Source organism: Onychomys torridus, chromosome 7 (assembly GCF_903995425.1).
Source record: "Onychomys torridus chromosome 7, mOncTor1.1, whole genome shotgun sequence".
Lineage (NCBI taxonomy): Eukaryota > Metazoa > Chordata > Mammalia > Rodentia > Cricetidae > Onychomys > Onychomys torridus.
In genome coordinates this window covers 71,277,370-71,420,827 of record NC_050449.1, presented here as the reverse complement: position 1 = coordinate 71,420,827, position 143,458 = coordinate 71,277,370, and the positions used below count along the sequence as shown (strand labels likewise).

General features: G+C 44.6%; 2 protein-coding genes across 2 annotated transcripts; one reads left to right on the top strand and one right to left on the bottom strand.

Annotated features, from left to right (window-relative positions):
- Positions 1–26,954: 26,954 nt before the first annotated feature.
- Positions 26,955–99,321, bottom strand: Elovl5 (ELOVL fatty acid elongase 5). The gene is made up of 8 exons (XM_036192703.1): positions 99,153–99,321; positions 51,672–51,737; positions 47,533–47,720; positions 36,683–36,760; positions 35,526–35,697; positions 30,190–30,314; positions 28,438–28,572; positions 26,955–27,173 (listed from the first exon to the last, which is right to left on the bottom strand). The coding sequence occupies exons 2-8, from the start codon at positions 51,727–51,729 to the stop codon at positions 27,030–27,032; spliced, it is 900 nt and encodes a 299-aa protein (XP_036048596.1). The 5' UTR covers positions 51,730–51,737; positions 99,153–99,321; the 3' UTR covers positions 26,955–27,029.
- Positions 70,353–99,413, top strand: LOC118587615 (translation initiation factor IF-2-like). Its single transcript, XM_036193628.1, has 2 exons — positions 70,353–70,526; positions 98,682–99,413. The coding sequence occupies exons 1-2, from the start codon at positions 70,353–70,355 to the stop codon at positions 99,411–99,413; spliced, it is 906 nt and encodes a 301-aa protein (XP_036049521.1).
- The last annotated feature ends 44,045 nt before the right edge of the window (positions 99,414–143,458 follow it).

Sequence of the window (143,458 nt, the reverse complement as noted above, 5' to 3'; positions counted from 1 at the left end):
ATGGGTGTGTGCCATGGCGTGTGGAAGCCAGATGTCTTCTACTGATCTCATCTTAGTTTTTGAGACAAGATCGCCCAGTACACTTGGAGCCCACTGATTGGCTGGATTGCCTGTCCAGCAAGCTCAGGGGATCTTCCCAGGTCTGTCTGCCCAGCTCTGTGATCATAGACGCATGCCTTCATGCCAATCTTGTTTTGTTATTGTTGTGGTTTTTGTTTTTGTTTTTGGTGAGTGGGGGGGGGTTGAACTCAGGGTTTGCACATCAAGCATATTAGCAACTGAACCATCTTCCTGATTACCTACTTTGACTAAAAAACAAACAAACAAACAAAAAACCCCATAAAAGTTGTAATGTTCCTTCACTGAGTTCCAAACCTGTGAGCATTGTTCAGTTTTTTTTTCTATTTATTTAGACTAAATATTCACCACACTCACCACACCTGGCTTGTGCGGTGAGTACCTTTACCCACCGAGCCATTTCATTGCCCCTATTTTTTTGGTGTTTTGAGACAGGTTCTTTTTCCGTAACCTGTATTGGTCTGAAACTCACTGTTTGCCCCAGGCTAGCCTTGAACTCATAGAAATTCCCCTGCTTCAGCCTCCCAAGGGCTGAGATTATAGTGTGAGCAACCATCTGGCTTCAGATAATATTTCTTGAGAACAAATACATACAAATAGTTGTAATGGGGGATATTTATATCTAAAACAAGGAATAGATTGCATGGTTGTAGTCAGTGGTTCTTAACACTGACTTATCTTATTAAACTATTTTTCAAAGAGATGTAACTATGGTGACTAGAAAAAGAACCATGAAGGAGTTGTCTTAGTTAGGGGATTCTAGTGCTGTGAAGAGACACCATGACCACGGCAACTCTTATAAAGGAGAACATTTAATTGGGTGGCTTACGGTTCAGAGGTTCAGTCTATGATCATCACAGTGGGACATGGCAGCATGCAGACAGACATGGTGCTGGAGAAGGAGCTGAGAGTTTTAATCTAGACATGCAGTCAACAGGAAGTGAACTGAGACACTGGGCATGGCTTGAGCATATATTAGATCTTAAAGCCCTCATCCACAGTGACACACTTCCACCAATAAGCCCATATCTACTCTAACAAGGCCACACCTCCTAATAGGGCCATTCCCCTTTGGGGGCCTTTTTCTTTCAAACCACCACAGAGTTTTGAGAGTAAATGCACAATCTCAGCGGGCCAGACAAAGTGGAACACACTGTAAGGCTAGCACCTGAGATGATGAGATAGGAAGTTTCAGATCCAAAGCCAGCTGGGCTACGTGGCAAAACTTGATATCAAAATTGAAATGATGCCAGGCAGTGGTGGTGCACGCCTTTAATCCCAGCACTTGGGAGGCAGAGCCAGGCAGATCTCTGAGAGTTTGAGGCAAGCTTGGTCTACAAAGCGAGTTCCAGAAAAGGAACAAAGCTACACAGAGAAACCCTGTCTCAAAAAACCAAAAAAAAAAAAAAAAAAAAAGAAAGAAAGAAAGAAAGAAATTACTTCAGTAGATCTGAAATTGTGAATTTTCAATGAAAAATGGATGCATTTGGTGACACTCCTCAAATTAGGTAATGTGCTCTAACACACGCTGAGTGTTAAAGCCTGAGAGATGGCTCATCAGTTAAGGCTGTTCTTTCAGAAGACCCAGATTTAGCTCCCAACACCAACATGGTGGCTCACAATCACCTGTAACCCCAGTTCCAGTAGATCTGACTCCCTCTTCTGGCCTCCTCAAGCACTACACACACATGATTCACAGACATACATGTAGGCAAAACATCCATACACATTTAAAAAATCTTTTAAAAAACTTGCATGGGGTGTGGTTATACCCAGCCTGGCTTGGACTGTCGTCAGCCCTCAAGCCTCAGGTCCAGGGATGCAGAGGGGTACCACCATGTGGTTATCGAGGTGACAATGGTTACAGAGTTAGACCAAAGGAGGCGGACATAGTGCTGAAGTAGCTGAGTGTCCTACATCTTACAGGCAATAGGACGTTGGCTGTCTGTCACACTGAGTGAAGCTTGAGCAAAAGAGACCCCAAAGCCCAGTCCCACCATGATACACTTCCTCCAACAAAGCCACGCCTATTTCAACAAGGCCACACCTCCTAGTAGTGCCACTCCCTTTGGGATTATGGGGGCAATTACATTCAAACTACCACAGATCTTGTCTCCAAAGACCACTAAGACAAAATAAGAGATGAAGCACTGGTGTGAACCATGTATAAAGGTTCTCAAAGCTGGCCATGGCTCTTATTTGCTTTGTCTCCTACCAAATAACACCTGTGTTTGTGTTCAAGAAGAAAGAAATGTCAAGAATACCTTCATCCTGATGCACAGGGTATCATCTGTAGTGAGATCTGCTGCCCTCTTCTGGCCTACAGGCACACATGCAGACAAAACACTGTATACATAATAAATGAATAAATCTTTAAAAAATAACTAAAATGGCTAAATGGTGATTACATTTATTGTGTATATATCTTATCTTTAAAAATATTTTATTGTTTTTTTTATAACTGAGCGTGATGGCACCTGCCTTTAATCCCAGCACTGGGGAGGCAGAGACAGGGGGATGGATCTCTGAGTTTGAGGCCAGCCTGGTCTACAGAGCGAGTTCCAGGACAGCCTGAGCTACACAGGGAAACCCTGTCTTGAAGAGACCAGTATCATTTCTTAGAGAATTTCATAGATTTATATAATATCCACCTGCTTCCCCAACTCCTTCCAAATCTACCCCCATCTCTCTACCCTTGCAACTTCCTGTTCTTGTTTTCCCCTTTCCCTCAAACGTTTGAAATTCAATCCATGTTTCCAAATACACTTGGATGAGGAGCCTGCCATGAAGAGTGGTCAACTTACCAGGGGCCACATCCTCAAGGAAAATGACCTCTCCTCTCCCAGCAGCTATCAAGATCTAATGGTTCCTCAGATGGGGTGGGACTTCACTCTACTCCCCACATCCATGCTGAGAGTGTCTATGGCTTGAGCTTACGTGGGTCTTTCTGGAGATGGTACCTTGGTCTGCAGCCAAGGCTGACTTTAACTTGCAGTCCTAGGCAATCCCCCTGGGCAATCCCCTGGAAATGCCCACAGAGACATACCAGAAGGTATGCTTTACCAATCGAAGTGTCTTTAACCCAATCAAGTTGGCAATCAAGATTAACCATCACACATGTACACACACTCAAGAGTGGCAACACTATAGTTCCAGCTGCTTGGAAGGCTAAAAGCAAATGATCATTTGAGCCAAGAGTTCAAGGCTAGCCTGGGCAACATAGTGAGAGTGTCAAACAACAGCAAAGCCCAAATAAATGGCAAAAAGACACATAAACTGTAAACATTCTATAGTGTAACTCTAGAACCATAAGGTGGAACATGAAGAGAAAGGACCTGTGGCCTCCAGTCCAACAGAGAGAAAGGTTTTGGAAAGCTTGGAGCCCTGGTGCCCTGGGCTTCCTCATGCTCCACTATCTGTATGGCATCAGCAGGAACCACAACCTACCAACCTTGGCAGCATAGGTGAGATTTACCTTTTGTTTGGAGAAGACGGGCCGAAAGACACAGACATGCCCTGGGTTGTTCAGGGTCAGGGGCTACACTGTGCAAGAGCTGTGTGCCAAGAGACAGAGGTCTTATGAAGCAAGAGGTCCAGACTTTATAAGGGACAAGGAGATAAGAGCCAGAAGGGTAGGAGAAGGAACTGTGGACCCAAGACAGCGGAGTGACAGCTAAGTCATCAGAAAAAGGACTTAGGACTCTGAGACAACAGGGCTGTTGGTACCTTGAGTTTAGAGGCATCGGGTACTGTGCAATAGTTTTCTGTTGTCTTAAGACACAAAGTTTGTAGTATGGCTGTCTGAGGCCATTGGGGTCAGTTATGGCCATCACCAATGATGAGTACTTACCAGGCCTAACTGTGCAGCCACTCTGCTATGGACATGCTGCAAGCATTATCTCATTAAAACTTTGTAACTGCCTACTGGTGGGTGTTATCATTAGCCTTAGTTTACCCATGGTGAAATAAGTTTTAAACAGGTCAAAGGGCATGACCACATGGCCAGTAAGTGATAGAGGCGTGATTTGAGACCAGTATGTCTGACTCCAAAGAGGACCTCTCATCACCCATGAAAGCCTCCCTGCCTGCCTGGTCACATCTTGTGAGAAACAAAGCCCGTGGCTGCTTGTGGTTTCTTGCCAGTTGCTTTATAGTCTTTGTTCTTCTACTTAGAGAGGCCCAGCTCTTTTTCTTAAGCTTTTATTACACTTACTGTGTGTGTGTGTGTGTGTGTGTGTGTGTGTGTGTGTGTGTGTGTGTTGGCACGTGCATGCCATGGCACTCTTGTGGAACCCAGAGCACAATGCAGAGTCAATTCTCTATCTCTACCATATGGGCCCGAGGGATCAAACTCAAGGTGTCAGGCATGGTGACAATCATCTGAGTCATCTGCCTGCCCAAGGTCTAGCTTGCCAAACACCTCTTCTCCAGCCTCTGGCTCTTTACCATCACATGAGATATGAGATGTAAATGACAATCAAGCATCTTTTTAGCTCAGTGGATCACAGGAAAATGATTTTCTTGCTATAAAGTGGTTTCCTTTTTGTATATGAGATGGGAGTTTCAGGTAGTCCAGGCTGGCCGTGAGCTCAATCCTCCCTCTCTCTCCTAACTGTAGAGAAGAATTTTCTGAGAGCACACATCTCCTGGGCCTCTAGGTCATTTGGGCTTCTGTGCAGACTCAGCCAAGGTGAGTCAGAAATCTGGGAAAACAAGCTGCCCTTTCAAAGGACAACAGGAGGTGGCTTTCGCTGGTAACCGTTTTTGCTGATTTTCAGTTTGTGTGAAGACTATCTCACAGTCACAGGGGAAACATTCAGGGGGTAAGAAGAAAAAAAAAAGCTTGTTTTCTTAAGATTTAAAATGTTCTCTGAGTTTAGGACCCTCCCAGAATATTAACCCTGGGCTCTGGCATGATTTTGGAAGCTGGCGTTTCTGTCCTTTCTAGTTATGCCCTGTCCTTCAGGGACAGAAGAGATTGTTCTCTTCCTTGACAAGCTCAAAAACTCGTGTGTGTGTGTGTGTGTGTGTGTGTGTGTGTGTGTGTGGTGTGCGTGAGTCCTGGATAAGATGGTTAGTTCTGATAAGCTTTTCTTTCATATAAAATCTACAACATCACTTTACAGGTGGAAACAAAGCGTCTCGGTGAATCTAAAGGATTTTCTCTAAGATGATTCAATCACACACACTAATATAAGTGCTGTTCCTTATGAAAACCCAACCATTCTATTTAGTGAAAACCAGAACTACTATACAGTGAGTTTTGAGGCTAATTTTAAAGCAAGTTGCGTGTCTTTCCCACTGATCTGACCCAAATACAAGGCAGGGGTTCCACCTTGTATGCAAAAGCCCAGGTTAGTCAGAAGGCTCTGCACGCATGCGCGATTTGGTGGATTACAGGACTGCCACCGTGGCAGTGTTCCCTTCCCTGGGTCCCCCCATGTGGAGGAAGCACAGTCCTCAGCGGGGACTGACCCTACATCGCCTGGCACCCAGGACCCAGGCTCCCAAGGCAGTGAGATGCTACCCTAACCTCTCACTGAGACCCTCTGAACTGCACCAACCAAAGGCTGTGAAGAAGGCTGACACCCGTCTGGAGGATGGACGGGGAAGTGAACAGACAGGACTAAGGCTGCCAACCATCCCACAGGCAGCCCAGCTGAGGGCATGGGTGCCGACAGGGGGCATGGGTGCTGACAGGGACCATGGGTGCCGACAGGGGGCATGGGTGCCAACAGGGGGCATGGGTGCCGACAGAGGGCATCAGCCTAGACACTCCCAGTTCCATTCTGATGAGCTTCTTTGCTTCTCTGTCCAAGGTTGCTTTACACCAGTTGGTTGCAACCTGCGGGTCTTGACCCCTTTGGGGGTCGAATGACCCTTTCATAGGGGTCACCTAAGACCATCAGAAAACACAGATATTTATGTTACAATTCTTCATAACAGTAGCAAAATCACCATTTTGAAGTAGCAATGAAATCATGTTATGGCTGGGGGTCATCACAACACGGGGAACTGTATTAAAGGGTCGCAGCATTAGGAAGGTTGAGCACCATGGCTTTATACAAATGAAAGGATGTTCTTCTCCCACCCCAACCTTTTCTCTGAATTAAAATCTGCTCTGGGGAGACCTGAGTCTAGCTGCGCTGTGGAGAGCAGCTGCTTCCTGGCAAACGTGCCTTTGAGGATGGTCTGTACCTGAAGCTGGAAACCAAAGTCACAGCCACCTGTAACACCAGGGGCCAGGGAAGATGGGCAGGAGTCCTAGCCAGCAAGAAAGCCAGGGTTCCGCAGAATAAGAAAGGGAGAGCCAGGGCAAGGAAGACAATGGACATGGAAGCAAAGAGCAGACAACCACAAGAGCTCATGCTGGAAGCTATCTGCTTCTTCCTTCAAGAGAAAGACTGGAGAAAGCATGGAGGCAAGTTACATTTATTTACAATTACATCCATCCATCTATGCATGCCTCCCTCCATCCATCTTCTTATCCATCCATCCATCCACCCACCCACCCACCCACCCATGCATCATCCATCCATCCACCCACCCACCCACCCACCCACCCACCCATGCATCATCCATCCATCCACCCACCCACCCACCCGTGCATCATCTATCCATCCACCCACCCACCCACCCATGCATGCATCATCCATCAATCCATTCACCCACCCATGCATCATCCATCCATCCACCCACCCACCCACCCACCCATGCATCATCCATCCATCCACCCACCCACCCACTCACCCACCCACCCATGCATGCATCATCCATCCATCCACCCACCCACCCACTCACCCACCCACCCATGCATGCATCATCCATCAATCCATTCACCCACCCATGCATCATCCATCCATCCTCCCACCACCCACCCACCCATGCATCATCCATCCATCCATCCACCCACCCACCCACCCACCCATGCATCATGCATCCACCCATCCATCTATGCATGCCTCCCTCCCTCCATCTTCTTATCCATCCATCCACCCACCCACCCATGCATCATCCATCCACCCATCCATCCATCTCCCTCTGCCTCCATCAATCTATCCATGTATCTTACTTTTCTATTGCTGTGGTAAAAACACCATAAACTTCTTTCAAAGTGTATCTAATCATACTATATAATAATGCACCAGCCTTATGTGATTCTTGGGATTCTAAAGTTTTTACTGGCCCTTTAACTGTAAACAAGAGTACATGTGCATCCACTGCCTTTTTTTTTTTTTTTTGAAAGATATAAAGATGTTTTCAGCCAGTCGGTGCTTGGGCCTTTGATTTGAGGACACAAACTAGAGGGAAAACAAGCTAACAGACACGACCTCAATTTCTGCTGGTCTGGTGGAGAAGGAAGAGCTGAGGCTGCCGGTTTCGAGAGGGCTCTTTCTGCTTGCTGTCAGTTTTGTTCTTTCCTAGCTCAGCTCTAGCTCTGCTTATCCCTCCGTCTCTGTTGTCGCCTCCCAGCCTCCACCTGGTCTGCCTTTCCCTGCTGCCCACACCTTCCTGCTCCCTGAAGTCATTACCAATGCATTGTGCCCCCCCCCCCCCCCCCCCGTGACTGAGAAGGTATTTCTAGGGGCAGCTAATGAAGGCTTCTTGCCACACTATCTGAGGTTGTGTCCACGTGACTGACAAATCCCTGCACCATTTTGCCTATGGGTCCATTTTCACAAGTGACCCCGGGAATAATCTTGAAGATGATTAATAATGGCAGGACCTTTGGATTTCTTTCAGCTCTCTCTACAGGGTCTCTTGTATAGCCCAAGCTGGCTTTGAGATGTAGCTGATTATTCTGGCCTCTGCCCGAGGGTTGGGATTACAGGAACGCACCACTATTCCATTTTATATGCCGTGGGGAATGGAATCTAGGGGTTCCTGACTGCTGGGCAAACACACTACCCACAGCCACATGCCCAGCCCGTGGCATTTCTTACTGGATTGAGTTACCATCCTCCAAATCTCTATTCTCTTCCTATCGGGGTTGTTTTGTGATTCTAACAACTGAAAAGATGTGGGATGAAAACCATTGTCAAACTACAATTTGAGAAACAGATGATAGAGGTAATAAAAGTCAATAAACCTCAACTGAGTGTCTGAACATCAGTAACTAACCCCCCCTCCCCGCCCCCCGCCCCCAGCCATCTCATTTGCTGCAGGTTCTAAAAATAGTTTCCAGGGCTGTTCTTCACCTTCACAATTATTCTTGTCTTCAACTCTAAATGCAAATGGCCCGGAGCAGCAGAATCTGTGCGTTGTTTAGAGGAACCCAGAAAGTCCATTAATTTGAACACTGGCCAGATCTGACTGGTCACCATCATGTGCTCCTTCTGAAATAAACCGGGGTGCACTTTCCTGAGATGATTAAGGAGTTTTACTGACAACCTTGGGGCTATTAAAAGCACACCACCCTTCATATCTGAGACAAGGTGAATGTCCTCAAGGGAGGGTGTAGGTGACATCTACAGAGACCAGCTCAGCTCATTCATCCATGTTAATTTACTCAACTATTTAAGGCTCATATGCACCAAGGCAGGGTCTTCTAGAAGGAAAACAAAGGATAGGAACGCAAGGAGGGGACGGAGGTGGGCAAGAGTAAGCTTTTAGATTTGGTCACCAGGGAAGGCCTCTTTGTGTAGGTGGCGTTTCAGTACAGGGACAGGCCACCCAGGTATCTGCAGAAGAGCAAAGGTTCCAGCATTGCAGGCAGCTCCTCTAGACAGCCTGTAGCTGAGTGTGGTTGCATGTGGGAGGGAGAGGAAAGCAGGTCTGGGAGCGGGTGGGCCATCTCAGGGACAGCATACAGGGAGGGTTGGACTGGACTTTACTCCCCATGCAGCAATCATCCAGAGGTGGTGGGAGGCAGAGGGAAGCATCTGCTAGGAATTGCAAGGAAAAGTTCCAGGCCTTGTGCAGTGATGCTGTCTCCCAGGTCCACCCTGTGGGAGACTTCACTGTTCAGGTGAACTGCCCTGGCACTCGGTCAACTGGGAGCAGCCTGTATTCTCCCTCTGTGCCACCACTGAGGGCTGCATGGGGATCCAAAACCTTGGGTCTGTCCATTCGAATCACATAAATCCAGACATGGTTTCTCAAATGCCCAGAGATCTTTGTCGAAGAGGTTAAGTAGGTTGATAAGGAAGGTCACATGGTTGCTGAGGGATGAAAACATTTAAACTCAGCTTTAATGGGCTCGAAGGCCTCTTTCTCAATGATGCTGTCTACTACTTCCCACTTGCCTCTCTTCATTCTTCTGAACATTTCCTGAAGCCAGAGTGATGATTCAGAGTCTATTAATTCCAGCACTTAAGAGGCAGAGGCAGGAGGATTTTAACTTTGCAGCCAGCTGGGCGACCCCGATTCAGAATGTTTTTATTGAACATCTGCTACGTGTTGGGTGCTCTGCTGGGTATATAATGGTGACGGGGGATGAGTGACAGAGTGCCCACTCTCATGTGTTGTGGAATCCAGTGTGTTCTCTAGGATCGATTATCTCCCCTAGGATGGTATAAGAATAACCCCCCCCCCCCGCCCCCCTCACACATACAATAGACACCATTTTAGGTGTTCAGAAACAGATTTATCATCTTTCCCAAGACCTTTGCCAGCTATCAGCTAGAATATGATGTGGCTGTCATCTGTGCCTCTGCTGAATCATCTGTCAATACATTTGTCATTTTGTGACGGGAACTTAGCCACAAAAGTTTTACTGTAATGCTTAAAAAGAAGACACTATATACTTTTTTTTTACTTTTTTGAGTAAGAGTCTATGTAGTCCTGGCTGTCCTAAAACTCATTATGTAGATCAGGTCAGCCTCGAACTCACAAACACCCTGTGCTACCCAAGTGCTGGGGTTAAAGGTGTGTGCCACCTCACCTGGTACTAAATACTTTTTGGTAAATGTTAGGTTTTCAAATAGAATTATGAACATGATATGTGTTTGTTTTCTGAAAAGACTTTATTAGATTTTGCTATTGTCATTTAGTATTTGATTTTTGCTCTCAGTGGCATCACAGGATGAAGTATGAAATAGTGTGATGAATGAAACGTCCTGCCAACATGCCCAAGGACTGATGTTGAATTCAGCAAAGGTGGGGTACACGCCCAAGTGGCAGAGGTAGGAAAGCTGGTACAAGTGTGGGACCAGCCTGGTCTACATAGTGAATCCTGGACAAGCTGGGGTTACACAGCAAGATCCCTTCTCGAACAACAAACTCTCTCCCACAACTCAGCTCCCTGGCAATATCAACAAAGAAAACAACTATCATTTATATACATCAAGAATAAAATTGCTCGGGCTGGAGAGATGGCTCAGAGGGTTAAGGACACTTCCTGAGATTCTGAGTTCAATTCCCAGCAATCACATGGTGGCTTACAACCATCTATAATGAGATCTGGCGCCCTCTTCTGTCATGCAGGCAGAACACTGTATACATAATAAATAAATAAATGAATGAATAAATAAATAAACAAACAAACAAACAAATAAATCCTCATCAAAAAGAGAATAAAATTGCTGAAAATGAAATCCAGCAATCAATCCCATTTATAATTGGGGAGATGGTTCAGTGGTTAAAGCTGACATGGTGGAAAGATACAACAGACTTAGACAAGTTAATATCCAAAAGTGTGGCATGGTACACACACACACACACACACACACACACACACACACACACACACACACAAATACGTACATGAATAAATAAATGCAAAAAATAAAAATTGTAATAAATTGAAGAATGAAGTAAAAAATTTCTACAATGGAAACTATACAAGAAATTGTAGAGATTGTGCTTACAGACATATGAATGCATAAATGCACAAAGGGAAAGTCATCCCATGTCCATGGACCGGAATTAATATTGCTAAATTGACAACACTCAGAATCGTCTATAGATTTAAAGCAATAATCCATGAAAATAACAATTGCTTGTTTTTACAACAGTAGAAAAAAGACATTTATACAGAATCACAAAAGACCCAGAATAGCCAAAGCAATCTTGGAGCTGTGGGGGAAGGGTTATAAAGTTGGAAGCAGCATAATATCCAATTTAAAAATATATCATAAAGCCATGGTAACCAAAACAAGATGGTATTGACGTTAAAACAAACCAACAGATAAGTGGAATAGCAAAGAAATCCCAGAAATAAAAACATCAGTAGCAAAATGATTCTCAACAAAGGCACCAAAAACATACGTTGCACAATGAACCCTGAACAGACAGTGCTGGGAAAACCACGTTTGTACGTCGAGGATTAAAACTCGACCCATACATTACCCATTCAAAACTCAATCAATATGACCAAAGACCTAAATTTCAGGCCTGAAGCTGCTAGAAGGAAACACTTCAAGGACACAGGAAGTACTTCAGGGCGCTTCTACGGGTGATAACTTTGTGGACAGGACCCCGAAGTATCGGAAATGAAAGCAAAGGAAACAAACTGCACTCATTAGACTACCTTTTCTAAAGCAAAGGAAATGAGGTGAAGTGGCCATCTAAAGGAGGAGAGAAAGTGATCTGCCAACCACTCATTTACAAGGAGGTTAGTTAACATCCCCAATGTACAAGAACCCATGAAACGGGCCCAAACATATCCTCCAAACACAACCCAGAACCCCCCCCCCCTACACACACACAAAGAACGCAACTTTACAAACAGCCCAGTGGTCTCAATGGCTAATAGGTATGTGAAGAAATGCCACGCATCACTAATCAGCAGGGGAAGGGAGGTCAGGACCACAACTCTGAATGGCTATAAGAGCGAGCTTCAGGTGGGTGGTGGAGGTGACAAGTTGGATCAGTAGGTAGCGGCACTTCCCTCTAAGCCCAAAGACCTGAGTTCAATCTCCCAGTACCCACATGGTGGAAGGAGAGAATTGACTTTTGCAAGTCATCCTCGGTTCCCCACACAAATAAATGCAAGCAATTAAAACAATTTTTAGAGGTTTTGTTTTTTGTTGTTTTTTTAATGCAGGGCCAAGATTTGAGAAAGAGGGCTTCTTGTCCACTGTGGGTGAGAGTGTGAAGCAATACAGCCAATGATGGGGAACTGTATGGTAAGTCCTCAACACACTGAAAAGAAAGCTACTAAAAGACCCAATGCTCCCACCCCTGAGCACCCCGGCTCATGCAATGAAATCATAGCAAAGAGATACACAGCACTGTCCTGCAGTTCTATCCACAACAGCTAAGATACAAATGACGTACTTCAGCAAATGATTGGAGAAGATGAAGAATATATGTGTGTGTGTGTGTGTATACACAATATGTAAAATGGAACATGAAGGAATATTTTTCAGCCATTATAAAAAAAAAAAAATCAAACTTGCAATCCTCTTGCCTCTACCTGGCCACCAGTGCTAGGAGTTTAGGCATGTATCAGCATGCATGGCTGGGTCTGATTTTCTGTAACATAGTAGGACAACTTTTGCTTGTAATAGTCTGCTGTACTTAAGAGCACAAAATTCTGAAAGCGTAAGAATGACTGATGAGGCTGACATGATTATTATGACTTGGTCAGTTTGTTTGGTATACATATATCAAGACACATCATAGTCTTTATTAGGTGGCAAAGGTATTATAATTTTTGGGTGTTTGAGGGATTCTCCTGGCATGTCCTTCATCCATGGCACAGGCATCCTCATTTGGTAATGTGCACTTTCACTGCCTAGAATAGACACAGCTCTAATGTGCCCAAAGGCTGGTTGGCTGGTCTCTTTCTCTCACTACCACTGGAGCAGGAACTACTCCATGATTTCCTTGAACAGCCATTTCCTCACCCACAGTGGGAAAGCACCAGTACCTAGACAGTGGTTCTCAACCTTCCTGATGCTGCGACCCTTTAACACAGTTCCTCATGGTGTGGTGACGCCCAACCATAAACTTATTTTCACTGCTACTTCATTCACAACAGTAATTTTGCTACTGTTATGAATTGTAATATAAATATCTGATGTGTGGGATATCTGTTAGGTGACCCCTGTGAAAGGGTTGTTCATTTCCAAGGGGGTCGAAACCCACAGGTTGAGAATGAATGACCCAGACAGGACAGGAGGCAGAGGCATGGGAAGAAAAGTACCTCGACATCACCCTCCACAGGAACTCCTGCTCGCATGATTCTCCTCTAAAAACTTCCTGTCTGAGTCAGTGAGCCCTGCCAGCAACCTGGATGGCCTCTGGGAGCACACCACTGCTGAATGTAGATCTGAGGGAAGTTCCTTCCTTTAGGACACTCTTCTGTCCATACCCCTTCTGCACTGGACTCAGATTTGAAATCTTCCCTCTACACTACTCTATCTCCACCTCTGCTTTAAAAACCTCACTGCAAATCCCACTACGGGAGGCAGGGGGGGGGGGGGTGGGGGTGGGCCTAGGACCCAGCCTGTGCTCCCTTGCTCTGTAGGCCCTATTGATCTCATTCCCCAAAGGACCATATTTATAGCCTAGCAATCCTAGCAACTGAGAGGTGAAGCAGGAAGATTGTAAGTTCGAGACCAGACTGGACTGTATCTCCACCCCCCACCCCAGCCCCTGTCCTGGTAACAGGAGAGGCAAAAGTGTCCAGAGGGCACTGGCAGGGTGAGGGCTAAGGTTTCCATGGTACATTCTTTCTTCTCCTACAATTTAAAGACTACAAGGGCAGGAAAAGTGAGGTTTCAGCATTCTGCCAGAATTTGATTGAAAGCATATAGCAAAGCACACACAAATCTCATAGAGGGCTGGAATCCCAGTCTGCCAGGACTTTTCTGTGTTTGGGAATAAACCCTTCCTCCCCATGGACAGGCTGGTTTGTGCTAATTGCATCGCATTATCCAGACACAGGAGCCCCCAACCACAACACCACGTTTGAAAATCCTACTGAACACTTCCCTTTGGAAGAGAAAAGGGAAAGCCCACCGAGTCTGCCCTGGAGAGGAAGCAGCAGCAGGAAGTTGGCCATGTTGAATATGTAAGTGGCCCAGACCCTCAGAGAATCCAAGGCTGCCAGTCTGTCTCTGATTTACACAAATTCAGAGCTACCTGGGCTACAACATTACATGAGACACTCTTAAAAACAAACCAAACCAAAAAAAAAAAACAAACAAAAAACCCAAAACCAAAGTCAAAACATGCCGTGACAAAGTTATGTAAACCATCCTATTAAATGTATCCTATCAAACATTAAAAATGAATTGAAAAGAGAAGATTAACAGGAAGATATTTAGTCCAGGGAGATGGGTCCATAGTTAAAGTGCTTGTCACAAAACAGAGTTTGAGTCTCCAGCACCCACACCAGGTGGATGTGGTGACCCACCTGTCATTTCAGAGCTGGGCAGGTAGAGACAGGAGACTCCAGAGCAAGTTGGAACTCCAGGCTAGCCAGATAGGCAAATTGTGGGTCCAAATGAGAGACCATACCTAATCAACCATTGTAGACAGCAACTGAGGGAGATGTCCAATGTCACCTTCAGGCCTTCATACACACATACACATATATGTACACGTATCTGCTTACACAAGCATCCCCATAGGAACATGCATACACATGGACACCCATACATGTAAGAAAGTCATTTTTTAAAGTTAATTTCTTATTTATTTTTATTTTGTGTGCACTGGTGTTTCGTCTGCATGTACGTCTGTGGGAGGGTGCCAGATCCTCTGGAACTGGAATTACAGTCAGTTGTGAGATGCCATGTGGGTGCTAAGAGTCGAAAACTGTGTCCTCTGGAAGGGAAGCCACTGCTCTTAACCTCTGAGCCATCTCTCCAGCAATGGAGAAAGGCATTTGAAAAATTATTTATATCTTAAATAGTTAATACAAACGAGGTGATAGGTTTTTAGCCGGTTGTTCAGGCTGCTTTCCTGAGACATGCTTTAACAACTCCGTAAAGGACTGCCAACCAGACAGAAGCCAGGAATCTGCCACAGGCTCCTTATTTCTCGGTGCTCCAAGTGTGACATCACAAGCACGTGGGGAGCATGATCTCCCATGCCTTTCACAGAAAGAAGTAGATGGAAAGGACTTCAACATGCCTGCAACCCCCCACTCACTCAGTAGATCGATCCCAGAGTTCTGATTCACCTTGGCAGTGACGCAGCATGCCAGTCAGTGTGAGAACAGCTTGTTTGCCAGGATCCGCCTGTCATCAGGCGATTCTCACATTCACATATTGTGAGTCAACTAAGTCTAAGACATCTAAAAACTTAAGAAAAAAAATCCCTTATGGAAAGAGCTGGTAGTAACTAAACCTCAATGATAACTTAGGCTAATAATTTGCTTTAGGCCAAAGTGACTAATGTTTATCTCCCTGGTTAACACATTGTCTGGTAAGACATGACCCGTGATAGTTACTGTGAGGTAGCATTAAAAGCTTCTTATCTCCTGACTTAACTTTATCCACTGGGGTAGTGTCTTAGTTAGGGTTTCTATGGCTGTGACGAAACACCACAACCACAGTAACTCTTATCAAGGAAAATATTTAATTGAGGTGGCTCGCTTACATTTTCAGAGGTTTAGTCCATTATCATTATGATGCAACATGGTGGTATGCAGGACAGACACGGTGCTGGAGAAGCAGCTGAGACTCATATCTGCAGGCAACAGGAAGTGGACTGTCTCACTGGGTATGGCTTGAGCATATACGAGTCCTTAAAGCTCGCCTCCACAGTGACACACTTCCTCCAACAAGGCCATTCCCTTTGGGGGCCATTTTCTTTCAAACCACAGCGAGGCATTCAGATCTCTTTCGTAGTTGAATAGGAAAGCAAAGTTAACTTTCCTGAGTTAACTTTCCTGAGGTCCCCACAGAGGCCTCTACCCTACAGGATGCTACTCTGCCACCAAACTTGAATGGATGGACCCCATCTAGTGTGTGTCCTTTCAACCCCAGTTTCAAAATAAGGGTGTCATTCCCTGTCTCACTTAGGGCCATCATTTATCTCCTCCTCTCCTCAGGGAAGCAGTTTTGCATTCAGGACTTGGCTTCTGATTGTTTCCTTGTAAGGGCATGCAGTGACTTTTGGCCTTGTTCTTAAAATACCTTTAACCCAAATAGCATAGGGCAGAGTGCCAAAGCTTCACAGTTGGCCGATTCAGCTTCCTCAGGACTGAGAACCGATGCCTGAGGAACAGGGTAGGGCCCATGTGTGTTGGAACCTGAAGTTGACACAGTTATGAATGAGCACCCATCTCACTGGGCACACTCACAGAGGAAGGCATGAAGCTTGCCGAGACGTGCCAGCTTGGTTAAACTTTTGTCAAACTCGCTTACGAAGGAAAGCGGCATCTGTGACTATTACTTCAACCAATCATGCTAGCAGAATGTTGACGTAACCATTGAACAATTTTTCGCTTACAGTCAACATAGAGCTGGCTTATTCACAAGCCAGACACCAACTATCCCCTTCAGGTGCACCACGGACTCAGACTTCAAGTGTCATCTCCAGTTAGGAGGGATTTTCTGGCTCTGACAAGCCTTCCATAGGTTGGCAGCTGACGTACAAGCCATCGCGATTCTCATGAGCACCGAGCTATGCTCCTCCTCAGCACTGACGGGGAGGACAGTCAGCACAGGCAGAGTGACTCTTACAGTATAACGATCCCTTCCTCTCGGGAAGGCTGAGCAGGACACACCTTTCACCAATGAAAACACCTCAATTCCACCCTCCTCTCGTTTTCCCTAATAATTTGAAGAACTAGCAGTTTCACCCACACGCCCCCTAACTCCATGCAAGGTGCCCTCTGCCTTCTACACATTTGCTAATGCAGGTTCCTGGATTTGAATGCTGGCATCCACACAACCTCCAGGCTCCGTCTCCATAAACCCAGACTGTCTGAAGGCTCAGCTGAGAAGTCCTTCATCATCATCTTCACTGGGACAGCCTTCCCTCCCTGTACTCCCAAGGAGCTGGCACAAGCCACAAGCCATCTCACACTCAGGGCCTCAGTGTAGATGCTCTTGGGCCTAACTGAACAAAAGCTCCATTGGGGACTGAAGTGACTGCCCACAGACCCTCATTTGCTGATTCCACGTAACCGCCCTGTGCAGCATTCTCTCCCAAGAAACAACCGCCAAAGTCTGGTCAACGCAGTGAGGAAACCGGGCGCCGTGGCAGAGTCCAGATTATCTGAGAAAGGAACAGCTGTCACCACATCACTGGCTCTCCGCCCCTGCTGCGTGTTCCTACAACTTCCATCCTGGACATCTTCCATGGCCTCACCAAAGTTAAGCCCAGATGTCCTGTGTGGACTGTGGCAAAGATGGGCATGAAAATTACCCCTTAGAGATGAGAGCCATACACACAGCTGAGAGGAGGAGAAAGACAGATGAGCTGCAAAACCAAACCAAGATGGCTACCGCAAAACCCCCTCAAGGATGACAATCACGGGCTTTAAATCTTCCTGGAAGAGGTGGTACCCAAAGAGTGGAGAGCAACCCCTGCTGCCCCGCTGTTTCTCCACAGGAACCACCACTCAAGTCTAGACGTGTAGATAATAAACTGGTTAGGTAGGTCCAAGAGGATAGTGGGATCCATTTGAGTTTCTGTCAAGGACACCTCAGGCATTGAATAAACCTGGCTGGATGGGGTTGGGGATTTAGCTCAGTGGTACAGCATTTGCCTAGCAAGCACAAGGCCCTGGGTTCAATCCTCAGCTCAAACAAAAAAAAAAAAAAAAAAAAAAAAAAGATGAGACAGATTTTATAAACCTGGCTGGGCTGGAGTGTTGCTATCGGAGCTCTGGGGATAATGACCATCAGGCCAGACTGATAATCATGACCCAGTCTGCCAAACAGCAAAGGAGATTTTAGAAACATCAAGAATGTTTTGGGGTTGGAAAGAGGGCTCAGTGCTTATTAATGACCTGGGTTCAATTTCCAGCATCCCAGTGGCAGTTTATAACCACTTCTAACTCCAAGTCCAGAAATTCAAACACCCTCTCCTGGCCTCTGTGGGCTCCTGAATGCATGTGGTGCACATAAACTCACCAAGGCAATACACAAATGCACACTAAAAAAATAAGAATAATAGTAAATACAGAATACAGAGATGGCATAGAGGCAGAGTCTGCTTGAGTCTTCAGGAAATAAACTGGGCAAAATTAGATAACAGCTTTTAGACAGAGTAAGCAATACCCAGATAGTTCTGGATTTCTAAACCAAGACAAAAATGGAGGACTTTACAAAGCAAGAAAAGTCCAGAATGCACCCCAGAGGATTGTATTAGTTGGGAAACGCCCTACTCCCAGAGGGAAGGAAAGCCAAGTACAGACTGTGGGAACTAAGGCTTAAGATGGAGAAGCCCAGAGAATCTTTCAGTAAGGGAAAATCTACAGATCAGAAAAAGGAGAATGGGAAAGACAGGCATAGTGATACCGGGCACAGGGAAGAGATGTCAGGAGAACCTCATCTCAGCTCTCGACTGGGCAGCCATTGTACACCATCCTAAAATGACCCTTGCTGAATTGGCAGCTATGTGTCTGGAGAGCCTGTGACCCATATATACTCTCAGCAAACTCAGAGCAAGTGTCAAGGATGATACACCAAAACGTGTCCAACAGAAAGGTCCAATTCTGTAGGAAAGGAGGTCTGAAGGAAAAACATGCTGTGTTCAGTGAGGCAGAAGCCCGGCTGGAGCCAGAGTCTGCAGGGGAATATCTTGGGTTCCATGTGGTACCCCTGAAAGCCGAATAGGACTGTAGGGCCAACCCTGACTGGTGACCTGATTGGTGAAGATAGGAACACCATCTGTGACCTCAACCTTGCAACGACCTGCTTGGGACTGTGCCAGCGTCCCCAACCAGACTCCTATAGGACTACCGGAAGGTGTGCCCAGCATCAGTGGCAGAACCACACAAGGCCAGCCCAGAGGTGAGAACATTATTTGTAACCTGACTCCTGACTCCCGAGACTCAACCTTACAAAGGAACACCCAGGGGTTGTGACAGACAGGCATCTGGAAGTCAGGAAAAGGGATGCAGAGGCTCATACTGGAAACAGCAAAGAGGCCAGACCATGTTCATAGTCTGTTGAGAGGCCCTGCTGGTCCAAGGTTGCAGTCTATCATGGCCTGGCAGCTTTTCCCAAGCTTAGCAACATGAAGGACTCCCTCCCCAGTGAGGCTTCCTGCTCTCTAGCTGCCCATATTTGGAGGATGTCTCTAGGCTGGGATGCCTGACTCATCTCTAGCGTGACCCTTGGAATAGTTCCCTGCTAGAAGCTTTCCCCCTGCTGCCCATATGGTAACTAAGACTTTTACTAGCTTTGCCATAGGACCCTGCTTCCACATACAGAGCCTTATGATAGATAGGAGCATGACACTTAGTGGAAATTAGGGTTTGTCCCAGGTGCCCCAATCCCATATATTTCCTATACTCTGGCATAAAGTTGTCTCACTGAAGTCATCTCCCGGAGGGCTCTCTCTGTCATATCCACAGCCGTCCAAACCCTGATCCCTGCTTCTGCTCCCTCCACGCTAGTTGACCAGAGGCAGATGATCCCGAGGAAGAAGAAACACACTGATCTGCAGCCCCCCGCAGCTCTCTGCTCTTCACATTTCTCCTTTGTGTAACATTATTTCATATCCAATGTCACCTTGGCAGGCCAGTTCTGCTCGGCCACATCCTCTTCTTGCCTCTCCTTTAAACAGCTTTCCCGAAGAACAAAGGCCTGTCCAGTTGGTGGACATCCTGCAGCTCAGCCTCTCCCTTCACCTGTTTCTCTACCTCTTCATTGTACTTTTGGCTCAAATGGCACCACCCCTCCCCTAGGCCCCCTCCCCTTTGCCTCTATTTCCTTTCTTTGCTTTTCTCTGCAAACCCCCTATTCATCACTAGTCTCGCTTCTGTTTTTCCTGTTGGCACCCATGCCTGCCGGAACTAACACATTAGTGCACACAGCACCGTCAGTGTTCCTTACTTCATGAAAGGCCCGATGTTATGGGCGATTGTTTCCTATTTCACTGTATTTTTATAGCTGTCTACACTTTTGATAAATGATTTCTTTGTTTTCCAGATAGTATTCTACTCTCACAGGGTACTGGGGATTGAGCCTGGCGCCTTGAGCACCAAGTCCCTCTGGAGCACTGAAATGCTTTCACTGAAATATTGCTGATACTCCTGAATGAATTCCAAGAGAACACAAACAGCAAAATGAAACAAGGAAGTCCATATATTAAAAACATAAATAATCAACTCTATTTTAACTCTTGAGGGTTTCATTTAATTTACTTTTATTGGCGCTCCATTGCTCTGGGATCATTATAATTTCTGGAGAAGTCATGTTGTCTTAGATTGTATGCTGTTTGTTTTCTTGCATTGGAATTTTTGCATATAAGGTTAGGGCAGGGGTTGAATTTTTTATCACCAATTTTATTAAAAAATGTTATTAGATATAAAGATACAGATTAACCCTAACATAATAAAAGTAGGTGACTTCAGTACCCCAATTTTACCAACAGACCAAACATCTGCATTAAGCAACAACATAGATCGAATGGTCCTAACAGACACCTATGGAAAATCTCATCAAATAATGCAGAATGCACAATATTTCTCAGCAAAACCCAAAAGCAATAAATGGAAAGAAATAAGATCAGGGCAGAAATTAAGTAAAATAGAAATAAAACAAAAGAGAATCAATACCAAAAAAAGCTGGTTTGTTGAAAAGATAAACAAGATCAAAGAACCCTTATCCAAACCAACCAAATAGAGAAGAGTCAAATTAATAAAACTAGAGATGAAAAGGGAGATATTACAGCAGACACCAATGAAATCCAGAAAACCATAAACATGTAAGTTAGAAGCAATATTCCGCAAAGTTGGAAAACTGGAACTGTAACACGAGTTGGTAAATGGTCTGCTGGCATCTTGCTGTTCCTTCAGTGGTGGGTGGCTAGTGTCTCCCTCCTCTCCTTTCTTCTCTCTGTCTATCTGCTTAGACTTCCCACCTGCCTCTAAGCTGCCTTCCCACAGGCCAAGGCAGTTTTATTTATCAGCCAGTCAGAGCAACACATATTCACAGCATACAGAAAGACATCCCACAGCACTGGGAAACCTGAAAGAAACAGATGAATTTCTTGATGGATACTGACCCCTCAAAGTTCAGCCAAGCATGGAAAAGAATTTAAGCAGACTAAAACAAGCAATGAAGTTAACTAGTAAGGAATGATGTCCCAACCAAAAAAGTCCAGAACCAGAAAGATCCACTGCCTAATTCTATCAGACCACACTCATTCCTTCTAAGAAGAAGAAACACCACCAAAGTACTCCATACAACAGAGAAGGAAGGAATGCTACAAGGTTTTCTGTAAAGCTAGTATTGCTCTAATGCCAAAATCAGGACACACACATTGTGAGAGCCAAGAGTTTTTTGTTTTGTTTTGTTTTGTTTTTCAAGACAGGTTTTCTCTGTGTAGCTTTGCGCCTTTCCTGGAACTTGGAACTCACTCTGTAGACCAGGCTGGCCTTGAACTCACAGAGATCCACCTACCTCTACCTCCGAGTGCTGGGATTAAAGGCGTGTGCCACCGCCCAGCATATTTTCAGTTTTAATTACTATACCTAAAGGAACCATGAAACAAAAATGCCGCTGACCTGTAAGCCCCTTGTTCAAGGACAGATAGTTCCTGAAATGCTGGAAGTTACTGCTTATGGGAGGTAACAAGCCACATGTTTTTACTCCCCTAAACAAGTTTGTTTGACCCATCTGCACTGGATATGCTTGGTCACATTTGGGTGGGAGATTCACAGGCAGGAAATACGTCAGGATGTATGCTTGCCTGTGATTGGACCCAATGGGAAATGTGGTGAATTGTGGGGTTTGCCTTTTTAAGCCCCTGTGAATCATGACTAGGGGTTATTTTCTGTAAATCCAGAGATGAACCTGGCCAGAGCCCATCCATCTGGCCAGTATTTAATTAAAGATTGCTTCAAAATTGACTTTAAATTGTGGTAGTGGGCTTATTCTCAACTGGTGGGACTAACAACACACAAAGAAAATTAGAGACTAATCTTCCTGATGAAGATAAAGGCAAAAATTCTCAACACTTACAAACTGAATTCAAGAACAAATAAAAAAGATCATTCACCATGATCATGTTGGCTTCATTCTAAAGATGTGGAAATAATCCAACATATTCAAATCAACCAATATAACACATTATATAAATGCACTCAAGGAACATCTCAATAAATACAGAAAAGGTTTTGGTAAAATACAACATCCCTTCATGATAAATGTCCCGAAGAGACCAAGGGAGGAAGGAACTTCTCAGTATCATAAAGGTTTCACACAACAAACCTGTAGGCACCATTCTAGCAAATGGGGGAAACTCAATGAATGCACTTTCACTAAAACGATAATCAATCTTAGAGAATAAGAATGGAGAAAGTTCATACCCTTAAGTGCTTTAAGACAAGAAAGGAAATAAAATCAACAGCCTTCCTGTATACCAAAGGGAAGTGCAGTAAGAGATCAGGGTAGCAATCTCATTCACAAAACAAAACACCCACTGTGGAATACAAATAACCAAGGAAGTTGAAAACACTGAAGAAAGAAGTCAAGGAAAACACTGTGCATATGAATTAGAGTTCATATTGGCTATACTACCAAAAGCAGTGTGCTCATTCAATGCAACACCAATGAAAATTACAATGGAAAAAAAAATCAGTCTAAGACATTCACATCCACCAGGCGGTGGTGGCGCACACCTTTAATCCCAGCACTCAGGAGGCAGAGGCAGGCGGATCTTTGTGAGTTCAAGCCCAGCCTGGTCTACAGAGTGAGTTCCAGGACAGCCAAGTAGAATCAAACGAAGGAGACTAACGGGAAAAAGACATAAAGGAGTGTGGGGATGAGGGAATATGGCCAATGTCTAATATATACTTGTATGGAAAAAAATGAAAATAATAAAAAGAAATCTGGCAAAACTGGGAATGCAGACTGAACATTTTGACTCATAAGGCTTTCAACTCTGATTCAATGAGAGAAATGCCATCCCTCTGTGACACAGTCCTGGAGCAGCCAATCAAGGTCTCACGAGTAAAGCTGGACAGAAGTGAGTGGGGTGCTTGGTGAAGATCAGTCTTAAGAGGCTAAGAGCCCCTGTGGTCCCCAAGTTGGGCTTTTCCAGTTAGGCTCTGCCACCTTCCCTATGGTAGGAAGGCTGCCAGGGAGGATGCTCCTGTCTGCAAAGGAAAGAGAACTCAGAGGAAAGGACCTGGCCTGGCTCTTTCCCTTGCCCACTCTCTCCTCCCAGGGAAGGAGACTGACAGCTAGCACCAGGAGATGAAAGCGAACACTGTCTTGGGGAGGCAAAGGTCAGCAGGTCAGAATCTGTAATAAGGAGAGCCCACACAAGCCCTGGGGCTGATCTTCCAAATGTTTTGATTACCAGTGCAGCAGTGGACTTGTGTGATGGTGGCAGCCCCAAGGTCAGTTCAGGACATCGTTGGCCAGGGAGCGCTAGACTGTGATTTAACAATCTGGCCTTTTCAGCAAGGTGTGCGACTTCCATCTCTTCTCTCTCCTCTCCTCACTTTTCTTTCTATGCAGTCCTGGCTGGCCTGGAACTCTAGGCTCACCTCGTTCACCATCATCTTCCTGACTCTGCCTCCTCTGTGCCAACAGACCTGGCTGTTTTGCTTTCTATTGCTCTAATTCCCGTCGTTTACCTCCGTTCTAGACATAAAGGGGGAAATGTTGATTTGATTTGATTCTTTATCACCATTAACCAATCTCCAATAATCCCCTTGGTAATCTCTTCACATGCCGTTTATTAGTGTAGTTTTCAGGTGGCGTTTGCAAGTTATCACTGACAGATGTAAAAGCTCCAGCCCACATTCCAGGCTGTGGTGTGGAGGGGACAGGAGAATGGGGCATCTAGGTCTCCCTGGGAAAGATGAGGCATTTAGATCATCCACCTCACTGTAGACAGGGGTGGAAGAGGAAAAAGCCTGGCACAGGCTAGAAGAACGGAGGAAAAAGCCTGGCACAGGCTGGGAGGGCCAAGAGTTACAGAACTTGGGGATGAAGGAGGGAACCCATCACTCTCCAGCACGCTCAGCAATCCATGGCACAGGTCTTGTGTTGTACACAGAGTGTCACGACAGCCACACCCACTCACTTACATGCCTGTGGCTGTTTTGCACTCCACATGGCTCAGCTGAGTAGCTTCCACGTGGACTGAGATGTTGTCTAGCTAGCTCTTCCCAGACAGATGTGCACGTACAATCTACAACGAGAAAAGTAACTCAGCCCAAAGATGAAGGGAGTGGGTGGGGTGCCAGGGAGGATCTAGGAATGTGTTCAGAGCTGGAACCTCTTGTGGGGGTGCAGCTAGGGTGGGGAGATCCTGTGCTTTATCCTGTGGGGTTCTTCCTCATGGGAAGTGGTAGCACGCTGGGATGGCAACTCTTGGTTGTCCAGTAACTAAAACCCAAATGGCTGGGCACACCAGTGAGGGATTTTTTTTTTTTTTTCTTAATTAAATCATTTGGTATCTGGAAAGATGGCTCAGTAGCTAAGGGCACTCACTGGTTGTTCTTGTAGAAGACCTGAGTTCAATTCCCAGCATCCACATGGTGGCTCACAACCATCTGTAACTCCAGTTTCAGGAGAGCCAACACTTTCTTACTTGATTGGGCACATGGTACATATGTGTATGTACACACACACACACAGGCAAAACATTCATACACATAAAAAATAAAAAATTTTAATTAAATCACTTGAAGTGGGAAGACTTATTTTTAACCTGGATCTTTGAAGTGAAAAGATCATCATCATCATCTTTAATCTGGACCTCACCTTCTGCTAGCAGCCTATATAAAGGACATGGAAGAAGGCAGCTCCCTTTTCTTTGCCTGCTTATCTCTCTCTCTCTCGCTAGCAAATCCATTCCTTCACTGACATTAGATCCTACTGCTCCAGGATTCCAGTATATACTGAAGAGCAGCTGGGACGTCCAGCCTCATGGCCTGAACAACTACTGGATTCTTGAGTCTTCCATTTGTAGACAGCCAGTGTTGGACTAGCTGGACCACAGCCTGTAAGCCATTCTAATAAATCTAAAATGTGTAGGTATGTATGTACATATGCATGCATGCATGCATTCTGTAATTTCTATTCCTCTAGAGAATCCTGACTAGTACAACCACTTTCCATATGGTATTACTCATGTCCACACCCTAAACGCCTATAAAATGGTAAGAGTTAACCAATCTCCAGTCTTTCAGAACTGGCAGCACATCAAACAATGAAAACACAGCACTGGTAATCAAAAATGTTTTAATGATTAATGTTTAGACATTATTTAACAGTGTGGGTATATCCAGACGAGCTAAGCACACTTTGACAGCACACTACTGAATGTTATAGTTTTTGTACTGAAATACATAAAGACACCTGCAAACCGGTACCTAGGATGAAGACACACACAAATATACACATTCTAGATTTCATAAGGTAAATGTAAACAGACGCTGCAACTCCTTCCAAACAGAAAACCCACAAGACTAATTAGGACCAATTGGCTCCTTATAATTGAATGTGCAAAATTAAAGCATGGTAAACTGATATTTACATAAATATCAAACCCACAATTAGTTTATACATTGTCAATCATCTGCTAAGATGTGTCATGAGTGGTTCAACAAAATTTTTTTCAATGCAGAAGGTATTCAAAGGCTAAACTTTCAACACTTCAAAAACGACACACGTTTAAGAGTCCCCATCTGTATGATCACCGCCTCAGGTGCATGAGACACAATTTTAAGATAAGCAGTCTGTTACTTTGAAACAAGCGCTTGAAACCAAGCTTTAGATGCTAAGCAGAAAAAAAAAATATAGATGCTGCCAAGATATACACTGAATAAAATCTCTTCCCAAATGCCCGGTTCCTTCATGCTCTAGCGACCTCTTTAATTTTACCTCAAAATACTTAAGGTGCTTCCTGGTCTCTTGGTAAATTTTGGTAAATTAGGCACATTTTAAAAGGAAGTATATGTCAAAATAGCACTACAGAAAAACAATAAAAAATTTGGACCCAGGCAACCAGTTCCCCATCGCTGGTCCATGTGACTGCCACGTGGTGAATGTCTAATCACCCTTCCTGAAAGGTGTTTCTCTTCTTTCCTAATGGAGGGAAACAGAACGGTCTCCTGTATAAAACACTAAGCACTTCAGAAGTGTCAAGCGGCCTGCTCACCCTACAGTCGCCCTAGACTCTGGGGGACCAAGAAGAGATATGCAAGTGTCTTGGACCCTTTCCCCACCTCTTTAAAACACATTAATAGTGGCACTCAAAATAAAAAAATAAGATCTGTTAAAAAGCTAAACTGACTTTTCCTCTAGACTTGAGCCTGCTTATTAAAAGCCAGCATCAGAAAAGGGGAGGTGCTGTCCATTGCGCATCGCCAAGTCACTTGAAGTTACACATCACACTCTAGTTTCATAAATCACAGAGCTTTTACAAATGAATACAAAGTTGAAACATACCCTAATTAAACTAATAAGCTTTGGGCCCTGCTTTTTTAAGTCTTAAGGCATGTGTGTTTTTCTACTGTTAACAACATTGTACAAATTTACATTTACAATCACATGCATGGTCTACAGTTAAAAAAAAAAAAGTTTGGATTACAGTGTTTTAAATTGTGAACCACAATTCAGCACCTATCGTGTTATAACTAATAAGGCAACAGCAGTGTCGTATACTACAATAACATTCCCTTTCCACAGTCTAGCGCAGGGGTCGATGAGAGCCCAGAAATGTGAGAAATCGTATGCCTACTTGTATAATCTGTATACATACTCTAGGGGTTTGGAACTGATGAAAAGGCCCTACCTAAATCACACTACAGTAGGCCAGACTAGTGACAGCAGCTGTTACGAGCGTCAGGGCACAACTCATACTGTGCTTACAATCACACGCCGTGGTCTGCAGGGGTCTCCTCCGCCTTGTCAATCCTTCCTCTGCTTCCTCTGCTTCACACTGTTTTCCAGGGAAGGGAAGCTGTTGGTGTGGCCGTTGACTGCAGTCGTGGACCCGTTCTGGTGGCCCTTCGGGTGCTCTTTCCTCCGAGAGGCCCCTTTCTTGTTGTAGGTCTGAAATGTACAAGGCAGGTGAGTGCCTGCTAACCAGGAGAACTGTACTAGTCTGCACCTAACTAGGCCTGCTCTACTTGTCTGACAGCTAACCAGGAGAACTGTACTAGTCTGCACCTAACTAGGCCTGCTCTACTTGTCTGACAGCTAACCAGGAGAACTGTACTAGTCTGCACCTAACTAGGCCTGCTCTACTTGTCTGACAGCTAACCAGGAGAACTGTACTAGTCTGCACCTAACTAGGCCTGCTCTACTTGTCTGACAGCTAACCAGGAGAACTGTACTAGTCTGCACCTAACTAGGCCTGCTCTACTTGTCTGACAAATCCTATCAAGTAATTCCGTGCTCTAATAACCATTTTCTATTTCAATCACACTTTTTTTTTTTTTTTTTTTTGAGGCCTAGCTCATAGGTCACAACAGACCATTTATGATAGAGTTCATGTTCACTCTGCTTTGTCTCTTCAGGACTGGATGGTAGAGTGACAGGCTATGGCCAAATTGGCTCCGCCCACCCAACCGAAGCTCCTCTAACACAGATGTCACGGCTTATCTTTAATTTTGTCTTATTGCCTCAGCTACTACCTCAGCCCTCTTGTACTAAGTACTATACTGCCAGGAGCAATTGGAGAGAGGTCCCATAGTCAGGCCCCAGCAAAACATGGGTCACACACAGGTACATGGGGACAAAGAAGAGAAACAGTGGCTGAGCCTCCAGGTGGCCTTTCTATACTATTGGCCTTTGCTCAGGACCCCATGACCTTTGCCCTTGCTCCTGACCTTCTGCCCAGGTCAGTGGGGACTGAAGCCACTGGGTACTGGCCACAAAAGCAGGAGAATCATCAGTGTATGCCAAGTGGTCAGGTGCCCCCAGTGACAGTCTCTGTGAGCACACCTCTATCACTTCATGGGACCAAACTCATGACCCCAACTTGAGCAGTAGGCATGTAGGTTTCAATTACAGCAGAGGACTTCAATGGAGATGTCACTTAGCTATGATAAGCAGGGCAGTGGGGCTGAGACTTTTGATTGAAAATCACCTCTTTATTTCTCTGCACTAGGCCAGAGGGAAGGAATAAAGCACACTGCTCATCTGTCTCCCACCTGAGTCCCAAGATGCCCAGTTCCAGTATCTAGAGCAAAGTGGGTCGTCCCTCCATCGCTACAAAGGCTCCTTCAGAGCACAGTGCTAGGAACCAGCAGTGGCTGACAGAGCCCTACTGAGTGAGAGGCTGAAGGTCGGCTACCAGCGAAAGGTGAGTTACCTGAATGTAGAAGTTTGTGAAGAGGGCAATCAGGGAAATCATATATCCAATCTGGAAATACAACCATCCGAGGGGGAAGGTACATGGCCAGATGACTCCACAGCTTGTTTGGATGATTGTCAGTACAAACTGGATCTATAGAAGAAAGGCCAGGCTGAACACAGATGGGGTTCCAACCAGAACTGGGTATCAGAGCTTCCACCCGTTTTGGAACCAGCTTTTGCCAGCCTTCTATACCACATTTTATCCTAAACTATGTATGTATGTGTCTTCTCCAAGTTCCCCCTCTCCTCGAGGCTATTAAACCAGCTTTATCCATCCTATTCTGGGACTCAGCACTGACAGATACAAGAGAGAAGAGTGAGGTATGTGTTTTAAGGGGCCAGTGATGTCACTGGTTACACATGATCTGACTGATACGCTTCCTCCTCGGTATCTGTGTTCACTTAGATGTGGTGAAGGCCGTCATGAACATTAAAACGCTTCTTGGCCAAAAGGCCAGGTCCACAGATGACTCCTGATGAGTGACCCTGAAAAACAGTGGAGCCATGTAGAGACACACTGAAAAAGTGTTAAGGCCACCTGACTACTAAAGCACCTTCAGGAGGAACAGTGGGTGAGGCCAGCCCAGTGACGTCTCAGAAGGCTCCACCAGCTCCCTGTTTTCCGGTTAGTCCTCCAAGGTAAGACATAACGAGGCAGATGGCACATGGCCCAGCAGGATGTCAATGCCCCCATGGTGTTCTTCCACATTCTGTCTGCCAGAGCCCTGACAACGGCATCGATCCGTCTCTGCATCCTTTCTCCTCTGGTAGCAGAGGAGGCTAGAGAACAATTACCCTTCCTCACAGGTGAAAAAAAGATTAATAAGGACTGCAGAGCAGCTGGCAGAGGTGATAATGAAACACCAAACACAGAAGGAGCATCTCACAATGTTATTTTTAAATTGTGAAAAATCAAGACTGATTCAGGGGCTCTAAATTAGATTCATTTGGAACAATGTATATGGCAAGCCTGGGCTGGAGGGCTTAGTGCCTGCCCCTGCAGCCAGCTCTGGCCTCCTGCCTCAATGTGTTCACCTACAGGATGGAGACAACACTTGAAATAACTCATACAAAAACCATTTACTTAGCACGAGTACTTGGCCTCCAGAACAAAAGGCGCCAACAGTAGTATTACTAATCAGCTCAGGAAGACTTCATGAGGGGGAAGGAATGTGCGCCAATAATATCCTGACAACTGGCCAAGGCTTAAGAAAGAATGGTGAGAACCAGGCAGACCAGACAGTTGTCGGCCTGCTCCTGCCAGGGCCATCATCTGAAGCAGTGTGAGGTGCTCTGCTACGTGGGGTCAGAGTAGTCACCCTGTACCCATCTTAACCAACAGGCTCACCGTCTAGTAAGCTACAAAGGCTCTGGACTCAGCACCTTGGAAGTTCTACCTGAAACTCCTGGGAATGCAGATAAGCAGTTGTCATTTTGGACACAAGAAAGCACACACGGGTACATGTGTGCACATTATGTGCTTACACACACAAAGTAAGAACTAAGACTGACCTGAAGTTGGGAGCTCAAGACCTGAGGCACCCCCAGCCCAGAGTGGTTTCTCCATCTACTGGAAACAAGAGCATCCCCTGATCTGCCGATGAAACTTGAACTAGATCAACTGGATTTGATTAAACAACAGTGTGGCCTGGAAGAGGGCTGTGTCCAGCCAGGAGCCAGTTCTGGGCACAGTGATTAAGTTACTCACCAGCTGCCCCTGGGTGATGTACTTCTTCCACCAGAGGTAGGGACGCATGGACGGGACAGAGGACAGACCATAGTACGAGTACATGAGGACATGGATGAAGCTGTTGAGTGTCGCACCAAAGTAAGCTGTGGGAGCAAAGGGGATTGGGGGAAGTACATTAGAGTTTTGTCGGGGGAAATCCAAGACACTTTGGAGCTAGAGAAACTCCTCTGAAATTCCAGAGGACAACAAACCCTGCAACTATACGGGCTATACGGATGTGTAAGGAAAAGTCAGTTTCCACTTAGGTGGGCAGGGCAGGCAGCCACCAGGACACCTTAATCCCAGTAGTCAACTGACCCCCACATGACTACCTGTGCCCCGGCCCTGGCACCTGCAGGTGTGGCTGGGGGGGAGGCAGACTCCTCCTCCCAGATGCCTAAGAGGTGCCACTCTGAATACTGGGGGAGGCTCAGTGATGGACAGCATGCTGTTTCCATTTCTTTGCTGAGGTCTGGAGGAGACTTGGAAGTTACGGTTACTCCTTAGGACTATAGTTATGGTTGTGGTTAACAATAGAATCTAGAGTCAGTTCCTTCGAGATGAAAGATCCATTTTATCACGACTTTCAATTTCCAGTACTATACACTTTTTTACACTTTCATCCTCAACAGTGAATGATAAACCAAAGCCCCCCACTTCAGATACCCAGACTTATGTTAGGAAGAGTTTCTACTGACTGACAGAAGCTGGTCCTGTAGCACTGCAGAGGTCATGTATACTCTCCTCTAGTTTTCCATGGGCCAGGTGGGGCTAGCTGTCGAGATACATTGAAATGGAAAATATTCTTCGAGTGTAATCAAATGCAGGGCTGTCCCTACTAGAATTTGGGCTAGCTTTATCCACAGGTGGTAAGGGATGAACACTAGTTTAAGAGTGTTTGAGCTTACCTAGATGTCCCTCAACCAAAGAATGAATAAAGAAAATGTGGTACATTTACACAATGGAGTACTACTTAGTGGTAAAAAACAATGACATCATGAAATCTGCAGGCAAACAGATGGAACTAGAAAAAAATCATCCTGAGTGAGGTAACCCAGACCCAGAAAGACAAACACAGAATGTACTCACTCCTAAGTGGATGTTACATGTAAAATAAAGGATAACCAGGCTACAATCCACAGACCCAGAGAAGCTAGGTAACAGGGCAGACCCTGAGAGGAACATAAGGATCACTCCCAGGAAGGAGAAATAGATGAGATCTCCTGGGTAAACTGGGGATAGGAGTGGGGGGAGGATGGGGGATGGGAACATGAGGGATTGGGATGGCCCAGTTGGGGGAGGGACGGAAAGGGAGAGCAATGAAAGAGATATCTTGTTAGAGGGGGCCATTAAGGGGTTAGGGAGAAACCTGGTGCCAGGGAAACTCCCAGGAATCCACAAGGATGACTGCAGGTAAGACTCTTAACAATAGTGGAGAGGGTGCCTGATATGGGCCTTCTCCTGTAATCAGATTGGTGGATACCCTAATTGTCATCATAGAAGCTTTATCCAGTAACTGACAGAAGCAGATGCAGAGATCCACAGCCAAGCACTAGGCCGAGCTCTGGGAGTCCAATCCAAGAGAGGGAGGAGGGATTATATGAGCAAGCAGGGGTGGGGAGTGGGGGTAGGGTGTCGTGTCAATATCATGACATGGAAACCCACACAGACAGCTAACCCAAGCTCATGTGAGTTCATGGACTCTAGACTGACAGCTGGGGAAGCTGCATGGGACTAACCTAGGCCCTCTACATGTGGATGACAATCGTGTAACTTGGTCCGTTTGTGGGGCCCCTAGCAGTGGGACCAGAATGTCCCCAGCACATGAACTGGCTTCTTGAGACCTATTCCCTACGGTGGGATGCCTCGTTCGGCCTTGATGCAGGGGAGGAGGAGCTTGGTCCTGCCTCAACTTGATATGCCGCCTTTGTTGACTCTCATAGGAGGCCTTCCCCTTTCTGAGGAGTGGATGGGGGGGTGGGGTAGGAAAGAGGTGGGGGGAGAGAGGGGAGGGAGGGAAACTATGGTTGGTAAATAAAATAAAAAAAAAAACATTAAAAAGGGGGTTGGTGTTTGAGCTCAACCCATCCTCCCAGGGTCTCACTTATCTCCCAAGCCCAAAGGCACTGCATTTAGAAAATCTTGTCCAGTTATACAGCTGATGGAGCTGTGAATCTTGGTGGGCAGAGTTAATCAGCCACTACGCTGGGGGCAGGAGAGAATCCATGAGCAGATCCTAAGATTCTAAGTCAAATCCTTCAATGTCAGGATAAAAAACCACGTGACTTGAGCTATCTGTTGGAATCCTAAGTGGAATCTAAAGATGCAAATGACAGTACCATAACCCACCTTAAAGAGCTGGCAAACTTCAGGGCATGCTATGGAAACCGCCCTGGTAGCCACACTCAGTGACAGTGTATGGGGGCTTCACAATGTGTGCTGTGGTCAAGAAGGCCTTGCTCCCTGATGCACGCTAGACAGAACAAGGGTTGTGGGAGTTGGTTCTCTCCTTCCCACATATGAGCTCCAGGGTTGGACTCAGGTCATTGGGCCTGGCAGCAAACACCTTGGCCTGCTGAGTTACTTACCCGACCACCCACTTCTTAATGGGCCCCAGGCTGGTAGTTCTTTCATTTAACCTGATCAGCACAAGTCACCGACTGCTCGAGAAGTTCTGTGCTCTTAGGCCACACAAACTCATTAAAAGCAACCTCAGGTCCTCTTCACAAAGTCCTTGCCTATTTCTGTATCTTGAAGCCTTGGGTTTCTTTAGACAGTTTCAGAACTTTTAGTTTTACTTTAAAGCCTCTGACCTATTTAGGACTGGTTTGTGAGTAGAGCAAGAGATCTGTGTTCTGTTCCATTGTTTTACACATGGATTTCTAGTTTTTCCAGAACCATCTATTGAGAAGGCTTGACTTTTTAATTATTTCAATTTTAAATTAGCAAACAAAATAATGGGTTTCACGGTGGCATCTTTATACATTTCTGTCTTTTTGTTTGTTTGTTTGTTTGTTTCTTGAGACAGGGTTTCTCTGTGTAGTTTTGGTACCTGTCCTGGAACTCACTCTGTAGACCAGGCTGGCCTCGAACTCGCCTGGCTCTGTCTCCCAAGTGCTGGGATTAAAGGCATGTGCCGCCACCACCTGGCTGTACTTTGTTCTTGTTTGCTTCCCTTCCCGGTGGTGTCCTTCCCTGTCCGTCCTTTTGTCCAGGTGCTTCCTACCTTCCCTAGTAAGCAGCCCCCTCTGCTCTTACATACACTCCATTACCCTCACTATTTCCCATCTCCCTTAAGCCCTCTTCCTCCTCTCTCTGATCCTTTTCCTAGTTTTGTGACCTACACATTAATACATGCACGTATACAATTTTATAGTTAGGTTCACATATGATATACAACATGCACTATTTGAATCTGGCTCATTTCACTTTGTTCTGGGATAATCTTTTTGTACACTGTAAAGATGTGTTTCTGCCAAAGCACCTTCTAATTGGTTTAATAAAGAGCTGAATGGCCAATAGCTGGGCAGGAGAGGATAGGTGGTACTTCCAGGCAGAGATAGGAACTCTGGGGAAAAAAAAAATCAAGGGAGGCAGAGATTTGCCAGCCAGACACGGAGGAAATGAGTCATGTGGTACTGAGCAGAGGTAACAAGCCATGTGGCAGAATGTAGATTAATATAAATGGGTTAATTTAAGTTTTAAGAGCTAGTTGGGAATAAGCCTAAGCTAAAGCCAAGCTTTCATATTTAATAAGTCTCCATATCATTATTTGGGAACTGGCAGTCCAAAGAAAGCCTGGCTACATTTGGTTGCCTCCATTTTCCTGCAAATGCCATGATTTATACCTGCATAAAGTTCCACTGTGCATTGTTGACCTTCATCTGTAGATGGCCATCCAGGCTGGTTCCATTTGTTGTCTATCATGAAGAGAGCAGCAATAACCCTGAATGTACCTGTATCTCTGTGGTATGCTGACTTGGAGTCCTTGGCTATTTACCCAAGAGCAGTACAGGAGGGTCATATGGTAGTTTTAGCTTCCGATTCTGAGGAACCTCCCTCCTGATTTCCACATCAGCTCCATGAGGATACAGTGCCACCAGAAGTGAGTAACAGCTCCTCTTGGCCCACGTCCTTGCCAGCATTTTGCCTCTAGTGGTATTGAACCTAGAACCTCACTGATACTGGTCAAGTGCTTGTCGCTCCACTATATCCCCCATTGGTTTTCTTTCTTTTTCTTTCTTTCTTTCTTTCTTTCTTTCTTTCTTTCTTTCTTTCTTTCTTTCTTTCTTTCTTTCTTTTCCTTCCTTCCTTCCTTCCTTCCTTCCTTCCTTCCTTCCTTCCTTCCTTCCTTCCTTTTTTGAGACAGGGTCTCTCTGTAGCTTTAGAGCCTGTCCTGGATCTTGCTCTGTAGCCCAGGCTAGCCTGGAACTCACAGAGATCCACCTGCCTCTGCCTCCCGAGTGCTGGGATTAAAGGTGTGCACCACCACCGCCCGGCTGCTCTTTTCATATTTTGAGTCAGCCTGGACTCTTACTCCCTGGTCTCTGTGTTGGTTATGCCCTTAGCCTGTGCCGGAAAGAAACACCCTGTCTTCCCCGTTTCTGCTAGCTGGTTTGTTCTCTTGAGGATAACCATATTCTGACTGGAGTGAGATGGGATCTCAAAGCGGCTGTAACTTGCATTTTCCTGATAGCTAAAGGATGTTGAGCACTTTCTGAAAGTAACTACTGGGCATTTGTGTTTCCTTTAATGAACCGTGTACTGAATTCAACACTCCATTTACTAATAAATAATTTGTGTTTTGTTTTGTTTTTTTAAAGCAACGAGTGTTTCTGCTGGCATCTTCATCAGAGATTATGTGGTAGCTGTATGATTTCTGGTCTTCTTTCTATTCTATTCTTTTGGTCCATGTGTCCCTTTTTGTGCCAGTATTCTACGGTTCTTGTTACTATGGCTCTGTGGTATAATTTGGGATCAGGCCTTGTGATATCTTTAGCACTGCTCTTTCTGCTTAGGATTACTTTGTCTAATATATGTTCTAAGAAAGGAGGAGACCAACAGGGGTAGAGAAAGGGACCATGAGAGTGTACGTAGTCAGAGGAGGTATAAACGAGAAAAAGTAGGATATGAAAATGTCACAATGAAACCCTTCACAGTGTGTGCTAACTAAAACAATAATAATAAATAGAAAAAGAAAAAACCTCAACTCCAATTCAAAGCTTAACTTAGAAATTTACAGAGACAACACCTTTGCTGAGTGCCTAAGTTTCCAGTCTGTCTCTATCACATGTCCCAAATACCCTATTACTTACAGTGGCCGCAGGGCACCCAGTTCATCACAAACCACCAGATATTCAACATGGAGGCGTGGTGGTAGACATGTAGGACTGTGATCTGGTGGTTGTTCTTGCGAAGGATGAAGAAGAAGGTGTCCATGAATTCTATGAGTTTGGAGAAGTAGTACCACCAGAGGACGCGGATGATCTACAAGCAAAGGGTTTATGGTTTTCCTCCAGTGCTCTTCTGGAATGTCACCTGGGACACACTATACACATGTACACTCAACACAAAAATAAAGCCGGAGAGCCCCGCTGGCTCCTGGTGCCTTCGGGTGTCTGAGCTCTGGCCACTGTGGGTGCCTTTCACCAATGAACATGCTATCCTGGGAGGACGGGAAGGACAGCAGGAAATGTCTCCAAAGGGCTCCTGACACTCTTGCACACTCTAAGAAGAACAGGAAGCACACACCTGAAATCCTGGGATATGGAGATAGAAGCCAAAGAATCCAGAGTTCAGGATCATCTTTAGCTACATAGAATTTATGGCTATAAAGGATCCCATCTCAAAGGGAAACTAAGTCAACACAAAAGCCCTGGGAAGCTCCAGCCTCAACAGCACTTTTCTGAAGAAGTTTGCAGAGCTTCTAGGAGGGAGAAGGTGCTCTGGGCTTGAGGGACTGGTGTGGGGTAGCATGAATCATGGAAGAAATGGAACCAGAATGTGCGGTACCCATTGCTGGTCCAATCAGTATGTCCAAAGGAAATGCTGGCCGGGCTGAGCTTTGACTGTAAGCCTTCTGCGGGGAAAAAAAACCAAAAACTCCAATCCACAGAGTGGAAGTTGGATTTTTACCTTTAATATCACCACTCAGAAGGCACTTACAAGAATGATTTTAAATCCAAATGATCTTTTATGTAAATATGAAACCCGATCAACACAATCTTCCCTGTCAAGTGCTCACAGAATTTCTTCTACAGAGAGGGAGGCTTACATTTTCATTCTCTTTATGCCGTTCATGTTCACATTTTCCTACCACACACCTAGCACTTCTTTCTTTCTCTTTTCAAAATGTCAACAGGCATTATCAGGATTGAGAGGGTATGGTCTTTTTCGCCTTTTGTGTAAGTTCTTTATTGAAAAACCAAACACACACAGACACACCCACCCACACCCACCCCTGAAACAGTACCTTCATGTCTGATTCTCCTGCGCTGCGTGTTCCCTGACAGAAGAAGTTGTATTTGCCTTCCCACACACCTGTCACCAACTAAAAAAAGAGGAGAAAAACAGTTACTGCATAGAGTCCTGTTCAAGTGAAGTTTGTTCGAATGAACTTTATTAGTTTTGAGTATGTGGAAGGTTACGTGTGGCTGTACTGAGGCAAGTTCGGGAACTGTGAAGAGAGGGAAGTCTAACCCTGCGCCTTCACTCACACAGGGCCAGCACACTGGAAGGTTGAAGCGGAGCTTGAAGCCACTCCCAGGCTGCTGCCCTCAGAACCTCCCTCGACCTGGAGCCTCAGCATGCCCGAGACCAGTCCAACTCCAAGCTGGCATCTTGTCTCCTTATGCCACTCTCCCTAAGCCGGGCTCCTCAAACCTGAGTGCACTCAGACGAGTTTGCCAGTCATGGACTATCCGGGGAATGGGGGCTCAAGCATGTGTAGTTCTAACGAGTCCCTAAATTGCTGGTACCAAGACCGCTGGCCTGGAACCACACTTTAAACACCAGGAGCACACAGTCCATCATCATCCTTATTCCTTGCTGTGCCATCCTCCAGACTCACGGATTAGCCCTCTGCACACACTGTGGTGTCCCAGAAGAACCCCAGAACTGGGTGCAAGCTCTTGTTAGTCCTTCAGTTTTCCCTGGCTCCCTTACAGGGCCTGTTTCCTCAGCAGTTTCCACAGTGAGATGAACAGCCTATGAGACCTGAAGACCCGCCCTAACAGTCAGGACAGAAAGTTTATTTGAATTGCTTTATTTCCATGCTGCCCACCTGCTGTGTTCCTAACACCCACGGAAGGACGGGGTGCTATTTGTCTATGAAAACCACAGCTCCGAGCTTGTTTACTTTCTTCTACAGTCTGCAACAATCTTGAGGGTTCCTGATAACCACAGAACGCCAGGTGCTGAGATGGCATGCTTTAAGTCTCATCTCATGCAAGCATGAAACACACACGAGGACCCAGTCACTAGTTACCAAAGTGTGAATCCTCATCCAGCACCACCTGTGGCACCCAGGACCCCTGAGAAATGCATTCTTGAACTACCCCACACCTTCAGAACCTAAAACCCTAGATCATCAAGGCTGGCACTCAGGGACCAGGCTGGATCACAAATTCTAGAAAATCTAATGATGTTGGTTGAAAGAACTGTCCCCAACCAGCAGAGCTGACCCCCACCCCACCCCGAACTTGAAACGGTCTTAGGCCCCACCCTAGATCTCGTGACTCTGAAATTTATGGGCAGGAAGCCCAATGTGGGTGTGTGTGTGTGTGTGTGTGTGTGTGTGTGTGTGTGTGTGTGTGAGAGAGAGAGAGAGAGAGAGAGAGAGAGAGAGAGAGAGAGAGAGAAGAGGCAGGGTCTCAGGTAGCCAAGGTTGAAGTAATGATCCTCCTACCTCCACCTCTTGAGCGCTGTGATTTACCAGCTGGCCAGTGTTTTAATAGGTGATTCTGATCAGATGAAATTTGGAAACAGCCATGGGTCCCATTGTAGCTGCACAGCATGATCACCTGGAAGCTTTTAAAGAATTACCAATGCCTGGCCTCACCCTGACCATGAAACAAGACCTCAAGGGGCCTCTCTGACCGTGAAACAAGACCTCAAGGGGCCTCTTGTAAAGGTCTGAAGAGATGTGCAGCTCAGACGGTAAACCGGCAGTTTCAAGCTTCTCATCTCGGTAAGAAAAGGTCTGAGGGAAGGGGTAACTGAGAGCGGGATCCAGGAGGCTGCAGGCCCACTGCCCTTGAGACAATTGCTCACTCAGCCTGGTGAACAGTACAGATGCCCTACAGTGAGCAGCATGTCTGGACAAGGACTGGAAGACACACGGTCACATTTTCATCCAATTTAATGTGAGAAATAAATGCCAGGCCTGGTACACTTGCATGGATGCCGAGACACACTGTCACATTTTCATCCAATTTAACGTGAAAAGTAAATGCCAGGCCTGGTACACTGGTACACAGATGCCGAGCTATCGTCTGGTGTTTCTTCTGACTTCCTTTCTGATGTTTTCCTTCTGTTTTGTTACTTTCTCCGAATGAAAACATTCAGAGTTTACACAGTCTTCAAGGCCAAAGAACAGCCCAGGAGGCCCAGGAGTCTGGAATGCTTTGAGACAAGAGTGCTGTGGGTTGGGAAGGTCTGACGGGCAGTACTGTGCTCTTCATGGTCAAAGTGAGGGCGGACTCCATTATCTCTAAGTGGTTTTCTGTCCAAGTTTTCAATAATTTCTACGCTAGACTCGGTAACAGACCGCACACAATGCTATTTTTTTCTAGACCAGCACGATGAGGCATGCATATATTTTTGGTCTTATGTCTTCTTTCAAGGCCAGTTAGGTCCGTTTCTCACAGACCTATCAGAACTTTCAAGACTCAAGATACAAAACCAGAGTGAAAAGAGGACCAGAAAGCAGGGTGAGGAGGTGGGCTTGGTGTCCTCAGGAGACCTAACCGGAGAGAGGGCCATGCTGTCAGAACACACTGCTTACTGTCTTGCCTTCATCCCATGACAGAAATGCTAAATATCTGCTGAGATACAGAGAGGAAATGCTCCTTGCCAAAATGTCACAGACAATGCAGTAAATATGTACAATAAAAAGAATATGCTAAAATGATTACCTTCATTTGCTATACCTCTTGAAACTTTACCATATTAAAAGTTGTCACATTTAGCAGGGTGCAGAGGCGCATACTTTTAATCTCCCTTGGAAGACAGAGGCAAGCAGATTTCTTTTGAGTTTGTGGCCTGGTCTATGTAGTAAGTTCCATGGAAACCAAGGTAAATAGTGAGACTGTCTCAAAAACAAACAAACAAAAACAAAAAAGGTCATTCTAGACCCTACCATCTCTGTCTTCCCAGCTTCCATCTTGGTATCCTGGGTTGGATGACCATGAGTAGGACACTTATTCAGGTACTGAGAACTGCTACCCTACCTCCTTGTGCAGGGGTGGGGTTGCTCAGTAGGGAAGAGGGTAGGTAAATAAATGCCTACCTCCTGGAATTCTGCAGGTGCCTCTTAGCAAGGAAGACAGACTCTTGTTAATTGAGCAGCAGACCCCTCCAGGCATGTGCCTCATTTTCATTTTTGTTTCTAAAGGACTCCAGGTGGGAACTTCCTTCTATAAGCAATTCAAAATCCTACTTGCCCCTTCCTATGGCCTGGGATAAAAGAGGAAAATCTCCATGTAACACACCTTTGGAGGATATAGAACTCGGGTGTGGGTGGGCACTGGGTGGTGAGCTCGGTCAGCATCAGCCAGCTACATACAGCAGGAGCTGCTCACGTGGTGGCTGCGCACTTGGCCTGAGCCTGCCCTTCTCCTGGTCCTTGTGGAGGCCACCTGGACCGCAGCATTCCCTCACTGAGACTCTCAAGATGTTGTGTGTCGGCAGACTTGGTGGAGCAAGAGGGCCCGAGACGATGGACAAAGAAAACGAGGCATTCAGAGAAAGGACTGCCATCGACCCCAAGCTTCTGAGACGCAGCTGAGGGGCAGTTCCAAGTGAAAAAGCAGGCCACGACAAACAGCTTGCCTCACTCTTCACACTCCCTGAACCACTAATGGGTCCAAGGACACAGAGAGGATTACTTACATGGCTTTCTTAAGTAACCAAGATACGGGCAGTACCCACTGTAAAGCCCTATGTGCTTTCTCCTTCCCTGGAGTAAAGCAAACCTTAATGAGGCCAGGAGCGTGTGAAGAGCCATAATTAAAACACAGCGAGCAGCTTCCTTCTCTCCTAGGAGACAAATTCAATAGCCAGTGGAGGTTCTGTGTATCTTTTCACCTTAAGAAGAGTGTAGGTGAGCATCAGTCACAGTGAGAAGTCTGGTTGATGCAACCAGGGAGCCAAGGATCTTTAACGGTGAGAACTGACTCCAAACCACACATGAAGTCTAACCGTCGGCACAGTACTTACTTCCTGGAATGCTACCAAAGCCTCTTGGGAAACAAGGTCATTTGAAGCCCTTGGGTCTAATTGGAGATGCTCTTTCCTCACGGTTCTACCCCGTTACCCCAACACCCCAAGGTGCTGGAAGGGCTGACTGGTTTGGGCAGCTAAAGGTGGGTAAATTATGTGGATGTCGTTCCCTGAGCAGAGATGAGTGAAAGGCCATGAAAGCAGACTCTTGAAGACAACAATATAGCAGCCCAAGGTGATATGAAGTCACAACATGCCCACACGGTTGGGCTTGCTCAGCGGACCACCTGGTTATTTCCGGGTCAAAACATCTCTCATGACTAGGACTCCATGGCTTTGCATGGTTGTGTAAACTGCGCACAGCCATGTAATCTATGCGCATGCGTGGAGTAGCCACATGCGTTCCTGTACGCATGCGCAGCCCACTCTTTAAAAAGCCGGCGCCATTTTTGCACCGGTCTCTTCTCTCTTCTCCCCTTCTTCTCTTGACCATGTGTGTGTTTCCCACAGGCCTGTCACATCTCTCCTCTATCCTATATTAATAAACAGCTCTTCTGTGGATTTGTCATGTTCGGGACGTTTTCTCACAGGGTAAGAGCGCCAAATAACACAAGGGACGTTCCTAAGAGCCGTTAAGACATTTCACAGATTTGCTTGCTGGGGTGTATATGCTTTTATATCTGCTAAAAGTGAATGTTTTAAGTGAGGAAACCCAGACACAGACATGACACGGGTAACTCACACAGCAGTTCTAGGCTCCTCTGCCTTTCATGCCTGTTTCTGGGTTCTTGGCTAGTCTGTCCATGAAGGATACTATGGGAAATTAGACCTTTACCTGTATCTGTCTCCTTAGCAGACATCTGATTTATATAAGTAACCAGAAGCTATTCTGAATTCAAAGGCACCCATTTCCTCTACAGTGTATTGGGCCACTTTGGACACTATTATGAATGGAGTCACAGCAGCAGGTAGCTTTCAATCTGAAATCTCATACCCAGAGCACAAGGAAGCCTGTGAGGATACTTTCACACCCACGCCCTTCAGAAGTGTTTTTCCTTCTATGACCATGGACACAGCTGAAGGCACCTCCCTTGTTTACCCATGAGGACCGCTCCTGCACACTTGACAAATCTTTAGCACACAGCAAACAGGCTAACCTGAAGCAAGTATGCCTGGCATCTTCTAAGTACCAGCCCCTGCCCTCTTTATGCTGGAGGTCCTTTTTTTTTTTTTTTTAAAACTGTTCATACAGTAAAAAAAGAACAGGAATATGGAGACCGAAGGATATATGAGGAAGTCTGGTGCACAGCCTTGGGTAGGTAACACATAAGTCTGATATGATTCCAGCCAAATGTATGGTATTTCTGCTTCCAGTACTTGAGAATCTACAATCAGGTGGAAACAGGAGCCCTTGCCAGTGTCCTTTGCATAGGTTAAAACTCTCCTTCAGCCTTGCTGTGCAAAGCCCTGCTTTAATCAGGAACTGGTCCGTGGGCATGGCGGTACAAACCTTTAATCCTAGCACTTGGGAGACAGAGGCAGGAGAATCTCTGTTCTAGGCCAGCCTTGTGTACAGAGAGACTTTAGAGAGAGAGAGAGAGAGAGAGAGAGAGAGAGAGAGAGAGAGAGAGAGAGAGAGAGAGAGAGAGAGAGAGAGACAGACAGAGAGACAGACAGAGAGACAGAGAGAGGGGGGGAGGGAGGGAGGGAGGGAGAGAGAGGAAGGGAGGGGGGGAGTGAGGGGGGGAGGGGGGAGGGAGGGAGGGGGGAGGGGGAGAGGAAGAAAGAAAGAGCAACCTTGGCCTTCCCATATACTACTTCATTACTTTGTAGCAAAGTTAGGTCTGAGGAGTCTGCAGAATCAGGTCTAAGGCTTCCTCTCTGGCAAAGGCATTCCCTCCCTCCCTCCCTCCCTGTGTGGGTGAGGAGGGAGAAGGTGCTTGGACTACATCCTCCCTTTCCGCTCAGAAGAGCTTCAGATAGACTGAGGGGCAAGTACAATCCCTCGGGCGAGTTTTTCTAAACAAGGAACTTCAGTTGTCAGGGAACAAAGTGTCACCAATTTTGGGCAACAATCCAGCCATGTCCAACCTACAACTGGGCACCCCAGGGATAGCTATGAATAGACCCCAACATAAAACCATAAACATAATTAGAACATTCAGACTTTTTTGCATTTTAGGGAGGGGTTGATGATTTCATGGTGTAAACTTTGTAGGCAACAATGTCTTGTCACGAAATCAAAACGCTGGACATACCTAGCAGAGCTATCTTACAGACACTGGTCTCTCCAGTTAGGTCAACTTCTCTCCACCCTCCTTAAAGAAGGCAAGAGCAAAAACCCTTTTCAAAGTATTCTGGGAAACAAAACATGTCCTCCAAATCTGTTTTCCCACAATAATGTTATCTATTTTAGGAAAGTCTAAACCTAAAGAAAAAGAAGAGTTTGGAATAATACTTCCAAAGCAACTGCTCCCAGGCCACATCAGAGTCCCAAGCAAGGCAGAGCCCAGAGGTGCCTAGGGAGGTGTTTAACATTGGAAAATGACAGACCAGGAGGTTCCAGCACAGTACCCAACCCAAACACTGCATCCTCTACCTTTCCAATAAAGCACCATGATTTTCAAAGTCTGGTTCAAAGAAAAGCCAGTATGAGCTCCTGGCAACCTGAAGAAAGGCACCCAGGTTGGACACACATCCACATAACACACACCCAACTCTACCTCTTAACCAGGAAGGTTAAACTTTTTTGGCCCTACCCCCTGAGTTGTTCTTTGGAAGTCTGCATTCAAGATCATCCATCATCTTTCAGACACTCGGGGGAAGACACTCAGCTCACGCAACCCCAACAATGCTAATATGGGATGCTTATGTGGAACATTCAACAAACACTTCTGTTTTAAAGTGTAAAAAAATTAACATAGGCTAAACCATGACTTCAGAAGCATGACCTCAGAGAGGTAGCTAGAGGATACTTTTAAGAAGTTTTGTTTCGGGTTGGGGATTTAGGTCAGTGGTAGAGCGCTTGCCTGGCAAGCACAAGGGCCTGGGTTCTATCCTCAGCTCAAAAAAAAAAAAGTTTTTTTTTTTCCGAGACAGGGTTTCACGTGTCGCAGGCTGGCCTCACACTCTGTAGCCAAGGATGGCTTTGATCTGATCCTCCAGCTAGACAGACATGTGCCACCACGCCCAGTATCGGTTCTTTAAAAAAGCTGATCAGTTCTTTAAAAAAGCTGATTTGGGGATAAGGAAACGGCTCCGTTGGTAAAGTGCTTGCTGGGCAAGCATGAGAACCTGAGTTGGGAACCCTAGAGCCCATGGGAAACCCAGGAAAGGCAGCATATGTATGTGAGCCCAACACTGGGGGAGGGAAATAAGGAATAAGCTTGGTATGTTAAACCAGGACTGTCTTCTCAGGAATAATTTTTTTAAACAAAAATTTAAATGTTCTGATGTTGGAAAGATAATTTGATCACATTTTTTCAACACCATACAGTTCTACATAGAGCTACTAGAGAAAAAGGCATACCCAAAAAGTAGCTGTTTGTAACCTGTAATTTATATCTGACTGTTACATAGTATAAAAATGTGGTTCTCGTATCTGACTTTTCCCTGTTCCTAGCTATACAAGGATACTTTTTGTGGTGTAAACAACCAAAACAACAATGAGGAGGGAACTCACAGGTTGTCGTCTGTGAGTCCCGTCTGGGATGGACTGAGATGTTGATGGGTGTACCAGGAAAGCATTTCAGTTGGCAGCAGAGGTACTGAAGAGACTGGGGGGCAGGGAGGAAAGTCCAAGAGCCGGTGCTGGTGGGGTTAGGCAGAGCTGAGCAGGACAGCCGAGGGGAGAGAAGCACCCCTGGGGTGACCAGAGGCAAAGGCACTGTACAGCACGGACCCTGCCTTCCCGACAGCTGCTGCAGTCCTGACCAGTGTGTGAAGCGCAGGCTGAGCCAGACGACTGTGCCCTTTCAGACGACATCCAACCCCACAATTAGATCCACACCGTGCAGGGCCACAGAGGTCAGAGGCATAATGGGAAAAGAGCAGAGACATCAAAACAGCTTCGTGTCAGGACAGAGCAGCTGCCCAAGAGAGACACCGTGTGTAACACGGGAACAAAGGAGCAGAAGTCACTGCCATAGCTTGCTGCCGGGCTGACAGGGAAATGCAGGTCCAGCTGGCGCAGAAACAGAGACTATCATGAAGGCAGGGGGTTGTATTGGTTCCTTTTACCTTACAAAAAAGCAGCTTGAGGGAGGAAGCGTTTATTCCGGTTCAGTTCAGAGTCTGCATCCCCTCAGGGTGGTCAGAGTGGCTTGTTCCACTCTGGGAGCAGGGAAGGAAGGCCTTAGTTACTGAGCATGGTGATGCGGCTCTTACTGAGGCACAGAGTCTGTGTGCTCCCTGCCCTCTCAGAGTGTATTTCAGCTGAGTAGATGTGCCACTGCGTGTCAACTATCCACGTCAGCGTTCATGGTGAGAACCCCATGCTGGTAAATTCTAAACATCAGTTGATTGGATTAGGAACCATCTAGGGCACTACCGAGGCATACTATTGGGTGTGTTTATGGAGAGGTTCACGAGGGAGGAGGCCCACCCTGACTGTGAATGGCAACATCCCTGACCTGAATACGGGGAGGTATGAGGGGGGAAAACACAGGTGAGTGATGGCCTTCCTTCCCTGGCAGCCATTACTGCTCCTTGTACTGACCCAGAACAGTCAAGGCAGATTGGTAAGTAATAAACAAATAAACTACATATTTGCTTTAAAAATTCTTTACAGCCTCAAATATGTCAGTAAGCAGGAAGGTAACTGGAGATGGCTGTGCATGGCACTGCACCCCACAGGTTTCGGGATCCCCTCAGCTCAGCAGCTGAGGCTTCATGGCTGCCGTATGTGTCTTGTTAGTCAATGGAACATAAACGGTAGTTCTCGAAAAAACCGGAATGGAAATGAAGTGCCAGACTTGACAGGGACACACTACAGCCGAATCACTGAGGAGCCTATGGAAGAACCAGACAACAGCAATCACACACCATGATCACGGTGGAGCAACAGGGCTTCTCACTCAGACATAAGTGACTAGAATATAAATCCACAAACCTGATTTAATACCAGTAACAGCTGCCTGTCGTGTGTTACCCTTTATGTCCTGTAAGCTTAGGGGTTAAGGGTGGGATTTCCCTCTGTATATTTCTTACATCTCTTCTCTATACATGGGGCTTAGATGGTCCTCAAAGAACTCCCTCACTCTCACCACAGGGCCAGAGGAAAAACTGTTTTTGATTACAGGCTGTCCAGAAGCCCCTAATCAGATGCACAAACCGCCATTTATATAGCAATTTTCTTCTTTACTTCAGAGATATCTGTATAGGACGCTAGATTACGTAAAAGCTATGTCGTTGTGAAAAATGAAACATCATGTAAGGCAAACACTTAGGTCTTCTCAAATTCAATCACCTTATTTCTTTCTAGAATATACTATGTACAATATTAAAGTCTATAGAGGCTTCCTTAAAGAAATGGCTCTCTCATCTTTCAATTATGTGAGAGAAAAGTCTGCTCTGGACCCTGACGGCTGCTGCAATCTGTCCTTCCAGCTCAGAGAGCAGTGCCCAGCACTGGGGACAGGAGTCATGCCCTGTACTATCCTGCCTCTGGGCTTGCAATCTCCATCCTGGAGGCTAAACTGCCTTCATTCTAGAATGGGCCAGGAAAAATGGGCACACACACACACACACACACACACACACACACACACACACAGCATTTCTCTGAGTGTTAAACATAAAAGCAATGCTAGTGCTGTTCTCATCCAGTCACACCTCGGCAGACGGGTGCACACATGAGGGGACAAGCAGATCTTCCAGCTGCATCTCTTCCAACGGTCACAGGAACTTCTAGCTCCAGTGTGAGGCAGGAAGTCACCACTGCAAGTCATCCCTCCCCTCCCCGCTTCCTCTTCTCTGCTACCCCCTGGAGAATTAAAGCCATAATAAGAGTAGCTGAAAGTGTCCATTCTGTGGGTAGATATAAATTCTCTGTCCAAAGGGGTTTAGCAATAGGTTAATGTGAGCCTGGAAAATACAGTCCTTCCCAAAGAGCAAACTGTGCTATCAATAGTGGACAACTTTCCCCGTCCTTCCCGGCTTTACTACCCCTTGCAAAATAGGGAAAACTGAAATGCTGATTCTGATTATTTGCCTTTGAAGCAAAATACCGAATGTTCTAGTCATGTAAAATAAATTATTGGGCCTGTATTCACACAGCCCATTAAAATTCTAAATGAGGATCTTACCATTTGTGTGTCTTAGCTTTTAAAATCAGCTTATACACACAATGTACACCTGTGTCAAAGTATCCTGGTCTTAACACAGGGCCAGGTACAATGAATATGCACAGCAAAACTTTAAAAACAAAACTTGTGAGATCTGACAAGTTACCAGATCAGAACAAAAGCTGATTGCCACAGAACTTACCAATGTACCACCCACTCTTCCTTCCTCCTCCACCTCCCTCCACATGAGCATTTATTAATAAATAATAAAATGTGCACAGATCTGCTTTTCACATTTTGTTCATTTTCCAACCTGTATTTTGCATGCATATGAATGTTTTTGAAGATATTTAATTTAGTTCTCAAAGTCACATGAAACATGAGTAACAAAAGAATCAATAACAAAGGCTTCTACTTTAGGTCTTCTAGGAGACAGTTGTACAAACAGCTGTTTTGTTTTTTTTAAAGATCAGTTTTAAAGCCTACTCAAAATGCGTGACTAGACTAGCTGCCCAGCTCTCTCCTCACTTAGGGACAAACTCAGGACAGTAGCGCCAGCAGAGCAGTGGAAGGAAGGCCCCGCCAGACATTGACCTACCTCATAGAACATATAGAGAGACAGCAAGGTGAGTCCAAGGTTATACACCACTAGGATCCCCCGGCAAGAGAATGGTTGCTTATTCTTCATGTACTTTGGCCCCAGCCATACAATTAGTAAATAAATGACAGAGCAGACAAATGTGGGTATATAATTGTCCAGAAGAAACCATCCTTTCACTCTTGTATCTGAAAAACACCAGAAGAAAAATATGTGGTAATTAGTAAGATACACGTAAGAAAACCCACTCCCAATCCACCTGACAGTAATGTTGCATTTAATCTGTACAAAGCAGAATACATACAGATATACATCAAACAGAGCAAAGCTTTTTGGTACAGGTTAAGAATGATTTATTACTTGTGTTTCTGCTACATAAAATAGTAAAAATGTGCTTTCCAAAAACCTGAAAGAAAATTAAAGCTTAATTACCCACCAAGTTTATTATGTTTATTGAATTAACATGGAATCATAAAACATAAAACCGAGTCTGCACTAAAAAGCCCTTCGGCTCAGTGAGTGCCCAGCATGTGCCCAGCATGTGCAGGCACAAGCTATGTGCCCTGTAGCCAGGTTAGGGGCACTGCCTGACTAGAAGGCCAGCAGGAGAGGGCCAATGACTAAAAATAATGAAATGCTATTGGGTCAGCTATGATCAGACAGGGGCTATTTAAGAGATTTAGAGCATTATAGGAACTTGAGACCCACACTAACTCAAAGGGGCTACCTGTGTAGAAGAGAACACCCCACTCTTATCCTCTCACCTAGGCCAGGTACCTGATAGCAATGGCCTACAGCCCTGTCCTCTGGCTGGACTGCCATGCTCACCCCCCCTCATTTTTTTGCCTTGATCTCACAGCTCAATAAACCACACGCTCACTTTGGTGAACTATGTGCCAGTCTTCCGTCTGTAGAGACACTCTGAGCCTTCCCAGCATCTTTCACGGCTTGCTTTCTTTGGCTTCAGAAAGAGATGCTGCCTCTACATCCTCCCCACCAGAGTGGTGGCGGATGGTAGTGTCAGTTCTAAGAACAGTCAGTTCTCAGAAGTCCTTCAGGGAAGGGGCTACAAAGGAAGGCATTCCTAACACCTTTTGTTCTCAGCTCTGGGCCTTAGCAGCCTATACTGAAAAAGTAAGTTACTATATAACCAGCTAACATCTTCTGTGTGCATATATATTGTAAACACAATGAATATACATAATTACCTACAAATTTTCCATGTCCTTTTACTTAAAAGTTCAGTCCAGCACCTTGTTCTTTTGTACAGTATATTTTCAGCAAGTACTCACCCTCCCTCCAAGGGTACCCATATCAGCTGGTCCCAACCCTAGGCCCAGGCAAAGGGTTCCTCAGGGGTCCGGCTGATCAGGGTAGCTCACTGCTCTGTGTGGTAGCCAGTTCAGAAATGGAGATGTGGAATAGTTCTGACCACTAAGCTTTCAGGGGAAAAGCTTCTTTGTTCTTCAACTCCTACAATGAACAAATGTCTTCTTCCTATGTTGGAAGTACAGCCTGGCGCTGCTGCCATCATAAAGGAAGCCATCCTGAAGACTACGCTGCTCAGATGAGGATGACAAAGTGGACAGATATAAAGAACAGGGTTCCTGGCTACTGTCAGAGAACCCTTGAAACAGCGCAGTAGTTATCTTCCTTGCAAAGCAAGATAATAATTTTTATTATCATTTCAGACAACTACAAGTTGGATTTTCTGTCTCTTATAGCCAAGAAGGCACTGTCTCGACACAAGCTGATGCAAATGCATCTATTTTTTTTTTCTTTGTCCCTCCCTGTACAGCTCGGTATGTCTTGGAACTTGTTACATGGCTGTGCTACCCTCAAACACATGACTCTCCCGCTTCGGCTTCCCGAGTGCAGATCACAGGCTTGTGCCACCACTCCCAACCTAACTCGTTTTGTTGTTTTCTCCTTCAACTGACCACCCTCTCATTAAACCTGTTCCTAATGGATGGGCAACTAGTTGATGCTCAGTCTTAACAATTCTGAAATGAGCATTCTTCCTGTATCCTTGCATAACTGATCAAGAATCACTGTAGATATCAGCTTAGGGTCACTAGTCATGTGCATTTTAACTACCATAGAAGAAAAGAGGTTGTACCAAGTTAGACTCCCCACACCCTTGTTGCACGAATCCTAAATGGTCTTATAACAAAAACCCGGAGCTTGCTGGGCAGTGGTGGCACACGCCTTTAATCCCAGCACTCAGGAGGCAGAGACAGGTGGATCCTTGAGTTCGAGGCCAGGCTGGTCTACAGAGTGAGTTCCAAGAAAGGCGCAAAGCTACACAGAGGAACCCTGTCTTGAACCACCCCCCCCCAAAAAAAAACGGAGCCAGATATTGGGGTAAATGCTGAAAGATCAGAGAGATGAAGGAACAAGCCACAGCCACTTCTCACCTCGCCAACTCCTCATGAATCTTTAGACTGAATGGCCCTGAGTCCTCAGCCTTAAGGGTACCAAACTCCTGCCACCTCCTGCCTTATATTCCCTTCTCTGCCCAGCCATATCACTTCCTGTCTCAACCTTCTAGTGTCTTCTGGATTAAAGGTGTGTGACTCCCAAGTTCTGGGATTAAAGGTGTGCCACCACTGCCTGGCCTCTATGTTTATTCTAGTGGCTTGCTCTGTCCTCTGATCTTCAAACAAATTTCATTTGCTAGAGCACAACGCATCACCACACACCCTTAGCACAGATGGCATCAAACACCATTTCATCTTTGACATACTGAGAGATGAAATTCTTCGGTTGTTTTCTTCTACACTTTAAAAATCATGAGTGAAACTGAGACTCTTTTGGTCTGATAGAAGATGTTCACAAACAGCTTCCTGGTTAGGACTTTGGGCGAAATGACTGGACTGTGAGGTCCCTGATGTCACTGATGGATGAATCCACCACCGGGTTCACTGTTAACTGGACTACTGAGAGGCGCCGAAAACTGTAGAAGGTGGGGCCTGACAGAGTCAGGTCAGTGTATATAGGACAGGAAGGCTTCCCTCGGAGGGAACACCTTATCAGGGGGTCTGTCCTTACACCCTCTGCCATGCTCTTCCAACAATGACAGTCAGCTTTGTCTCACGCCCAGAATGACAGGGCCAGGATGGACTGGGGGCTTCTGAAACCAGGAACAGAAATGACCTTCCCTCCTGTAAGATAACTTTGTCAGTGATTCTGTCCCAGGGACAGAAGTCTAATACATCTCTGTGAACCCCTCAAAAAATTCTTTTCTAAAGAAGACACTATAGGTACTACTAAAAGGCCATGCCGAGCTGATTTACTTAAAAATCACCAATGAAGACTAACAGCAGTATAACGGGATTCAAGGGTATGACATGAAGTGTAAGGAGCTATAAACAAGTCCTTAAAGCGCTGTTAGAGATGTGGAAGGGGACAGGTGATGGGGAGGGGACAGAAGAGAGGGGAACAGAGGGAATGAATATAAAGCAACGCCATTCTGTAGACATGGAGATGTCAAAATGAAGCCCATTACTATGTACAATTGCCATATGCTAAAATAAACATGGTAATTTAAAAAACTATTTTTAAAATGAGAGAAAAAGTCCTGAATGTGCTTATTTACATTACAGCTCAACAACAGAGCACTATCCAGCCCACATGAAGCCTTGGGTTTCATGCCTAGTACCATAAGCATATACTTCTATTTGGGTAGTGCTGCACACACAGTCCAGCACTTGGGTAGCTAAGGCAAGAGGATCCCCATGGGTTCAAGGTCAGCCTGGGTGATACATCTACATCAAGACCCGCTTTTTAGAGGAAAGAAGCCCTTAAACTTTGCAAGGGAGGCAGTGTCTTATCGTCAGGCTAAGTGCGTGTTTGGAATGCACTGGGCAAGATTTAAGAAAAGTGAACCACCATTAATCACAGCCATAGCAGCTGAAGCCAACAGAGAGAAGGCCACAGCAGCTGAGTCTCTGTCCCAAGAGCCAGGGGATAGCATTCAACTGCAAGAAAACTTTGCAAGGCCCCTTGTTACTGGGGATAAAGCTTTGATCTCATCACAGAAAACATTTTCTAAGATCTCCTCATGCAATATTTATAAGAGGCCATAAAGAGATGGGAGGGAAGCCATGGATGCTGAACAAAACCAAAAACCACCTTACCTCGGGGGCCCAGTAATGCCTTGAAATAGGTACTGACTGATGCATCGAAATGCTCCATTTTAAAACCTATTAAAGAGAAAAGGAGACATTGATTAGTGTCTACTCAAAATACTTCTTTCGTGCATTTTCCTAAAAGAACTAGAACAAACCATTTTCAAAGGTGCAAAGGGAAAGGTTGAATTCCTCCCACAAAAACAAAGCTGCTCTTAACTCCTCCATGCCACTGATATGCTAGGTCTAACTTGAAACTCAGAACGACGATGCATCCTGTGAATTCACATCAAAAACAAAGTCCCAGTTTTCTGAACGTCTTTTCTCAGTTCCATAAAAAACATCCCTGGTGATGCTGAGCCTCAGAGTGAAGAATGAACAGGAACTGAAAGGTGGCAGACATCCATCCCCATAGGGAAATCACACTCAAGGACAAGAGGAGGGGAGTGGTGTCCTTGCTTGTCACTATCTATACATAACATTGTATAGAACATACACTGTATATAATATATACAATAGCTTAAAGTATGCTTATTGTATTTATTTAAAGAGAGGGCAGGGGTATGTACATGGAAGGCAGGGGACAAGTTCCAGCTGGTTCTCTCCTTCTACTGTGTGGGTCCATGGGGCTCAAACTTAGGTTGTCACACTAGGCAGCAAGTGTCTTTAACTGCTGAGCCATCTTGCTAGCCCAATCCTTCCCCCAGTGTTGTTACTATAGCATTCCCTCTCTCTCTCTCTCTCTCTCTCTCTCTCTCTCTCTCTCAATCTCTCTTGCATGCGCGCCCACCCACACACACACACACACCCCTTCCCTGCTACCATCCTTTTGCTGGTTCCCTTCCTCTCTCCCAGTCATAGATACTCCAATACCCATGTTCAACCTTCTCCCCCCCTTAAAATAACCTGTGTTGTAAAATATTAGTTTAAGATGTGTTACATTTGTTTATGCTGTGGACCATTTGTTTAATGATGCAAAGATGTGCTGCATTCTTTTATGCTGCATTTGTTTAATTCTGTGAAGCTGTGTTACTGCCTGCCTAAAACACCCGATGGTCTAATAAAGAGCTGAATGGCCAATATCGAGGCAGGAGAAAGGGTAGGTGGGGCTGTCAGGCAGACAGAATAAATAGGAGAGGAAGAAGGATCAAGAAAAGGAGGAAGAGAGAGGAGGACAGCAGGGGCCAGCCATCCAGCCACAGAGTAGAAGTAAAGAAAGACATATAGAATAAAGAAAGGCAAAAGCACCAGGTGGTGGTAGTGGCGGCGGCGCACGCCTTTAATCCCAGCACTCGGGAGGCAGAGCCAGGTGGATCTCTTTGAGTTTGAGGCCAGCCTGGGCTACAGAGTGAGATCCATGACAGGCACCAAAACTACCCAGGAAAACCCTGTCAAGAAAGAAAAGAAAAGAAGAGAGAGAGAGAGAGAGAGACACGCAAAAGCCCAGAGGCAAATGTAGTTAAAGAGAAACTGGATAATTTAAGTAAGAAAAGCTGGCTAGAAACAAGCCAAGCTAAGGCCAGGTACTTATAAGTAAGAATAAGTCTCCATGTATTTATTTGGGAGCTGGGTGGCAGGCACCCAAAGGGTTAAAAAAAAAAGCAAAAACAAAACAAACACACAAAAAACTTGCCACCTTTGTCATTATTTTAAATACTTCATGTCTACAGGGGGGAAAATATTAAACACCTTGACCCCAACCACAGTCCACTGGCTCCAAACAGAAGAAAGTAGTACTTGAATAAACTGTTCCAGAAACAGCTCCCCTTTGAGCACAAAAGTCATGATAAACAGATTTTTATAAGTTTGGATTGTAATCCATTGGCAAATGACCAAGCCAACTTAGCATTAAAAAGTACTAAACTGATCACAGCAGTGAGTCAGTGCTTCATCCTTAAGACTTTGGATTAATGTTGGGTGTGGAGGTGCACACCTTTGAGGCAAGCAGAAGTCTGAGTTTGAGGCCAGCCAGGTCTATCCATAGTTCTAGGTCAGCCAAGGTTACAAAGTGAGACTCTGTCTCAAAACAAGCAACAAAAGCTGGGCGGGTGGTGGTGCACACTTTTAATCCCAGCACTCAGGAGGCAGAGGCAGATGAATCTACAAAGCCTGATCTACAAAGCAAGTTCCAAGACAGCCAAGGACTGTTACACAGAGAAATCCTGTCTCAAAAAACAAAAAGAAAAAGCAAGTACCTTCTAAATCAATGGCTTAGGAAAAGTACTGGCTTTCAGGTTCTCTCTTATCCTTCTGTTGTAAGTCATGATTTGTGATATTTTGTGTACCTTTTTCTCAAATAAATAGTCTTCTCAGAGTTTACATTTGAAGTCAGGTGTAGTGGTTAATTTAAGTATAAGAGTTAGCTAGTAGCAAGCCTGAGCTATCAGCCGAGCATTTAAAAGTAGTATACTCTATCAATGCATGACATTTTCAAAGAATAAATACTGTGTAAAAAAGAAAACATCACCAACATTATAACTTCCAAGGGCAAAAACAAAGCCAGTTTCAGTAACTGCTAATCATTCAGCGTTCCTTCCCACTCTTGGCTGCCACACTCAAGTATGTGCGCTCGCTCTCTGGCTGATTTCCAGATAAACAACTTTATGCATGAAAATATCTGATAGCTCTAGTATTTATAATTACGTCAATACAGCTGGAATATGAAGTGGGGCTAGGAGAAACCACAATGCTGGAATGCAGCAGCTCCTGAGCTGTGTCTGAGTACCTCTCCTGCTTTGGGAAGGCACTGGCTCCTTCAGCCTGTCGTAGAAACTGACAGCTTCAACCTCCATCCCCATTGATAGGCCACTGGTTTGGAAACAAGACTATAACTACTGAACAGTCTCTTTCCCCCAAGGCACCTGACCTCTAGACTTACTACCTGATGAGCACTCTTACTCAGTTAATGATGGGTCACACTAGAAGGATACAGGCACAGTTTAAGCTGGCCAATGAGTGGGTCAGGGCTGGGTGCTTTAAAAGGCAACTAAGCCTTGAAACCCATTTCTCTACTTACTCAAAATGTGGCAGGCAGGCTGTTTAACCTCCTATCTGTAAAGTGAGGGGAACGGTGAAGTAACTACCTCAACCACTGGATGATTAGACAGCATTTATTTACTACATGTAAGTTCTTTAAGGCAGTGTTGGGGCAGGTAGGAAGCCCTCCTATGTCTGCTACCAGTCAGCCACAAATGTCTGTACTGCTCTGGGTACCACTGACATTCTGAGGGAAACGACTATTGCCCAGTACCTGGTGGATCATTAACCCATCCCTGGTCCCTGTCCACTAAACAGTATCACTGAGTCTCCACTTCTTCTGATAACCTTCAAAACCATTTCTAAGTATTGACAAACTGCTAGGGAAAGGTGGGGGTGTGGGACGGGTAATAGTTCAGAAGAGGAACTTGAAAGAACAAGAGATTATCTAAATAAAGTCAAGACTTTTGAACAAAAACACTAAATATCGCCTGCTGTGTCCAACTGTGTGCAAACAGGGTTGATCATTTAGAAGCATCACCCAGATATGCCCAGAAGGAATCAAACCAAACCCAGGTCTTAAAGACAGCAGATGCTAGAATGCACCTCCATGATAGCTGTGTGCACACATTCAGTGCTATGCTGTAGGAATAAAATTCAACTAACAGCTTCTAACATTAGGAATAGTTCCCAGAGAGACACGGGGGTACAGTACAAGAATCGTTCTCTTTGCTTGTTAGTTAAGAGGCTTTACAGAAGGCTGCAGGATTTGGTTTCCTAAGCAGAGGCCAAAGGAAAGCTGGAAACAAGAGTGAAGAAAGGCTTTAAATGGTACAATGCTAACTGGTTGTGTGTGCTGGGGAGTTGGGGAGTGGACAGGGCAAGAGAGCCATTAGTGGACTGGGAAAAAAAATAAGTTCCAGGAACTGCTCTGAACGACCCATTATTCCAAGGACAACAGCCTAGGACAGAGTTCAGTTTGAGAATCTAGGCTAATGTGGCCTGAGAAAAGCAGCTTGATTAAACATAAGGTCAAATTCCAGCCCAAGGGTACTGAATTTGGCAGTGGGCTACCAAAAAGACTCGTGTTTTTAGTATTTGGAGACACTGATGTCAGCACTGGAATGGATAATCTGTCTAACCTGTGAGGCCTGCAGGAGCTGGCATGCACTGGGCCTCCCTTCAAAGCACACCCAGGAGGAGACTGCCTGAGTGCCACATCTGTTCTGAGGACACCTTTCTTCTCAACTGCATGACCCTCCCCTTAGATCTGCAGAACTTTCCCACCAAACTTAGGAACACAGTGAAAAAGCAGCCAGACAGTCTTTGAAAGAACAGACATGGGAAATGGTCAACACAACATTTTGCTGGTCCTGTGATGATGGGAAGTGGGGAGGTAGGCCTGTGACACAGGCCCTGATTATGGGGGAGGGGAGGGGACCCATGACTCCCATATGGGTGTGTCCGTATGCTCTTCAGAGCTGAGGCTGTTTCTTCTTAGAAGGTACAAAGACAGACATCACCAAAGGCACCAAATGCCATACTTCTGTCCACAACTCACTGATCCACGCCATTTGTGTTTTTCATTTACATCTACACTTACTGTCTACACCAGGTGCTAGGCATGAAGGCCTTAAACCCCTAAGAGCTACAGTAGTTTAGACAACAGAACTCAAGGCGGGGGAGAAAGAAATAATTTGAACAAACAGCAATCTAAATGGTTTTAATGACCTGCAATCAACTGCAGTCTGAAAATACTAAAGTGAAAATAGAAAAATAATTCCTGGTTTTTTACTGTAAAACACTCTGAGGAAAGAGGAGCAACTCACACCATCCTGTCTGGAGCACAAACTGCTTGTCCAGGGCATCCCCAACAACTACATGCTACCAATGGGGCAAGCCCTCGGTCACATCTATTTATCAGAGTGGCTGTTCACTGGTGCTGGCCTGTATTTATTTATGGACCTAGAGAACACTGGTGCTGGCAATTTGGAGATGTCAAAACATGCTCTTTAAGGTGCATGCTTCAAATGAGAAGGTCAAAGTCTGTTACAATGTGGGTGGGAGGGTGGGAGGAAGGAGAGAGGGGGAGGGGAGGGAGGGAGGGAGGGAGGGAGGGAGAGAGAGAGAGAGAGAGAGAGAGAGAGAGAGAGAGAGAGAGAGAGAGAATATAATATGTATAGGGTTTCATACAGTCTCTGGCTTCTGGCATTCAGTGGAAGTCTTGAAGTAGACCCAGATGCGTAAGGGGAACAACTGTATTAATACAGATATATACATGAAATGTGATATACTTTCACAAGAAGACTAAAGCAGGGAAAAGGGACGGAATGAACCTCAGAACAGGATTTATTTTCAAAAACAGCGTTAGGGAGGGCTGCCCTGAGAAGCTGGCACCAACAGGCGGCCTTAATGTAAGAGCCAGTGTCCATCAAGAGAAAGGCACTATGCTCACTACAGAGGAGCACAATGGCCCAGCGGTTCAACAGTGGGTAGTCACGTGGCACACCTTGCAGATGGCATACTAGGAAAAGTAGAGAGGTGCCGATCCTTAGCTGCTCACACCACCTCTGTCCCCACGCTGGCTGCAGGCCATCTGCTGGCACGGTGCCCTGTCCTGTTTCCTCTCCCTCACTGAGCCTCATCTGCTATGCCATGAGCAGTAGAAAAGGTCCTCACTGCCAGGCTCACTGGCCCACTGCTGATGGCCTGTGGGCGATACCCTTGTATAGGCACAGGACTTGGAAGGACCCTCGACACTTTGCCTAGTTGTTGCCATGACCCAATTTGCAACGATGTCCAACCATGTTGCCAGGTCTGCAGCCTGCCCATCTGCTGGGGTTTCCAGCTTCCAAGCTGTGTGGCCCAGTGACATGACTTCTCAACTGTGCTGGACCAAGTGGGAACGCGGCTGCTCTGTACCACTGTGCTAGCAGGGACCAAGCCAGGCGCTGGGACCCGCTAAAGGAGGAGCTTTGATCCTCTGTGTAGCAAACAGAAGGCCTTTCATTGATCTGCCAGGCTCCCCACAAATCGACAAGAGGGACATGACAAGAATGGATTACTATCCCCAGAAACAACACCCCGCTGACACCAAACCAAAGTCACAGCCTCTTGAGAGTCTCTCTGCCAGATGGCCTCATGGAAACTGCAGGCCATAGCTAGGTATACCAGAATCCATTTTAAAATTCCAACCATAACAGTACCCCAAAGCTATTCAGGACACATAAAACACATGGACAAAGAAAGAAAAAGTGAGGGAGGGATGATAAGTTAGAACAGACCTCAGGGAATCTTTTCTGCCAGTAACAGACAAAAAAGGCCTAAGTTGGCCTCAAACTGGAGATTTTCCTGCCTCAGTCTCCCAAGTGCTAAGAGAACAGGTGTGCACCTACCACCCACCAGGTGCTGGCGAAGAATTCCTTTTTTTATATGTACATTTCGCAGTAGACACTCTCAACTGAATCATTTCTCACTACAAAATTCTGGAATACTTTTGGTAATCATGAGACTATGTTGTGTCACATCTTAAATATCACACTATAGAAAACTGACGGAGGCCGGCACTCCCTGTATGTAAAGGGGCAGCTGAAAGAGAGCGTGAGAGAAGAGTTCAGCACACCATCTAAATCACTTTCGGCAAGGAGGGGCTTAGAGTTCAGAATCCTCAGGCCTGAATTCAAAGAAAGATCAGAGGCACCCCGGCATGAAATACTGTAAACTTGGAACCCAAGAGGGCACACCACATTCCCTAAGAGAATCCCAGCTCTGCTGGTGTGGAAAACTCACCCTCCATCTATCTCATTAGCTCCCTTCGAATGTAGTGTAAGCCCAGGTGAATTATCTAGCAGAGTTACCAGAAAGCATGTTCAAAAACTGAAAAATTACTCCAACAGGTTTTACAGCACACCAGTCCCCTCTGCCTGCTTTCCACTGGGCTCCCAGGAAGGACAGCAGAAGTGTGGCCGAGGGGCTGAGATGGTTACAGCAGCAAATCTGAACTGTGTGAGCTCTCCTGGGAAGAGTCTCTGTGTGGGAGAACAAGACAGGAACCAGGCAAGGGAAGGAAGGGCTGGGGTCGAGGCAATCTGCCTGGACAGGTGAGGCTTAATATAACTACATCCAAGAGTTGGAATACAAACCACAGCAAAGACAGTTAATGCCCTAAACCCACAACCAGGCCACCTGCTGACCCACCCATGTCAGGGACATTCTGAAAACCTGGCTGCAAAAGGTAATAATACTGCCAGGCGACAGTCTCCTTTTCTGTGAAATCAGGCCAGTCAAATTCCTCTTGGCTTAAAATATATTATGGAAGTTTAGCTGTCTACTACGTAACCTCATCATATTGTGTTTTATTTTTTTTTTGAACTGTCAAAGTTCACCTACAAACAGCCAACTAAGCTGAGCTAACAAACCTATGACCTGAGAGGTAGCAGGCTGGTACCTAACAGCCTTCACTCTGGCTCATCCATCCCTTTTAATGGTCAACTTTGGGTCAGCAGACATGGAACACTCTTCATGTTAGCTGCACACACACACACACACACACACACACACACACACACACACGCACACACACACGCACACACACGCAGAGCCATAGCCACAACACATGATCTCCCTGAATTTTAGAGGTGTTCTATACTGACAACATTAGCTCCCAGAGAGAGCAAGCAGCAATTTTTTTTTCTTTTAAAGAAATGTTAAAACACAGCCTCAGGGCATGGTTGGTGCTCTGTGAGTTCCCAGCCAGCCTACTCTACATAGTAAGGCCCTGTCTCAAAAAAAAAACAAAAACAGAAATGTTAACTACACAAGTCTCCAAGGGGAAAAACACTCAAGTACTAACAAGCTTTAGGGCATGAGTATAACCTAATAACAAAATCCCTCAAAAATTCTGGTATTTAAATAATAAAGTTGGGTTAAATCTTGGCTACAAAAAAACTGACCTGCCATGTTAGCTCTGTGCCTCCTCCAACTGCATGTCACCATTCCCACATATACAAAGCTACATTCTTTGTCTACTCTAGAAATCCCACATGCTCTCCCCTCACTCAAAGACCCTAACCCTCGTTACCACCCTGGTGACGTCCTTTTTTCTGCCAAACATGAAGAAAACCAGCACAGCCCACTCAGGGTCTCAGATCAGTAACTATAAGAGGAAGGCATGGATGTGTTCTTCAAATTGGGGTCATAGACCAGGCCATTATTAAGAAAGGAAAGCCTCCCTACTGTTAGGACATAATGGACAATTTGGGGACAAAAGCGTTTAAAATGCTGCTACAATCAGTATTCCTTTGCACTAAAATAAGATGAGATGTTTCAAATGGGAAGCCTCCATCTCCAATTTTTGTTGCTGCAGGTTAGTACTTTTTTTTTTTTTTAAAGGAGTTATTTTAGGGGCTGAGGCACACTGCATTGACAGAGCATGTGGCTAGCATACATGAAGCCCTGAAGTACTTGATCCCCAGGACTCATGAACACACCATCACATAGAAAGGAAGGCGTAGGGGTACTTACTATTCTAAACTCAGCTAGAGGGCACTTTTCTAAACTAATAGTTACTCCACTGGCTTTGCTTTTTGTTGTGGTCTGTGGTAGTAGTAGTTTGGGTTTTTTTGTTTGTTTGTTTTGAGACAACGTCTCACTATGTAGCCCAAACTGGCCTCAAATCTCATGATCCTCCTGCCTCAGCCTGAAAGCCCTGGAAGTACAGGGGTTTACCACATGTCCTGTTGTTCTGTTCCTAGAGAAACCATCGGCAACCCTCCTTCCTACTCTGCTTTCTTCTCACTTCCAACCCTTTCTCTTTCCTCCAAGCCTCATTAGGCATCCTCTCTAGCTTCCCGGAGCTCTGCAGCCTGGACCCCTCATTCAGCACTCAGCACTATCTACACAGAACCTGCTGATTTCACGTTAGGTCTTAGGAAACACAGCGCTGTACTACCTTAGATTAATTCATTCGTTCTTCCAATTTGTTCTGAGCAAGACAGTCCACAAGTATGACACCAGAGGTGGAAAGATACACTTGGTATTATGAAGGAAAGGAGGAAGAAGACCCACCCACAACAGCTTCCTAAAATCCTAGTTACAGAGGCGTTTTCCCAGCGAGCCCTTCCTCAATGCTCTGCTAGTGATGTGCTCAGCAAAGCATTCTGTAAGATATGAAACAACTTTAACAATACAAACAGGCACTCAGGCATGCACACCCCTTTCAAAATCAAAAGGACTTATTTTCCACTCAGGACAGAGATGTGCTTTTCTGGGCCTTAAAAGCAATCTATAAATAGCCTAAGAAACTCAGACACAAGAAAACCAGCAAGCTGGGCAGTGGTGGTGCACACCTTTAATCCCAGTACTCGGGAGGCAGAGGCAGGCGGATCTCTCTGAGTTTAAGGATCAGCTTGTTGGAGAAGGCCAATATGCTTCAATATAAACACAATGTTTATATGATATCCAAACCCTAATTCTATGTCGAATGGCAGCCTTGAATGCATGGGACAAAGCTGAGGAACCAGGAAAGAAAACTGAGTCATTTACAAAGGTTATACAGGGCCCAAAAGAATCATTCACAGATTTATTACAAAGACTGACTTCAGCAGTAAAGAGAATGGTCCCGAATTCAGAAGCTAGCAAGATAATAATTGAATCTTTGGCTTTTGAGAATGTGAATGCAGCATGCAAGAGAATAATCAGGCCGTTAAAGGCAAGATCTGCACCCTTGGAAGATTGGATTAGAGACACTTTTAATGTTGAGGCTCATGACCATGATGATATGTGGATAGGAGAAGCAATTTCAAGAGGTTTGAGGAATGTCAGATGTTTTGGATGTGGAAAGCAAGGACATTTGAAAAGGGACTGTGAACAGGGCATTCCTAGAAACAATGTTTCTTCAAGGAACAATGGCAACAGAATGCCCCTTCCTTCTGGAGTATGCAGAAGGTGTGGTAAGGGAAGAAGCCACTGGACCAATGAATGTAGATCAACAAGGGACAAGCAAGGTAATACTTTGCCTTGGTCGGGAAACTCCCAGTGGGGCCTCAGGCAGGCCCCTACAGTGAATCCAGTTCAGACCTTTCCTGCAGTTGTAGAGGAAACCCCTACTCAGAGCAATTAAATAACCAAATGCCGATTGGAATAAACCAGGATACTCAGGGTAATGGAACAACTGAGACAGAGAGAACAGAAAATTCAGGAGAAACCATAAAAATTTTTTTTGGTAAATTTCTATAAATGAACAAAGACCAAAATTAACAATAAAAATAAACGGTGTTTTGTTGTCTGGTCTGGTAGACACAGGTGCTGACGTTACCATAATTGCACCAGAATTTTGGCATCCAACTTGGCCTCTTCAGGAGGTAAACGTTCAACTCTTAGGAATTGGAACATTATCACAAGTGAAACAGAGTGCAAGATGGCTCGAATGTATAGGTCCAGAAGGACAGAGATGAAAATTAAAACCATGTGTGGCTAACATAGCCATGAACCTGTGGGGTCGAGACCTGTTACAGCAATGGAATACTCAGATTAACATCCCTCCAACCTCAGAAACAAATCATAAACTAATGGTAACAGACCTTAGAGCAATTAACAAATTAATTCAGCCAATAGGCTCTCTACAACCTGGTCTACAGACTGAGATCCAGGACAGGCTCCAAAGCTACATAGAGAAACCCTGTCTCGCCCCCCCTTGCCCCCCCCCAAAAAAAAGAAAGAAAAAAGAAAACCAGCAGTCTGAAAGAGAAAGTAAAATAGTCCTAGAATTCAATTCTAAGTGAATTCTTAACACTGTGTATGTATGTTCAAGCCAGTTCTTCTCCTCTCTCACAACAGGGATTTTAGCCTTCAAGTTCTCTAGCATGAACTCCACATACCAAATTATTTAGCAAAAACTCAGAGTTGGTTCATTGCTACAGAAATTTCCCCTTATTTTAACAGTACCAACTTCATTTCCATTTTAAACCTAAGAACTGGTGACGACTTCTGGCTTCATCAAAACACACTCTGTCACTTGGAATAAGACAATATCAGATGCATAGAATTCTCCTTGCTGGTAGGTGAACACCAGACTGCTGCAGACTCAGAACTTATTCTCACAATAACTAATTAACACCCACAGAGCTACAGTGCAGCAATGAAACCCACTCATCAGTGTGGGAATCTGGCCACCCCCAGGACTGGTTATGCTTCTAGGCTTCCTTGTTGCCTTTCATGCTACCAGGTTTTGAAATGGAGTTGACTCAAGCTAACGTATTTCTTGAGTTGTTGTATGCAAAGCAGTGTAGTGCTTTATTAGCAAAAGGACAGAGGCAGACGGGACTCCGCCCTTCTTAACACAAAAGCAATGTGCTGGCCAATCAGGACTGAACAGTAGTGGTGACGAACAAACACTCTGCTGCAAACCAGCCAGGGTTCAAGTGCCTGCCTCTCAGGCAGAGTGACATAGGAAAGGTTACTTAATTGTTTAGTGTCTTAGTTCTTTGTAAAACAAGGCTAATTATACCTTTGTATGACCCAGTGAGTCAACACAGGCAAAAGGCTTAAACTAGCATGTGTCACACTGTGCTGCAAAAATGTGCATTCTCCCCCCCATTGTTAGAAAGACTCAACATTGATCAACTGTACACTGGTGTTTATGAACTTGGCCTGAAACTGGAACTCCCTAAGAGGTCATGGGCAGTGAAATGTGCTTAACCTCAGGGCTCTGCTCTTCTCCATCACAGCTGGCATCACAAGCAATGATGACACTTGAATCATGGGACTGGCAAGAATCTCTTGGTGGATTTCTCTGGAACGCTGAGGGGACACTGGTCATGAATTTCTCTGTGAAGAATGCAGATCAGGTTCCATCTCATCCTTAGCACAGAGCATATGTAAGTCTGTGTCTGACCTGCCTCTTACTCCTCACAACCAGCAAATGGTAAGTGCATAATGAATTTCTTAGTTTTCTATACAGATGGTCCCTAATTCACTATTTTAACTAAATTAATTTTCATTAGTTCAATTCCCGAATTAAACTCTGGGTGGGTTTGCTTTTGTATGTTTGTGTACCTGGTATGAGTTCATGTGCATGTGCAGAAGGCTGGTGTCAGAGGGTATCAGAGCTAGGGCTGCAGGCAGCTGTAAGCCACCTGAGGTGCTAGGGACTAAACCCTGGGCCTCTTCAGAAACAGTAAGTGCCTTTCACCAGAGCCATCTCTCCGGCCAAGAGGACTCCAGTTCTTTGACATGGTGATAGTGTGGAAACAATCCTCAAAAGAAACTGTGTTTTCAAGTTTGACCTTTTCCTGGTCTGGTACCAGGCAGTGTGACATTCTCTCCCTTTGATGCTGGGAAACAGCAGTTGAGCCACGACTACCAATTTGCCATGCGTGCATACAGGAAAATGCGAGTGGACTCGGTCGGCTGCTAAGTTGCTATGGATTTATCTGGACATCACTGTCCCAAATCAAGAAGCATTTTACCTAGGGAGGTGCTGAGCTGCCAATGGTCATGCACTCAAGACACTGAACCTGACTGGGTCTTTTGCTCCACAGCCTACCACCCTTAGAACACCCAAACAACCTTCCAAAGGAGCACCTTCTTGAATGTGCTAAGGTGATGATAATAGTTATCAACGTTGCTTGAATACAGACCTCTAAGAGAATATACAGAATTAATGTAATTTGAAATGACACCACATTATAACACACACATAAACACACCCCCAACAGCTGTGTTCCCCTAAGATGGGTGGTAATAGAGGCCTCAGAAACCTCTGCACAGTGCAGTCTTGGATAGGAGAGAAAGAGGCTATGATCCTCCCTTGGCATCTTTTTCAAATTCCACCATCATTCCCATTGTATTTCAATCAGTGATAAAACGGTGTTTTATCTGTAAAATGTGATTATTACTTAAAATAAAATCATCTGTTCATCTGTCCACAGTTCCACTTAGGCCTAAGCTCTTCAAGAGGGAAACCTGGAATTCACTGTGGTGGTTTAAATGACAATGGTCACGTAGGCCCATAGGGAGTGGCACTAAGGGGAGGTGTGGCCTTGTGGGAGGAAGTGTGTCACTGGGGCAGCCTTTGAGGGCTCAGATGCTCACGCCAGGGCCACTGTGGCATTCTCTTCCTGCTGCCTGCAGATCCAGATGTAGAACTCTCAGCTACCTCTCTAGCACCATGTCTGCCTGCATGCCACCATGCTTCCCGCCATGACGATGATGGACTAAACCTCTGAAGTATAAGCCTCACTTATTTTCCTTTATTCTTGTATAATATTAGAGGGACCAGCCTTAATATTACACTTCCCAGGGGCTCAGGAACGAAAACTACTAACGGCGAGGACTATTTTTGGGAAACAGAATCTCAGCATACCAAGCTCTATAATCTACCTGCTTTAATTCCTCTGGGATAACATCCTATTTACACAGCTTCAGTTCTGTTCTCGTACCTAGCTCCTTTCTTGCCTGATTTCTCTCTATATTTATCTACCTAAGTCTCCCAGGAATCCAGTTATAAACCCTCGCGATAGCAAGCCCCTGGTTGAGCAAGGTCACTAGGCTCGAATTCTACAGGGTCATAAGGCAGGTAAGAATTTTCTCAGGCAGTGACCACCAGGCTTTCTTTTACAATCCAAACTGGGAATGGTAAGAGAGGAGGTCACCTGAGTGCTAATGACCGGTTAGTATATCAAAAGGGGGATCTATGTGCTCAGTCCACATTCCTAGAAGTGGTTAGGTAAGAAGTTAGGGGTCTATTAGTAAGGCTGTATAAGAAAGGAGGGTCTCACCCTAAACTGCAAAAGAAATAAAGCTATCGCCTGACCTAGGAGACAGGTGTCGATTCGTATGGCCTTGGATGCTTGATAGGCATTTTAGATAAATACACTGTTAGGAGTTCTTGGAAGCACACAAAAAATCATTTTAGGAACCAGCTAATATATATACAAAAGCTAAAATATCACCAAGACCCCTTAAGCCATGGCTTGACCTTTGGAGAAGTCCTTGACTTTTCCAAGTAGTAGCTTTTGTGATAGTAGCTGAATTCATTATGTTTTCCTGCGGCTACAGTACTTTATAAGAGTTGCCATGGTCACCACTGGGCAGTGGTGGCGCATGCCTGTAATCTCAGCACTTGGGAGGCAGAGGCAGGCGGATCTCTGTGAGTTTGAGGCCAGCCTGGGCTACAGAGTAAGTAAGTTCCAGGACAGGCTTCAAAGCTACAGAGAAACCCTGTCTCAAAAAAAAAAAAAAAAAAGTTGCCATAGTCATGGTGTCTCTTCACAGCAATAAAACCCGCAATAATAAGACATTCATATCTGTATCTTTATAGAGAACCTGGATGTGCATGTGACTGCCCATGTAAGCCCAGACAAGTAAAGAAATGAATATGCCCTCGTGACTTCCCAGTTCCCTAGCAATAGCTTTTCAAATGTGGCTGCACCTCAGTCACCCAGAAGCTGGAACCTATCCCTAGAAGTTCAGGGTCCTTCTTCTGGAGGCTGAGAAATCTCTGAGTGGCTGAGGAGCGGTCTGCTCTGGTAACTGGTTCATGAATGAATAGGCTTCTGAACTCTTAACAAAATCCCCTACAGTTACAGCTGTTGCCGCCTAGGCACCCACGCTGCATCCGTATATTGTATTACATAGACAAAGCCTCATCTCAAGGACAAGCTGTCTTTTCTTCCAACAGATTCTGGCCCCATTCCTTGTTTGCTGTAATTTTACCAGCTAAGAGGAAGGAGGACCACTTCTATTCAAACCACCTCTCCAAGTGAAACAAAACCCTACCAACGGAGAGATTACTTCTTATGTGTGCTAATACCGCCCCGCCTCACACGACATCGACCGGCATGCATTGTAGAGCCCCGCTATCTATCCTGCAAAGTCCCCAAGCTGATATGAAGTTCCATGAGAAGCCCTCCTAGTTGTGAGCTCTTTAAGCCACAAAGAGAGTCTGAATTATTTTTTAAAAAGAAAACGTTCAATCTTTAAAGAAGTTTCCATGCCATTCTGATTCATAACAACAGCAAATCTTTTCTTTTTAAAGGGGGGGGGGGGGATACAAGTTGGTTTTTTTTTCCCTTCTTTCACAGAAGCCCAGAAGCAGTCAACTGGGTTCACAGGTGACTTTTAACATAAGCAGTCACTGTGGTGGTCACACCAAGGGGGACGGCAAAGCAGGGTTGCTGTAACAGCCCTCTCTCTTTGAAAAGGTCCATGTAACAGACACCATGATAATCTATACTAAAGGCGGACAAAGACAGGTACTGGCAAAGACATGGGATATTTGTCCGGGATCTGTTGTGCAGTTTGCTGTAGTTTGGTCGAGACAGGGTCTCTCACTATGCAGCCCTGGCTGGCCTGGAACTCACTACATAGACCAGGCTGCTTCAAACTTTCAGAGACCCACCTGCCTCTGCCAGGCTCAGATAACTAATGTTAACTGACAGTGATACTATGTAACGGTTTATGTGTTATGGAAAACAGTTCAGCAAGTTCTCAAAATGAGAAAGAATTTCATGTTGCCCAGCAATTCTAGATATTCACCCAAGAGAATGAGAACTTATGAGACAGATTATTTCCAACAGCCCCAAAGTTAAACAACTCAAGAGTCTATCAATTAACCAATAAATCAGCAAAATGTGATGTGACAAGATGGAACAGAAAGGCATGAAATATGTTACTCGGTACAACACACAAAAAGCTATCTATTCCTTGGTTCCATTACGTTCAATGTGGGGAACGGGCAAATGACTAGAGAGACACAAAGTACAAACATGGCTGCCAGTGGCGGTGGGTGGGGAGGAGTGCCTACTGGTGGTGTGTGTGTGTGTGTGTGTGTGTGTGTGTGTGTGTGTGTGTGTGTGAGAGAGAGAGAGAGAGAGAGAGAGAGAGAGAGAGAGAGAGAGAGAGAGAGAGAGAGAGAGAGAGAATTTTTTTCAGGACATTACATGCTCCAAAATCATATGCAGTCAAATAATTTTTTAAAAAAGTTTTAAAGGAGGTACTTAAATGCTTTTAACTATTTTTGGTATTTATGTAAACTTCTAGAAATCAGTACTAAAGAAATGCGTATTACAATTTCTCTAGAGACCATCATCTAGGTAATATTTAGAACTGCAGAAATATTGAGAGAAGAGCCGACTATTAAAATTCTATCTGGAAATTACAAACTATAAAAACTATTGTAAAGATCCACAACTACATACTACTGTTGCCAAAATGAACTTATTGAACATTGGGAGAAATAAAACTTATGTTCCCATAAATACATGCAAAGCAGCTTTATCATGGTAAGTCAAACTCAAGTAACTATGATGTTCTTTATGGGTAGACAGTTAAACAGCAATATGTCCTGTCCTTAGTATTAACAAACAAACAAAAACCACCACCACCACCACCAAAAACAACAACAACAACAACAACAAAATATCAGGCATGGGATACTTCCCATGAGTTGTTAGTCTGGGTGGCCCCAAACAATGCAAGCAAGCCATTATCAGTGTCACTCTTGGGTGCCCCAAAGACTGTAAGATATTGCTGAAGACACAAGACACTTTGATTGCAGGACATTAGAGACGTCAAGCTGGAATTGATCTAAAACTCTGTCCCCTGCTGGCTAGTTTTCATGATACCAGAAGATGCTGTGGACCACTGGAGGAAACATCGATTTTTTTTTTTTTTTTAATCCAGCAGTAAACCTTGAACAGGGTACTAAACCAGCCTGGCAAGGTATTCCTACTGGAAAACAGTGCATCAAAGTTATGGAGGCAAACAACCCCTTTCCGATTCAATTTGAGGCCTGCTCCAAAAGAGGGAAATCTGGTCCAAAGCCTATGGCTTGGGGAGGGTAATTAAGGCCCTGAGAGGGAAGAATCTGGTTCTGTTGTTCTGCTAAATGGACATGTTTTCGAACTGACTCCTAAATTAATGATGTTTATATCCATTGATAAGTGCTGCTTTCTACCTTGGCCAGAGAAGTTTCTTTCTGCAGTTAATGCGGCAACTGGCTAAGCTGTGGATAATAAATGACTTTGAGTGCTCAGCCCTAAACAGGGAGGGAAAGAATGTAAAAGCCGAAGGATGGAGAAGGATGCTGTGAATGCTATCTTCTGGACATGGCACAGACATGGCATGAACAGTACTCATGAATTCACTGAAGCTACAGTTACATGCTCAAGACTTGCCAAGGGTCAAGTCAACATCAGCAGTCAACGTTCCAGCACAGAGCACTAACTGGACTTGCTGGGTTATAAGGGGGCGGGGGTGGGGGGGATAAGAGAGGACCTGAAGGTGGGGAGGGGACATGCTGGGAGACATCCAGGGGTAGTAGGAGAGGAGGCTTGGGGGGAGAAAGAATCAAGATATATTGTATTCATGTACAAAACTGTCCAAGGAGAAAAGACATTTTTTAAAAAGCCTATTGATATACCAATGTAAACCCAGTCAAAGAAGTCCACTTACATAAAATTCTGTAATGGCCTAATTGCAGGGCTGGCGAAGAGCCTAGTGTCTGCCAAGGGTGATGTGGAGGGAAAGATGTGGCAATCAGAGTAAACTTGCACTGATGGCACCATCCCATGCCAGACTGCGCCAAGGTCAATGTCGGCAGGGTGTTTTCCCTGAGGAACCAGGGAACCGGTGGTCAGAGTCCAGGTACTCTCTTTTATTTGTTTTAAATTAAAATATAATTTGATCATTTCCCCTTTTCCCTTCATCCTCTGCCATGTACCTCTGCCCCTAGCTCCTAGAAGAAAAACTAACCAACAAGCAAGGCTAAGCATTTATCAGAAACAAAACAAGACGAAACACCCACATCCTCAATCTACTCTACATGGCGATGACTTCAGGTGTAACTCAAAGTAAAAAGGGTACGTGTTGGAAAAGGAAGAGGGGTCCTCTGAACTTTGTCCCAGAGTTTATACCTCACCAAACACTGGCGTTTCCACTGCTCCATGGTAGTCTCTCCTAGCTTCATTTACCACTCACCTACGCAGACCACAGGGATGGGGAGCTAGCATCCATCAGCCTTGGTTGCTTCCCTTCAGGGAGCCCTGCTTTGCACACAGGCTACTTTTCAAAGAGCAGGGACGTCATGGGACAAGTCAAGCCTCCCTGAATAAAATGTCAGCTTTGAGATTCAGAGGCACACTGTGGACTGAACGACTTCAGTCATAACGACAAATGCAAAACCTCATCCTACAGGAGTGTAGATGGGCAAAGACACTGGGATAAATCTGTGACAGCTCCAGGACTTCCTTTAACATAAGTGCAAGCCAGGAGTTTGTCACGTCCTCTATCAAGTGGGACACCCTTCCCTCACCTCAGCCCCTCCCTCTACCGCGAAGTGAACGGAGGATCTCACACAGTGTTCTACTGCGGAGTTATAGTCTCAGTGGCCCCCCTTTTAAACAAAAATCCTCTCAGTTTTATATTGTCATATCCTAGGTGTTTCTGATAATAAAACATAAAAGTTTGTTGCATTATTAAAAAATAACTTTTTTGATTATCTGTTTAATTTCTTATCAACTCCACTAAAAATGGCAAGAATAAAGTATTTTAACTTGCATAGTGCCACACAACTTTAATCCCAGCACTCAGGGGAAGTGGAGGCAGGTGGTGCGTTCCAAGCCAACCTTAGGCTATCTAGAGACCCTGTCTCAGAAAAAAAGAGGAAAAAAAAAAAAAAAACAAACAGAAAAGAAAAGAAAAGAGCAATTTTCCATGCGGAGGGACTCCTGTCACTATGAGACTCAACATCCTGCTGCCACCAGGCTCTGTGAGGAAGAGCTACTCAATGGGCCAACCCCGCTGCAGACTGCGAAGGCTTCCGAAGGCTTCCGAAGGCTTCTGAAGGCGCCTCTGGAAGAAACTCCATCTAGATCCAATCTCTTTCAGGCAAGGTTTTCCTGTGTCTCAGGTGCACCGGTGCTTAAGTCCTGACAAGTATATAGTTGGAAAGCTAACATTAGGCCACAAGATCGCATCCGAGTGACCTACTAAAGCTTTCCTAAGTCCCAGCAATATGAGCCGCTGTTCTGTAATGGGTCCCCTACAAGCAGCGACATTCATTCTGAGCTATCAGAAAAACCACTTTATTGTAACAAAGGAAAGCCAGCGACGACATTAGCGTGAAGTCCATTAAGGATTAACTAACAGGTCCCCACAGGAAAATAAAGGAGATGTAAACGGAGGAGACCCCATCTGTGTATGGAAGTTGTAAATAGCCTTTCCTAGAGAAGTCAATTGGGTAAATTTTAATAAAAGAAACTGTAAAATGCTCTCAAAACCTGCCTTTCCTCGGCATCAGATTTCTTCAGGAGTCCAGCACAAGATGGTGATCGAAAGTGCACAGGACTCCTTATTATCCACACTCAGTACAAATTCACAAAGCCCAACACAAGACAGACAGATGGACGATGGACATACACTGCAAGCTAAAACTGAATACCTACCTGGCAGGTAACAGAAATAAAATGGTGCATACATAGCCTAGTTGATTTGGAAAAGCTAGCACATATTTCCTTGTGCACAAAAAGCTTAAAAGTTGAAACTGCTCGGCAATAGCGTGTTGAAAAGAGCCTGCATTTCCATTTCTATCATACACACACGAGCCATCGAATGCATTCCAACCAACTGGGCAAAGGCTGTAGCCGTCCTGGCCAGTGTAACAAACACTCAAGACGAACGGGCTCATTAACCCATTTCTTTCTCATACTTCCAGAGGCTAGAACGTCCAGACCTTTTTCTTTGTTGTTGTTGTTCTGGTTTGGTGAGACAGGGTCTCACTATGTAACTCTGGCTGGCCTGGAACTCACTATGTAGACCAAGCTGGACTTGAACCCACAGAGATCTCTCTGCCTCTGCCTCTGGAGTGCTGGGATTAAAGGTGTGCTTGACCACACCCAGTTCTTTTCTTTTTTTAAAGATTTCTTTTAGGGGATGTAGCTCAGTGGTAGAGTGCTTGCCTAGCAAGCACAAGGCCCTGGGTTTGATCCTTAGCTCAAAAAAAAAAAAAAAAAAAAAAAAAAAAAGATTTATTTTAAATTATATGTATGCCTATGTGTAGGTAAATATACATGGGTACAGTGCCCATTGAGGCCAGAGGCATTAGATCACCTGGAGTTGGCGTTCCAGAGAATTGTGAAACACTTGGTATGGGCTATAGGAATTGAACCCAGGTTTCCTATAAGAGTAGCAAGAGCTCTTAAACAACTGAGCCACACACACCCCAATTTTTTATTTTTTTAATATACACACTCTCGTTATGTAAAGGTGTATCACAGATATTCACTTGTCATCCGGCTTTTGAAAATGTGGACTGTTGTCTTCAAAAAAATCTTCAAATGGGGGAGGTGCTATGAAGCAGTCAATTTGGTCTGTGAGAGAGGATCATAAATCCATGTTTTAAAAATTCAAACTTTTCATGTATTTAAGAGAGTACTACTCTTCTGGTTGATTTCCTAACTGTGTACATAGAACTCTGCAGAAGAGAGGCCCTGGTGATCAGCAGCTGAGCCAGCCAAATTCTGTTTATGCTATTAGTTATCAGAGGGACTAAAGCAGTGTAAAACAGCTTGATTTTTCCAATCCCTGTGCAGGTGCTGATGAACAGTTGGGAAAATATTTTGACTTGATCACTGAGAAATTTTATACCCACACCAGCGGACACACCCTGAAGTGTCGTCTACCTGCCACACAGAGAATAAGGCTTGGGATACAACACCTTCGATTTAGAATTCTCTAACTTCTACCTGGGTCATAATGGCCTTATGGTGACAAGCAGCCCTCTGTCTGAGAATTGTCTCACTGGAGGAAACTGTCTGGCAAGTAGGGAGAAGTTGTTCTGGGTTTAATAGGATGAGGTGGATGAACTCGGGCCTAATTTGTCCTAACATCAAACAAATTCTGCATCATTATAGTCTGTAATGCCTCACTAATGAGGTAAGAAGATTTCATTATGAAGCCTGAATGCTTTTCCTTTGACAACTCTGGCTTCAGGATGGGACCATTAGTTACAGAAGCACACCAATGACAACAATCCCAATAGTAACCACCACTGTGCACTTAGGACTAAGAACCATACCATGCAAACTGTTCAATTTAATCTTCCCAATAGTCCTCAAAGGGTAATTTTCTTATTTACAGAAGTGGAGACACACATTAGAAACTACAGAGCCTGTACCAGGTGGAAAACAGATCCAACTCTGGCTGCCCAGGCTTTTAACTGCCACTAAAATTAGAACAGGTGTAATCTAGTCTGCCAGGAAAACAGGAGCAACCTGTAGACACCTACCACAAACTAAAGGATCCAAGTCATAAAGTTTGTGAGGAGTGCTTTATATACAGGGGAACCTAACACCAAGACAACGATTCTGCAAGATGTCAGAGAACCAGCAGTCGGTGACAAGCTCAGGTGCACACACTCTCTCCTTCACTTTAAGTTTCCATTCTAATTAAGCATCAGATTGACTTTGGTACCTTGGAGGCAGCAAGAGTCAGGACCTACCAATTCTTGGGCAGTAGGCCTGCTTCAAAATGGTGGGCAAGTACATACATACAGTAATGATTTGACTTTAGCAAGGCTTTGCTGACAAGTTTCAAGGAAGTTCTTTCTCATTTGTCTTGGAGGATACTATAAGAATGTCCACTGTGCTCAGCATGCAAGACTGAGAACAGGATGAGCCACGAGCCTCTCCCATATTCCTTTAATATACTTTATAAAGGGACTGGAAAGATGCCTCACTGGTTGAGCACTGACTGCTCTTGGAGAAAGGACTTGGGTCCCATTCCCAGTAGCCACCCATATGGTGGCTCACAACCATTCATAACTATAGGCACTGGGGAACCAACACCCTCTTCTGGCTTTTGTGGGCACTGTGTACACATGGTGCACTGCTGTGGAATAATTCTCTTGCACACTGTAAAGATTTGTCACTTGAAATGGTTTAATAAAATGCTGATTGGCCACAGAGGAAGTATAAGCGGAGTGACCAAACTAAGGGTGATGGGAAGAAGGGTGGAGTCAGAGTCACCAGCCAGACACAGAGGGAGAAGGAATGTGCCATGCCAATAAAGGTACCATCATGGGGCAAGCATAAATAGAAATATGGGTTAATTCAAGTGTAAGAGTTAGCTAGTAATAAGCCTGAGCTATTGACCAACCATTTATAAGTAATATTCAATCTCTAAGTTGGTTATTTGGGACTGGGCAGTCAGGACAGGAAGTGTCCATTTACAGTGCACAGATACAAATGCATGCAAAACACCCATACACACAAAATAAAAATAAAGTGTGGCATGAAGCACATAAAATTCGATTATAAAATTATCTATGGGGACTAATTATATAGCTATATATTTAAGATGTACATCTAAAACATGTATCAAATGCTTAATGGCAATCAAAAAGGCCTATAACAAGGAGTCAGAGGTAATTATCTAGCCCTAGATTAAGAGAAAAAGTAGAGGAACAGGTTACAGTAAGTTTTTGTTGTTGTTGTTGTTTTCCAGAGCTGAGGACTGAACCCAGGACCTTCTACCACTGTGCTAAATCCCCAACCACATGTAAGTTTTAAATGCTGTGTATATTGCTCTGTATAAATAAAATGCTGATTGGCCAGTAGCCATGCAGGAAGTATAGGCGGGACAAGCAGAAGAGAATTCTGGGAAGTGGAAGGCTGAGGCACAGAGACGCCGCCAGACGCCGCCATGAAAAGCAAGATGTAAGGTACCAGTAAGCCACAAGCCATGTGCAACTTATAGACTAATATATATGGGTTAATTTAAGAGATTAAAAACTAGATAACAAGAAGCCTGCTGCGGCCATACAGTTTGTAAGCAATATAAGTCTCTGTGTGTTTACTTGGTTGGGTCTAAGCAGCTGCAGGACTGGCGGGTGAGAGAGATTTGTCCTGACCCTGGGCCAGGAAGGACTGGAGAAAACTCCAGCTGCATTAAAGAACTTTCAAAATAACATTTCTATATTTATTGGTGTTGTGTGTGTATACATCAGCTGGTTATCAACTTCCACTATGTGGGTCCTGGTGATTGAACTTTGGGCCACTAGGCTTGAGGCAGGCACCCTCACCCACTGACCCATCTCACCAGCCCACTGTAAGTTTTTTAAATGTGTGTTTTTATCTCCCAAGCTGGTTGCAAATAAGAAAAGTTAGCTTGCAGAACTTTCAGTGAAATGTGCAACCAACAGAAAGGCCAGTGGAGACAGTGTTTACATGAGCCCCCACCTTGGTTCAGTGGTTAACTTAGGGCCAAGGACTACTCGGGGCACTGATAATCCTGGCCCCACATAGACTAAAGCAAGGTAGAAATGCACAATATTAAACATTATTATCACTGGTTTCTGCGGCATGGCCTCACACTCAAGCCTACTTTCTAACTAATGAGGATGTCCTATTGACTGCTAAATTTTTCCAAGAAAATGCGAACATATCCTCCAAAATGCCACCTGCCAATCACATGACTTACTCACTAACTTCAAGTGTCCAAGTCTACAAGTGTCTGTTTAGTTGGGCATGGTAGTTCAGACCTTTAATCTCAGCACTTGGAGACACAGGCAGGTGGATCTCTGAAAGTTCTAGTCAGCCACATAGTGAGTTCCAGGTCAGTAAGGGATACATAGTTGAGACCCTGTCTTGGGGGGCAGGGGAGGAGTCCTCACGTCTATTGCAGAAAATGATGAAGCTGGAGTGCTATCTGGGTATTTTTCAAATACCAACTATTCAAATGTGCTGTTCTAGATAGAATGACCTAGGCAAGCTCTCAATGTCTTGCTCTGATACAGCAGGGACATGTATCAGAAGATCAGCAGTAAGAACTGTCCAGGCACCCAGCAAGACACAGAACAAGAGGGTAAAGGGCTGCTGTGTGGAGGCAGGCAGCCAGGCCTGAGGCACTGTGGGGATTCAGCAAAGCTTCCCCTGCCACTTGAGATGCTGGCAGGTGAGAGCAGGCAGAAACAGTTCCCATGGAATGGAGGTGGGTGCAGGCTGCTGTGTTCAAGGGAGAAATGCACTGTGGTAGGGCCCGTGACATTTCACATTCTGTCTCAACCTTATAACTACTGTGTGTGGTGAATCTGCTTCACCAGAAAGCCAAATCAGCGATGACTAAATCAGCACATTAAAACATGTGGACATGCTTAAATATTTGTTTAGTGAATTAATTCCAAGAAGACCATAACTAGTGGTATCCAGCCAAGGAAGAACTTTACAAAACAGAAGAGCCTTAAGATAATGCTGGAGGGTAGCTAAAACATTGGGCATGGGAAGAGCCACAGAGGCGTGAGAGAAAAAGCAAATGGAGGACTCGGGGCATTGGTAATTCAACCATGTCTGGGCCTGTTATCTCCCAAGAACTTTGTAAAACCCAAGTCTTCCCACCTGCATCCCCATCACACCAGACAGAGCCATTTTCTTTTCTTTTTCTTTCTTTCTTCTTCTTTTTTTTAAACTATGTTGCCCCTGCTGCCCTGGAACTTTCTATGTACAACAGGTTGGCCTTTACCTTCCTAGCGGTGAGATTAAAGGCTTGTGTGACCGGCATGTCCAACTGCTTTCACATGAACTCTAAGGCGGCTTCAGACATTTTTTTTTTATTATTATTATTATTATTATTATTATTATTATTATTATTCCTCTTTGAGAATGGCTTGCTATGTACCCAGACTGGCACTGAATTCCCAATCATTGTGCCCCGCATCCTGTGTGCTGGGATGATAAGCACGTACCACTATATACCCACTGTGTCTACTCTTGCTCTCTCCTGTCCATCAACATATTGTACCAGTGTGTTGTTTTTCAACTATCCACCCAGACTAATAGGACTGCTCCTGCCTAGAGCCTTTTGTTCCTCCTGATCTGTGGACAGTGAGTGAGTCTGGACCTCTCCTTTGGCTTAGAGGCTCCTCTAAGCTCTGGCTAACACCAGCTTCCCAGCCTTCTGTCCCCGAAGCTTTGAGCAGGAGCATCTCCTTTTCACCAACTGTGCACCCTCACCTGCGGCAGATTCTAGAAGCTTTGACAAGTCTTCCAGGCTCCCTGCTTCACTCTCATCTACACTCATGGGCCAAGAATGTGGACCACACTGTACACTCTCCTGGGGAATCCTCCCAAAAGTTCCAGCCAGGGTTAGATCCCACTGTCTAATCATACTTTAGACACAATCTAGTGAGCATCAAGACAAAGGCTGTGGCCATCACCTGACCCACCACAAGCACACAAAGGATGCTCACTGCAATCCTATGGGATGAATGGTAAGCTGCACAGTAACACTAGCAAGCAGACTGGGAACACAACAGGCTTGGTCAGTTGGCCAAAGGCACCAGCAACTACGGCTGACTCAGTTTTCCTTGCCTTCATCAGGAGGCAGAAAATAACTCAAGTGCTTCTAACTGATTGAGAAGCCCTCCAAGCAGGGGGATTGTGCTGTCACCCAAGCTGTCACCTTGCTGCTTTTAAACCTGGGAGTGCCTATCTGTGTACTGCAGCAGACAGTTGGGGTGCTCCCCATGGTGCACATCAGAAGAGAACACCCCGGTTTAGGTGAGCTTATGGTTCCACAGGTATTCTAACTCAGGATCCCACTATCCATCCTGAAACTGGATACTTCTCTCTCTTTAAACACAAATTCCTAGCCAGCCCTTCCCCTCCTGGGCCCTCCCAAGGATTCAATCTGCTTTAGGGAATTTTTTGGCCCCACCCATACAGCTTTGCTTTTCTAGTCAGGCTGGAGCCTAGCTAGCCATTCCAGGAATACACTTGACACCACACCCCATGGAGCCTTACTCCGGGGGGGGGGGGGGGGGGGGGGGGGGGGGGAATACTAACAAGCAGAGCCATACTTCTGCCAAACTCAGTGTCCATATGAATAGCACTCCATCTACAAACATCACCGTCACACAACAGAGTGGATGAGCCACGGAAACACTGTGCACTGCAGGAAGGCATCAGCAGGCAAGTCTGCAGAAATGGAGGCAAGTGAGGTGGCGGGATGGTGAAGAGAGGGGAAGAGCGGCGGCACAGGCTCTCCTTTGGGAAAAAGGGATGTTCTGCAACAAGACAGTGTCTGTGGAACACGGAGGATAACATCTAACCCCTGTTTTAAAGTTTATAAAACTTTAAAACCTTTAATTGTTTACTATGTAAATTTCAGCAGAAATTCACAGGTTTAAAAAATTCACTCTTCCCCACTCAGTGTCTATTTTAAGACAACCTTTTTTTAAAATCTGCAAGACATAATAACTGCACACTTACAAGGTGCAGTGTGACATTCTGCACACATAAACATGTGATGATGATCATGGTAACTATATGCATCATCTAGGACGCGCCACTTCTTCACACTAGGAACACCCAAAATCTCTAGTAGCTACTTTTATATATGTCATTGTAGTCAACCACGGTTGTTCGGTGCTGAAGAACGGAACAAGATATTCCTCCTACCCAACTGCGCCTGTGAACATTCTCTCCGTGTCTTTCTCCCCCTCCCCTTCCAGGCCCTTGATAACCTAACTAGCGCACTCTCCTATGAGATCAACATTTTAGCTTCCTGCCGACCTGAGAACATGTAGCAATTCTCTTTCTGTGCTTGATTTATTCCTCTTAGCATAATGTTCTCTGGTTTTATTCACATTACAAAGAGGCTAAACTGTAGTGCATTGTGTGTATAGATCTTCTTTCCTTTAGTCATTACTCAGCTGATGGACAGCTGGATTATTTCCACTTCCTGGTGCAGCACAAACTCCCAAGCACAGGCTCTCTTCAGCATACTGATCTCCTTCCTCTGCACATCATCAGCGTGGCACTGGTGGCCTGTTTCACAGTCTTTGCATCCCTCTACTTCTGTCTAGATTCTTTCCCTTTTAAGAACGTATTCTCTCCAAAAGCTAGGTTGACCCTGCCCAACCTTAACAATCGCCCCCTAAACTGTTTGCCCTCCAAAGCTCATTCTCCAGTTCATAATCAGACTTGCTTTTAATTTCCTGTCTCTCCAGTTCCATTCTCATCAAGAAAGCAAACCAGACAGTACAACAACCTGCTACGGTACATCTGAGGGGAATAGATGAGTGGACAGGGTGAGCCTTCGCGAAACCGAGGTCAGTGGTGAGACAAGGAAACATCAGAAAGAGTTGCTGGTAGGGACAATCAGGCAAACTGAAGAAAACACTTCATGAAAGACTGTCCCAAGTACAGAGAACTCGAGCATTCAACCACAAAAGCCAGATTTCTCATTTTTAAAAAGTGGGAATATTCACTTCAGCACATGCGCTACAATTGGCTGAAACAAAGATCAGCTAGGTAGGCCCTTGTGCAAAGACAACACCTATTTGTAAAATAGCCCTTATTTTTATTAATCCTCTTTTCAAAAAGCAGGCAAGCAATCTGACCAGACATTTCTCAAAAGAAATATTAGAAAAAAAAACACTTGGTGTCACCAGGGCAACTGAGAAATCACCCCTGCCAATCAGAATGGCTGTGACTAAAAAGATAAAAGTAAACACTAGTGGGGAGCGTGAAAGGGATCACTAATACACTCTTGATAGGGATGTGGATAACGCTGTCACTGAGAGAAAACAGCAAGGAAGAAGTTCCGCAAAAATTAAACTCACAACTACCAACTGAGCCAGCAAGGCCACCCCTGGGCATACCTCCAAAGGTAATGAGATAATCAAGCCAAGGGGCTGAGAAGTTGGCTGGCCACTGAGCATTTACACTCTGCATGTAGGATGGCTGAGGCTACATCCTCAGCAAGACAGACAGACAGACAGACAGACAGACCACACACACACACACACACACACACACACACACACACACACAATTACAGAAGCCAGTAAATCCAAGAGCTATCTGCACATACATGCTTACAAGAACACAACCCACAAGAGCTAAGATGTAGAATCAATTGGATTTGATGCACAGATTTCGGTAGATAGATAAATGGATGAAAATAAAATGGTTCACGTACACAATGGGGTATTGCCATGCCACAAACAAGGAAAGAAATCTAGTCATCTGTGGCAATATGGGTTAAGAAGGGACCCATAAACAGTTCAGGCACAACAAGAAGACGAGTATCTGGTGTTTTCATGTGTGGGATTTCAAATGTTAACCCCACAGAAAAAGAAAGTTAGGAGGGTGGGGCATGGGAAGTGGATGAACTCCTAAGATGCACTGTTGACATGAGCCTGGCCATGTCAAGGAGGCCAATGCCTCCCACTGTGGGAATGGCAAGGCCGTCTGCTGGTCCTACTATGGATATTGACAGCGTGTACAGAAAGTATCAAAGCACAACTTCCTTCTACAAAGTGAGTACAGCCTGAGACTGCTCCCCTCCAGAGACCGGCTGAGTTTCAGGGCTGCTGCTGGTCGGCATCAGAATTCATGTCCTACCCGATCGCAGCTTTTATGGATTCGTGTGTCTGTCATTTCTTTATTCCCTACTTTCATTCCCTGGTGCTCCCATCAGGTCAACCCCAAAGCCCTTCAGGTAGCAGCAGGGGGAAGAGTAGATGGAAACAGACTGGATACTGGGTACCAAAGTACAGTCAGGTGGGGAGAACAGCTTCTAGTGTTCTGCAGCACAGCAGGATGGCTATAACTTACAACAATTTATATATATATTAAAGTAACTAGAAGAGTTTGGAGGTCCTCAATAACATCTGTTTATATTTGTATGCGTATATCAAATGCCTACAGTACACTTTTTAAATATGTATAATAATTGTTAATTAAAACTTAAGAAAAAAATAAACACACACTCTTTGGTTACGTAAATCCATTAAATTAAATTAAAACAACAAAAACCAGGCTTGGCTGGTATAGGGTTCCTGAGGAGAAGTGTTATGTAGCAGTTTCCTTGATGTTGAAACATTCCCTCCTACAGGGAAGTTCAAGACAGGAAATAACTCAAAACCACTCCAGGAAGTCCCTGAAACTGACAGGATTCACTAGATTCCTCCCTCCTCAAGAGTATAAAAAGTAATCACTCTCAGGAGCCAAGCTCCAAGGGAGACTTTAAGACATGCCCAACCACTTGGAAGTAGATGAGATCAGTGAGTTGCCTGAAAGGGCTCAGACCAACTGAGCCACCTGGGAAGGACATTCTCCAACCTGCTGATCTACCTGCAGGCTGAATGTGCTCCAGGTTCCCAGCTTTGTGAGCTGTCACCCATGCTGGGGTAGGCTTTGGTGATGCAGCTGTCTTTGAGTCATTTCTGCTCCTGTAAGTGACCTCAGTAAAACTCACTGGTTCAGCAAATTGGACTTGGATGGTAACTGCACTTTGATCTGTCCAGATCTCCCCAACATACATGTGTGTGTGTGTTTCTGTGCACACACTTCATAACATTTCCCTAGGAAGTCTGTCACACAACATGGAGGCAGGCAGATCTGTCTCAAAAATAAAACAAACAAAACTCACTAAAAATAAAAGTGAAAATTCATTCAGTTCCTCAGTTACATCAGTTACTTTTCAAGTCTTGGTGGCAACATGTAGCTGGTGACTACTAGACTGGACAGTGCAAAGATAACCAACAGAAGCTGGTAACTGCCAACAGTAACTCCCTGCACTGGAGCCTGACTCAGCACAGAACCAGGCAGACTCACAACGACAACTGGGATCCAGAGACCACACATTGTAAACAAATAAATACCCTGTAACTCAGGGAATAAGCGTTAAATAGTCACACAAAGCAAAATCAAGGGGACATGACGCAGCGGTTTTGTATTACAACAAAGGCATTCTCCAACATCAACGGGGAAAGACGCCAAACCTAATAAAAATGACATGTATTTTTAAGTGATGGTCAGCCAACTTTAAGGTCCAAAGATTCTAAAGCAAAGCTATTCCATGGGAAGGGATAACTAAAAAAATACAAGTAAAATGAATATTTTTTTAAAAAGCAACCTATTACTGCTACAATGACTTTAATCTTTTTGCTGTTTAGACAGGGTCTCTCTTTGTAGCCCAGGCTGGCCTCAAACTCACAGGGATCCACCTACCTCTGCATCCCAAGTGCCGGGATTAAAAAGTGCACCCCAACACACATACATCATGACCTTATTTGCTCCTTTCTGCTCAGATTTTCTGGCACTTACCGACAACCAGTATTGTGAACAAATTAATAGTAAATCTTACCCTACCTAAGTAAGGTCCTCTACAGACACATTCATGGGATCAAGTCCAAAATGGCTGCCCACCTGAGGAAGGTAGTGTGAAGGGAGTGCACATAGACCCTGCGGCATACGTCAAGAACCTGAAGCGGAAGGAAATGATGGCAAGACACACAGAAAGAAATGAAAAATGATCCTGTAATAATTAAGGAGAAGGAGCCTCTTTAAAAATGCAGTATGAAGGGCCTTTTGTGGCGGGATTCTCAACATGCACTCCAGTCACCCATAGCCTCTGGCCTCTTCAGGAAGAAATAAACTGTTTTCATAATACTCAAAGGTTACTTCCCCATCTCCCTCTCATGTGTGAGATCTCAACCTACTGAATGCAGGGGACTGAGAGGATCCAGACGTATTTCATTAGCCAAGCATTTCAGAGCTTTCTGGTTTGCACTAATGTTTTGTTGTTTCATAAAGCACATTTTCCACAAAGAGGCTGTTTATGCTGTCAGGTAACAAGAACAACATTACCTAAAAATTCAATTGCAAAGTAATTTTAAAAAATTAGTATCTGACAAGCTAAGCATCAACAGATATGATCTGAGTAAACTAAAGCTCTGTGAAGCTCAATAGTTTTTTTTAAAGAATATGGAATGGGGTCAAAAGTTCTGACAGTTATTGTAACAGGGGCTATGCAGATTCCTCCCCCCCAAAGCTTTATTTCCAAAAGATATTGAACATTTAGTTTCTAAACTTAAAACCCACCCCCCTAAAAAAAAGAAAACAAAAAAAAGAATGAGGGTTCTTTTAAGGTTTATTTTAGTGTGTGTGTGTGTGTCTGTGTGTGTGTGTGTGTGTGTGTGTGTGTGGAGAGAGAGAGAGAGAGAGAGAGAGAGAGAGAGAGAGAGAGAGAGAACACGCACCTGGGAAACAGAGGCAGGCAGATCTCTGAGTTTCAGGCCACTCTGGTCATTAGTTCTAAGACAGTCAAGGCTACATAGGGAAATCCTGTCTCAAAAAAAAAAACAATAAAGAGAGAAAATGCTATAATAAAACACATTACTTTTTATGCTAACTTAACTTAAAATTCCAATAAAAAGAGAATGTATTCAATTACTAACCACTGCATACATGAAGTACTCATATTCAAACATATCCATGGAGAATGAAAGAGGAGTGTAGGGGACAGAGAGAGAGAGAAGGGGGATGGGGACAAGGAAGGGAGAGGGAGGGGGAGAGGGACAAGAGAGAAAGAGAGAAGGAAAAAATGGGAGTGAAGAAGAGAGACAGGGTCAAGTACACGACATCGTCTTTTCCAAAATGAGAATTTGCAAGAGCCGTTTCATCTCCCCAACATACCTCTCGTGGCTTGGGAATGGATTCCTCTGCAAGAGTGCCGTGTCATGAGAGCAAAACACTGTGCATCCAAGTGCACACACTCCCTGCTGTGCCGCACACAGCACATCCCTTGTGTGAGGAACAAGAGCTCAGAACGTTCACCACCAGGGCACAGCCACAAAACAGACATCTGCGAGTTTCTCAATGCAAGATGTTTTCTCTTTGCTTTCTTAGTTTGGAAAATATTACAGAGGGATGCCTACTAGCCAGGTACATTATCATATTAAGGGAAAACAATGATTTGAAGATAGAAGAAAAAATCTTAACTGTTCACAGAGAACAATACAGCTGACATATTGGCAGCGCAGAGCAGGCCCTTCCCACATCCTAGCCCAGCCTGGCTGTGCTCAGTCCACGCTTGCAGCATGGCTGGGGGCCCTGTCTCATGGGGATACTGATTACTGTAAATGACAGCCCACTGTCTACAACATATAAATCTTATTTAAACAAGGCAAAAAGCAAAAGAAAGAGAGAACAGGAAGTTGGGCTCATCACCTAAAAGTGAACTGGCCCTCATCTCAACTCTATTTCCCTTTCTGGAGAACGAAATAGCAGTAAAGATGATGGTAATTAAAGTGACTTTCACATGTGACGTATGCAACTGCTTTATTAATAACATCTCCAGACAGGTAGAAAGGCAATATGGTGCCAGAGAAAATAAGCTCTAACGCCAAGACATTCTGCAAATGCTCTAAAACAGCTTCCTCCCCCCGTTTCTCGGGGAACACTGTAGTTTTAATCACTACATCCAATTATTTATGAAAAACAAAGGGGTTAGAAACCACGAACTTAAAGACAGATGTGAAAATGTTGTAACAAGTAACACCCATTTCCCTTTTAGCACAAGTCATCAAGCTGTGACTTCTTTCCTCCATGACTCAACTGGTAAAGCTCAATAACATTGAGACCAGAGGGCAGAGCCTGTGACCTTGAGCTACTCAGAGATGGGACAACCGAAGCCGGAGTGGCTTCTGGGAAAACCTTGCAAGCACACTGAACAGGAGCAGCAAAGAGCCATGGGACTGCCATTTTGATTTTATTTTAACTTACTAGTTAAGTTGCATTTACTTATTTTCTTATTAAAAAAAAAAAAAAAATAGGGGACCTGTCATCAGAAGTCAGGCCAAGATGCAAATGTGGCCTGGTATCTAAGCAACCCAGGTTTTTGTCCCTGACCTCTAGTGGCCTTGGCCACTGCAGCAGCTGCATCTGCAGGCTCAAGATGTCTACAGAAGGAAGGGCCGCAGGACCGGGGTCTTCCTAAGCGGGAAGAACAAAGGCAGTTTCCGCTGCCACAGAGCATAGGCTCAGGCCTTTAAGGAACTAGGGGCAGGATGATGGAGGGGCAAGTGCATGGACAGGAATCACAGGTGAGAACCTAGAAGTGACCCAGGAGCCTCTGGGTGAGGTTGAATGAAATCAGAGACCCATGTGGAAAGCATCTGAAACCGAACAGTCAGCTCCCTCCTCCAGCAAGGACACATTTTTTACATCATTTGGGAAGGACAAGCAAGAACCTTCACTGACAGAAAGGGGGTGGGGGAGTGTCAGGACAGCCTTTAAATGCAGGCATTAGATTCTACAGGCTACAGTCAACTCCATGCAGCCTGCAAAGCCACTAACTAAAAGGCTCAGAACATCCGTAATTTGGTCTGTCTACAAACAGTTAGGCCCACCACAAATGGTAAGCTGTAATCTTACTTCTTCAAATGATTTATGGTCATAGTGAAAGGAACAGGCAGTTTCTCCTTGGTCAGAGATAGAGCAGGATTTAGAGCATCGGCTTTCAACCTGTCAGTCGAGGCTCCTTTGCTGATAACTAACTGCATGTCAGATATTTATATCATGATTCATAACAGTAGCAAAATGACAGTTACAAAGAAGCAACGAAAATAATTTTATGGTTGGGGTCACCACAACATGAGGAACTGTATTAAAGTGTAGAAGTGTTAGGAAAGGTCGAGAACCACTGATGGTAGTGAGGATGCATGTGGCCTGTGAGGTACAAAGAGGAAGTATTTTGAAGTCAGAGGTCTGCTTGGGGGGAGAGGGGGAAACACGCAGCTCTGCTCTTGTAGGACCTGATTTCTGTATTAACTAACTCAAGAAGGTGGGGTGTCATGCAAACCAAGACTTTGGAGACACCAGGAGACAGGGAGGATTCCTGGAGAAAGTGGTGTCCTAAGCTGAGACCTCAAGTAGGCTGGACAGCTAGCAGAAACGGGGAAGACAGGGTGTTTCTTTCCGGCACAGGCTAAGGGCATAACCAACACAGAGACCAGGGAGTAAGAGTCCAGGCTGACTCAAAATATGAAAAGAGCAGCTGGGCAGTGGTGGCGCACGCCTTTAATCCCAGCACTTAGGAGGCAGAGGCAGGCGGAGCTCTGTGAGTTCGAGGCCTGCCTGGGCTACAGAGTGAGTTCCAGAAAAGGCACAAAGCTACACAGAGAAACCCTATCTCAAAAAACAAACAAACAAATAAATAAAAAGAGCAATTGCTGGGTTGGGGATTTAGCTCAGTGGTAGAGCAAGTACAAGGCCCTGGGTTCAATCCTCAGCTCAAAAAAAAAAAAAAAAAAGAGCTATTGTAACTAGTGAGAATCAGGCCAGGCATGGTTGTACACACCTTTGACCCCAGCAGCTGGGAGGCATAGGCAAGATCTTTGGGAGTTCAAGGACAGCCTGGCCTAGAGTTCCAGGAAAGCCTTATAGCAGGGGGAGAGAGAGAAGGATGGAGGAAGAGAAGAAGAGAGGGTGACACACTACACACTACACTACTAGTGTGTGTGTGTGTGTGTGTGTGTGTGTGTGTGTGTGTGTGTGAGAGAGAGAGAGAGAGAGAGAGAGAGAGAGGCAGGAAAGCCAGGGCCCTTGACGTGCATGAGCCAGTGTACACATCCTCCTAGAGATAACACACTGGGCTCAAGACTGGAAAAATGGGTGAGGAACCAGTGTGGTAGAACCAAGCTCCTGCTTCGACTCCCTAGTGTGGACAGTGGCTGGAGCTGCTGTAGGAGACAGACAACACAGTTTTGTATGAGTCAGGGGCGCACGGCTGTGTCCCAGGACCAGGCTGGCTGAAGTCTTCCAATGTATCTGAAAGCAATGGTCTTCGAGATTTGATGAAGGTTTTAGCACTGTGGGCTCTATACTATTCTCACTTTTAGTTTAAGTCGGGCCCAAAGTTTGGGCTTTGATTTTAGTAGGGAATAAATAAAACATTCAAAGATATAAAAAGGGGAGACTATAATGTAAACTACAGCAAAACCTATCTAGACTAAACACTAGGAAGAAGGGGGAGGGTGGTTATCGCATATGCAATCACCTATCACAAGCAATCACTCTATAAACAAACATTTACTGGGAACTGTACGTCTCAAAACAATGGCAAGTGCTCGCCACACCTCATGTTAACCACATCGCTTTACTGTATTCGGGCCACGCTGAGTGACTGACTTAAGTTTCTGCTATGATCCACCTTCTTAAACTAGGTCACAAACTGAACACTGGAGTCATGAAAAGTGGTAATGGTAAAAGGTTTATGAATACACAATGGCCAAAAATTGACTCCACATCCAACGTGGAATGAGTCCAAGGTGCTTCTGCCTGGAGCCCCTCCCCCTTGCTCCATGACCCTTCGCTGCAGCCTTGGTTCTGAACATACATGTGAAGGCTGCACAGCCCACAGCATCATGCCTTACAACCCCAACCAATGCCACCTGGAAACCCTCGGAGCAAGACTGCTGTGCGTCTTTGTACTGCATTTCTGCTGTACAAAGTCTTCTCCTCTTACAGAAATGTACTGGTCTACCTACGCAAAACAAAGACGTTTAGTACTTCCCGCTGTCATTCCTCAGCAGTAAATACCAAATTAGTGCATCTTTGGATGCTATTGTTTTAGTATATTCTATTTTAAAAACTGCTGTTGAAGCTGCTGACGTGGATTTCATTAAAACCAAAACCAAAAAATTGCTGAATGAATTTTGGCTTGGGATTAGGACAGATTTCCAACAATTTCCAAAGTGGTCCTAAATTAACTTCTGCCATTTTGTACTACATATTTATGCAAAGCAGAACCCTCAGTACTGATGATGACACAATAAATCCAGTCGACTCTGAGAAACACTGAAGGAGCACTCTACAGCTGGTGCTGTTAGAGCTCTTCCTGGGTTCCAAGGACACTCACGATTCCTGGAGGTACCCGGTATCACTACAGCATAGAACTAAGGGAACGATCTCACACGCTGCTCTCCTCAGCAGGCCCTCCAGAGCACACCCTCCTCCATAAGGTAGGCCTTCCACACAGCAGGCCCTCCAGAGCACACCCTCCTCCATAACGTAGGCCTTCCACACAGTAGGCCCTCCAGAGCACACCCTCCTCCATAAGGTAAACCTTTCCACACAGTAGGCCCTCCACACAATAGGCCTTCCACACAGTAGGCCCTTCATAAGGTAGGCCTTCCACACAGTAGGCCCTCCATAAGGTAAGCCTTTCACACAGTAGGCCCTCTACACAGTAGACCCTCCATAAGGTAAGCCTTCCACACAGTAGGCCCTCCACACAGTAGGCCCTCTGCTATGGATATCACTCTGTATAAATAAAGTGCTGATTGGCTAGTAGCTAGGCTGGAAGGATAGGGTAGGCGGGACAAGGAAGAGGAGAAGGCTGGAAACAGGAAGGCGGAGAGGAGACACTGCCAGCCACTGCCATGAGAAGCAACATGTAAAGACACCGGTAAGCCACAAGCCATGTGGCAAAGTATAGACTAACAGAAATGGGCTAAATATAAGAGTAAGAGCTAGACAATGGTAGGCCTGAGCTAATGGCCAAGCAGTTTAAATAATATAAATGTCTGTATGATTATTTTATACGTGGATTGTGGGACCGCAGGGGCTTGGTGGAACCTGGAGAGACGCTCTCCAGCTACAGCCCTCTACACAGTAGACCCTTCATAAGGTAGGCATTTCACACAGCAGGCCTTTCACACAGTAGGCCCTCACCACTCTTCTCTCCAAGTTATTCTCAGCTCTCAAGATTCAGATGAAAAGCCATCCACCTCCTAAGTCTAACTCTCCATGCCAGAAACAAATCTGCTTCTTCAAAATCCCACAGAACCTGCAAGTGGTAGATCACTCCTATAAACCCTAGGCTGAAGCAGGAGGATTGCAGTTCCAAGTCAGCTAGGACTACGTAGAGACCCACTCTCAAAAACATCAAGTGAGGGCCAGAGAATATTCAGAGGGTAAAATGACAACCTAAGATCAATCCCTGAAACACACTCTCTTACTTTCTCTCTCTTCTTCTCTCTCCCCAAATGTTAAAAAAACAAACAAACAAAAAAAAAACCTACCCCGGGACCCTGCTCTGGCAGCTAGTATCACTTCTGGCCCTCCCCCCTCATAGGGGGAAATCCCTTTTGTAATGACTGGAGGTTAAATACAGAGACTCACACTCATCAAAGTACAGAGAGGAGGTGACTATGCTGTGCTCAGCCCTATTCAGGACATCTACATCACCTCTCCCCCAGAGGCTCAGGGAATGTCACAGATGAGGGAACTCTGAGATTCGGAGAGTCAGGGGTTGGGCGGCTGTAAAACAGTACCTTCTGGACATCAGGCTGTTGTACTCAGGAACTCACCCAGCTGTGGCTGCCTGACTGAGATCAAGCCAGTCAACATTCCAGCCTGAGTAGGGGGAGAGCATGAAGCCCCATCCCTAGCTGCAGCTGACTGGGAAGGGGAAGTCAGTTCTTTTTCAGGGATGCGGCCCCGGCTGGCAGCCCATGCTCCAATGGGCCTACACCCATGTGTACACTGTGGGCACTAAGGGGACTCCGGGATGTAGTGAGGGAGGGAAGAGGAGGAGGTATGGTCAAGACATAGTATGTATGTATGTATGAGATTTTCAAAGAATAAAATAAAATACCAGTGTCCACAATGCCAAATTAGCACATTAGCCAAAAGACATAAAGAGGCTTAGACAGTTTCCCTGTATTGCTCTATTTCAATTTCTGTGAAAACTCCAGGAAGCCATTTAGGCTTCCGGCCCCAGTAAACTTTTAAGAGACCAGATTATTTCTCAATTCCTCCTCAGTCCCTAAATTTTAAAGATTTTTAAAACTTTATCCACTTCCACCAAAGCCACTGGCCACCTGAGGCTAGCTAGCTTCCACTGTACTCTCGAAATCCCCCTCAAATGCAGCTGCTCTACCCAAGTCTGGCACCGTCACTGCCAGCTGAAATCTCTTCAGAAGATGTTCAGACTCCTCGGGTGGCCACAAGGCCCACAGTGACAGTCCCCTGCTCCAGCACTGGTCATCCTGACTCTCATTCCTCACATGACCCTCCATCTCCAAACAGCCTGATTCCTGCATCATCCTGGCCTTCCAATCTCATGAAAGTATCCTTGACTGTCCCCAGGCTCTCAACACCATCCCACCTCGGGCCTCACATTGAGTTATCTGTTCATTCAGTCAGTGTCCTCCATCAGAGTTGGGCTGGCCTAGAATTCACTACACAGACCAGGCTGGCCTCAAACTCAGGAGATCCACCTGCCTCTGCCTCCCAGGGCTGGGATTAAAGGCGTGCGCCACCACACCCAGGTAGGACTTAGGTTCCCAGGCTCTATGAATGACTGTGCATGCTCAATGAATTGAGTAGCCTTGTGGCTACTTCAGCCAGCTCTGTCCACTCTTCCCCTGGGCATGATGCTACCCAAAATGAGGTTAAAAAGAGTGACAAGTTCACTATTATTTTAATAATGGATATCTTCAATCCTTAGATACCAGGGTCAAGTTTATTCCTTCTTTGGGAATAGTGCCACCAGACTGGTCCAGCACAAACACTTTCAACCTTGAAGCATAACAGTGTGATATGCAAGTAAACACCACCTTTAAAATAGCAGTCGTCGCCACCCCTGGTCCCAGGCAGGTGGGATGGATGTCTAGCGAGTTGAATGCTCGGAGAGTTGCTGCTGCTCTACTTTCGTGGCCTGGAGACATGCCCCAGGATCAGGTGGGCTCCTCAACTGGGAAGAATCATGTAGAAGTCCAGTGTTCTCAGGGATCTATCTCATCAGCATCACACAGCCACGTGCAGACTCAAGCACACGTCTAAAGAACACTTTGGAGAAATGTTTATGCAAATATTTGCCAGATACCCACACTACACCCAGAAAGCACACAGGTTCTGAAACACAGAGAAAGTCTTGCCAGGCAGATTCTGAGCAACTGTGAAGAAGAAAAATACTGGTCATTCTCATTTTAAGAAAAAACTGAGACACACAAGAGGCTGAAATGTTGGGTCAAGCAGCCAAGAAGGGGTCAGAACTCACAATTCAGCCAGAAGAATCAAAGAGGCGAGGTTTTGCCCCATGAAAAACAAGGCTTGTCTAGTATCATTTTGCTTTGCTTTATAAATAGTGGGAATAGATGCAGATATTAATGAGGAAGCTATCCAAATAAAACACGAAGCTGAGACAGGGGCAAGTGAACATAAAGTCTTAAGCGTCCAGATTAAGAGGTCCATGCAGGCCACAGGGTCAAAGGATGGGCTGAGGCGGCCTGTAGGCCAGACTAAAATGATCCTAATGATGTGTCAGAAAGCCACTTTGGCAGCAGAACCCAAGGAGGACAGAAAGGAGGCAGAGAGAAACTGCAATCTAAGAACTAACGTGCTGAGAAAGCCAGGCAGCTGAGAGGGACGGACCAGGCCTGAGCAGACCATACCCGGTGGCTGACAGCAATAGGTAGAACGAGGGTGGCTGATGGGAGCATTGCTTCTAGCTTGATGGCTTAGGCAAACCGGTATGGACTGATGCTCCCCACCACGGTGTACAAAAGCAGAATCTGTAGGGACAGCCAGAGACTTTGATATGAGATGTTAGGAGCCTGGAGGGTGGGAAAAAAGAGGTCGACTAGAAATCAATAGCTGAGAGGAGCAATCAGTGAGTGGGGAGAGGCACTGAGTCCCTACCAACAGAGAGCCCATGAGCTATGGGAGTGTCTACAAATGCCGGTCGCAAGCTTAGACTCTGGAGGCCCTTAAGTTGTATCAGCCCCATGAAAAGTTCTATAGCTCAGTGAAAAGTATGTGGGCTAGGGCACAGTAGTACATACATATCTGAAACAGCAGTACCCGGGAAGCAGAAGCAGGATAAAGGAGCCTGCCATCAACAGGAGTGACATAACAGTAGTTTCAGGCCAGCCCAGGCTGTGTGTGAGACTGTCTCACAGAGTGCTTGCATACATCACTTAGGGCCTGGATTCAGTTCCTAGTACCACCAAAAAGAAAGGGAGGAGGGAGGGAGAAAGGAAAAGAGGGAGGTTGGGGAGGAAGAAATGGAAGGGCTCAGTGTTCTCCAGTCACGGCCAACCTCCTTTGGGGTCACTAAGCCCACTTCAAACTCTACTTGTTTTGAAAATGAAGCCATGACAGTATTCACTGCATTTCTAGGGACATGGAGGTCCTGCTGTATCTGAAGAATCTCCTTGGAGAAGCTCTCACCCACTTGGAGCCATTACTTTCTTGTAGGAAGCGCCCTTGAACAGAAAACAACAGCAAGACAGTCAACTGACATCAAGATAAGGCCACCTGCCTCCTTTCAGCAGCTGCCTTAGGGGCTGGGCTTGGGCTGGGCTCTATCTAGCTCAGCAGAGCCAATGATACTGGAAACTACGAAGCCAACAGACTGCACTTGCAAATTGAAAATTGGGAGACCAATTTTCAAGAGGCTTTTAAGCAATATTCTCGTCTCTGGTAGCTACTTAAAATTCCTATCTGATTGCAGTCTCATGGTTGATGTGATTACTTGAATATTCAAAATAAATTTTAATGTTCTCCAAGCTAATTTGTACCAAGTGCACAGAGGCTGCAGTACAGCCCAAGCTAAAATTGAAAGAAAGGAGGGCTGTAACGGAGTTCTATGATCCTGCAACAGAAAATGCATTAAAAGGTTTCCATCCGAGCCTGTGTAACCTAAGCCATGTAATACGAAAACACATTTCTTCGTAAAAATTCAACTAAACATCTATATTATAACTACCATCTGAGTGTGAGGGTGAATGCAGTATGGCCACAACCAAAATGTGCAGGCTGTTTTTCAAAGCCTGCTGCGATGTGCTATTTAAAAAAAAAAAAAAAGGCAAACATAATAGTATTCATGTATTCATCTCTTCTGCAGATCGTGGCCAAGGTCAGGATGGTCTTATTATCTGATTCCTTGCTAATACATAAGCCATCATATGACTTGTGATTTTATTTTAGGAATGATGATACTTTCAGGTCATCACAGTCCTGTCACACAAACTTAGTGACTCAGTGCTCACCTAGAAAGAAGAAGTGCTGAGAAGACGGAGGGATCCCAGGAGAACGGAGGGGGGAGGTGCTTATGGCCACAACACTGGTTCAGCAAAGCAGTCCTAATGGTGCCAGTAGCAGGATGATGACCTAGTATTCCCCAAACGCTCAGGACTGACATGTCCACTCACTGGGCACTGAGAAGATTCCCCCCCACCCCGGGACTCTGGGTGCCTTTCCTACCCAGTGCAGCACACACCTCTCAGGCCTTACACCCTGTAAAGAAAACCCAATGGAGCCAGGGCCACACCAGGACACCAAGGCTGGACACCCGAGGCCAGACAACAGGAGACAAGGCTTCAATACAGCCTTCTTAGACCAGGAGAGCCATGTCTGCACTCCTTTCTCTATTCCCCTTTGTACTGAGAAGAGGATGAGGGCCCTGGGCACACTTAAGTGAGCGCTCTACCACTGAGGCACTTCTCCAGCGCTGCCCTCCAATTCCACAGACCTCCGATTCCGCCTGAAGACCAGAATATCTACAAAAGGAGTTAAGGCAAAAGAGGAAAGGCCACCCTCTCAAGTCCTGACCACAAGTGTTATTCCCTGTCCACTTCTAAAGCTTTGCTTAGTTACTGTCAACAAAAGCTTTATGCTGTCACCAACCTCCCAGAATGTGATGGCTATGACCTCCTCTTGCCTTCTGAAGCAGAGCTGCCCATCTAAGTGACTGGGTCTTAGAGGCCAAGGCACCCTTCCGGACTTGAGACCAGGCTCTATTAGCTGTGTAGCTTTAAAGAGTGAAGTAACAATCCTGAACCTTAGTTCTCTTCTGTAAAACTCAGGTTCTTATCTTATAAGGTTCAGTGAGCTGTTCATTTATGTTGGGCACTTCATCAAAGTGGCTTATGGAAAAAACAACACCATTTAGCACACACCAACCAGTGTATTCCCTTGCCAAATGATGGCACAGTTTATTCTGCTGCAGGACATCTGCCCTACTGGCTCTTCTAACCTGTTGCTATTATAAACAATGCTTTGAGTAGTGTCCTGTACAGAGGGAATTCTTTACTGCCCTTACCAGTCAATACCCTACTTAACTTCCACACATAAAAGCTGATGGTTCCAATGCCATTCAAAGTGGTTGTGGTTATTATCCAAGCTCTCTACACAAGTTGGGATCTTGGGAAGGTGGCGTAACTTACCTGCCACAGTCCACACTTCGGTAAGTGTGGAACCTACATAGGTGTGTGGAAGCCACTGCTCTAAAGTGCTTCCTACAGCCTGCCTTACTTAGATGCAGACAAGATGCATCTCAGATCATAATGTTGATATTTCCTCCAAGTTCGGTCAGAAACAAATGCTAATTTTCAGTTGTGCGAATCAACTAACCAGGGGCTGACTGAGGTGTCAGCCACCTCTGTAAATATCAATTTGCTTCTTCTCCAAAGAAGCAGGTGTGCCTTGAACACTAGCCCTGGGGACACACCATATTGCTGAAGTCCCAGAGAAACAAATGAGTAATTATTGAATTTGGTATCCTGAGAATATTCTTTAAGGAAGGAGAATTCATAACAATCACTTTGTCCCAGCATTTACTGTGCCAAGACAAAGCAGGAACAGTGCTCTTGGTTCCAGAAACTCAAAGCACATCCGCTGACCAATTCCCCACATGGTTCCAATGAAGCCTGTCCAAAATGGCTTCCTAAAGTTAGGAACAAGAACCTAAGTGTTAAGCAGGGGAAGGGGCAACAGGAGAAATCAACCAGTAGAAACCACAACTAGCATGTGTGGGGACTTCTAGCCTCGTACAGTAACTAAGAATATACTTGAAAATCACAAGTCTGTTTCTAGAAAATGGTTATTCCAGTTAGAAAAAGCAAGACAGAATCAACATTAAAAAAATCTTACAACAAAAATAACAAACTATGTCCCGACCCCCAAACAATGTGAGATGTTAAGACCAAAGCACTAAAGCCTAAACTCCCAATAAAGAGTACTAGGGCATCCCTTATTTCCTGAATACAATTCCAACTGAACTTCATACACAACAGGAGGGGAAGGAAGGGACAGGAAGGACAGGAAATTATCCTTTTTGTGTATTTGTGCACTTGTGGGCTTGTGGAAGCCCGAGGACATCATGAGACCATTATTGTCCTCCTTTGGGGGTGGGGGGCACAACAAGGTCTCTCATTGGTGTAGAACTTTCCCAGGCATCAAGGCTGGATGGTCAGGGAGTTCCAGGGACCTGCCAACCAATGTCTCCTAGTGCTAAGAGTGAAAATGGGTGCCGTCACTCCCTGCCCAGCTCGTACCCCCAGCCACAGGTTCTCTAAAAACTCACCAAGTAGGAGGGCTGTTTTAAACCCAGGGGCCACACAATGCTTAAAATAGATGACTACAAGTCAAAAAAAAAATGTCCCCATGGGGCAAACATGACAATGGGAACCAAAGTTGGGTGACAGCAAGGTTTATGGTTGAAGTGAGGGACTGGGAGAGAGGGTCCTATCGCAACACATGGTCAGATAACAATCTGCTTCCCTAGGCTGAGCCATCATCTCCTAGAGTAACCCTTCAAGCTCCAGAAGTCAACCCCAGCAGCAATCTGCCTCCACCACTGCAATTTTACCTCCTGTTGTAATGTCTTTCTAAGACCTAAAAGATCTCGTTTCACTCTCTAGCCACCGCCAAACAGAAACAAAGGGTTTATTCTTGGCAAAAGTGAAACTAAGCCATGTCCACTTCTTCCTTTCATTTTTAAAGAGGGAGAGAGAGGCAGACCAGTACTCAGAGTTGATCTCTCATGTTTGGTGGCACGTGAAGATAAGGAACCATGCGGTCAGTTCAGTACACCAATGCTGAAACACACGTGCCTTTTCACACTTGAACTCTAGTTAGCATGTGTGTGCTTTACTCAAACTCTGCATCCCAAGCCTGTGTTTGAGTCTACCACATGCACTATTATGTGAGGTAAGGCAGACTGTTACCTCTCCACATCCCAAGCCTCCATATTTCTTAAGCACAGCACTCAATACACTCCTAGTTTAAAAACAAAAACAAACAAACAAACAAAAAAACATTGTAACATTCTGTTAAAGAACACCTCAGAAGAGAAAATGGGATCCCATATAGGAAACATCTAGGCTGCATGAGTCATGACCTTGGACAAGTATCTAAACTAAGCATCCTTCCCCCCCCCCCCCCCCCCCAATTTATATGCATTGATGTTTTGCCTGCATGAGGGTTTCGGGTCCCCTGGAACTGGAGTTATAGACAGTTGCGAGCTGCCATATAAGTGGTGGACATTGAACCCGGGTCCTCTGAAAGAACATCCAGTGCTCTTAACTGCTGAGCCAGCTCTCCAACCCCAAGCATCTTATTATTAAGTGAGAATCTTCTGGTATCAATTAATAAGGCCTGAGGTCCACTCTCAGGAAGTGATCTAATAGCCTGACAGAACTCAATAATTTACGTTGTTATTACAGCAAGGCCAGACTAACGTTCTACTTCTTTGTCTTACCGGCCTCAGTTACCTGTACTTCCTTCTTGCCCAATGATTCCCCCATGTTCACTCTCCAAACTTCCCCAAACTTAATTTTCGACACACTGGTGTTAATGCAAGCCCTCCCTAAAGGCACAGCAGCCAGTTAGGTGTGGCAAGAGTCAACCCACTGTTGGGATGGATACCAGGTTATCAAATTCTTCTCAGTTATTGCTTAAAGTGGCCAAGGCTTAAGTTAAGCACCTCAAGGGGGAACCCAGACAGTCACTGGTAGTCATCTTGCAAAATGAGCCTAAGGACAGAACCTGTATCTCAGAGGGCTGTGGGGAAGTGGAGCAAAGGTCTTGCTTTCAAGGCCCTTACAGGGGTGTGAGGTTCAGCTAATCTGAACTGGGTTTTCTCCCGGCACCAAAGGCATCCTGACCAATTGAGCACGGCTAGAAACTGAAGTATCTGACAGATAGTTGTGCCATGAAGCATGCAGACACACGCCCCAGAAATCTACCTCTGCCTCCCTTTTGTGTAAAGTATCAAAGTGTGTACAGAAGGCTCACAATGTAAGCCAAATCAAGAAGCACTTTGGCATCAGGAACTCCTTCACTCATCTTTGGATCCAAACACCCCATCCACGCACACATTTAATACAAACCAGCTAAAGTCAGCAAATTAATAACAATAAGTCATGGATTGGGGTAGAACACTTGCCTAGCATGCTGAACCCCTGGGTTCCATGCCCAGCATAGCACAAAGCAGATGTGTTAGCCTATGCCTACTATCCCAGTACTCAAGAAACAGAAGCAGGAGGACCAGAAGTTGAAAGTCACCTGCAGAAACTGATAGGCAGAGGCAAGCCTGGATTACATGAGGGCCTGTCTTAAAACAAATGAATCAAGTAAAAGATAAATAAATACATATATTGTAGGCAGCTTTGAGAAACAGCAGATTGTTAATGCTGGATGGTTGAAGAGTTTTTAAAGTTACCAAATAGCACAATTACATAAACGACATACAGCTGACTAGACAGGCAATCCAACAGCACAAGGATGTGGCCAGGGGCAGGATGCTGCTTGAGACAAACAGGGCTGTGTGAATTTAGAAAAATCAACATCTCTAGGCTTTAGCTCCCGATTTTAAACAAACAAACAAAATGGTGGATGATAAGATTCAGCACGTGGAAAGAAATATTAGCAAACACGTTCTCTTATCATTATTCCATGAAACAGGGCTGATGAAGTAACTCAGAGGCAAGGTTTGCTGAGCATGTGTAAAATTCTGGGTTTAACTCCCAGCATCAAGAAAAGCAGGGAGAGAGACAAGGGAGAAGGGCAGACAAGAGAACTGTACCTGGAAGGGAATGCATGTAGGGAAAGCCAGACAGCTAAGGGGAGGTGGTCTATGGTTACCAGGAGTTGGCAGGCTAAAGCAGAATCATATACATATATGGGGAAGGCTAGTGAGTGGTAGAGAAAAAGGCAACATATATGCTCTACTCTGCCACAGTCCCTAGAAGACAAGGTACGGAATTTTGCCTTGATTTGTGTATATACTTCATGTTGGAAATAAAACACAAGAGTGAGTATTTCACCTCTAAAAGCAGCACAAGCAGTCATGGCTAACGCAGAGGAGGAAGTACTGGGGAAAGGCTTCTGCTAACAGCAGACATCCCAGGGCTAAGGTCCTGGCCAAGAGAAACACTGTTAATCCCAGGAAAGTAAAAGGAAACATTTATCTAACTACTTAGCAGACCCCCAGCCTGGTTCTTTCATTTATAGTCTCTAGAAACCACCTCACAAATTAGCAACATGGAACCCGGTTTACTGACAAAGAAGCCGAGTCAAGCAAGTACAGTATTTGAACTTACTAGATACCTATTTTGAAAAATCTGACAACCATGCTTCCCTTCATTTTGCTTTCAAGTTTACCCTACATTCTGTGAAAGTGTGTATGTAACATTTCCCCTTTTGTCTTCAATTCGAAACTGAAAGAAAAAAGGAAAATGCAGGATGAAATGGCGTACAGAAAGTTCTCCACAGTGATGTTATAATCAGGAGAAAAATCGCAAAAGGTACGTAAGTAGCATTTCTTTCAAGGTCACAGGCAGTACCTGGGGTGAATAAATGATCTACTCGTGGCCAACCATACATGGAAATCTAAAGTGTGCGTTCACCTAATGCAAAGCCAGCTGCAGCTGTAGATTCTGACCTAAATGCTGTGGCAGGAGACTTGCAAACAACAAAAGTACAAACCAACAGGTTAGAGGAACAAATTACAATACCAAGAGGCAACACTGGCCCTCCCGTGTAACTGTATGAAACACTTCCTGCCACCGGCCTTGACATTAAAAAACAGAGAATGAGAGCTAGGGAGAGGTTGCTCCCTCCCCACAATTTCTCATCAGACACCTCTCTGGTGTCCAGTTAACGAGTCATGCATTGCATTCTTTCAATCGCCCCTTCCCCTTACGAAAAGTCGGCCAATGCATCCTTCAAATTTGCAACCAAGGAGCCCAGAGATGGGCATAACTCACAATCGTGAGCGGGCACGCTTACCAAGTTCAAAGGTGCAGAGAGCTTCAAGATCATTTAAAAGCAACAACTCTCCCTCTGGGCGTTACTATCTCCACCGCAAGGACTGGGGAAGGGGAAGCCTTGCAGGCAGGGAAACAATTAAAGGCACTTTTCCTCAAACTCCGAGCAGTGCACTCTATGGATCCGCTGTCTCCAGGCCGCTGCATACAGCGCAGCGCCTGAGTCCCCACCCTCGCGGGGCAAGCTGGGCTGCTCACGTAAGGCGGAGTGGTCGCCGGCTCGCGAGGGTCCCCGGCAGAGGCAAAGGAGGGGAAGGCAGGGAAAGGCCGGTGCGCGGCCCCGGCGCCCGGCTCCAGCTCAGCAGCCCTTGCTACCGCCTGGAGAAAGCTCTGCGGAAGATCCTAGCGCGCCGCCATCCCTCCCTGCGATCTCCGCGCCTGTCAGCGCGCCAAAGTGGCTGCCACCCACGAACAGGTGCGACAGCATCCCGGCAGATCCCCGCTCGGCCCGCGCCCCGCGCTCGCCCGGCCCCAGTCGGTGCCTGCGGTCCCCCCCCCCAACCCCCGCCCCCCCCCCGCCCCAGCCCAGCTCGGACCTCACGGCGCCAGCAGCCCGGCCGCGCCCCGGTGCCACCGCACCCGCCAAGTTCCTAAAGCAAGCGGCTCACCTCTCGCTCGGCCCGAGCGGCGGCGGGGAGCACCGGGCGGCAGCAGGAGCGCGCGAGCAGGAGGATGTGCAAGCGGGCGCGGGAAGAGGAGCGAGCGGCTGCCGCGATGCAAGAGGAAAGCGCCCGGCAGCTTCAACCCCGGCGTGGGCTGACCGTGACGTCACAATGGCGCGGCCAGCCAATCCGCGCCCGGAGGCTGGATCAAGCGCTATGATGTCATGCGGCCCGGGAGCCAATCCTGGAGCGATAGAACTTTCGTGATTGTAAATTCCAGAATCCGATGCGGTGCACAGCGGAGGTCGGGGTTGGTCCCCTGTGGTTCACGTGTCTCGGAGCAGTTTTCAGGCTTCTTCCTAATAAGCCTGCGTGGGACGCAGAGTCTGCGCAATAGCCTTAGTGAAGTTCTAGATGCCCTGAACTCTTTCCAGCTTCGGGGGCAGGGTCTGGAGCGGCGATTTTGTTTTGTTGTTGTTGTTGTTGTTGTTGTTGTTGTTGTTGTTGTTGTTGTTTGGCAGGTGCCCACCTCCCTAACGGGCTTCGCCACCATTCTGAAAGGGACCCAGTTCACAGTTTGGGGCTGTGGTTGAGCAAGATGAAGCAACAACAAAAATCACTTGGAACTGTGTAACGGTAATTCTTGGATGGATTGCTCACACACTATTGGGAATTTTGATTCTTCCACTCTACGAAACTATCAGTCTTGTAATGGAGAAGTTGGTAGGAGTAACGTCTTTCAGCTGGGCAAATTTAAACACTTAAAAGGGACTCGGACACAAACATGAAAGCCTTTCTGTATTTTGCTGCTGTTTGATAATGCAAGGCCTTCATCCAAGTATCATACAACTCCCATTTCAAGCACTAGAAATTTAACCTCATGTGTGGTGTGTGTGTGTGTGTGTGTTAGTTCACAGTCCCACACCTATTGACACAACACAGCCAACTATTCAATGTAGGCACTTCGTTTACAGGGCAATGTTTATCAGGTACCAGCAATGTTCCAGGACCCAAACCTTTGTAATAGGAGTACAGATAAACTATATACACATTAGATAATTAAAACATACACAAATCGTTGTTGTAACAGTCACTATTCACTACTACAAACACTAAGGACCACCTTCCCTGAAGCAGCGGAGAGTGCTAACCATTCATAAAACAGATGTCTACTTACACAGAGTGGTGTTCAAGTGGCATATGAAGATGTATTTTGATGGCACAGGAGTAAATTTCCTTTATTATCACTCTTCCTCTAGTCTCCTAAGAGCTGGCTAACTTTTCTGCCCTATATGTTCTGTCTTTTTTGAGTTTTAAGTTTTCAAATTGAAATTAAAATTCAGTCTCAAGTTTTATACCATACTCAACTGTTTATATTGTCTCCACCAATAAAATGTTTTAAGCCCATACAGCCAAAATATTTGTATTTTCTTTAATTACAAACAATAAGGAAATACTTGTCTTAGGGTTTCTATTGCTGTGAAGAGACACCATGACAACAGGAACTCATAAAGGAAAACATTGAATTGGGATGGCTCACTTGCAGTTTCAGAAGTTCAGTCCATTATCGTCATGGTGAGACATGGGAGCCTGCAGACAGACATGGTTCTGGAGAAGTAACTGGGAGTCCTACATTTTGCAGGCAACAGGAAATGATCCATGACACTGAGCAAAATTTGATCACACCTCCCAATAGTGCTATTCCCTTTTGGGGCCCAATTCCTTTCAAACCACCACAAAATCAAACACCAAATAATACTTTTCTTACTTTGAGATAAAGTTATATTTTTCCCATCATTTAAAGGATGTCTTTGCACATGCAGTTAGCCCATATTTGTGGTGATTTTTTATTTGTGCTGAAATGTGATATTTTATTTGTATGTTAATAAATAAAGTTTGCCTGGATATCAAGAGGTCATAGCAAGCCAAAAGCAGAAGTCCAGCGGTGGTGGCACATGCCCTTAATCCGATCACATGGCAGGCGGAGTCTCTGTGTGTTCAAGGACACAACCAAGCATGGTGACACACAACTTTAATCCCAGTACGAACCATAGAGACCTGGAGATCTGTACAGACAGGCAGTGATGAGGAAGTGATATGGCTGGGCTAAGAGCAATGAGAAGGCAGAACAGGAAGACAATAAAGGCGCAGGTTAGACAGGAAGAGGCTGTCTTGGGAAGCTATGGTGAGGTGGTGAGCTAAGGTTAGTTGGCACCTGTTGCCCTACGGCTTATACCCCTGTATTTGGCTCTGTGTTTCTTATTTAATAAGACTGTTTAGAAATTTGTCTACACGTTTTCATTGTAGTTGTTCCATAGCTGTATTGTCTCAGTCTCTGGGGTCCTCTAAAGATCACGACTTGAGATTGTAAACACCACTGAAAGGAGAAACATGCTAGATTTGGTGCATTACTTGCACAGACCTCAGCAGTCCCTGTGGGTGACAAGAAGTCACTAACCTTGTTTTGAATGGGTGAAGCATAAAATCAACAGTGTCATGCTCACTCCTGTTTCAGCTCCACTTCCCACCCTATCAGGATTTGAACTCTTCTCAAGGCTAATAGCAAGGCCATACTCTCATCTTCCTCAAGCACAGGCTTAGAGTTCCCAGTATGTCAATGGTTCTCAACCTTCCTAATGCTGTGACCCTTTAGTACAGTTCCTCACATTGTGGTGACCCACAATCATAATAGTATTTTGTTACTACTTCATAACTGTAATTTTGCTGCTTTTATGAATTGTAATGTATCTGATATGCAGAATTTCTAATATTTGCCCACAAAGGGGGTCTTGACTCATAGGTTGAGAACCACAGCAATATATACTTACCTATGCAATCAGTGGCAAGCAGGGCCTTCTCTGCCCCAGCAGCTAAATTTACACCACAGAGTGTGAAATGATCACCCTCTGAGCTATGCTTCTGGTAGTTTAAATGTAATTGACCCCCATAATCTCAGGGATTGGCACTATTAGGAGGTGTGGCCTTGTTGAAGGAGGTGTGGCCTTGTTGGAGGAAACATAGGGGTGGGCTTTGAGGTCTCCTATGCTCAAGCTATGCCTAGTTGAATTCACTTCCTGTTACCTGCCATCAAGATGTAGGACTCTCAGCTTCTTCTCCAATAGCATGTCTGCCTGCACACTGCCATGTCCCATCATGATGATAATGGACTAAACCTCTGAACTACAAGCCACCTCAATTAATGTTTTCCTTTATAAGTCCTGTCATCTCTTCACAGCAATAGAAACCCTAAGACACCCCTGTTTCAGTAACTTTGGAATCAAGCGTAAATCTGCACAAAAGGCAGAGAACTTCCCGTCTTAACTATTTTTTCCCAAATAAAAACAAACCTATGATCAATGTCAGGCTTACTAAATAATAGAATTCAAGGGAAGTGTTTTGGGTACCACAAAATTGGGTTCTTGGTCATCAGAACTACGAGACTGTCCTGAAGCCTTTGCTGCCCTTTTACTCATCATATGTGATCCAAGGTAGTTCCTTGGTGAAACTCATGAGGTAATATCAAAAAAAGCATCACATTTTCTCCATTAAATACTGATTTTCCTCTTTATTTACTTTTAAATTACGGTAGCACCCCCCCCTTCGTTTTTACCACTGGGTCTAGATCTAGGGAAGAGATTATTTAATATCCTGGCTAATTTGTTTTATTGCGATAGCAGCTGCAGTTGAATTAAAAATTCAATGAACAGTTTCATTATAATACAATTCTAATTACTAAAACTGCTACTGTCTCATTAGGAGATATTTGCATGACATAACAAAACCTGTTTTTAAAATGTCAGCCTCTGGACATTTCAAAGTTGCCTAGAATCAAGGATGACTGTTGTTTTATACTTGGGACGACATAGGTCCACCTATTGAGCTCTGCTCTCTTGCTCCTCTTCCTTCTTTCTCTCTTCTTGACCTCCTCTCTGTCTCCCGTCTGTCTTCTCTCTGTTTTTCAGTTCTGTTTAGTACTACCAACTTCATATCTCAACGGAGAATTAAAGCCCAAATCCTAACAATCGCCTTTGGGCTTTAATTATTTAGCATGTTGCTATTTCTCTATCCTTCTAAAATTATCTGCCTTCTGTGGAGAGCCAAGAAAGCCTTGAGTGAATGTGTAAGGAATGGATGGAGTCCTGAGTAAATGTGCATTATTGACAAGGTCCAATGCCTCGGACCCAAGGGAGCTGGCAAAGCCTTCATCTGGGTGAGGCTCAGAGGCATGGCAAGGCCTTTCTCTGGTCCAAGTGTGAGTATGTATGAATGATTAACCCGTGTGTGCAAAAATTAGCAACTGCAGCTTCCTCCTCCAGGATGCCTACAGATGGAGACTGCTCGGGTCCAGAGACCTCCTCTGAGAGACTAGATAGCCTCTCCTGTGCATGATAAACAAGGCAAGGGAGGTCCCAGGTTGATAGTTGGTGCGGGTACATCAAAGGGACATGTTCCGCCTGATCCCAGCTTTTCTGTAGGTGTGTCTGTCCATTCTTCATTCCCTCATCACCCCTGTCAGGTTTCCAGGACTAAGCCAGGACGGACACTGTGGCCTTTCCTAGACAATGACCTCCTTCTTACTCCTTGAACTGAGCAAGCCGCAGACCACCGCAAGAGCCTTGCCCTTGGTGGTTTCTAGGCCTCCAAGGATTTAACCTAGAAATCCCCAAGGCTTACAACTTTGTTTCATTGTGATCTTGGCATGAACACCACCTCCTCAGGAAGCAAGGGACATTTTTCTGTCAGTCCATCCTGTCGACTTCTTTGACTCTTGTCTTCTGGAGGCTTTCCTCTCTACTGCGTTTTTCTCGTTCGCGCTCATCACTATTTCACACCATATTTGCTTTTTAATATTTATTATCCTGTTGTCTAATAAGCTTCCTGAAGGCACAGCCTCTACTCCGTTTCAGACTGTATCCTGGGACTCAAAGCAAAACAATTAGGGTGATGTCAAGACTGATAGAGAGATGGCTCAGCACTTAACAACACTTGCTGCTCTTGCAGAGGACCTGGGTGTAAATCCCAGCAATCACATCAGGCAGCTCACAAACATCTGTATTTCCAGTCCCAGGGGATCTGATACTCTCTGGCCTCCTCTCACACATGCACACACGTAACACACATAAACTTGTGTGAGCACACATGTATATACCCACATAAGTAAAAATACCTTTAAAAAAATCTTAAATTTGTATTAATTTGAATATTAAGCACTATTATATGTAACAATTAGTCAAATTTTGGAGGTTGGAGAGCCAGCTCAGCAGTTGTGGGTTTGAAAGCAAATGGCCCCCAAAGGGAGTGGCACTATTAGGAGGTGTGGCTTTGTTGGAGTAGGTGTGGTCTTGTTGGAGAAAGTGTGTCACTATGGAGGCAGGCTCTCAAGCCATGCCCAGCGAGACAGACCACTTCCTGTTGTCTGCAAGTCAAGATGTAGGACACCCAGATACTTTCTCTAGCACCGTGTCTTGCATGTACACCACCCTCTTACACCATGATGATCATGAACTAAGCCTCTGAAATAAGCCACCCGTTTAAATGTTTTTCCTTTTTAAAAGTTGCCATGGTCACAGTGTCTCTTCACAGCAATAGAAACCCTAACTAAGAAGTTAAAGGCACCTACGTGGTGCCTCACAACTATCTGTAAGTCCAGTTCCAGGAGACTGAACACTTTTTTCTGGCCTCTGCAGGCACTGGGCACAAATATAGTGCATATAAATGTATGCAGACAAAAACACTCATACACATTTTTTTACATTTAAATAAAAATAAACTAAAAAAATGTACCAGATCTCTTTTAATACTGAAACATTTCTAAGACCTTTCCCAGTAAAGGGGTCCTTCCTTTTGATTGCATTCTTATTTATTATTATTCTGTTTTATGCGTGTGCTTGTTCACATATATGTCTGTGTACCACATGTGTGCCTGGTGCCCCAGGAGGTCAGAAGAGGGCATTGGATACCTTGTGGACGGTTCAGAGTCACCATGTAGGTGCTTGGAATTGAACCCCAGTGCATGGTAAGAACAAGTGCTTTTCGCCACTGAGCCATCTCTCCAGCTCCTAGTCTTCTTCTGTCAACAACATAAAGATGAGAAGATCAAGGAATACAAGACTAAAGTAGCATACTCGTGGCTGCAAGGCCAGTTGGCAAAAATTAAGTCTTGAATTGGCCACACTCAGCCCTTAACTTCTTGAATTGTATACTTGGCTGAATTTTGTGGTTAATAAATCATATCTCAATAAAGTTGTAACTGAAATGAAAATAAAGCTTTCAACCAGGAAAGATTATCATTGGGTCTTTTACTTTGCTGAATATCAAGATAAATTTTAGAACTAATTTATTTAATTCAATAACATATCAAAGTGCTAAAGACTGGATAAAAGCAAGTGATAAACTTACTGTTAGCCAAACAGTAGCTGTGTAAATTGGCTATTAGGGAGTATACCCTGGCTAAATGGCATGCTTTCAAAGTGATTTATATTCTGTTAGAGCTGGAGACATACACTTGATATTCTTTGCCCTGGATCTATCATTTATAAAAGCAAGTTCTCTAAAATTTAGCCTTCAAAGATGTAGTCATTCTAGGTTGTGGGGTATTTTAGTTATCTGAAAAAAAGTGTTTCATCAAAAGTCTTGCTTATGTGTATCTGTACTATTAGACATACTCTTCCATGTCAAAATATGATAGTGCAATTTCAGTTCACTTTTTACCACTTAAGACCCAAGTGAAACATTACAAGTTTTGCAGCACCTTGATTTTTTTAAATGAGTTTTATTTTTTATTTTATGTGTATAAATGTTTCCTTGCATGTATGTACACGCACCATGTACATACCTGGTGCCCTCAGAGTTCAGAAAAGGGCATCAGATCCCCCTGGAACTGGAGTGATTGATGGTTTTGAGGCTCCATGAGGGTGTTGGGGACCAAGCCCAGGTCCCTCTCAAAGGGCAATAAATAATACTAACCTCTGAACCATATCTTCAGCTTAATTTTTTGAAAACTACTGCTTGCCATTGGATTGCATAGCTACATATTCTCTTATGTCAATGATTGATTATCTAGCATGCTGCCCTTTATCAGATTATTTCAACAAATATAGAAGCTGATAAACAGAATCCCTCTGAGCATAAATTTGGAGCAATTTTTAAACTGTTTAAGCAAGGGAATGCAGAATATAATGTTGTTACTCTGTATCTTTTTTTTTTTTGTTGTTGTTGTTGTTGTTGTTGTTTTGTAGGCAGGGTTTCTCTGAGTAGTTCTGCGCCTTTCCTGGAACTCACTCTGTAGCCCAGGCTGGCCTCGAACTCACAGAGATCTGCCTGCCTCTGCCTCCCAGGTGCTGGGATTAAAGGCTTGTGCCACCACCACCCGGCTACTCTGCATCTTATCTGCAATACATAAGATTGACTTCTATAGAGTTTCAATGTGCATATATTTAATCATTTTTATTTTCCTCTTTGCCTAGGCTTTGCTTCACAGAATGTAAAGCAGAGCAAAATGTTTCTTTTTCACCTTTTCCCAAGACCAGAGCACTCTGTACTCCTTTGTATTATTGTTTCTAGTATCTCTTTTCCTCAAGTCAAGGGCAGAAACTTCTAGTATGGTGTTGGGCCAGATACATAAAAAAGCAAAAAAAGAAATGGATGTTTATTGAAGTTGACTAGTGAAAGACTGTATACTTAAAACACACACACAACAACATCCCAAGAAGACCATTTACTTTCTTCATAATCATAACAGCAAATTAGATTTAGTCGGCTGTTTCAAGACACAGTAAGACTTTGGGAGTCTCAAATTCATGCTCCAAGTGTTCGCTTATTTGCTTGTTGTTTTCTTCATTTGTTACTGTGGATGGAGGCATTGCAGGTAACTATGGTAACACAAAAATCGAACACAAACATCCTATGGGGTTCTGTGCTTTCATCTCACAGAGACAGTAGTGTATATAGACTTGAGGGCATGAACGCCTAGAAAGCTGTGTTGTGGTTAAATATTCAAGAAAGCCTTCCAAAGGGCAGGGATGAGGAATGCCCCTCTGAGTGTGTGGGATAAGCATAAAAAGATAAGAACTGATTTCCATCAAACATTCACCAATGTGTTATGCGTTTTAAAAATTACCCTCTGCAGCCAGCCAGAAATCTAGACGGCAGTAAACATCACGTACATATTTTCTGTCTTTGGGGAAATGCTATACTCCAGGAACTGAGATAATAATAATAATAATAAATTACATTATGAAAACTGACGCACTTTTAGCAAATAAAAAAATAAAAGTGCCTGGAGAATTCTGCTGCGGAGAGAATGAGTTAAGAACACTGCAAAAGCCAGGCCTTCTCAAAGCCTGAGTGCTCCTCTTCCCCATCGATGCCCCACCTGGACGCCATTACCCTGCCCCAAACCAATCTCTCCTCCAGTTTGCTTGCTTCTCAGCATTTCTCACACTCTGTAATGATGCTGCTTATTAACCTTCACCCTCTACACTTTACCACGGCAGAGGCCTCCTTAACTGAGGTCTGCATGGCGACAAGAGTGCGCGTCTGGTACACTGAACGGCTGAATCCAAACTCCATGTTCAACAAGGTACTAGTCCACACAGCGAGCTCAGGAGTCCGGGCTAGCCCAGGCTCAGCAAGGCCCTGCCCGGATTCCAGGGTTCTAGTACGACTGGGCGATCGGCGCCGGCGGCAGGAGGGACCCTCGGGGCCGAATGCTCTCGGTCCGAGCGATGCATCCTGCGTTTCCCCGAGACCCCTCCACCGCCTCACTTCCGGGCCGCATCGGGGCTCCGGGCCTCGGGCAGGCGGGGGTGGGGGGAGCGGGGTCACCCCATTCACCCGCGACGGCGTCCGCCAATCACCGCGCCGCTCCGGGTAGCCTGTGCAGAGGGGCGGGCCCGCAGGGTTACTCCCGGGCACTGGCCTCGGAGGCCGGGCCGCGCGCTGACCCTCCCGACCTGGCAAGCCGTGCGACCAGGCGGGGCCGAAGCCCGGGAGACGAGGCTGCGGGAACTTGCATCCCGGACCATAGCTCCGGAGAATCCAGGCCTTTTAAAGCCGGTGCAGGCTGTGGGCCTGGGTGGGAACCAGGAAAAAGCCACTCTCCCTGAAGCTGCATTTCACTTGCTTTTTGTGAACTAAAAAAAAAAAAGTACAGTGAAAAATGCCCTCGGCATATTTTAACGACCTTCTCTGGAGATTATCTGCTATGAGATCTAACCGTTCTGGACAGGAAGAGGAAACAGTGACATTTTCTTTTGTCAACTAAGGGTCACTCCCTTCCTCTCTTCTCTCCACCAGGGAAAACTTAAAGGCACAGAGAACGGTTTGATCATGAGCTACTGCTAAATGTTTTCACTTCTCAGTTAATCATCGCCAGTTTTAGACGTAGAAGCAGGCTCAGAAATGTATCCTGCCAATGCCGCAGTTGGAAAGTCACTGAATGTGGGACCCTTCCGTGCTTGGTGTTGCAGATGTTGAACTGACAATCCACAGGGAAAGCCATCAGGAAAGCTTTTGGTGTGTAGGTCAGCAGGGTGCATCTGGCCAAACGCAAGCACTTCTTTCTTGGATCAAAGACTGTGTTTCTTAAGAATTCTTCGAAGTACATAGTTTCCAAGTCAGAACTTTGAAGGGACAGAAAAGTTCAGATCTTGTAATCCGAGGTTACACAGGGGTTAATAATGCTATTTTGTAACCTGTCTTGTTAGGGTCACTATTGCTGTGATGAAACACCATAACCCGAAGCAACCTGGAGGTGATAGGATTTTTCCTCACTCACAGTTCCATACAACAATTAATCATCAAAAGCAGCAGGGCAGGAACTCAAGCAGGGCAGGAACTTGGAGGCAGGAGCTGATGCAGAGGCCATGGAGGGGTGCTGTCTTTTGCCTTGCTTCACAGGGCTTCCTCAGCCTGCTTTTATACAGACTAGGGGGGTGGCCTAACCCACTATGAGCTGTGCCCTCCCACAGCAATCATTAAGAAAATGCCCTACAGGTTTCTGTGGGAGGCCCGCTCCCAATTTTCCCTCAGGGTACTCTTGAGGAGGGAGAAGTGAGAAATGAGAAATATTTAGATAGAAATATAGAGGGGAGAGAGAAAGATACAAACACAGGGTAGCTCAGGAAGGCCTGGATCCTTATCCACAGATCCCTTCTGTCTCTTCTAAAGGGATTTTTAAAGGAATGCCAAGGGGTGGAGCAAAAGACCTCCCCCAGCACAGCCGAGTGCAGTCCCTTCCAAACTTCAATCCATCCCTTATGCAGCCCTGCCAGGGAAAGCAAACTCAGATCTCACTTGGAATCCTTTGTGGGCCCCCACCGGCTTGCCTACCGCCTGATCTTACGGAGGCAGCATTCTCTTCATCGAGGATTGCTTCTCTGTCATGAATTTAGCATGTGTCAAGTTGACTCAAACCAGCCAGCAGGTAACCCCAACCTGACATGAAATGGTGTCCTATTTTGTTGTGAAGTATTGGCAGCCTGGATGCTAGGGAGTAGGGGGCAAGTCTTGTTCACAGAACTAAATCTTTGTAGCAGGATTATTTTCCCACACTTAGTAAGGGGGGAAACTGCAGTCAGATCCTAAATAATCTGTTTTAGCAGATGGTGCATGTATGCGTTACCTGCTCCGTGCTTGGTCACATGGAGATAGTAAAAGAAGCCTCCTCTGTCACCCCAAAAGCTTGCCATTGGAGTAAGATCTGTCCTTGAGTCAAGTGTGTGTATATGACTAATAAAGGAAGTCAGTTATGACGTAACCGCTTGTTAGGTACAAAGCAAGGAGTACAGAGCCTCAGGAAACTTGGACAGAGCAGCAGAGGTTAAAATTCAGGGGAAAGAAAGGCCCTTGGAGGATTCAAGATTTAAAAGAGGAGCACACTTGTAAATCCCAGCACTCAGGAGATAGAAGGATCACAACAAGGTCCAGGCCAGCCTGGGCTACACAGTGAGTTTCAGGTTGTCCATAGAAACATGGTGAGATCCTCTTTCAATAAACAAATAGAAAGTAAAGAAACAAAGTAAGTGTTAACTCAATGTCTTTTAAATATAATATTTGCATTAATTCTTTTGTATTTTGACTGGATACAACTCCTACTCATCCCCCTAACTTCTCTGGAACTCATACCCCCATCTTACACCCCCTTCCCCAACTTCACATCCTTGTCTTTTGTTTTTGTCTTTTAAAAGAATCCACTGAGTCCAGTTTATGCTGCCCATATATTTTTGGATGTGGGAGCTTGGGTGACCTACAGGGAGGGAACACACCCTTAAAGAAACTCTGACTCTTGCTCCCCTGGAATCCATCAATAGCTACTCAGTTCCAGGTGGGGGCCAGAAGGCTGGCTGTCTTGACTGTCTGCAGACAACCACAGCTGCTGTTGAGTTCATGAGTGCAGAGGTCCTGTCATGGTCAAGAGATCGTTTGCTCCAGGCCTCCCTAACCTCTGGCTCATGTGATCTTTCTGCTTCCTCTTCCAAGATGGTCTGTGGGCCTTGGGAGGAGAGTCGTGATACAGATGTCACATTTGTGGGTAAGCACTCCATAAACATGTCTTCTCTGCACTTCAACCGCTTGTGAGTTTCTACATTAACCGCTGTCTACTACACATAGAAACTTCTCTGACGAGGTCTAAGAGATGTACTGATCTATTAATATAATGATATGGGTTTAGATGGCACTTTTACACCCATTAGCAAAATAATAAAAGTAGGTCCATCCCCAGAACCTGTGAGCCCCACAACTGGCCAGGTTTATATTACTAAGCGTGGGTTTCTTCATGTGGAGTGGCCTTACATCCGATCAGGATGTGGTTGGACACTCCCATAGTTGTACCACTCCTGCACTCATGAGCATACCTTGCCACACCAGTCATTATTTTAACTCACAGTGCTCACAGCTGGATAAGACTGTTGATGGTACCCCCACCCCCCACCCCACGACCACCCCAGCCATCTACATAGCACTCATTAATACTCTAAAGGCTCTCTGGTAAGAGGAAACTTCCTGGTACCAGCTTGATTTCTCCATGTCCTATGTGGTATCTTCAGCACCGTCGTGTGTCCTGTGACCACAGGGTGTGGTCAACCAAAAGCAATGGCAATAGCTTGTATTATTATTTTGGACATCTCTGAGACATCCCTAACCAACATCTCATGGAGGGAGGGATATCCTATACCCAGCACTGGGATTTTTATTTGGCAACCTATGGCTTCCTGGAGGAGCGTTATCTCCTGTGTCGGGTAACTCCAACTAAACAGGGAGCTTATAAAATAGCAGCTTAAGTTTCCATATGGCTTTCCCAAACATTCTTAGTGTTAGTTTCTCTCTGCCCTGCCCTCCCAGCCCTCTTCCCACTTAAACCTCCCCTTCCCGTTATTCCCCTCCCCCTTCATATCGCCTACGTCTACTATCCCTCCTCCCTTAAGACCTTTGTTCTTCCTCCCCACCGGGGTCCCTTTCTGTTTTCCTGGATTCTACAGGTACCCCAAGCTAAACACACAAATCAAAGGATTCCACACTAAGATACACGTAAGAGTGAAAACATGTGCTTGTCTTTATGGGTCTGGGTTACCTCACTGAGTACAGTGTTTCCCAGTTTCAGCCAACTTCTTTATAACATGTACAACAGATTTCCCAGTGCATTTGGTACAAAATAGCAACTCTGTACTATGGTGTAAAGGCCTGCATGAGCTGGGTCCTGCTTATCTGCCCTCTCCTACATGAACCATTTTCTCTTTGCTCCTCAGAGGCAAAGGTTTTTCCCACTTCAGGCTGGTTACATAAGCTGGCTTGGCTCCTCACCACCATGACTCTTTTCTCTAACCCGGCTGATCTGTCCTTCATTCTAGCTTCTGCTGAGCAGCTTCCCTTAGTCCTAAGATGTACTATTATTATACATGTCATCAAATCCTTTCCCCCCACATACACAAAATTGAGAATATGCTGTTTTTGTGTTATAGTGATGTCTTTTATTTGTTTGTTTGTTTGTTTTGTTTTGTTTTTCGAGACAGGGTTTCTCTATGTAGATTTGCGCCTTCCCTGGATCTCGCTCGGTAGACCAGGCTGGCCTCGAACTCACAGAGAGCCGCCTGCCTCTGCCTCCTGAGTGCTGGGATTATAGGCGTGTGCCACTGCCGCCGGGCTAGTGATGTCTTTTATGTGCATCTCCTATCTTATCCTTTCCCCTTAGGCTTATAGCAATTTGTGATGTACTCTGTCTTTACTTTGCCATTAACAGTGTTACAGTCTGCTGACCTTGTTTTTATGCCCCATCCAGACATGGTTTTGTGTCCTATTATATCCAGTGCTTAGCACTGCACATAGGCAAGTGTTCAATGTAGATTTTGTCAAATTAGTGTTTCGGATCAGTCAGTCTACTCTAGGATGTATGCTGGGGAGTAGAGGAAGATAGGCTAAGAGAGGCAGGGTGAAGTCACCGATTGTGGTTGGGGTCAGAGGCAGGCATTTTGTCCCATCAGCTTCATCTGCTGTGTCCCACACAGAAGTCATTAGCCACTGATAGCTACGAGCACTAAAAATGTGGTCAGGGTGAGCAAGGAACTGAATTTTAAGTTTAATTTAAACCAACTTACACACTCTAAAGCATATTTGGAACAATTTCTACTTCTCTAACTATAAATTTTATGAAATGTAAATATAGAATAAAATTTCACATCTAAATTGAGTGGTGCTGTGAATGTCCCAGATTCTGAGACCTTATACAAAGTGCCCCAAATTCATCTTTCCATTGATGGCATGTTGACATGGAAGCGTTTAGATCCATCCAGTAAAATACACTGTTAGAGTCCATTTCGCAGTAGTAGAACTGGAAGCAAGGACGCAGGTACTCAGGCACCAACACTCACCGCACTGTTCTTCCCCTTGTTAAAGTCTAAAGTGATCTTTAAGCTTCTTAAAGTGTGTGTGCATGTGACAGTGGAAATGCATGTGTGCTGCCGTGCATGTTTGGGGGTCAGAGTTACTGTTCTCCTTCCACCTTGGGTTCCAGGGATCGAACACAGATCCTCAGGCTTGCCTGGTGAGCTCTATTCCCCAGTGAAGCATTTCACCAGCCCTCCTGGCAGCCCTCTTAAAAAGAGCTCCAAATGCAGCACCTCAGTGTCTGTCAGCAAAGAGAGAAATAAAATGTGGTCTAAGTAGTAAGTTTTATGCTGTGTACATTTTACAGAAAGACTTTAAAACTAACTTCACTTATCTCAACTTACTTTTCTACAGAAAAATTTAAATTAGAGACATGGCTTCCTACCAGAGAGAGCTCTTGCTGGAAATGCCATTTTGTCATCACTGAAGTGGTGACCAGAGACTACACCATCAGCAAGAATAGGTTTCAGGAAACCCTCCCCGTCACCCTCTGTCTCCTGTCTTAGTCTCTTATTTCTTGCCCTCTATCCCTCGGTACAAATAAATCTCCATCATGCTGAGAATTTGGTCTTGGGTGTCCTGGGTCAATGCTGTTCCCTTACATTGGCTACTTGTGTACTTCTCGATACTGAAGGAGAAACAAACAAACACTACCGTCAATAACATGAGATTAACCATGATTTCAAGTAATTTGTAAACCTATAACAATAAAGCAAGTCGATTAAAACAGTCCCCCATCTCGTATTTCTCTTGGACAGAACCAGGTCAGACAACTGATTACTCTGGGAGATAATAAGCAAATTCCTGTGGTGAAGCAATTTGTCAGTGTTGGAGTACCAGGAAGGTTCCTTAGGAAAGGGTGAGAGAGAAGAGATAATAAAAAGATAATGATGAACCCATGGATTTAGGATTTGGTAAAATATGGCGGGTATAAAACAGTATGTGGAGAACTCTGGGGTTGGGGAGCAGCGTGGAGTGAAATCCTTGTGGCTTAACTGGGAACCTGCTAGGTATATCGTTTGCATAATGGGACTTGGCAGAACACCCAATGTGGTGTCCCTCATTTGTTGTGGGATCAGATGAGTTACTGTGTGTGAAAGGGCCCTCTAATCTAAGCCACACAGCCCAGATAGGGTGTCAGCGAGGTTAATCATGACATGGGATCTCTGCAGTGTGTTCACAGTGTGAGCCTATTGTTTTCACCTGAGAAACTGTAGATTGGGGGTTATTTCTACCAGCAAGACATATTTTATCTTTTTATGTAAATATACTTGAAGGATTGACTACTCTGTGTGGTGATATTTTATTTGTATGTTAATAAATAAAGTTTGCCTGGAGATCAGAGGTCATAGCCAGCCATAAATAGAAGTCAGGCGGTGTTGGCACATGCCCTTAATCCGATCACATGGCAGGCAGAGTCTCTGTGTGTTCAAGGACACAGCCAAGCATGGTGACACACGCCTTAAATCCCAGTACCAACCATAGAGACCTGGAGGTCTGTATAGACAGGCAGTTACAAGGAAGCAAGGTGGCTGGGTTAAGAGTCAATGAGAAGGCAGAACAGCAAGGCAATAAAGGCACAGGTTAGACAGGAAGAGGCTCTCTCTTGGGAAGCTACGGTGGTGTGGTGAGCTAAGGTTAGTTGGTGACTATTCATATCTCTCTGATCTCTACAGATATCATCCCTGTATTTGGCTCTGTGTTTCTTATTTAATAAGACTGTTTAGAAATTTGTCCACATTTGGCACCCAACATGGGGCTAGGCAAGACTGGAGAAAATTTCCACTACAACTCTGGCTGGCTAATATCTCAACATGGAAACCCATTCCTCCAAAATCGCACCATCAACTATAGTGATTTTTTGTGTGTGCTTTAATAAAGCTTTCCTGGAGATCAGGAAGGGAAAGGCCAGCCATTTTAAGTAAACAAGAAGTCAGGCAGTACATGCTCTTAATCTGATCACTTGGCAGGCAGGGGCTCCTGTGTTTAAGACCATACTAGGGAACAGGGCCAAGCGTGGTGACACACGCCTTTAATCCCAGTCCCAACCATAGAGACCTGGAGGTCTGTACAGACAGGCAGCAACAAGGAAGTGAGGTAGCTGGGCTAAGATAGCCAATGAGAGGGCAGAACAGCAAGGCAATAAAGGTATGAGCAAGACAAGAAGTAGCTTGCATTTGGAAGCTGCAGAGTTGGTGGGGTAAAGTGGGCTGGTTGCTTTCCCTATTTCCTTGATCTAAGGCTTTCACCCCTATATTTTACTCCATGTTTTTTATTTAATAAGACCATTTAAAAATTCGTCTACAATCAACCCCTTTCAGGGCCTTGCTGTCAGAGAAGGATGACCTTCCTGAGGTCGGCATAGCTTGAGTGTCTCTGAAGTTGCCGACATCGGAAAGCCAGTGCAGATTCAGGAGTACCCATGAGTCAGAGGACAAGAAGCACAGGACAAAGCCAAAGGATGGAAGCTGAAGACAAACTCCATTGCTCAACTGAGTCTGGTGCTTAAGAGTGTATGACCAGAGGGAGGTGGCAGGGTTCTCACCAGCTTCAGCCTACACTGGAACCCCAGATCTGTTCTTGGACACACTTCCTGGCCTCCATATGGCTTAGGAAGCAATCCAGGCTATCCCGTGGAGAATAGCCACTCCCGGGGCTCTGATATTTCTACCATGGTGAAAATTAATTATGTTCCAAAATTAAAATTTCACTTGAGTTGGCTGAAAAGTTGCTCTGACCCTGGGGATATGGGGACCAAAACTATACTTTGATAGAGAAAAGTCTCTGGCCCAGTCTATGAATTTAATATAATATCTCTTTGTATAACACACACACACACACACACACACACACACACACACACTACTGAGGTTTTTTTCCCCAGCCTGAACAAAATTAGAAGCACAGTAACATTTGAAAAGTTTGCACCAAACGAGGTGTTTTTTTTTTAATTTTCATATACCTGTCTACCTATCTATAAGTCATGTTTGCTTTTATCTTTAGATCAGTTACATATAGCATCATTCTTTTTAAAGATCCCTATATGACTTAAAATTTTGTCTCAGTCTGTCCACTTTGATAGTTACCACAATTCCTTTCCTGTACCAGTCTAGCTACAGCACTGCCAGTGGCCTGGGATGAGGGAATACAAATCAAATAGCATCTAAATTCCTATATCTTATCCTTGAATGTTTGGGTGGTATCGTTATGTGTGTGCATGTGTGTGCAGGCTGGTGCATTTGCATGTGTATGCACACGCACGTGGAAGCCAGAAGAAAACTTTTGAGTGTTGCTTCTCAGAAATCCTCTCTCTGCTCTTTTCCTTGAAACAGCATCTCTCACAGGCCTGGAGCACTCCAGGTTGTCTGGGTTAGTTAGGTAGCTAGACCCCGGGTTCCTCTTGTCTTCATCTCCACAGTGCTAGGATTACAATTTTGCTTTACTAGGTCTGGCTTTTAAAATGTGGGTTCTGGGGATCGAACTCGGGTCCTCACATTTGCCAGGCAAGCACTTTGCCAACTGAGCTCTCTCTCTCTAGCCCTTGATTGGCATCTTCGGTGGAATTTTCCTTGTACCTCTTCTCATGATTGCAGGAACTAGTTGCGGCAGGATCCCAGGGCATGCCTGCAGAGCCTCCAGGAGCGTTTATTTGGAGAGAGTAAACTGTTTTCAACAACAGGATCAGGACTGGGACTGTGGAGAATTTTAGACTTTCTTGCTTTCAGCCTGGAGTGGAGGATTCCTCAGTCAAGTTACTATGAACATGGTGGTGCTTCTCCCAGCTTGTATTTCCATCAGGAGCCAAACATGGCTTCCCTATGCCTACAGCTGTCCTCAGTATTGACGCATGGCCACCGATGGAGTGGCATTATATAAGACAGTGTGTTAAAGGCATTTTGACCTCAGTTTCTTCCACGGGAAAAATGACTTGATATATTTCCATCATTCAACAGGGTGTTTATTTAGCTTCTAGTATGTGGCAGCCACTAAGAAGATGAGGGGACAAAAGAGATAAAACTCTTGGCAACTCCAGTCAAAACCACAGAGTCACCATTTGGCTTTCCAGAGGTTTGGTAGCTGTGTGGCATATTCCATAGGGATGATCTGACTTCTAATAACCAATGAAATTTCAGCTATCTCCTCTCCCTGTTTCTGTTAATACTCATTCCCCATCAATCTGGGCTTTATGTAGAATTTTTGAAATGCTGGAGAGCCATCTAACAGAGGCATAGAGTGATATAAGTGTGCAAACTGACCGGAGTTGGAGGATTCCTCCAACAGAGTGTGCTTGTAGACCCAGCAGCTGAAATGATCTGGAGGAAGGACTTGAATACAGAGCAGAGGACTTGGGAGAAGCCATTCAGGGCTTTGGTAGCTGAGAGTGTCTCGAGGTTTTAAAAACAAATTATTTGTGCTTTGGAAGTAATGATAAGAAGGGTTCATTTCAGTAGATGGGGCAAGATCACTTAGAATCATCTTACACATGACCTGTGATGAAAGAGAAATCTCTACAGCCAGACAGCAGCGAGGAGGAAAGAAGGACAGGTGTGAAGGAGAACACACAGAACGTGGTAGGGCTTGAGAGGACAGACCAGCACCTTCCTGATGGTGATAAGGAAGTATGAGGGAGCTTGTTGGTGACATGACTCATTTCAAATGCAGGGCAGCGAAGACACTTTAAATTGTGAGTGTAAATGATACAGGGAGCACAGTTTGTACCAGCAAGATCATAATTCTTGTCATTCCTACTAATTAAATAATTATATTCAATTCAGCTGAATACATATTTTTAGTATTCCCATATAACCAAGAGATTATACAAAGATGAGTACAACTAGCCCGGCATGTCAGCGTGATGAAGGAAGTCAGAACAAGCACAAACAACAGCAGAAAGCGAACTGCAACATTGTAGAACAGCGGAGCAGGAGCCAGTAGGACCTGGAGGAAGAAGGCATTCTAGTGCTCTGAATTTTTTTTTTTCAGGACAGGATTTCTTGGTGTAACAGTTCTAGCTGTCCTGGAACTGGCTTTGTAGACCAGTCTGGCCTCGAACTCACAGAGATCCGCCTGCCTCTGCCTCCCAAGTGCTGGGATTAAAGGCGAGCGCCACCAGGACCCGGCATGTTCTAGTGTTTTACAGACTTAGAAGTTGCAGTGATCGGAAGAGTATATGATAGGAAACAAAATTTTCAAGCTGGAAAATTATGTTTTTTCTTCGGACTGTTATCCAGCTCAGTAATCATGCTGAGATGCCCGGCTAGTCTTACTCTCTTTGTATAATTTAGACACATCTAATAAAAGTCGATCTGATGTGCACCCAAATGTAGCAGTACTTTGAAAAATCTCAGTGAATTTCTTCAAAGGGAATGGATGACACAAGATGTGTAGGTGAAAATTCAAACCTATAGAGTGAAGTGAGAGTCTGCAAAGATATGGTCTGTCAGAACGGATTGTAGACTCTAATTACAGACTGGAGTTGATCACACCCTGGCAGTCTCTGGAGTCTATTCCTGGACAGTTTGAACTACCACAGCTTAGACTGAATGGATGGGTTAGCTCTGGGAAACGTGGTCAATGAAAGGGACTTCTTTCAACACTTCAGCAGGCTTACATGCAAACAAACCTCCTTTTGGTTTTTCTGCTCTTCTCTCCTGAGTTTATTTGATAAGAACATATAAACATTTTTTTTTTGTTTTGTTTTTTTCAATACAAGGTTTCTCTGTGTAGCTTTGGTGCCTGTCCTGGATCTCACTCTGTAGTCCAGGCTGGCCTCGAACTCACAGAGATCCACCTGCCTCTGCCTCCTGAGTGCTGGATTTAAAGGCATAATCTGCCGCCGCCGCCACCACCACCACCACCCGGCAAAACCAATTTTTTGAAAGCCATTGTTAGCAAGTTGTTCCAGTATGTGATACGTGACAGCCAGGTTATTCCACAAACGGACATAGGCATCTCTGGTAGTTTGTGACTGGTTCAGTTCAACACAGCATAATTTTAGTCTTGTGTTGAAAACATCAGCCCATTGGCTCAAAATGGAAAAGACTCCAGCCTGAATTGTGTCATATCTGCTTCCGTTCTTCCTGAAGGCAGGTTTCCATCCAACAGCCTTCTCATCCCGTCCCCCTCCATCTTCTTCTTTATTTATTTTTGTCTGTTTGTTCCTGCTGTTTATCTTTTCAAAATGTCATGTTGGTTGCTGTCTTCTAGCTGGGCAACTTTTTATTTGAATCTCTGCTGCCCTAACTTAGAAATATTGCCCACGGCCCGACTTGTCTTCATTATAGACAGAACATTCTGTGTCACTTGAATGCCAGGAAGCCAGCTACCAATATCTTATAGCTCATGAGCTGCAGAGTGGTGGAGGAACAAGATGCCTTCTGGTCCCCCCCCTCTCAACTTTTTAAATTAATTTTTAAAGATTTATTATTTTTATGTGTATGAGTGTTCTGCCTCCATCTATGTATACACACCACCTATGTTCCTGGTGTCCTCAGAGGTCAGAAGTATTGAGATCTCCAAGAACTGGAATTACTAATGGTTATGAGCTGTCATGTGGGTGCTGAGAACAGAACCCAGGTCCTCTTCAAGAACAAGCTCCCTTAACTCCTGAGCCAGCTCTCAGCTCCTGTCGGTACTCTCTTAATTGAACTGTCAAGCAAGTAATGCTTCTTATTCGAATGTCTTTTGGCCATCAGAGAAGAACTTTTACTTAAAGAACTTGGATTACACTGGGCAGTGGTGGCACAGGCCTTTAATCCCAGCACTTGGGACCCTGAGGCAGGTGGATCTCTGAGTTCAAGGTCAGCCTGGCCTATAATAAAATGAGTCCCAGAACAGCCAGGATCTCACAGAGAAACTGTCTCAAAAAACAAAACAAAATAAAGAGAAAGGAAGAAAAGATTTATTCCTCAGCACAGGTAAGGGAGAACTAACCCTGCTGGTATGGATGTAGGGGAGCTGGCTCTGCCCCCTCTCCTGAGGTGGGCCAGCCAGTGTCCTGGCCTAACCAGCTCAGCTACCACCCCTGGGCCTGGGCCTGGGCCTGGGCCTTGTCCCACCCTAGCATCTACCCCATCTAGGACCTGCTGGAGCTCATGAACCGACTGGTCCTGCTGAACAATACCAGCAGGATCTCCATGACTCTGCGTGGCTGCAGGACATCCCAGAGGAGCTCCGATGAGGATCCAATGATGGTGTACCAGAAACCAGAGGCCTTGAACCAGACCAGTGACTTATTGCAATGAACATTTGCCAGTAAAGCTGACTGGACAAAGGGTACACTGTGTGACACACCACAGTTCCCAACGCCACCAGGACAAATGAAGAGGTGTTGGAGAGGCGGGAAAGATGGAGAAGTGAAGCTTGTTTACTTTGCTCTTGTTTTTGTTTGTTTGCTTGCCTTGTTTTTGACTTTTTTAAAATTTTCTTTTCGGGTGGCTTTACAGGGGTGAGGGGAGAATATAGGGGGACTAGGAGGTGAATGGAATTAGGGTGCATGATGTGAAATTCCCAAAGAATCAATTTTTAAAAAGTATGGTAAAATAACATGGGTTGCTGGAACAATCAGTTGAAGTTGATTTTTTTCCCCAGGCATATTTTAGAGGGAAACTCCCCCCACCTCTGCCCTAGATAGGCTGCCAAGAGACAAATTCATTCAAGAATTATAATCACATTTCTGTCAGCAGGGAGTGTTGACCTGTGAGGTGTTTTGAAAGAAAATGGCCCCCAAAGGGAGTGGCACTATTAGGAGGTGTGGCCTTTTTGGAGCAGGTGTGGTCTTGTTGGAGGAAGTGTGTCACTGTAGAGTTGGGATTTGAGGTATCATATTTGCTCAAGCCATGCCCAGTGAGACAGACCACTTCCTGTTGCCTGCAAGTCAAGATGTAGGACACTGGGCTACTTTTCCAGCACTATGTCTGCCTGCACGCCAGCATGTGACACCATGTCAATGATGGAATAGACCTCTGAAAACATAAGCACCCAAATAAATGTTTTCCTTTATAGTAGTTGCAATTGTCATGGTGTTTCATCACAGCAATAGAAACCCTAACTAAGACACCTTCTTTCCATTGGAAGTTTTTGTTTGTTTGTTTAGACCTGTCTTATTTTTTCTATCTTATGAAAGTAATATAGTAATGAATTTGAAAATATTGATGTTTGAAGAAAATTGCCTTACTACTCATATCACAGCTCATTGGTAACATTTTATTTTATTGCCTTCCTGTTGAACTCTTTTGTTTATGAAGTATAATTTACAAATACACATCTTAGTTATTATTCATACACTTCTTAAATATATACACTCCTAGTGTTTCCCTTTAGCTTTGCTTAGCAAGTTTTGCATATTTAAGTTTGAACAGCAGACATTGTGCACTATACCTTCTAGATATCTTTGTTTCTCTTTGCTGTACATGAACTTGACCCAGGATCTTTACATCTGGTCAGTGGGGGACCTTTGGTCATATCTCATTTATCCTGCAAATGCTCAGGAGGAAGGGGGCATGACTCCACTTGTCAAATTCTAAGCATCTTACTGAATTTGGTTTCTTTTTAAAAGTCTAATGTATAATTTGTGTCCTTTTGCTGTAAGAAAGGACAGAAAGTAGCAATCACAGTTTGCATCAAGGGCAGTGGCTTTCATAAAACAATGGACTGGACCACAAGCTATTCTGTCCCGGCCAGCGAGGTTTCAACGGAGACGACCCACCTGTGGGAGCGAATGAAAGGAACAGGGGACACAAGAGACGACAGCAAGACAGGATTCTGATCAAGCTGCAAATTTTATTTTCCTCAGCAAGGCTTATATAGCATAGGAGGGGATGGGGCAGGAAGGAGGGAAAGAGAAAAGGGGTGTGCAGAACATGGAAGGGGTACAAGATGTGGGAGACAAATCGTGCAACTGTGAGATGTTGGCTAAGGTAACTGTCGGGGCCATTTATTCTGTTGCTAGGCTACCTGACCATGGAATGCTCTTTACGTTCAGTTGTCATGGCACCTGACTGTGGAATGGGCCTCTGGTTAGTAAACAGGTGTTACTGCTCTGGGAAAGGGCAGTGGGCTTACAACTTGTTCTCTGGCCTAGCAAGTACTTTTCCATGGTTCATGTTTGGTTCCTGACATCTTGGTCCCTGACACTATTCCATGAAGCATACATGTACAGTGGGCTATCTGGTCCTTAAACACACTTTTGAGAAAAATCTATGCACACTTTGTCAAGAGGTCCTGGCTGTATTTACATAACCAATGGACCTGATGATGCCTTCTCTAGGATTCATGATTGGCAGCAGCTACAGGCCAAGTGTCTTCCAGGAATTGCTACTTGGGAGAGAAAATAAGCCTCATGTATCTTGTTTCCTCCCTTCTGCTCTCCTTTCCAAAGGTGTAGCTCAGTGCTTCCCTAGCATCCCCAAGGCCCTGATACAGATCTCCAGCACCACCAAGACATTTAAATGGCCACTTTAGTGCACCTGGGTCTGCTAACATCAATTTTCTCACTTTTTTTCTAGACTTTTTAACTGGGCACTCAATAGATGTTTGTCAGAGTCAGCCAGAGAGAGATATGTAACTCCCAAGCTACAGTGATGCAGGTGGGGTTTACCAAGGTGTGTCAATCACTAAGGCAATGACCTGAGAACTCAGAGGGTTCTATTTAGTCTCATCCCTTAAAGAGCAGGCTGGGTGATGGAAAGGGGCTATTACATAAGCTCTCCATCGTTACCAAACGCATTTCCTGTCCAGTCAGCTGCCAGTTAGAGGTATTCGGTATTTAAGTGTTAGTTTAGGTAGGAAGGGCCTGTTTAAAGTGGTGGTTCTCAGCCTTACTAACACTGTGACCCTTTAATACATTCTCTCATGTCATATTATAAATCAATAATAAATCAATAAAACACGACTCCCAACAGCACAGGAAACAGTCCTAAAATCTAAACGACAGAGCTGCATGAAACAGAGGAGCTCTGGACAGGAAAACAACAGTCACCAGAGCGAAGAAAGGTCAACAAAACAGAAAAATTCTTTGCCAGGTACACATGGCATTAATATCTAGGATCTATAAAGAACTCCAAAAATTAATATTCCTAAACCAAATCATTCAATCAATAAATGGGCTGGTGGACTAAATAGACATTCAAAAAAAGAAAAAAGAGAGAAAAGAAAAGAAATACCAATGTCCAATAAATGCTTAAGAAGTGTTCAATATGCTTAGCCAGCAGGGACGTGTAAATTAAAACTGTTTTGAGACTCCATCTCACCCAAGTCATGTTGCCTGTCATCAAGAAAACAACTAATGAGAATGCAAACTTCTGCAGGCATTATAGGAATATGTGTGGGATTCTTTTAAAATAACACTGAAAAATAGAAGTATTGCATGACTCTACCACTCCTGGGTTTATGCTGACAGAATTGTGAGTAAGCTGCAGAAATACTTGCACACCAGAGTTTACAGAGGCACTATTCAGGACATAGAGCCAATGTTATGCCCATCAACAGGTGAATGAACAAAAAGATATGGCACGTATGCTTAATGAAATTTCAGGCAGCCATAAAAATAAAATCATGACATGTATAAGAGAATGAATACAACTAGAAATCACTATATTAAGTGAGATAAGCCGGACTCAGTAAGACAAATACCTCACTCATGTTTTCTCATGTATGTGGGACCTAAATTTAAAAGTGTGTGTGTGTGTGTGTGTGTGTGTGTGTGTGTGTGTGTGTGTGTGTGTGTGACTGTGTGTCTGTGTGTCTGTGTGTGTCTGTGCGTCTGTGTCTATGTCTGTGTCTGTATGTGTGTGTCTGTGTGATGTGTGTGTGTGTCTGTGTGTGTGTGTATGTGTGTGTGTGTGTGTATGTGTGTGTGTGTGTGTGTGTGTGTGTGTGATGTGTGTGTGTGTGTCTGTGTGTGTGTATGTCTGGTGTGTGTGTATGTCTGTGTGTGTGTGTCTATGTGATGTGTGTGTGTGTGTGTGTGTGTGTGTGTGTGTGTGTGTGTTGTAGGTCATGAAAGTAGAAGGGGGATCATGAGAAGTAAGCAAAAAACAATGGAATAATGGAATACATATAACGGGAAAACAGAAAGGGTTGTTAACCGGAGGGAAGGCAAGGCAAGCAACCAGATGAGGAGAGGGACTCAGGAGGGCAGTGAACAGGAGGAACCAGTGAGAACAAGGGAAAGTGACCTATGTGTATGAGATGCCGTGATGAAACACTTTACTCTGTATTTCTAAAGTAAATTTTCCCCCCAAAAAAACCTGTGAGGAAGAAGTTTCACCTATGACTCTCCAACCAGAGACAACAGACACTAAGACTGTGTGACACTTCTCCTCCTCCCCCCAAATGACAGAAAGTGGCAGCATGAACAGACACTCAGCATCATTTGACCAGAGGGAAATGTAAATGTCTCTTCATGCTATTTCCTCAAACCTCTTAGGGTGACTGTTATCACAAACCAAGACGTTGGCAAAATTGTGCAGAAAAGGGAACAGTTATGAAATACAATAGTATTGTTGGGAACATAAAATTATATCACAGCCATGGAAAATGGTATAAAGTTTCCTTAAAACACTAAAAATCAAATTAGCATCTAATCCCAAAGAATTAGCAATTGGAACCCCCTAAGAGTTAGAACCCCAAGAGATGTTTGCTCCCATGTTCACAGCAGCATTATGACACTCATTATACCCACCAAGAAGTAAATGGATGAAGGAAATGCACCATGTACATCTGACGAGTACTATTCAAGCTTCCAAAAGAAAGAAATCTTACTGTTTGTTGTCTGCGTGGCCCTGGAAACCATGATGCTTCATGGAAGGAGTCAGCCACAAAAGCACTAACTGCGCATGCTTCTCATCAAGGTGGCTAGAGTAGTCAACTTAGGGATGCAGAGGGTGGCTGAGAAAGGAGGGTTGGGCCCTGGTACTCTTGGAAGTGAGGCTGACTCCTCCCCCAACCTCTCCCCTTCCTCCCTCCCCCAATCCAGCTCCCCTACCCCACCCCACCCCAGCCTCGGAGGCTGTCTTTGGGTGTTGGCTAGAATAAACAGTAAGTTCTTTTGGTGATCTTTAGAGTTCTCTCAAGGCAGGCACTATAGGGAGATGTGTCTTCCTAGGGTGCAGCCTTGAGCTCTTCTGTTGATACCGCTCCTTCTGTGAAAAGTTGCAGTTTCGATAATTAAAAAGAGGGCCCAGAGGAGCCTATCTGCTGTGGTGTATGATTAGTAACACAGTGATCTTTCTTTTTTTTTCATTATGATGCTCACGTTTCCAAAAGGCTAAAACTAAAATAAATGTATATAGAGATAGACTTCAAAACAGTGCATTCCTCACTACATATGTAAAATGAAGAGACTGGAGATTACACAGTACGATTGTCTGCTAGAAATAAGTTTCTTTGTAAAGTAAGTTATAATTTAAAGAGTAAAATTTACCTCTCTTCTAGGTAGAGTTCAATTGCTTTTAGCAAATGTGTATATCCAGGTAGCTGACATCTGGTCAAAATACAGACAGTGTTTGCAGCCCTCCCTTTCTGATGCTAACACCTTCTGAAGCTCCCAGTTCCCTAAAGGAGAGACTGGTACAGGGAGCTGGTTACATTGTATGCAGTCAGACTGAGAACCCAGGGCTTTGCCAAGACTGCCACTTCATCAGAGGAGTGCAGAAACCTCGTCTGCCAGGGATTGGCAACGTGGGTGAAATTAGATGTGGAAAGTCCACTGGACTTCTGATTTGCTCTTCTTTCTTTCCAGGTGTGTGTGTGTGTGTGTGTGTGTGTGTGTGTGTGTGACAAGCCCCTGGCTGGTCTTATGGCCTGAACTTGTAATCTTCCTGTTTCTACAGGCATGCACCGCGCCTCTCTGAAGGCACTAACCTGTGCACTACTCATACCAAATGTGAAATAATGAAGACAAGACATCTTTCAAGAAATCCTAGTCCATGGAGTGCACACTTAAGAATCATCATGGCAGGAGAATGGTCCGTTTTAAAATTGCTCCAGTTGTTGGTGGTTCTGAACACTAGAAAACATTTTCCCCCACGGGATCACGGGTGCTTAAATATGTGATTGTGAGTAGAAAAGATAGAGGAGAAACACTGGCAGCTTCTCCATTTTGACTTGTGTGTGACTTTAATATTAATGCAAGGATGTAAGCTCTTAACCCAAGTCAACATGTGTCAGTGAGCATATAACATCAGCTCTACGACTATTCAATGATAAACAAAACTTACACAATTCCAGGCAATGCCAGCATTTGGACTTTTCTTTAAAAATATATTTTTGATTGAGGGCAACAGAATGGTATTTGTAGCATTTTTTTTTTTTTAATTTTTAACCACACAGTAGATGCCAAGTGCTCACTAAGCTGTTCCAAGTGGCCCAGCGTGCAAGAACACGTTTTTGGTGTCTGCCTTCCCCGCTGTCCCAGTAAGACCATCATTAACATGTACTAAACTCCATATTTTAAAAGATGTAGGCATCTTTTCATCAACCAGGAAATTGACTCAGGCTTGGTCACTTCTAGAAGCAATTGCTGTTCTGATTTTATCAGTTTTTTTCTCCCCTGCAGAACTTCACATATACAGAATCACATACTATACACTCTTGCAACTGACTTTCTTCACTGAGTATAGACTTTGGGGATTCAGTCATGTTTCTGCATGCACGAGTGGTTTGTTTCTCTTCATTATTTAGTTGCATACCACTGACTGAGTACATCACAGTTTATTTTTCTGCTCTATTGATGGGCACCTGGGTTGTTTCCAGTTTGGGGCTATTATGAATAAAGCTGCTATAAGCTTCCTTACACAAGGCTTTTTGTGGGCGAATGTTTTCATTTATTTTGTACAAACACTAGAATTGGTATTACTGACTCATCCGGCAGATGTGTGCTTAACTCTTTAAGAAACTGCTAGATTGCCAAATTTTACATTCTTACCAGCACAGATGAAAGTTCTGTCTCCTTTATATTCTTGCTAACATTGGGTGGGTATCAGTCATTTAAACTTTAACCATATGATTGAGTTTCCAGTAGTATATTATTGCAGTTTAATTTGCATTTCTCTTAACAACTAAAGATTTTGGGCTTTTAAAACTTATTGGACATTAATGTACTTTTTGTTAAGTTTCTGTTCACATTTTATTTTTAAAGTTTGACAAGTGGGACCTCATAAAACTAAAGCACTTCTGTACAGTTAAGGGAACAATCAATTGGAGTTGGAGTTTTCCTGTGTCCATCTGGCTCTTGCAGCTACTCAGACCTAAGTAAACACACAGAGACTAATATTACTTATTAACTGTATGGCTGTGGCAGGCTTCTTGTTATCTAGTTCTTATATCTTAAATTAACCCATTTCTATTAATCTGTAAGTTTCCACATGGGTGTAGCTCTCAACCCTCTTCAAGGAAGTGTCTCTTTGAAGCAGATAAGGCTCTCCTGACTCAGCCTTCCACTTCCCAGAATTCTCCTCTCTGCTTGTCCCACCTATACCATACTTCCTTCCTGGCTACTGGCCAATCAGCATTTTATTTATCAGTCAATCAGAGCAACACATTCACAGCATACAGAAAGGCATCTCCAGCAATCAATTGAGTAAGGAGGATAGCCAGAGTGGGAGAGAAGCTTTGCCAGCTGTACATCTGACAGAGGATTAATAGCCACAATATATAAAGAACTCGAAAAGCAAAGAATCAAGAAAATAAATGATCTAATTTAAAAGATGGGCTATGGATATGAATAGGGAGTTCTCCAAAGAAGAAATAAAAATGGCTAAGAAATATCTCAAAAATGTTCATCATCCTTAGCAACTAGGGAAGTGTCAATTAAAACAATTTTGACAACAAATGCTGGTGAGGATCTGGGGAAAGAGAGCCCCCATTCATGATTGTTGGGAATGCACACTGGTGCAGCCATTCTGGAAATCAGTGTGGAAATTGCTCAAAGTGTTAAAAATAAATCTGCCCTATGATCCAGCTATGCTTGGACTTGACATCCTACATCAAAAATATGTCTTGGTGATGTTTATTGCTGCTCTATTCACAATAGCTAGCTAGTTAGCCAAATGTTCTTCAACAGATTATTGGGGAATGAAAGTATAATAAATATTGCACAATGGGATTCTATTCAGCTATGAAAAATAAAACCATGAAATTTGCAGGCACATGGATGGAACTAGAAAACACTATTCTTGAGTGAGATAACCCAGACCCAGAAATACAAATGCATGTTCTCTCTATCCATGATTCCTAGCTGCAAATCTTCAGCTAGGACACTTCAGCTATGAGCATATAGCCTAAAGTAACCAAAGAATCCAGGAACACAGGAAGGTTATCATTGAGGGGACATTATATAGGGCATGGAAAGATAGAGGTGACAGGAAGAGAGAAATGGGGAATACCATGGGAGGGTCTTTAACTGAGAATGGGGAAGGGTGGTCAATGTAGAGGAAAGGACAGTGGGAGGGAATAAATAACACTAAGGATGTTTGAAAAACCCATAAGGAATCATTTCATATTTACCTAAAATTATATATAATATGTATAATTATATGTGTATACATACATATATAGTTTAAGTGAAGTTATGCCAATTGAGGTGATAATGATTTTTCCAAGATACATAAACCATCTAACAAAAAACTCAGTACCAGGCATAAGGAGCCTCCTTTCTAGTTGTTGTTCAGGGGAGTCCAAGAGATCCCCAAACAATATAGGCTATTGCTCTTGCTCTTAGAACACTACAGACTACTGCTGTTGCTCTTGGTCGCCTCCCAGAAGTTGAACTTAAATCCTCACTGTTGAAGACACCACACACTTTGGACATAGGAATCAGAGGAATGGAGCTGGATCTGACCTGAGAGTCTCTTCCCTGAGGACTAGCTTTCATAGTGCAGGAAGATGTTGTGCAAGCTGCCAAGGGAAGAAGGCAACCCACATCCAGTGGTGACACCTACAAACCACAACAGTGACCAGCATGGAAAGATAGCCCTTAGAGTGTAATAGTGGCATTTATATCTTGGCAGTAACCAAGAGCTGTCTAATTGGATTTAAAGCCCATTTAACTGGAGGGAAATCATTCCTGGTACTGAAAACTTAGCCGACTGCACATGGCTAGTGAGACCATGGGTCTTAGAGGAGAAACTGATACAGCCGCTTTGCTGAACCAGCATAGTTTCTAACGGCATTCTGCATACTTATCCTTCTACCTATAGATGGGTGTAGCTCTCAACCCTCTTCAAGGAAGTGTCTCTTTGAAGCAGAAAGGAACCATTACAGAGAGCTACAAGTGGTCACAATGCAGAAAACAACTGGTCATGGGCTGCCCAGCCTGACTTGCTGTATCTACAATACAACCCTCGTGTCTAAGGTTCAGGGGGCATTGCATAAGAGGGGAACAGAAATTGTAGGAGCTAGGGCTACAAAGTCTGCTGGGATTGTGGTTTCTAGAAATGGCATGGAAGCCACATCCATGAAATCTTAACAATAATCCTGCTTGAATAATATTGGGACAATGACAATATCAATAGACATGCTAACATGGAAGGCAGGTCACTGAGCCCCATTCTTAGATGAAGAGCTGTAGGCAATTCATGACTGCTGAGAAAGGGAGAGAAAGTCTGCCCCATAGATAAGCCCCCAAACTGGGTTATGTGATCAGCGCTGAAAACATATACCTACAAGCAACACTCAATGGTCTCAGCAGGCTGTGTTCATATATTTATGTTTGCATATATGTAAAAATAATAATCAAAGAAAAAGAGGCCAATGATCTCTCTATCTTTCTCTCTCTCTCAATTTGCTATTGCTCCCTGTTGAAATTCCTGGCCACTCCCTGCAGCTATATGACCGCACATGCGCAGTTCAGTAGTCAAGCAAGGGGCCTTATGTCCTACATAATCTATGCACTGCGTGATCGCATAATTTGCATGCAGCGTGATCACACAATCTATGCGCATGCATGGTGTAGCTCTGTAAGCCCATATGCACATGTGCAGGGGAATCCATAAGAAGCAAGACACAGACTCCTCGTCCCCCTTCTTCTTCTCCTTCCCTCCTTCTCTCTCTGCACATGCCTTCCACAGGTCTGGTCATGTTCTCTTCTGTCCCTCTCTTCTAATAAAGCTCTGATAGTGGATTTTGTCGTGCCTCCTGGCCTTTCTCACACGGTAATAGCACTATTTAATGAATAACACAGCGCCCCCACATTAAAACCAACACTCCCTTGACACACATCCTACCTCCAGAATGCTGATTGGTCACACTAGGACAATAATCATTTGGGACTTTTGTTTCTCTTATCTCAAGAATTCTCTTTAACAATAATTTTTCATACTTATAATCAGAATTTTATTTGCTAAGACTGAAGCACAGTTGGCCATTTTGTGAAACACCCACATCACACATGCCTCTTAACATCTAGAATATTTCATGTAAGAACAATTAAGATCTAGGCCATGTTATTCTATCTAAGTTCCTTGAAGATTCAGCAGAAATTCTGTTCTTCGATTATTTTATTTTAAAAATCAATTGTTTTTATATGTATGAGTGTTTTGACTGTGTGTATATCTGAGTACCAACTACATGCATAGAGTACCCATAGAGTCCAGAAGATGACTTCAGATACCTGGGATTGGAGTTCCAGATAGTTGTGAACCACTATGTGGGTGCTGGGAACTTGACCCAGGTCTTCTAGGAGAGCAACCAGTGCTCTTAACTGCTGAGCTATCTCTCCAGCCTCTAGCAGAGATTTCAAAGAGTAATTTGAATTCTGTTTCAAAGTTAAAATTTGAAATAATCCTGAATATAGATAATTTAATTATATGTAGAGTACCTTGCAGATAGTCTTATAAAATATAGGTAGATAAATATTTTAAAACTAAATTGTAAATGTGAACTTAAAAATGAGTAATCTTTGAAACATGGGTTGGGAAAGAATAAGAAAAAAGGAACAGAAAAGAGAAAAAATTATTTCTAGACAGTAAATAGATCTTTTGGAATGAAAATAACTGTCTGATCCCATCTGATTAGCTTAGGCTCCCTACATCCTCCCCAGTGGCCACATGAACACTCAGAAATCCACTTAACGGCGGAGACTTTGCAGGCCTATCCTGATGCTGATGCAGCCGTGACTTTCCTGATTGCAGCTGTAGCGTGGTTCTTCCTTGCTCTTCACCTTTCTTCCTGATGCCTACCATGATTGACAGTGTTCCACTACTACCTGATTTCTCATGCCCTCAGTTCCCATCCTGCATACCATATTGCTTCCCCCCACCCCCACTTGACTACACTTTATGAGGGAACCAGCCATGGCCGCGTGACCAGGCTGTAGCAAGGGCCTGACAAGCAATGGATTCCAGTCAACAGAGACAAACCTCTATTTCTTGCCCCCATTATCTCTTGGAATTTAAATCACACCTTGTAAATTTTTATTGTGTCTGGCCAGGTTGGGGACAGAGACTACTTTGTTCAAACCTAGTACTTTAGTGTCTGGCACAGCCCTTCATAAAAGTGATGACATGTTTTTCTTATTTTATGATAGTGATTGAGGGATGGAAAACAGTTCAAGATTATGTGTATAAATAATTGAAAGAGGTACTTTTAAAAGCAGAGCGAAACAGAGAGATGAACAATGATTTCTTTAACATCCCTTTTCATTGTATGCATTCGTGGCACTGTTTTGCATAAGGACATTCATACAAGCATGTAAGTTGAACATATTCCACCCACACCCACCCCTTTGTCACTTTCAATCCCCGAGACAGTTTTTATTCTACTTTCATTTCATTTGTACATACATGGCTTTATGTGTTTATATAAAATTTAAAAACTACATGTGAGAGAAAGAGGTATTTGTGTTTCTAAGATGGACCGGCTCAATTTGCTTAATACGAATGGTCCCTGGTTGCATGCCTTTTCTTTAAAGTGACATAACTTTATTCTTTGTATTCTTCCATTGTGAATACAGCACGTTCTCTATATCCAGGGCCTCTGTTGTTGGACGCTTAGGTTGGTTCCATAATTTAACTGTTGTGAATGGTGCTGTGATAACATTGGTGCACAAGTAGCTCTGTGACATGCTCACTTGGAGCTCAGGAGTGGGTAAATGGCTCAGCTGGTGAGGTGCCCGCTATGCCAGTATGAGGACCTGAGTTCTCAACCCCAGAATGCACATAAAAAGCCAGGGGTGGTGACACACATGTGTGTCTACAATGCTGGGGTGAGGGGTAGAGAGAGGTGCAACCCTGAAGTTCTTTAGCTATCCAGTGCAGCTGAATAGAAGAACATCAGGTTCAGTGAGAGAATCTATCCCAAAAATTTTTAAAAGATGGAGAATAATTGAAGAAATACACTGTCAATCTCTGACTTCTACAGGCATGCATACACCCATGGCATTCACTCCACATATATACATAGCTATACCAAATAGTACACACCAGATATAGACACACAATGTACTTGCAAATAAAACACTTTTAAGTGGAAAAATGAAGGAAAAAATAGCAGTGATGGAGCACTTGTCTAGAGTGGCCTGCATGCTGCCATGCTTCCCACCATTAAATACCTTCCTTTATAAGAATTGTCATGGTCATGGTATCTCTCCACAGCAACAGAAACCCTAACTAAGACAACCACACACATAAAATAAAAATAAATAAATCTTTGTATTTGTTTGTTTTGAAAGAGAGTCTTACTATGTAGCTCTAGCTGTCCTGGAACTCACTCTGTAGACCAGGCTGACTTTAAATTCAGAGACCTACCTTTCTCCGCCACCTACGTGTTGGGATTAAAGTCATGTGCCACTATGCCTGGCTACAAATAAATAAGCCTTATGAAAGAGCTCTTTTTCCTTGATGATCCTAGTATCTTTGACCATAAGAAGATAATGAGCTAATAATTTTAAGAACTCATTTTATGTAGCCAACTTATTTCTGATACTGTTTCTTCCCTACAGATTTGTTTATTGTTGTTTATCTAGCCTGTCTGGAAGGTGAATGGAGTGGATCTAAAATGAGAAATTTCCCTGGAAATAGAGGAATTTGAGGAGGTCTGTGCAGACAACCATCAGGCAAGCTATATATTCTTTGTTCAAATCAGTCTTCATTTGGAGATCACACATCTCCCCCCTCCTCTGCCTTACTCTCCAGGAGCCCTATAAAGCTCAAGAGTACTAGGAGGGGGGGATTAGGGCTGCAGCTCAGTGGTAGAGTGCTTGCTTAACATGCTAATGATGCCTTGGGGTTCCCATGAGCAATTAGTAATTAGTTGTCCTTACAGATGGCATTTGCCTTATCTTTAATGGTAACCTTTGATGTGTTGATTATCTTCAAGAAAGATATGGAGTCTGTCTGTCCAGATGCACACCTCACTGCACTAGTCAGGTATAAATGAGGCCTAATGGGCATATCCAGCCTGCAGGCATGGAATTTGTTAGGAAACCCACAGCAAAGGATTAGTCTGTCAACATCCAACTCTCTCCTCCCCTTATGGTGAGGACATTCAAACTAAATGGAGGAAGTAGCAGCCTGTCCTTGTGATTGGAGGGGACTGAATATCCCAGTGTTGATGTGTGGTATCGCCTAATCTCTCATACTCTCTTGCCAGATCATTTTCCAGGCTGGGAGTATGGCCAGCCCCTCTCACTGTGTGGGCTGAGATCCAAGCCCGTGTTTTAGAGCCGTGAGGTGTCATCTAGTGGCAGAGTTTCCTGTGTCGATGCTCAGCATTGAGGAAGTTGCTCTCTAACCTCTATTAATGCTGTATTAAGCACAAGGCTATATTGTTTCCTAGGCAACTTCGCTTCTTTTCTGGAGGAATAGCCTAGAGGATGTCAGTTTTGGGAAAATTACTCTTCCATCCTAGGATATCTGGCATGGTGTTGGGCTTATGCTGTTGGAAATAGTGTGGTAATGAAGAGTCATGCATTGTTTCTTGTTAAGAATTTCCATTGTGATGGTTTAAATGAGAAACGTACCCACTGGGCTCCAGTACTTAAACACTTGGAGTCATAGTTTACTTCCTATTGTTGTGATAAGGACCAGAACCAAGAGCAACTTGGAAAACAAAAGGGATTATTTGGCTTATATGTCCTTAAAAGTCAACCATTGAGGGAATCGAAGGCAGAAATCCAAGATGGACAGGAATCTGGAAGCAAGAACTAAAGCAGAGATGAGTGGGAAAATGCTTACTGACTTGTTCCCCATGGCTAGCTCAGCTTACTTTCTCGTATCACCCAGGACCATCCGCCTAGGGGTGGTACTGACCACAGTGGGCGGTGCTCTCCCTTATCAAACATTAATCAAAAAAATATCCCACAGGCTTCTCTAAAGGCTAACATGGAAGAGGCAATCCCTCAGTTGAGGATTTTTTTCTTCCCACATAACTATAGCTTATATCAAGGTGACAATAAAAATAACCGGCAAACTTGATTCCCAGGTGGTGGCACTATTTGGAGACATTTAGGTGGTACAGACTTGTAAGAAGAAGTATATCACTTGGGTTAGGCTTTGAAATTAAAAACCTTGCGCCGCTTCTAGTTAACTCTTCTTTGTGTTTCCATGTGAAGACATGAACTCTCAGCTGCATGCTCTGGTCATGATGCTTATTGCTTGCTGTGAGGCTTCCTCACCATTATGGCCTCTCATTCCTCTGGAACCACAAGCCCAAATAAACTCCTTCTTCTATAAGTTGCCTGGGTGATGGTGGGTTTCATTATAGCAATGAATTCAGAAATTGGTACCAGGAGTGGGGTGTTGCTGTGAAGAACCTAACTATGTTGATTTAGGAGGAATGAAGAACTTTTGACTAGAAAAGTGGCTGGATGCTGTAAACAGAGCTTAGTGGGTTGTTGTAGTAGAAGACTGAAAGACAACAGTCTGAGAGCAGTGTGGATGGTGGAGGCCCAGCTCAAGAGGTTTCAGGGGGAACCAAGCTTAGCAACTGGGTTATAGTCCATTAATGTGATATTTTAGCAAAGAATGTAGCTGCTTTGTGTCCCTGTCCTGAGAACTTCCCTGAGGCTAAATCAAAAACCAGTAGATTAATTTCTTTGGCAGAGGAAATTTCAAGACAACGTAACATTGAGTCGTCTGTGGAGCAGTTGCTTATGCAGGTCTACAGTGAAAAATAGCAAGTGGGGCAGAAAGAAATACAAAGTCTCTGGGTTGGAGAGTAAAAGGGCACTGAAAACTTAAAACTTAGTGAAGTCACATGCTGTAAGAGCAGTTGTAATTGTTAAGGGGGTTAGCAACCATCAAGGAGTGGCCTGGTTTGCATGAGAACAAAGGGAAGGGTGCCCTCAGGGAAACCCCACTCACCTAAGCCTCCAGGTTGTGGAAGGAAGTTATCCAAAGAGTTTTCTCCTCCTAGAAAGCAATGGCAAAACAGAACTTGCTACTAATGAGGCTCAAGGAGACATCTGTATACAATATATACTTTTTAGACAAGTTGTCTTAGGGTTTCTCTTGCTGTGAAGAGACACTATGACCACAGCATCTTTTATAAAGGAAAGCATTCAATTGGAGGTGGCTTAAAATTCAGAGGTTTAGTCCATTATTATCATGGTGGAAAGCATGATGGGCATGAAGGCCAACATGATGCTGGAGAGTAGCTGAGAGTTCTACACCTGGATCCATAGGCAGCAGGAAGAGAGAGTGAGCCACTAGGCCTGGTTTGAGCTTCTGAAACCTCAAAGCCCACCCCCAGTGACACACTTTCTCCAACAAGGCCACATCTACTTCAATAGGGCCACATGTCCTAATCCTTTCAAATGATACCACTCCCTATGAGCCTATGGGGCCATTTTCATTCCAACCACCACATAAGTGATGCTCAATTGTAAGTAGATGAACAAATTAATCAATGATTTCTAAGGACAGGTGAAACTGCCTGTCATTCATAGGTATTTGAATATGTAGATACTGTCACAGGCAAATCACTTAGATTTTCTGAGCCCCTGTAAAGTGGGGAGAATTGTATCATCAGGTCTGCAGTGCTATAAGAATGAGAAACTGCCAGTAGTCTATGGTGGAGTCATCCTTGTGGATTCCTGGGAGCCTCCCTAACATTCTGCTTCTCCCTATTCCCATGGTGTCTTCATTTATCATAGCATCTCTTTCCTTGCTCTCCCACTCGGTTCCCATTCCAGCTTGAACCTCCCACTCCTCTAAGCTCTCATCCCCTGTCCCTTGCTCTCCATTACCCCCCCTCACCCCCAGTTTGCTCATGTAGATCTCATCCATTTCTCCATCATGCGCCCTTCCTAGGATCCTCCTTACTAGCTAGTCTCCCTGGAGCTGTGGATTGCAGTCTAGTTATCCTTTGCTTTATATCTAGTATCCACTTATGAGTGAGTACATACCATGTTTGTCCTTCTGAGTCTGGGTTACCTCACTCAGGATGATATTTTCTAGCTCTATCCATTTACCTGCAAACCTCATGATGTCATTGTTTTTCTCTGCTGAGTAGTACTCCATTGTGTATATATACCACCTTTCCTTTATCCATTCTTCAGTTGAGGGGCATCTAGGTTGTTTCCAGGTCCTGGCTATTACAAATAATGCTGCTATGAATATAGATGAGCATGTGTCCTAGTGGTATGATTGAGCATTCCTTGGGTATATGCCCAAGAATGGTATAGCTGGGTCTTGAAGAAGATTAATTCCTAATTTTCTGAGAAACTGCCATACAGAGAGGGTGCCTGAGCTGGCCTACCTGGTGATTGGATGGCTGAATACCCTAACTGTCATCATAGAACCCTCATCCAGTGACTAAAGGAAGCAGATGCAGAGATCCATGGCAGGGTCCCAGGCGGAGCTTCAGGAGTCCAATCGATGAGAGAGAGGAGGGAGTCTATGAGCCAGAGATATTGAGACCATGATTGGAAAAAGTACAGAGACAACTAGCCAAACTAGTAGAAACACATGAAATGTAGACCAACAGCTGAGGAGCCCCCATAGTACTGGACTAGACCCTCTGGATAAGCAAGACAGTTGAACTGTTTAGGGGGTCCCCAGGCAGTGGGATCAGAACCTGTCCCTAATGCATGAGCTGGATTTTTGGAGCCTAGTGCCTATGGTGAGACACTTTGCATAGCCTTGGTGCAGGGAGGAGGGGCTTAGACCTGCCTCAACTGAATCTACCAGGCTCTGCTGACTCCCCATGGGAGATCTTGCCTTGGAGGAGGTGAAAATGGGAGGTGGGTTGGGGGAATATTGGGGGGCAGAAGGAGGGAGGACAGGGGAATCTGTGATTGGTATGTAAAATGAATAGAAAAATCTCTTAATTAAAAAAAAATGAGAAACTGTGTGTGAGATTGTCCTTTAAACTGTAAAACCCTTTGCAGATGGCAGTTATCATTTCCCAGAGATTTGCTCAACTGCATATTGTTCCTTAGTGGTGTCGTCAAGAGTTTGAGAGTCACAGGATCCTGGCTCTGCGTTCACCAAGTGTGACTCACTGAAGCAAAAGGGCAGCAAACCAGAATTTAAGAAATCCCACAAGTGATTCCTATTACCAAGCAGGTTTGGCAGCAGGAGATAAGAAGTTGCTGCTCTACTCATACTATCTGTAGTTGTAAGGATATAGTTACCCTGTCATTGCATCTTAGTCAACACCCTTTCTCATAAACCACACAACTCTGCCAAGCAGGAAGAGGAAAGATGATAACATCTCCCAGCCAGTGGGTGAAAAAACGCTTCTGCCAGCTTACTCTTTTCTCTCCTGAAGGCTTATGTCAATGTCAACACCAAGTACCTAGGCTCTGTGTTCCTTGAGTGAAAAACTGATATCAGGATTTCTGGCTGTATCAAAAGATGAGCAGAAAGTCTTTAGAGAGGCTGGTCTTCTGAAAGAGGGATCTCAGTGGTAGACCCTGAGAGATTACTGGCCTATTGTTGACAGGATTTCAGGGACCCCAGGAATGCTTTTAGAACTACCTCCACCCTGAACTCAAATTTATCCCAAATCCAAAAGCAACAATAGGCAAACAAAGGCAAAAATCCCTCTGTAATGGGTTCATACAGGAGGCGATACCATTACAACCAGGCTCTGGAGCTCACATCTTTACTAGTGTGTTAGAACTTCTGATAAATCAGTTTAAAAGCAGATTCACTTGGGCTTGTGCCCTCAGTCCATGATCCCTTGGATCCATTATTTCTGAGCCAATAAGAGGCAGAATATTAGGGCAGGGAGATTGTGGTAGAGCAAAATAGACCATGTCATGGTAGGTTCCGAGGAAGAGACAGGAAGAGGGTGTATGAACTACTGTTCTGCTGCTGTGATAAAACACTGTGGCCAAGACAACTTAGAGAAGAAAGAGTTCATTTGGGCTTATAGTTTCAGAGGAATAAGAGTCTGTTGTGGAGGGAAGGCATGGAGAAGGAGCAGAGAGTGGAGGGCTCACATCTTCAAAGGCAGCATAAAACAGACAGAGCAAACTGGAAGTAGTGGGGTGGTATATATTCTCAAAGCTTCCTTCCTCTACACCAATGACATACTTCCTCCAGCAAGGCCACACTAACTACACCTCCCTAATAGTGCCACCAGCTGGGACCAAGTGAGCCTATAAGGGACATTTCTCATTCAAACTACCATGTTCAACTCTCTGGCCCCTATAGGTTTATAGTCATATCACAATATAAAATGAATCTATACCAACTTTAAAACTCTCTAGCCTTTCAGAATCTCTCAACATTGGGTAGAAGTCCAAGTCCTAAGTCTCTTTTGAGACTTAAATATAATCTCTTGGATGTAATCCTCTGATAAATCAAAAGGCAAATTACACACAGCAAACATAAAATGGCACACAATGTACATTACCATTCCAAAGGGAGGAACATGGGGCCAGAGTGAAAAAATACTGGACCAAAATATGATCAAGACCCAGCAAAGCAAACACACCAAATCCTGCAGCTCCAAGTCCAATGTCAAAGGGCTGAGTTGGCTCTGTCCCGCCAGCTTTGCTGCCTGTAACATACGTGTCCTTTTTAGGCTAGTTCCATTCCCTGTACCTAACTCTCCTTGGCAAATGTCTTATGGCTCTGACATCTTCAAATAATGGAGTCTCCACTGCAACTCAGGCTTTACCCTCAGAGCTTCATACAACAGTCTTTCATAGTCTCTTTCCTCCTAGGGACTTCATGGAATGTCACACATGAAGCCTAGCCTCAGTGGCTCCCTCTTACATTCCTCATGCCTCTAAAGCAGTGTCTCTCAACCTTCCTAATGCTGCGACCCTTTAAGACAGTTTTCATGTTGTGGTGACCACCAACCATAGAATTATTTTCGTTGCTACTTTGTAACTGTAATTTTGCTACTGTGATGACTCCTAATGTGTTTTCCCATGGTCTTAGGTGACCACCGTGAAAGTGTCATTCAACCCCAAAGGTGTCACAACCCCCAGGTTGAGAACCATTGCTCTAAATCTTGCACCATGTGCCATGTCGCTGCCAGGGTTGGCTGCCAGCTTGGGATGGAGTCAGCTTCCCTGAAATTCATTAGCAGCAGTTTTCTGCTGTGGGATAATGCTCTTGTACACTGTAAAGATTTGTCACTTGAACTGGTTTAATAAAATGCTGATTGCCAGTAGTATGGGCAGGGCAACCAGACTAGGAGAATTCTGGGAAGAGGAAGTGAGGAGTCAGGAGTTGCCAGGCAGACACAGAGGAACCAAGATAAGAATGCTGCGTGGAGAAAAGGTACCAAGCTACGTGGCTAAACATAGATAAACATTGATTTAATGTAAGAGCTAGTTAGTAATAAGCCTGAGCTACTGGGAGAACATTTATAAGTAATATTAAGGCTCCAAGTCAATTATTTGGGACGTGGCTGCCGGGTGCCTGGGAACAGGCAGGCAAGAGAGAAACTTCTGCCTACTGTAGCACGAATCTTAAAAGGTCTTATTAATAAAAACCAGTCAGGTATTGGGATGAACACTGGAAGATCAGAGAAACAGAACAAGCCACATCCAATCTCACCTCACCCAGTTCCCCAACTGATCTCGTTTCCTCAAACTGGAAGCCTCTGTGTCCTCATCCGAATGGATCTCAGCTGAATACTGCTCAAAAGCCTAAAAGCTTAACAGACTCTAGTTCCTGGTCTTCACGCCTTGTACACCTTTCTGCTTCCTGCATCACTTCCTGGGTAAAGGCGTGTGTCACCATGCCTGGCTGTGTTCAGTGTGGCTTTGAACTCACAGAGATCCAGATGGATCTCTGCCTCCAGAAGGCTAGGATTGAAGGTGTGTGTGCCACCATTTTCTGGCCTCTAAGTCTAGTGGCTGTTCTCTAAACCCCAGATAAGTCTATTAGGGTGCACAGTATTTTGGGGGACACAATATCACCACAGCCTACAGTTTGTTTGATGTTTTCTAGGAGGAAAACTCTTGAGGCTACTTCCTTTCACAAGTTGAAAGCTGGATGGGGTCTTGCACCGAGGGCACCCTCCTTTCTTTTGTCTCAGTGCAGAGCAGGTCTTTCCCGATGGCGGCCCTTTATCGTGGCATCCCACTCTGCCTTTGTGCAGACTGAGTGCCTTTGGCAGCAAAGATCCACAACGATGGCTCGCTCCTACCAGGATAATTTTCATGTCTTTGCACATGCCCCATCACCCACAAGCCACACAAACGGACAGCGTGAAGAGCTGCAGCAAGAGGGAGTACTGCTCCAGAGGGCACAGTGTGTGCACTGTGCCAGGGACCACCCTTCAGCGGTGTCTGTCCTACGCCACCTGAGGGTCCAAGTACCCAAGGTAGAGGTTGGGATTGTACTTTTCATCATGATTATCCCTTATACTCACTTTCAGAAATTTCCCTTGCTGTTCCCAGAGCCGTAGACGTATGGCTTTGGGTTTGGAGGTGCAGGAGGGCAAGGGAGGAGTGATTTTCCATTTAGATTAGTCTGGCCATCTTGTTAATTTGAAAATTAAACCTCTTCCCTGGTCATTTTTACTTCTCAGACTACTAAAACTAGAGGTGGGTAAAGGAAAGACTACAGACAAGCAATGGATGCCAGTGTCGAGAAAGCTGATTCTGCCAGACGAAGCACCAGGAATGGAATTTGTATTTATTAGTATTGAGAAAGTCAGTTCTACTACACAACACAGACAACTTGTAAAGCCTGGGTGGTCCAACACAATGACTAATCAGTGCACTCAAAGGCTGATCTACCACTGGAGTAAAATCTGAGCCACCCTGTCAGGGGAAGAAGGTAGTCATCTGAGGTACTAGTAAGGTCGGGGGAATGTGGAATGGGCAGTGGCAGAGAGAAGAGTGATCTAAAATTAGGTTCAGAGAAAGGAGCGACACAGAGACAGGGTGGAATGGAGAGATGCAGAGGCAGGGTGGAACTGAGAGACACAGAGACAGGGTGGAATGGAGAGATGTGGAGACAGGTTAGAACTGAGAAAGCAGAGACAAGGTGGAACAGAGAGACAGATTAGAACTGAGAGCAGAGACAGGGTGGAACAGATAAATGCAGCAGTTATTTTGGGTGTCTCCCCATTTCCTTCTCTGATTATTTTCCAAAAAATTTTTAATAAAATATAACCCACCATCTTAGTTACTGTTCTACCACTGTGAAGAGACACCATGATCAAGGTAACTCACAAAATAAAGCATTTAACTGGGAGCTTACTTACAGTTTCAGAGTCCATTATCATCATAGTGGGAGTATGGTGGCAGGCAGGCAGGCATAGTGCTGGAGAAGTAGCTGAGAGCTTTTTCATTTGGATCTGGGTGGAACATAGAGAGAGGGGAGAGAGAGAGAGAGAGAGAGAGAGAGAGAGAGAGAGAGAGAGAGAGAGAGAGAGAGAGAGAGAGAGAGAGAGAGGAGGGAGGCTGGGCCTGGCATGAGCTTTTGAAATCTCACAGTCACACTTCCTACAACAAGGTCATGCCTCCTAATCCCTCTAATCTTCAAATAGTTCCACTAGGCATTCCAATATATGAGCTTATGGAGGCTCATATTTTCATGCAAAGCACCACAATACAAAATTCACTATTTTATAGTATATGACTTAATGCATTTTCTACACTTACGTATTATGCAATCACCTCCACTATCTAATTTCAGAATATTTTCATCACCTCAGAAAGAAGCTTCTGTTAGCAATTGTTTCCCGTTACTCTTCCACCCACTTGCAACCTCCATTTTTTTCTCCCTAGATATTTAATATAGATTGAATCATGTGATGAATAGTCTTATGTGTCTTATGTGGAATAATGTCTTTAAGGTTCATCCATGATGCAAGCAGGTGTCCATAGTCCATCCTCTCTTTCCTTCCTTCCTTCCTTCCTTCCTTCCTTCCTTCCTTCCTTCCTTCCTTCTTTCTTTCTTTCTTTCTTTCTTTCTTTCTTTCTTTCTTTCTTTCTTTCTTTCTGGCTAACTAATATTCTATTATGAATGAAGTATGTTTCTGTTGATTAATTGATCAATGATTTCCGCTGGGAGTATTTTTCCTTCTGACTGATATGAACAATGTTGCTATGAACATCCATGTACATGTTTTTTGAGTGAATATTTGTTTTCTTTCTTTTAAAAACTAGAAATAAAGTTGCTGGTTTAATATAGCATTCTGTGTTCAGTATCTTGAGGATGGTCCAAACCTCTTCCCTCAGGAGGATCAACTTTATATTTCTAGCAGCTACAGGATGGACAAATGTAGGATGGCTCTGATTTCCTCGCCTCCTCATCAGCCCTGGTTGTTACGTTTATTAGAACTATTCCAGAAGTTATTAAGCATCAGGTCTCTGTTGTCTTGCTTTACATTTACCTGGTGGCTATGGAGCATCTCTTCATGTGCTGTTGGCCATTTACTTGTCTTCTTTGGAGATGCATCTGTTCAGATCCTTTTCCCACATTGTAGGTTGTTTGTCTTTTTATTGTTGCGAGAATTCTTTATATATTCTGATGTTACATTGTTATTAGAGATATGGTTTGCCAGTCTTGCCTCTCTGGTGTGGACAGGACTGCCATTTCCTTCATGGTCCTTTGCCACATAGAAGTATTACTTTTAGGAGGTCCAAGCAGTTTATGCATGTTCTCTATGATCGTTGTGCTTTTTGTCTTACAGGTAGAAAAACTTTTGCCTGATCAAAGGACTCAAAGAAGCATTACAACTACGCTTCCTTCTGCGGATTTCATAGCATTTGTTCTTTATTCAGGCTTTTGATCCTTTCTGAGTTAATTTTTGCATATGGTGTCAGTAAGTATATTGATTCTCTTCTTTCTTTTTTTTTCTATTCAGAAAACCATGCGCTGAAAGAATAATTCTCTCATTCAGTGGTCTCAGCACCCTTGTGAAAAATCAAATGAATGTAAATGCATTTCATTTCTGGCCTCTCAATTCTATTGGGTTACATATTTACCTATACCAGGACCACAAGTGTCTCGATTACTATTATTTTGCCATACATTTTAAAACTGGGAAATCTGAGTACTCAATTT

Coding starts and splice junctions, on each gene's coding strand:
- Elovl5 (XM_036192703.1), bottom strand. CDS start 51,729: ATGGAGCATTTCGATGCATCAGTCAGTACCTATTTCAAGGCATTACTG. Junction 36,761..47,532: donor CTCTCTATATGTTCTATGAG/GTAGGTCAATGT, acceptor CTCTTTTTTTAG/TTGGTGACAGGTGTGTGGGA. Junction 28,573..30,189: donor ACATCACCCAGGGGCAGCTG/GTGAGTAACTTA, acceptor TTTCTTCTATAG/ATCCAGTTTGTACTGACAAT.
- LOC118587615 (XM_036193628.1), top strand. CDS start 70,353: ATGCGGAGGGACTCCTGTCACTATGAGACTCAACATCCTGCTGCCACC. Junction 70,527..98,681: donor CTAGATCCAATCTCTTTCAG/GCAAGGTTTTCC, acceptor CGCTGTCTCCAG/GCCGCTGCATACAGCGCAGC.